The following is a 121896-nucleotide window of genomic DNA, read 5'->3' on the forward strand; positions in this document are numbered from 1 at the left end:
TTTAATTTCTTATTTATTTTTATAATCACTATTATACTTTTATATTTAGTAAGTTCATTTGCTGTTTTTTTTTTAAATGGCACGTTTCTCTTCTAGGTTTTAGTATTTTACTTAGTAAATTTAGTTATTTTTCGTCACGACTAATGTTTTAATTCGTCCCCCAAGCACAGGCATTGCCTATGTATAAAACTATAAACGTTGGTACAGTATTTAACACATTACAAGTAAATAAATAACAATAATGAATGTATATTTTACTAAATATGTTGAAATCGTGTTTGTATTATTCTACATGTTAGATAAACATATTCTGCATCCACAATATTGCATTCTCTTTTGATGTGCTATTTTTTATTGAACGTGACCTCAAAGACACCTTTAGAATTGATAGAATGTAATGTTTAGGGTAGTTAAAGGAAGAGTAGATAAATTAACACTTTTAAAAGTACAGTGCAATATAAACTACGTTTCGCAGACTATAACAGGAAAGGTGCTTTGAGTAACTACGTAACTATGTATAATATGCATCTGTTTTTTTTTTCTGTCATTGTAAGGTCGGAATAGTTTTTTTTTTTTTTTAACAAGATGGATGTTGATATGAACATATCGTATGTGTACCTACTAGCTAAGTAGGTTTACTAACTTGTAAATCTAAATTTGTTTTCTGCATGACACACAACATTTACACAATTAAATTCATGCTTGCACATGTTAATTTATATCTAGTAAGTCATATATCTTTGATATTAACAGTAAAACATATGTATTCTAATATACAAGTTTATTTAAATCACGATTTTCTATTTGTTTTACCCTGTAATTGACTACATTTGATTAACCATAAAAAGTGTTAGAAACCTTTATTTTTCTAGTTTAATTAACTGATGGAATAGATATACTTTAAATTACCATTAATGCTTGTAATTCAAAATTTATTTTATCCAATAATATAAGGATAAAATATAGAGCTGGTGACGGAACCAAATTTAATTTCACCGTTGTAGTCGTTATTACATTACAAAGATGATATAATGATCTCCAAGATGTTCAATAAACTGAATTAACCAACGCATCTTGTTAGTCTTTGTAACAAGATGAAGATATAGTCTACTATCCAGCTAAAATTTAATCTTTTGAGGAAAACGGAATAAGATAAAACCAAAATAAAAATTTGTTACTATGTTTAATCAACAATTCCTAAAAACTTGACAAACATTTAATTTTGTTGAAATCTTAAAATGTAGGCCACTATCTTTTTACCTACTTAAAATGAAAACCAGCGTTTGGAATGTGAATTTATTTAAATTAAATAATTGTAAGCGTTTTATACACGGATATTTACATTTCACAGTAAATTATTGAAAATTATTCAATGGCTTAACAATTAATTTAAACAATATTTTTAGGTCTTTAGAAGTAGTTTGGATATACTGCTATCCTTTCGTTCATAACCAGTCTCCACTGTAACAAATATATAGATATTTAATAGTTTTGATTCAACACAGAAAATGATTAAATTCAATACGGCGTTACTGTACTCCTGTATCAGTAGGAATTTTATAAGAACCTTATTTTTTTGTTATAATTTTTCTGGTTGAGAGATTTTTCAAATAGATAATTTTATAGATTACATTCAGATACACTGGGTTCTTTCAGCCATAACATCAACAATGGGTAAATTGAAATGCATCGCAAATAAATTGAATGAGTGGGAAGTAAATGGTTGAGCACAAAGCAACTCCCACATTTATTTCGTCTAGTTATCGAGTTTATTTGTTTGTGAAGAAATAATAAAATGGTGATTGTTATATTTTAATCCCATAATTTCCGACGTGTATATTAACAAACTCATTCTTACCTAATATTATTTTCTCTGATTATTTACCAAACCTTTTTTATACCTACAAAGTTTTATTACATGGATTAATCATGATAAATACACTCTATGATCTAAACAATTATTGTAACTATAAATACGATAAGAAACATGTATGAAGAACAAAAATTTCTAAAATATTCCAATTTAACAAATTAATACCTAAAATAGTAGTAAAATCAAATATTCGATCAGTATTTTATTGGCGTGTTTAGCTTAGAACAAAAAAAAACAAATTAAAAACTATTCAAATATAAAAAGGAGCATAAAGTATAAGGATGTATCAAAATAAGAATGTAAATTAATTAATTATTATAAATTCCATTAATTACGAAACTAAGCAAGTATTTGTTACAAAAAATTAAAAACATAATTCAATACTTATAACCGAAATTACGTCCATACAAATATATTTTATATAAATATTAATAAACATTTTGTTCATAAACGCATGTAGTTCCTTAACATTTACCTCCGGGAAACAAATACAAAGGATTGTCATTGCCAGAAAGCACAACAAAGAACAACACCACGCTCCACAGAACGCTAATGTTATTTCATTTAATAAATGTAGGCGTTGTATTCAGGCTAAATAAGGAGGATTGTTCGAGAAAGAAAACAGATGAAGTTATTTTTCTTGAAATAATTTGTTCAGAGCGTAGAACCATTGTTGTTTATTTATTCGTGATTATTTCTGCAGGAGAACTACAATACATCTCAATGAAAAAAAAACATAATAAAAATTGTGTTACATTTTTTCAGTCTGACTTGTAAATATGTCATTGTTGGCAAAGTGGCCCTTGACTGATTTGCTACTTAAATAACTATATAAGTTTCACACTTGAATAACTTGTATTTTCTCCAGCCAATACGAATTTTTCATATGATTTACACTTCGTAAGCTATTAAATTTTTCCAAAACGCTTTCATATCCCAATCATCTATTTTGTAACAGAGTTATAAGGCTGTACAGTGTACATTATAGTAAAAATATTGTTTCATCAAAATGTCGCACTGTTGTATTTACATAGTTACACCTAATAATTAATGATAACAGTCGAGCTCATGTAAGCTCATACCAATATTTAAAGGTAATTAATAATGACATATTAATTGTCGTATCTTACAATATTAAAGATAATCAAAAACTCCCATGATAATATTTAGAGAAAATGACTATTCCTGTTATTTTCAAGGCAATGTTCAGTTGTAAAATAATCTGCTTCATATTCATCTTGTTACTAAGCCTATCAAACTGCTTTAATTAACTTGGTTTGTTTGAGCTATCTCTGAAAAGGTGATTTTATTTTGGTATCTCACTCTAGCTCTATATTTCGTCATATTGTACATGATCATTAGGAGTAGTTCTTGGAAGAATAGTTTATTTAAATACTTTGCATTGAAACTGTACTTATTTATCCACATTTGCTAAGAACAATCTTTTAATTCATGAATTCTCCTTTCGCATTTGAACTACGAAAAAGATTCGTTAATCATCATGATCGTATTTTTCTTATAGACATTTTTGATGGATTTGGAATTAAAATTCTTTGGTAAAAACGTCAATGATGAATTTTAAGTGGAATATATTCACATAAAGATCTGTTCTAAAAATTCGACCTAGATAATAAAGAAAAGATTATTTTAATTATGCTTTTTCTGGATGATAGGAAAATTTATGGTTCTTTTGAAGAAAACAATTATCGAAGTAATTTAGTCTTTCAAAAAGAATTTTGCGCTTCAAGAATAATTATGAGGAATATAATTAAAAAGTTCTTTCGGCTAACGACGTATTGAAAAGACGCCAAGCTGGCCCCTTTTATTGTGACAATATTATAGCTAATTTTTGTCCAACAGAATATTTTAAGGAAGTTACTAAAACAACGTTTTATTTTTAATTTGTAAGTGTTTTTCTATAGTTAATATTAAATAGCTTATAGTGTAAGATGATTTGTTGTGTTTTTAATATTATCAAGAAATACTAATTAAAAAAATGTGTCATCTAGAAGAAAGAGATAAATTTGTTCCTTATATCCATTTTAAACTATCATTCATGACTTCAATAATAACAGGAACATTTTTAATATGATGATTAAGTCAATTTACTGTTGTTGGAAGAACGTAAAGAATAAGTGAAAGAAGGTTTAATTGATACCATAAAAAAATCTGTAATTTTCCTCTTTGAACTGTATTAAAACGGATCATGTTAAATTTGAATGCATTGCTCGTTAAGATACTAACTTTTTCTTAAAACATTTTAATTTGACTTGACACGTACAAAACAATAATAACAGGTTAAAATGCATTTATGATACCCAATATAGTTGTTAAGTGAGGAAATGATTTGAAGAAAGCATTAATTGATAGTAAAAGCAAATTCGAGCTAACACAGGGCCTGGTTTATGGTAATAAATAACATGATTTGGTTTTTTTTAGAACTTAATGATAATTTTCTCATGCATTGAGCAATTACAAAACACTACAACGCTTTCAATCCAGAGTAGGTTCAATCCTAATTGATTCAAGTTCAATATATGTATGTATTATTTTATTCCGAGGTTCATTATCGTGATTTATATTGTTTAGCCCAATAAAATCTCATTAAAATATCTACCTATGTATAGGTTGATAACAATGATCTTTTCCCACTGTAACACCCCTTTTATAACCCGTCCTACGTAATAGGTTTTACGATTGAAGTTTCCTTTTTAAGCTTACAATCTAGCGGGGGGAATAGTGAAAGACATTCCTTTATTTTATGTCTTAAAGACAAGTTTTTAACCCCATTAAAATGCACTATTTGAGCACGGGATCCCTCATTATTTTGTAAACAACAATACATGTTTAAGAAAATATACATTTAAAAAGAAAAAATAAAAAAAATATTACAAACATTCTCAATTTTATTGTTAAATATCATTCGTACGAAGTGGTCAAATTACTTAGCACAACTGTTTAAATTCCTTTTTTACCAAAAAATATAATGAGATATTGGACCTTAATGAAGAACCTTTTATAATATTCAATATGATATATTAAGTTTTCCACACTATCAAAATCACTATAGAAAGATCTTTTCGCCAAGGAACTCATAAAATAATGTTAAAATAATATTGTATAATTAAAGAGTAATTTACTCCAGGAATAAGAACGTAAGGTAACTAAACTCAAACACAACCAACTTCCTAATAATTTGATAAACTAATAAACAAAAAATTTTATGAATTATTATACAGATCAAGCACGTGTATTGTACCACTTACAAGAGCTGGTCGCAGCATGGTGTACAGGTCACAAGTGGTTGACCTGGTGGGGCACCCAGCAGGTTATATAGAGGGGGCCACACCCCCCTCCCTCTCACAGCACCGTCTGTAGTGGGTGAGTCACCCCCCTCACAACACTGTAATATTGTGTACCATCAGTAAATGTAAGTAGGATGTATCCTAAGGATTCGAACATCAATGATTTAGGGTTTTTAATTTTATCCACTTTTTCCGTTTGATTTTATATTTGTAAGGGGTCACTCATCGAAAATATTATGTATTATGCTCAAATATATAGTAGGTAGGTAGAGGCTAAAATATTCAGACATTAATAATTTAATAATTAATTATTTCAATCGTATTGGTGTTCTTTTGAGTAATGTGATGTGGAGGTAGCAACGTTCAATTTTGTTTTGTGCTTTAAAAAGTACGAAGACATACGGTATTATTTGCTAAAATATGAGTACTGTCTACATATTACTGGGCATTAAAAGGATTTTCAACGATTTAACTATTATATAAACTTAATAATATCGAGGAACAAACTTTAATCGAGTAAATTAAGCTCATAAATGAAACTAACAATTGAATATTTTTAGCAGCCAAACTACGATTCAATATTAGTTCTTTCAAAGTGGTTAATCTACCAAATAGACTATAAAACTTAACTAATTTAATGTTTAATTGATAATTGATAATTGTTAAATGTATTTTAAATTATGTTATACCGATTGAAAATATTAGTTTTGAGATAAAAATATCTTTTAAGAATTGTTGGTTACTAACACCAAGTGAATGTGTCTATTCGCACAATTTTGTCAATGCAAGATGTAATTGAATTATTCCTTTAGATAGAAGCACGTTGAACAGAATTAATTAGTCATAGAGTGTACTTTTATCCTTTAACCTCCAACCTTTAACACAATGGTGTTCACAGCCTTGTTAATTAATTTCATTTTCTTTTAAAAATTAGACCAATGCAACATGCTGTTTAAAAATACGTTTGATATTTCAATTATTTAAAACTTAAATAAGCAATGTGAGAATTACATTATTTTGTATGGTTAAAAATCATTCTAGCCTAGCTTTGTTAATATATTGTGTATTATTTTACTTTTTCATAATATTTCCAAGGATATAGGTTTCGGATTTGAGTTTCATAATGATTCGTAAGAATCAGGTCGTCAATTGAGTTAATTAATGTCACAGTCTGTTTTTTTTTATGAACATAAAATCGTACATTATACTATCGATTGTACCATGAGAAGGGCCATTAATACAACATGTAATGCTTAGATCTGTATTATGCTATCCATAGGCTGCAGATCTAACTACCAAGGACTGACTGTCAACATCCTTACAACATTATTGTATTTATTGTTTTTTTTTGTCATTTAAAGTAATTATACAACACTTCGTTCCAAGTTTCCTCTCTAAACTAAAAATTCAAACTTACAATGAAGACATAGCTTTGGCATTTAGAATGTACTATGTAAAAACACACATTACTTAGACATAAAATGCCTACCCCATTGTACAGGATTATCGAATATTAATCTTTCAATGACGGAATGAGACCACTAACGCACTAATCCATACATCACAATTTCAGGTAGCTTTTTTACCACATTTCATGACGCTGCATTGGTTAGTAGTTTTATTTTGTCTTGTTTGCACTTTGTTTATTGTATGTACAGTATTGTGTTAAACCTTGTAAAATTAGTTAATACAAAAATATTTTTTGATAGCTTTAGGACTACCATAAAAAATTGAGACTACAATCTAATAAAATTAAAACACTGTTTAGTGTTTAATGCTGGTCTAATGTCAGCGCATGGAATTCCACCCTGAAAGGTCAAGGGCCGAATCCCGCCCACTCGCAATATGTTTTAGCCATTTGATACATACAGTACATATTTTTATTTTTCTCATTAGGTTCTAGCCAGGAACTATTTCACACATTGCTTTAGGCTAGTCCTAGGGGGTCACGGCAATATCACATGGAAAAACCATTGACGATTGGCGGGATTTGAACCTGAAACCTCAGGCACTGCAACATGAGCTCTACAACTAGACCAGCTCATTCTCCTATACTCGCTTCCCTAGCCATGTGATAGAGCCAGAACCTAGTTGGTCGGAGAAGCTCAATGACAACCTATCGTAGAAGTATAAAATGAAAAATTCTCTTTTAACTAAGTGATTGCATTAGCGTCAAAAATATTCATTTATCGAACGTAAGTTTTTTTAAACGACTTTTCTATTTTATTATACTGCTTTTAAGTGTCACTTTGTTGAATTCAACACTCAATATTGTCTCCAATGATGAATCATCGCAACGCAGCACTTACACTTCTGTCTTTACAGTTGAAGGTCTAACTCCTTGTACTTCAAAGGAAGTCCCATTTTGATTTATCTTTGGCGGAAGCAAGTGGTCGTTCCAGCTGAACAACTACAACAATAACTTAACTCTGACCTTCAGTAATTCGAAGCATAAAAAACAAACAGATCGAATTTTTTTTTATTGCTGCAATTTTCTCTGGCTTTACCAACTATGAATGCTGGCCCCACTTCGTTCTAGCATCCTCCAAGCAAAGCTCCAAGTAAAAGGAATACCTAAATCTGATTGGGGTGAAGAAAAGAAGATATAATGAACATTAGAAACAGAGTACAGTAAACCCTTTACGCGTAGACAAACTCGGCCTAGTTGAGATGAAGTGCGACAAGTGTTCCCAGGCTTGTGTCCGAAGAGTAGAGGAGGGTTTTACAGCCCTCAGTAGTCCTAAACCCGTAGGAGTACTTGCTTCGACACAGTATATACAAGCTAGTTATTTCACAAGGAAGACAATAGATTAAATCTAGGAGTAGTAACCAAGAAAAGTTTGTAAAATTTATTGAATGTCGTTAATAGTTGAAAAATATGAGGGTGGGCAAATGTTTCTACATTCAAAGGTTAAAGGTATCTCTATCTCATCGATGCAATAGCTCAATAATGTTGTTTACGTAGGTGAATGCAGGCTTGTTTGTGGAATTTATTAAAAAATGAGTGAAATATATAGCTTTTTGCTATTAAAATTACTTATTGAAACAACTAAAATAGACCCACTCTAAAGACCACATGGGAATATGGAATAAAATTGTCTCCAAAAAGTAGTACCGAAACCTCACTAGTTATGGCGTTAATCGTTTATTTTTCATAGCAAAATATAATACATTTTTTATCACAAATCTCATGATCTGTGTCGTAGAATGTCTTGTTTAGTACAAAAAATTTAATTCTGCTCAGCCACATACAGCTTGTTAAAATATTTTTACTAAAAGCTCTGACTACTTAAGAATGGGTGACAAGATGAATAAATGTATTGTAACTCTACAAAAACTACCTAGTACTAGATATTCTTGATTCCATGAAAGGAATCTAAAAAAAACTGTTGACGTAATTATACTGATGAGTCAGTTAAACAAAAACAACTGCATTAAACAAACAACAAGAGGTACAAACAGTTCTGTGAGTTTGTCTAAGAAATTAGAAGTTACTTCTTTGACCTCGTGAATGGCGAATAATTGGTTTTACCCTGTCTGCATAGACAGGTAGGTGATTCATCTGTTGGAACCGTTTACGTCTAGGAACAAGTTTTAAACAATAGCCATTTCGTGGCCTAAAGTTACTTTTCGACACAGGTCCTAATTTAACGACAAGGTGAAACTTTGGTTACAAAATGAGCAAGGGGCAAAAAGATATTTTTTCCATGTGATTAAGTATATACATTTCATCGTACTAGAATATTCTCTAAGCAAACTAATTAAAAAATTTTAATTTCCTGACCTTTATAAGTTTACTGGTAAAATAGTTTGCACAGTTTAAGCTATTATGTGGGAACATCTGGTTACGATTATGAAGATACGGCCCATTTAGCAATAGAAAGTTATTAACTTTAGCATACCATAAGCGTTTTATAATTTGACATACTCAAAAACAGATAACATAACGAGATAGGAAATATTCTTATAATCATAAACATTTTCAACATCATAAACATATTTGGCACACATCAACCAATACGTTCATTTTTATATTAATCCACCCCAGTAACACATTATTGCATTATCTAGATTCTACCCACGATGTATATTGTATAGGCTACCCTGGATGATACAATATCTATTTGGTCTCAGTCTACTGAGCCGAAAGATCAGATTAACCTACTGTACATCGGTGAGTAAATACAGAACGTTGTTCTTGCAAAAACTTACAGTACATTATTTTACAACAGTATATCAAATAAATGATCAACAAGCAAAATGATTACATTATGAGTATACACAGGCTGTTTTTAAACGCAACCCAAATTACAAGTGACATAATACACTAAGCTCAAAATTTGGGGATAGTATCCCTGTATTCTTTACTAGCTGTGTACCCGTTCTACGCACGGGGATCTTATAGTAATCAGTTGAAACCTTCTTATATAAAGAACAGCAGTTGGTTTGCATATTTTCAGATATGCTGGCCAAACTATTTATTATACATAACTTCATTTTATGTCGTTTGTTGTTCTGGATCGGTATGACAATCAATAAAAGGCTAAATTACGTGTGTCCACTGGTCAATCCTAATGTATCCTATTACAGGAGATGCATTTCGGCGAAATTAAATCGCCATCATCAGTCCTAAATGTCTTGAGCTTCCCCATTAGGCGCGTCTTGGAGTTTTTGAAACACATACACGAACTGCACACTTATACACATGACGAATAAAACATAAATACACGGTTAGGCCCACTTTTATTTTTACTATAGACAAATTCCTAAATGGCTCTTGGGTCGTAACAGACATGAAGACAGACAGAAATTTAGATGAGACTTGTTTCGGTTTCTCTAATGTATAAAACGTAAAAATAACCTAATAGTTTATGATTCTGAGCAATGTACAGACAAAACTCTAATTTTATTTATACAGGGTGACAAAAAAGTCTGGAAACGGTTTATTATCTTTTTTAACTAAATCCGTTTGAAAATTCAAACCTTTCACATCAACTTACATGTATGAAAACTACTTTTTCCAAGCATTGTAATTTTTTTTACCTCTACCAGGGGACGACCCATGAGGAGTAGGTACATAATCTTTAATGTAAGCATAGGTTGATATGCACACCATTTTAAAGGGTTAGTCAAGTGGAGTTCATTGCCGGAAACCGCGTCCAAAAAGGTTCATCCGTTACAAAATGGCAGCTGTCCAAAGTTCTTGTGAAATATACCTGCACAGGCCTTAGTATGGGCAAATACTCGTATTAAACATTAGCTTGAGAGCTTAGACTGTATTTTAAAGTCAACTAGCTCATTGACTAATAGTATTCAATCATCAAAACAAATTTAACCGGGTTTCAGATTTCCCTGCTAATGTTGACTATGAGTATTTACCAATACTAAGGTCTCTGCAGGTATACTGTATTCCACAAGAACTTTGAACTGCCGCTATTTTGTAACGAATGAACCTTTTTTGACGCGGTTTCCGGTAATGAACTCCACTTAACCAGACCTTTAAAATGATGTGCATATCAACCTATGCTTACATTAAAGATTATGTTCCTACTCCTCGTGGGCCGTCCCCTGGTGAAGGTCAAATAATGGCAATGATTGCAACAAGTAGTTTTCATACATATAAGTTGATGTGAAAGGTTTGAAATTCCTAACGAATTTAGTTAAAAAGATATTAAACCGTTTCCAGACTTTTTTGTCAACTTGTATAGATTTCATTGCCAATCAGCTGATATGCATTTTTGCATTGTTGGGGATTTATTATGTCTCAATTTTGCATTTTCACAAGCTCTATTTGAACATGTAAAAATCATACATAATTTACAATAAATGATCAATAAAACTAAACCACATAGCTAACTGGAACGAATCATATTTGACGAGTAATGAAGTAAAGCACAGGGATACAATAATAAGAGCTGGTTTTGTCCTTAAAAAGTGTCTCACGTTAGTTTTTATTAATAGGGTTGCGTTAAAAAAACACTCTCAACTAAGTTTATAAGCTTGAATTTGCTCTGTAATTGATTTATTTTCGTTCATTTGTGTAATTTAAACTTGTAATTCAGCTCAACTCAATGCTGACTTTCTTCATCTAGTGAAAAACCTAAGTTAGGATGTTATTGTTAAATCATAATAAAACTGATGCCGCGACCTTAAATTTTTCATGCAAATTGTATTCCAAAATACTTATACATTTTGTTTTACAACTTAAAGCATTTAAAATTTTATCTTAGATATTTTCCAGGATCTATATCAGGATTGTTTTCACATTAATACAGACTAAACCTAAACATTTTGGAATATAATTTTAGTTGACGTAAATTGTTAATTGGCAGGATTTTAACCCAGGAGCTTGGGGGCCGAAGTTCAACGCTACCACTAGACAAACTAGATAAAATCGAATGGAATAATTTTGAAGGTTAGACGCACAGTGAGAGTACAATGACAAACGCATTGTTCAATGTAACAGTTTATACTGGTAATTAACTGTAAATGTTATCTGTTAAATAACCTTCGTATGATCTGCATTTGATCCCCAAGGTTTGTTAAGTCTAAATCAGTTGAGGTTTGTCAGTAAGATTTATTTCCTTTACACATTAATCTTTTGATTGTTTCACATCGCCTAGATTGAATTTGATGCTCGTCATTTGTTTTCAATTCAATACTTATACACATTTGGTAACCGGGCAGGACATTTAACTCCAAAGTAAGCTTTTAAGTTTATCCTATCTTGTGTACTTTGGTGGTTGATTTTTATTATTTTAGTATCATAAATGCAATGTTAATTACACGTTTTATCAGTTCTATACATCCACAATATTTAGTTATATACAGTTGAAGACTATCTTATTAATAGTATTTTCACAATGTTTAATACATTTGTTCTGTATATTTACCAGTCACTGCATTTATTTACGTTTAAAGCAGTTCTCTTTTATTTAAATATCCATAATTCTTAAATATTTAAATAAAATAAGACCGTATATATGTGACCATATAATTCATGTTAGAATACTTTTTCGTTTAGTAATTTGTCATTTGAAGGTATTTTTATCCAGGCGACTAAGAGAAGTTGATCTATTATTGGTTGATAGTAAATACCACGCTCTAACGGTTAAATGGGTTGTGTTTGGGTGCATTGACTCCTGGGACAAAAAAAAACTCAATCCTGACCCTTCCTTAATACTCGTGCTCGTATCACTATAAATTACGACGCCGGATTTGAATCGGGCATAGACTAAAGACCGTCCTTTCTTAAATCCCTTACAAAATAGTTTGAGATTGAGTTTACTTATGCGATAATTTATGTTGATATAACGAATGCACAAGTAGTTATGTCTATAAAGTATAATGTGCTTAAGCCAAACACTAATTTCTGAAGAATGCTAAAAACATTTTGTCCAAACCAAACTGAAATAACGTATTGTAAAATTATCACCTCTTGTCATATACCTTTCTCATATTGATAGTGTTACGACTATCACAGTAACATAAACTAAGGACGAAAATATAATGTTGTACTATAGCACACTCTGTGAGTAGCTGATTCAACAATGTTCTTTTTGATGAAAAGTAATTGCCAACACTATTATATTTAATTTATATTTCAGTACCGAAAAGTCAATAGTTTTAACGTGACGTCTGAAAATTTTTCATTTCCCATTTCAAACTCAAATATTTCTAGCGACACACCTCAATAGTTGTGTTTCTTAGACCTTTCCCACCAGATCTCCGGTCCGCCTCAGGTTCGGTCAAGGTTTGGCGCGGTCCGTCGGATCACGAACTGTCCGGATGCTATCGAGGGAAACTTGGGATTGAGGATAATTGAGGCCACTATGACAGAACATAGACAACATCTTGGACAATGGAACATGATTTTTCTAACCTCCGCTCTCGGGTCGAGGTTCTAGAGGGACTGAAAATAGTTTTGTCAGTTGTCCTGTTTTAGTCGACATAAAGGCTATATTTTTCTTCATACTGGAGTGTTAAAAGGTTAACACCCTCAAGTATTGGTTTCTTGGGTTTAGAAACCATGTGGAAATCAGAGGTTTCTTATTTAAAAATTGTTTGCTAGTTTGAGAAGAAAAAGTAACTTCAATTGAGCAAACTTAACCACTGCATAAAATTGCAAAAGCAATTAATTAAATCTAAACCTCTTTTAGGTCATCAACTGTAAAAATTGTAAGGAAAGCTGAAAGAGAAAATTTGAATCTCAGCAGTAGCTAGTGGTTAGAGCGCGGGGCTCCGGTTCCTGGGGTCCCGGGATAAAATCCCGCCAAATCACCAATGGATTTTATCCATGTGATAATGCCGTAACCCCTAGGTCTAGCCTGAAGTAATGTGAAAAACAATTTTGGGATCATGCCTAGCGTCCTAGGAAAAAAAGAAAAAAAACTCTTTGTAGGGTACTCATCCACATGTATTCTTTTTAAAAAGTAAAGACCTTCTTCATATGGTCACATGTAGTTGGTATTTCTTCATTATTACTTAAGGATGGTGATAGCTGTCCAACTTTGTTAGAGTGCTATAGGGATTGCATTAAATTAATCAAGTGTGTCAGCTCAATAGTTCAAAGCAAGTTTTAAGCCATAAATATATAGAAATCATTTTAAATTTTTTGCCATCACTTTTACAATGAGATAACTTACTTTTTGTCTGTTAGAGTGTTTAGCTTTATATACAATAATTGCGACTCTGTTATCTTACGAATATGTAAGATACACTAAGTAATAGCAGTTCGATTATTCTTACAATACATTAACCCTTTCATAATCGATGAGATCTCACAAAAAATGGGCAGTACACAGTTTTAAATTTTCGGAGTTTCACTGGGAACAACTTGAGCAGATCTCATGATAAGCATCTACTAGTTCAAAGCTGTACGAAGTTTGTAAGATAAATAGATGTTCTTTTTGTAGTTCAAGCTTCTTATTGATGAATTGATTTGTTTAACCTATATGACGTTTAAGCATTATCAAGTGCGCAGTGACTTTACCATAACCGCCAGAGAAACATGATATTCTACACACATTTCCGTTGTCACTACAATGTAACTTCTTTGTTTCGACTTAAATATTCAGTTACGTAACAGATCGTTGTTTATAAAGTGAGAATCCTTGAACAGTCCAGCATGAGGCCAAACGCACATCACGTTCCGGGAAAAACTTCAAATAAAAGAGGCAAAACATCGTCGGAATTTTAATATCGGAGGAAACAAAGATATACTTGTCTATCAAAGTAAATTAATCATGTTGTTGAGCTTGACTGCTCAAACCACCAATCTTTGTGTATTCATTTATCAAGACTGACCTCATGATTTTCCTGTCAGAGCAAATATCACGAAAAGTGAGAGAATGATTCAGGGATATTCCTGGTGGATTAGTAAGGAATCACTCATGTAATCGTATAATCGAACTAACACAAACCAATAACCTATGTTTATTTTGCCCACTGAGACTCAAGTAGAATGCAAGTATTGAAATTGAACTTTAAAATCCAAATCGTATCCAGTGATAGTTTGGTACACAGGTTTAAAACAAGAGGTCCAATCTTTGCTCTTTGTAATGAAGAATAGTTTACTTACTCTTGTATCTATACAATAGTAAACTATTTTATTGAGAACTAGTAATATTTCTTTCTTAATGTCACGAGGGCTTTTTTGTTTGGTATCCTACACTTGGGTTATTTCCTGTAAATAAAGTTTGAACAAAAATATTGGGGAAATTGTTGTTGTCTGGTTATATTCTTATACATTTTGACGGAGTTTTAAAACCGTTTATAGATTTTAAATCTAATTTAAAGCTGATCCAATAGTGTTACTGATTTCTCAAACCTGTTGTACTACTTGCACATTTCACAATGAATGCTTTCGATTTTTTACGATACTTCTACTCCACCCTCCCCCCCCCCATTTCAACCTAAGGAGAAAGTAATTTTTCAAACGTTTCAAATGAGGGGTAGTATGTGTGTGTTGTTATCTATTGTCTATTTTTGTTTTTAACAAGCATTTTTACAACAATGTGTGTATTTTATGGTTCTTATTTAAAAACGTATGTAGTAAATAAACTCATCCAGGTGGTAAATTATAACTTATGGGTGACAATATTTAAATGAATGTGAGTGTATTAAAATTTGATATTCCATTTATATTAAAATATCGTGTGATGATAAGTGAAACAATGACTATTTAGGGAATTTATCTAAAGTCAATGTATCTACTTAGAGTATCCATATGCGAAAAAAGTCTTAAAATTCATTATGACGTTAGTTCTCAAATGTTTAACCTAATAAATGGTAAAATTACGTCCAATACCTATTAGTTTGATCATTGAGTAAACAAAAAAGTAGTGTTTATATTATAAGACAGTCTTGCAACCCAAAATAATTTGATAATGCTTCAGTTTTATTTTAAAAATTAAAGCACCCAAAGCAAATCCAAGTAATTCTTCCGCAATACAAAACCAATTAAAGAATGATTTCATATTTGCATAGAGATCATGACGGTTCAGCTGAACTTTACAGAAATGACGGAGTTTGTAGTTAAATACGCCCTTGAAATAATAATATTCATTCACTCCACCTTGAGTTAAACAGCTGATAAACAGCTGATCCGAATAATTGCTTTGTTCTAAGCCAATGCTCCATTGTGAAACTATCTATCGGTTTTGTTTAGTGACAGTAGATTCAAGATTGCTTTTGCTAACTAGGCAAAACACCATGGAGCTATGGGAGAGGAAACTCACGTTTTATTTACAACAAATTTTAGCTTTTATTATTTAAGTTTCAGTGTAATTTCAATTTATTATGATGGACATTTCATCCTGGCAACACATAACACATTCATTAATTTACGGTCGGTGGTAAAAATCACTCATTTATAATAGCACGTACTTGCATAAACATTGATTTGATAGTTTGTTGTTGTTAAAACAGCTGATTGAAAATTTTAGTTTAAATTCTGATTTACATAGCTTATTAAATATCCGTTTCACTACAATACTGTTAAATTAACTGTTTACGTTACATGTTTATCACCTGCGAAAATTCATCATTGCATTGTTTACTACGGCAAAAGAATGTTTACTATGTGAAAGTAAACAAAGAAAGTAGTGTTTAGTTTACTACCTTTTTTGGATTTTGCCGACGTAAACAAAGATTTGTTTTTGTTTTGTCAACTGTTTCAATTTTCAACAACCAAAACTGTAAAAGCAAAGTAAAACTAACTTAATTTGAAGGCAAATCCTAAAAATTCTATGAGTTTTGTCAATTTCCCAAATGAAGAAATGTCTAATGTTTGTTTGAATAAAGAAAATAATTAGTCTTTGTAGTGTAACGAAAAATAACGTTTAAAACACGAGTGAAAGTGGGTCTATACATATTTGAGACCATGTTTAAAGTGCGAGATTTATCGAGCACTTTAAATGGTCGAGAATGGCTCACTTTCTACTCTTGTTATGAAATATACTACAGTATTTCACTGTTAAACCTAAGTTTGCTAACAATTGCCTAAGTACTCCAGGGATAAATTTTTGGTAGAAGAGAACCATATAAAATAATCAGTATTTGATAGGATCTACTTTCTCCTGTATCGAGTAATATTCAGTGCAATCTAAATAAAATTCTTACTCTATAAGAAAGTAAGAATAAGAGGAACGCATGAGTGACCTTGACATAGGTTATCAGTCCGAGCTCGTGCAGTCAAGGTCAAATGTCTGGCAGTGCCAATCCTGGGACTTCCCGTCTCCCAGCACGTGGGCCAACCAGGTGATTCACCTATCGATTGTCACTTTCGATTGAAGACCTGTAAACTACAGAATTTCAGGGTCGTCTTCCGTTTTGTCATTCAAGGCTGAAGGGGTGGATACAAAATGTATAGGCTTAAAGAGGACCATGTCCTAGAAAGTTCCAAGGTAGAAGAAGACAAAGTTAGAGATTCATCTAAGGTTGAAGAGAACCAAAAGTTCTAGAATTTTATGAAGGAGAAGATAACCAAATCATAAAGAGGTTCACTTTAGAATAGAACGTCATAGAAGATTCAAAGGTTAAAAAGGAACAGGTCCTACGGCTTTTGGCCCAACACGTCACATAGGGGGGTCATCCATTTTATTACTCTCTGTATTGTGTATATTTATTTTCACATCAAAAACAAGTTAACAAAAGTTGAAACTATGACAAACAACTTGCCTAGCACCAAGTGCAATGAAATGCTTTTGACGGTACCTTACGTCCCCCAGGGAAATGGGTGAACGCTTTTATTATGTGGGCAAGGTGTACTTTTAAAACGTTGACTAGTTTAAACCTTAAATTCCGAACGAGATTCCAAGTGAAATTTAAATCCAAGTGAAGAAATTTTGCATTGTGGTCGTGACTCCACCTAAAATTTCTTTCCCATGGAAATTTCTATTATCAAAATTACTTGCAAAGTCCACATAGAAATTGTGTGCTACATATGCATATCGTAAAGAATTATTTTGCGCACATTATTCTACGTAGTTCTTACGATCAAGTAAACAGTGACTAACTGTGACACAGTTTGGAGTCTTACTTAATACGTATTGAAAACAAAATGGATGGACTTTTCCGCACAGTAGAGCCCCCTTTTATAAAAGTCACTAGATGTGTTACTCTATCCTGAACTTGGCCACATTTCCTCTGCTATTGGGCGTATAAATAGCCTCATCTAGCCGTCGCATCACAGTCAACTACACCACTGTGTGGCCACTACGAGCAGTATGAGGCCGGGATTCCCGTGTGTGTGGACGACATTCAAGGTGACGTGACGGCATTGACCTCCGTGTTTAAGTGCCAGTTCGTTCATCTGGACACGTGTTACGGTTAAAACTATTCCTGTTAGAATTTTCACGTCGATTACAAATACGGTATTGTGTTAAAACTGCATTCATTGGTTACCATTGGTATTTTTATCTTAGATACACAAGTAAAGGTGTGATTGTTGAAAGAACTGACAAGTTTGATTTTTTTATAAGACTACTTTTTAATATTGATGAGAAATAAATTTATCTTCAGTATATCAGGAGACAAGAAGGGGAGATTTCTGCATGTTTAAATCCAAATATGAATGAAACATAGTATGATGGTGAAATTCCTTTCCTTGCGTAGCCAGGACCGTTTAAGATCCCAGTGATCTACCAAGGACAAATGGATCCAGTTTTGAACCATCAACGAATCAGTTGATCATTATAGGATTGAACCACAGGACTTCTCGTTAGTAGGGACAAGAGGAGCACCTGACGTTTATCGTATAAATGTTCATATCACTATATTATTTATAAAAAGTTATTGTATTTACTCTTTCGATACCCACGTAACATTAATACAACATGACATATGTATGTACTAACGTTTGCAGCCAGAAAACCCATCCCGATTAATTTGGTTTCATGAAACACTTAAATATGGACATTTAAAACTGTTAAGTTAGAATAAAATCTGCCAACAAGCAATAATAGGCAAGTTTTTAGTACACTTCACAAAAATGATTTTCCCATGATGCTACTGAACCTTATCGTGAAATATATATTAATTAAAAGATTTTAATCGGGATTTCAACGTCCAAAAATGTTACACTTTTTTGTATACAAATATTTTAAAGAATCATGGTGTGTTTAATTCAAGTTTTCAATTGACAGGTCCACTCCTTAGGATTAATTTCACATTTTCTTAGCAAGAGAACGTTCAACTAGAGAAAGATCATCGGTAACCGGGTCATCGTACTAGATCAGGTGTAGTTTTTCATATAATGAAGTAATTACCAGTAATGGTAAATGTAGGCCTTGACAGATTGTGATAGTAAAGTTTGTTGCAAGTTTGTACTGACCTAACACGTGGAGTACATCGTAGCTATTACTTGTACTATTAACCTAGTACTCGATTATCACGGCCGCAGTGCTTACACCTCCATCACTTCATTACCGATCTACACCCATGTTTTCGGTTTTATATCACGTGAAGATGATGTTATATACAAGTAAATGCCACCAACTACTTCAGACGTCTTAATCCCAAGCCTTGAAATGCTTAAATACATTAGTTTTCACAGCAAAAGATGTCTCAAATATATTTTGTAACCTAATGGTGTAATGTTGATCTGAGTTTATCGTCAAGAAACGATTTGTTCCATTTTGTCCCAGTGTTCTATGTTCTATGTTCACCGTGGCGTTTATTTTAAGTATTACATCATGGGGATGGCAAGAAAATATAGTTAGTAACCATAATGTTTTTGTACAACTACTATATTTGCCATGTATAAAGTTTGAAATATATTTTTTGATCGAAATCTTCTTCTAAGTTTTAAGAATTGCCATAAAACAGAATTCCTGAAGAAACCCCCATCTTCCTCTTATTCTTGCTGATTATTTGTGGTTAATGAAACCCTAATATCCCTTACAGCCTTTTACGTAAGCATCCTATACACATTAATAATCAAACCAAGTTTTAATTACTAAATGTTTTGCTTGGCTGATTTTACACGGGTTAAAAGTGTTAATTGAGGAAATTAAGAGAGTAAATTCAAATCATTGTCAAGCGGTTTCCTAACCTTGGGTTTGCAAGAGAAATGTCAGGAGATATGTTATTCAGAGGATGTACTAATTGAGAGATTTTTCTCAGGGGAAGATCTAAAGGTCCTTGACTCCCGTATTCTTTGTATCCTTCGATATTATGTCATTACGTTATTTTAAAGTCACGGTGCCGTGATTTTTCGGTCTTGGTGAAATAAAATTATTTATGACACGCTATCAGAACAGGTTTAGTTAGTTTGTCGTGTGTTGTTTTGCATTGTTGTTAGTTTGCATGTTTTTTGTTAGTTGTGTTTGATGAAATGCGCGTGTTTTTGTTGTTATTCGTTTTATTTGTATGTGGTTCGTTGAATTTTTTAATGTGTTTATTATGTATGTTTTTTTGTTTTTAGATGTGTGTGTGTTTTAAGCAATGTTTAGTGTCTCTGTGGTTTAATATGGGTGCGGTTGTTTGCTTTTAATCCAGGTTAACTCTCTCTGTTCTGGCTTTTTAAAAGTGAAATTGGTTGTAAATTTTTTTCATCTTTGTTATTGTTTTGTTTACCATGTAGTGAACTGTGTTTGGTTACAATTTCTGCTACAAGTAGTGATTTTTGTTATTGGTAACGATTTATCAAAAGACGGACTTTGTTTTAGAGAATTTCTATAAGCTTTCAAAATACAGGCCCAACATGTGTTTTTCATCCACGCTCATATTTCTAGTGCTATTATTTATGAAAGTGATCGTGTCGAAAAAGAGTCACTTCAGGCCATTTTGATGTAGAACACCCTAATGATGGTGAATACTATCATTTATGGATCAAAAAACAAGATAATAATTAATGTAAAGAAAAACATGCAACGCAGTATACGTGAGTGGTTCTCAGTCGAGTGATCTCATTCCAAGACCTTGGCAGTAACGTAATAGGTCTGTAATTTGTTCGATCACTTACTTCACTGTGCTTGGTAATTTTTATCGAGTGTTCTAGGGTGTGAAGATAATTCTAAAATGGCAACTATCTCTTTAACTTCATTGTGGTGTGAGTAGCCTCCGGATTGCGAATAATAACTATGATAGTGGTTTAAATACCTTATTCTTGCAATCCAATTGTTGTCTTCACAATTGTGAAGACAACAATTGGATTGCAAGAATAAGGTATTTAAACCACTATCATAGTTATCTCTTTAACTTTGATCTGACATTTCATTTTTTGCTAGGCTACGAAACTGCGGAGTGTTAGACAATATAGCATATAGAGAGTTAGAATCAGAATTTTTTACATACACTTTAGTTATGTAAATAATATTTTCCTAATGAGCAAATATTTGATATCAGAAGCTAATACATACTCACCATAAGTCATAAATACTTTTAAACAATACTATTCCTCAGGCATAATGGCATTTTATAAAGTCTTTAGATACAAACTTAATAAATAATATAGATGTTAAACTGGCGTTTTTACAAAAAATCAGTTGATTGATTCTGTTTGAATCTACAATGCTTATTATTCATCTAGCAATATTAGGAATTCTTTGTTATTTCATTAGTTCTATTTGGTAAATCTTCCAGAACAACTCGAGGCTAAAAAAAGAGATTTACTTGATTATTATTGATATGTTTATTCAATGAATTGGAATGTTGTAAAGTTGTTTCCACAATCGTAAAAGGCACAAGGTCCTTCAATCTGACGAGGAAAATAATTTTACTCACGCAAACATATTATGCAAGCAAACTTTCCTTATGGTTCATGTTGTTATTGTTGATATGGTACATTTGAAGGTTTCTCTGTGAATCATGACTCGTTTGTAGTTTTTTAATTATATTAGTAGCTGGAGTCCACTAGGGTCAACAACAATGAGTCTTGCAACTCCACACGATGTAAGTAGGTCCACTGTACTGACAGGAGAGATGAGAGATGCTGGAAGTGCCTGGACGGCTGGAGACTCCAGTAGCTGGAGCTGGAATGTAAGACCTTGACAGTGACCTCCACTAGGGTCAACAACAATGAGACTTGCAGGTCCACACGATTTAAGTAGGTCAACTGTTCTGACAGGAGAGATGATGCTGGGAGTGTATGGATGGCTGGAGACTCCAGTAGCTGGAGCTGGAATGTACGACCTTGACAGTGACCTCCACTAAGTTCAACAACAATAAGACTTGCAACTCCACACGATGTAAGTAGGTCCACTGTACTGACAGGAGAGATGATGCTGGGAGTGCCTGGACGGCTGGAGACTCCAGTAGCTGGAGCTGGAACGTACGACCTTGACAGTGACCTCCACTAGGGTCAACAACAATGAAACTTGCAACTCCACACGATGTAAGTAGGTCCACTGTACTGACAGGAGAGATGATGCTGGGAGTGCCTGGACGGCTGGAGACTCCAGTAGCTGGAGCTGGAATGTACGACTTTGACAGTGACCTCCACTAGGGTCAACAACAATGAGACCTGCAACTCCACACGATGTAAGTAGGTCCACTGTAGTGACAGGAGAGATAATGCTGGGAGTGCCTTGACGGCTGGAGACTCCAGTAGCTGGAGCTGGAACGTACGACCTTGACAGTGACCTCCACTAGGGTCAACAACAATGAAACTTGCAACTCCACACGATGTAAGTAGGTCCACTGTACTGACAGGAGAGATGATGCTGGAAGTGCCTGGACGGCTGGAGACTCCAGTAGCTGGAGCTGGAATGTACGACTTTGACAGTGACCTCCACTAGGGTCAACAACAATGAGACTTGCAGGTCCACACGATGTAAGTAGGTCCACTGTAGTGACAGGAGAGATAATGCTGGGAGTGCCTTGACGGCTGGAGACTCCAGTAGCTGGAGCTGGAATGTACGACCTTGACAGTGACCGCCACTAGGTTCAACAACAATGAGACCTGCAACTCCACACGATGTAAGTAGGTCCACTGTAGTGACAGGAGAGATAATGCTGGGAGTGCCTTGACGGCTGGAGACTCCAGTAGCTGGAGCTGGAATGTACGACCTTGACAGTGACCTCCACTAGGGTCAACAACAATGAGACCTGCAACTCCACACGATGTAAGTAGGTCCACTGTAGTGACAGGAGAGATAATGCTGGGAGTGCCTTGACGGCTGGAGACTCCAGTAGCTGGAGCTGGAATGTACGACCTTGACAGTGACCTCCACTAGGTTCAACAACAATGAGACCTGCAACTCCATTGTAGGTCGATTCTACTGCGAGGTACTCTGGAGATATGTTTACAACGTTATGGCTTTTTAGGAAAACGAACATCTTACTAATATTATAAATCTGAAAGTTTGTGAGTTTGTGTGTATGTTTGTGTGTATGTTTGTGTGTGTGTTTGTGTGTGTGTTTGTTGCTCAATCACGCATAAACTACTGGACGGATTGGGCTGAAATTTGGCATGCTGATAGCTCACATTCCCGATTAACATTAAAGCATATTCTTATCTCAAAAACCCTTTCGGGCTCCGCCCCAGTGGCTCTGTAGTTCCCCATGTTAATCTTATGATTTTTCATATTTAAAAGGAATTAATGAATCTTAACAGCTGTCTCAATTAAACAAGTTGGTTCTGTTCTATGATGTTCAACAGCATAAAAGTTACAAGGATTACCAACAGGGTGCAGCACTATTAATTTTTTTGTTAATTTATGACAACAGCTAATTTCCAACCAAAAGGTGAGTGAGCGTAGCGAACGAACAACAACCTTGAGGCGAGTTAGCGAAGCGAACGAGCTAACCTGAAGGCAAGTGAGCGCAGCGAACGAGCTCCAACCTAAAGGTGAGTGAGCGTAGCGAACGAACTTCAACCAGGACGTGAATGAGCCATGCGAATACTTATGAAGTTAAACGGGGCGAAGCCCGCGGGTACAGCTAGTTACTCATAAAATTATAACACTAATTGGGAAACTGGTTGGTTATAGTGTTCAACTACGAATCAATAGGTCACCCGTTCAACCTCTGTAAAAGTTAGTACCTTTTATGGTTAAACCCCGTTAATTCTGAATTTAAAATTATCTGATAATGCGACGCACACTTAGGTGCTAAATGTGAATCCAGGGTGAGTGTATAATGTAGTGAGGTGGTCTTTTTTAGCTATTGTACTGACTTAGATAACTTTTTTTATTAGCCAAACATTTTATGAAAATGCCAATAATTAAGTACAGCTGGGCCCTTTTTCAAACCATTGAAAACTACCGAATTTTCTCACGATAGAACCGCAGCCCTTTTAATTACTAGGGAGTGCTGGGGACTTAGCTACCAAGCAATATATAAGTACATGCATTGGTTATGTCAAATTACACAACGTTATTAGGTTACAATAATTAAAATTAACTAATTCATATCGAATTCTTAACAAATCTCACTTCCTTATTTTTTTTTTAAAGATAATTTATATTTTAGCTGTCAGTCATAAATGCTGGCAGTTTTGCTAGTCGTTTATGTCATAGCATCCGGAATGATTCAATTGCATTATAAATGTAAGTACATTTGGCAATTTTAAGAAATTTTAGGCTATTGAGTCATAGCTAAATCATTACCTAGATGACTAATAATAATGATTATTATATTAATTACGATCTATTGATGGACTCTTTGAAATTAATTCTTGACGTAAAGGATTGTGAAATAAATTGTCAGTAATTAAATAAAAGTCCGAAGCAAACTTCTCTTAATAATAAGTTATAACTGAAATCTTAGATATTTTATTACTAGTCCACAACTTAAAACACGCCATTTCAATCTCGTATTCTTAAACAGTCTGGGAATTTTCGTCTAGGCTATTCCTCTGTAAATATCCAATATAATATTGCAAACAAAGAAATATCTCACGGAAATGTGACGTCAAGGAAATCCCATGGTCAATATTGGTGACAAGATGGTAATGGAATCCTTGAAGGTACTTGGTACACATCCGTCCATTCATGTATGCGAGACCTCGTGTTGTGTGTAGGTGTGTGTAAGTTTGCATATGTGTGCGAGTTGTGCAATAGTGTTGAGCAGGGCCACCATCCGTCATCCCACCTGTTGAAGTCTCCAGGTCGAGTCTTCCGCTGTTACTAGGCTGACAAGTGTGCAAGGTTGTATAAAGGTTATCTCATCTATCTTTGCCAGCTGAGTGTAAAATATATTACAAGCTAACTGTGAAGATTTAACATATGTCGTTTTGATAGTTTTTACCAGATATTTACAGTATCATATTCAAATACAGTTTTTGACCAGATATAACATCTTAAGTGTGCCATTTAGGCTGCATCACGAGGATGGATTCTCATACCTGGTTCATGTCTTATATTTGCTAGATTCATTAAGAGAAATATTATTATTGATCACCAAAGCTCATTATTATACATAAAATTCAAACAAAATGTTGTGCTCTATGGCCAATAACTTCAGAAATTTACCAAAGACATACTGAAGATATTCTTAGTTTAAGGGTATATATTATACGTTAGATATGTTATAATGTTTCAACGTGAGATTTCACTGTGTAATGTATATCCTTAGGAATTTACAGCTTAATAAGATTGTCCTTTACTGTGTCCTGGTATTAAAAGATAGTGTTGGGCAGGATGGATTACAAAGTAAAGTACACACTTCAAACAATCAAAAGATCTAAAATGTGCTTGTTTGTATTTTCTTGACGATGAATAATTAATCAGTTTTGGTTTAATACTAGGATACTGTGGAGACAAAATCTAAGAATTTGTTATAAATTTACCTGGCTATGGTTAGGACTTTAAATTAAATTCAATTTATTCAGAAATAGAATCATTACATACAATTTTTTACATTAAATAATCTGAAATTAGGCCCCTCAAAGCAAAGCTTGAGTGCAGGGACCGAGTCGCAAAACATCAAGTGAAAAAACTATACAATAACAAATACATAGAAATATCAATTACATTAAATTGTGACAAAAATATATTACTCTTAAACTATAAAAATAGTTTGCTACTCTGTGTCAAATAAATTGGAATACAAAATTATCGTTATGTGTTGGGTGGCTTCCTGGCTTTGACAAAATGTATCAGCTAGAGAGTGTTAATGTAGAAATAGGCCTAATGTATCTTCTTTTCTTGTCATATAATTACAGCCAGTTTGATTTCTAAATGTTATGCACTTTTTTAATACTAAAATGTTTGATGTGAAACATTTATTTTAGCGTCTCTGTTTCCTGTACAGAAAATCGGATGTGAAATGTGCCAAACAGATAAAAATCTTTTTTACCTCTCTTAGGCAAATATTAAAAAAACACACAAAATAACTTACATAAATGTACATCGTAATCAAAGCACAATAATCGTCCCTAATTTGGTAGGATCAATAAAGTTGGAAAATATATTCTACGTAATACGTTAATTTTTACAAAAAACTGTTTGTGCTGTGGGCAATTCCCTCATCAACACTGTTAAGAAAATAAACAGAAATTAATTTTCTTGGATAATTAATTTACCTAAGATAACATTCAGATACCTACCTTACGACTGCCACATGCATTCGCCAAACGAATAATTCGGTGACGCCTATCCCTTCAAAGTAAATACGCAGCACACTTTACGGGTCTGACAAGAAGTTGCTTTGAAACTTAGAAGGCCTTTGTGAGGTTGATTAAATACCGCTCATTGAGAATTAATTGCATTATACTATTTTTATAAGTAGCCAACTAAAAAGCGCGATATTTTATTTTCATTATTGGGTCCCTCATTCTCCTTTTCCCTCAAGGGCTTTCCCCTTTCTCAATTTTAACACTATTTCTTCCTAAACACAATAGATAAAACAAAGTTCGGCTAAAGACAGTACATCACACTGTGCAAATTTAATATGGGGGATCATTTAAAGAATAACAGCAAAGTTCACGTTTAAATTTTATGGGTTTTGACCATACATATGACTAATACATGTCGATCTCGATTTGCAGTTGCATATTGAACAGGATGGAGTTTACCAGTTCAAGAATAACAATGAAGACATTATGAGAGGTGATACAATCCGTAACCTGCAGGTGCTATAGCAATCCTGGTCAGGTCTATTGTTAACTTCTCTATTGTTTAGACATTAGAATCACCCGGATGGTAGACTGGAGCAAGGTTAATATCTAAGATGTGAGATAATTTCATAAATAGAACTTGTCTTAGTCCAACAGAGTAAGGTCTCCACGGCCAAACTTAATAACACTTTCGTTGTCGGATAAAATTGTGTCACATCACTAGCATAGTGTGCTTAAGTCCCTTGCTTCCTAGCAGAAGACCAAAGTAGTCCAAAGGTTACCCCCTACTTTTATACTGCTTTACTGCTGTTCTACTTTTGAAATAGTATTTAGTTAGTACATAAACATAAATCCTCTAATACCCAATGTGTCTCAGCTTCATCCTGAAGACAAATTAACCCCATCTACACAGCTTTAGAACATTTTATTTATATCGAATTGTCAATTGAGCCATTTCAAGTGTGAAATCTCGTCAGGATCTATTTTCCTTTGGTTTTCGATGCCTTAATAGCGGTATGAATAATGCTATAGTTTACAATAAGTAAACTAGTGTATCTGACAGAAATCAGTATTAAACAGCAGCAGTGTCGGAGGCTCAACTAAACTTTATTATTTGTTTTTACTCGCTACAACTTTTACCTTGAGTTGGAATGTTAATTGTATTAAAGTCAAAACTAAGATTCAAATTTAAGTGATGATGGTTTAATTTAATATTACGGATACATTCAACAGACATTTTTTTTTCATGATACTATGGAGCGTGGTGTGTTCGTGCTGTAGTGTTATAGTTTTTTAGTAGTGCATTTAGAACAGGATTTTTATGGTTTCATTAAGAATACGAAATTGTGAATGACTAAAAATTGTTTGTCAATTCTAACGTATTTAAAATGTAAATATTATTTTAAATAAGGTGGTAAAACTACTTGATTTTAACTGATTTACCATATGACTAGTATTCTTCAGTATAAATCGGGATAAAAGCTGTAGAAAATTGATTGAATATTGATAACTGTAAGAATATTGATTTTTATGTTTTATACACGTTGTTAACCAAAATCATGTAAAATACTACAAATCACGTAATGTAAACCAACCATTCCCTTATATGGATAAAAACATTTCTATTGTTCACCACTGCTGATGCAGGTGTTAGATAATAAAATTTTGGGCAAAACAACGTCACGATTTACCCACAAAACTGGTCATTTGTGGTTGTTTTCAAGGCCAACCACTCCTCATCACCTCCTTATCCGAACCGGAAAGCTCTTCCGAAAGCAAATTAATGGGTTCCATCAACTTGTAGTGCTTTTACACTTCTTTTTTTCTGTTTTGCTTTGCCAAAACAGCTTTAAACCCATGTTTAGGATTGTCCGATGAGCTAACCGTGAATATTATGTAATGCTATTTTGATTATCTTTATATATTTAGATTTGTATTCATGTTTTGGTTGGGATACTACGTTTTCATTTTGTAGATTTGTTAGATTTACTTTATGTTTGCATAATCACAATGTCAGGATAAGCCAATTAAATAAGATTAAACTACTTTTGGTTCCGTCTGAAAGAAATATTTTTTGTAACTATGGTTTGCAAATTGTTTCTTCAGACTAAATCGTAACATGCACCTTTATATTTGCATTTTATTATCATGTGTTTTAGCAGTTTAATTTCCACTTTTAAGATGAAAGTAAAACCGAAACATAATAAAGTTACTCTTCTAGTAATGTTTACCATTATTATACAGTATAACATTTTTTGATAAGCTAATTGAAATAGTTTATGAAAGCAAATTTATTTTGGACATTCCATTTATAGAGTGCCATTTTTATATTGCTATTAGTAAGAAATATTTGCACGTTTAGCGTGTTTATTTTCGGTGAATTCCCTCGTCAAGTAGCTTTCAGGGACCACTGCATTTTCTTTGTTCACAACCAGGTAGGCTGCAACAGGTGCACTCCCAAAAACCAATTTTGTCTTGGGTCCCTAACATCTTTTGGAATATAGCGTAATGTTTAAGTACCTTGTAACCCGAATCACTCATTTTTATTTGTGTGTTTTGTAACTATTCTTTAAGTGAAACTGTTAATGCTTGTTTGTGATTAAAATTATTCTCCAGAACTGATAGAGCTTTAGTTTAGATAAAAAAATATTACATATCAGAATGGCCTGTAGTTTAATTCACGACTAGATTTTAGCTTGGGGCTCAGCTTTATAACCCTCAAAATATCGTAAAACCTACAGGAGTAGGCCTACTACTTTTTTCTTCAAATAATTTAAATTGCACTATTTGAATAGGAAGTTGGCTCTCAGTCGTTACAAATGTTTAGCACTTTTTAATGGTTGAACACTGGACCAGGAATCATTATATTCGGCTTTCAATTTTCATTATATTCATATTCTTCATTTGCGTTTTGGATTATTAGTATACATCCATCAGGTTTACACTAGAATTATATGGCAAAAGTGAGACAACTTTAACTTTAACATTATTTTTGTATTCAGACAGTTTACAACTGGCAATAAGCTGGCCTAAATAAATCACAGAAACGGGTTGTAAAAATATACGAAAGAAAATACTTGTTTTTTTGTCGCATTTAGGACCTGCTAGTTAACAAAACCACAGTTTCTTTTAAATATTTGGACATTTATCTCTTCCTTACATTCTAATGCAGCACGTTTGGTGCACAGTTACAACTACTAATATCTTATTATAGACTAGACATTCCACCCCCTTGTTAAAGTCATCTCCGGTTTTTTTAATAAAAATGGTCGTAGTAGAAGTAAGCCACCGACAGAGTGTTCTGATCTAAATTACTGATTTCTGTCGATTACGCCAACTTCTTTACCAGGTAAGAATAAAAGGACAAATCCTTGATAACAATAACATATTTACGTCAAAAAATATATATACATAATTTTGGAATATGTACATTTTGTGAGTGGGACATTCATCTATGTTTTTATTTCAAACAAATTACAACTGATCTATACAGATGGGATTTCTACTGCAGTATCCAAAAGTCAAAAGGACTCTAATGCTGTGAAAGAGGTAACAAAACAACATCAACATTTTGCGAATTCTCAATTTATTCAGCAAACTCCAACCACATAGGGTAACACTGAATCCAAGAGAAAAGTTGTATCACAGTTAAACATCTGCTGCGGAGCTCATCTTCTGTAGAAGCCACCGTATCCTCGGTTACCATATCCGTATCCTTGGTTGCCGTATCCGTTGCCATATCCTTGGTTGCCATATCCTTGGTTACCGTAGTATCCTTGGTTGCCGTATCCGTATCCGGGGTTGCCGTAGTAGCCTTGACCGTATTGATTGTATCCTCCGTATCCACCATAGCCAGGGACGCCTATGCTGAGTCCGAACTGTGCTGTACAGACGGCCACCAGACTTAGGACGACCAGTGCGGCTAGAAGGTACACCTGGGGACCAGAAAAGTATTTTTAGAAATAATTGATAAATTCACACACATGCTAACATTTTTAAGGGGTTCACAGTTTACAACAATTTTCCAGGAACCCTGTCGACAAGAATCATACACCATGGCATTTGAAACTGATGAAAAAAATCATAATGTTATTATTTTAATTTTGCTTGTAAATGTAGGCTAATCTTTGTAACGCTTATTTTTGGTAATATGGAAGGCAAAATCATTAATTTTGGTCTGGGATTAAATACCTTGGAATTTATGATTAATCATAATGTTCTTCTCACAAACGTGTTTGTGACTTGGAGGAATTGCAATTGGTAGATTAAGTGTATCCCTCACCGATCTCAAACGTAAATGAACTTAAAACAAAGATAAGGGAAAACTTTTAGATAAATATAAATGAAATGCGCCACAATGTGTGGTCAGAGCTGGAACACCGAGTTGACTTTCTTCAATGAAATAACGGAGGACATGTAGAGGTTAAGCGATGAAACCATGGTAGGGGAAAACTTAGAAAGTTAGGGAAAATATTTTATATAAAGCTACCTTAGTGTGTTATGCCAGTATACTATTGATCAATTATTTGTTTAGACACCCGGTTCTATGGCCCTCTTTTTACGGTTATACCCTCGTTACAATCAAAAAGCCTACCATTGAACCCTTAGTTGCTAATTCCATAATAAATTATTGTGACACAACAATTGTATTCTGTGACTCTGCAGTTGTAGGAAACATGTGTATTTCTTGTCCATATTACGTAACCAGTGCACTCATGAAGTCTCAAGTTAATCAACTATCTTAGATTAAAATTTACACGTTTGGACGACACTCTATGGTTATAATGCCATAGAGAATTTAACATAAAACAAAATAAACTGTGGAAGCAAACTGACACATACTTTATGCCTTTGCCTTTTAAAACCCCCTTATTGGTAAGTTATGGGAGTAACTATGACAGATTATGGATAAAATCACAAAAATTACAATAACGTTTGAACCATACTTTTACAGCATTGGGGTTAGCATTTCGTTTTGGAGCTAAAATGACTTAATATACCATATTCTGATCAAAATCGTTCGAGTAGTTTTTGGAAAAATCGGATTTTCCGTTATTGTATGAGTTTATGGAAAAATCGCTAAAAAAATCAAAATTTAAAGAAATGAAAAACTCTAAGATACTATGGATTAGAAAAATCATTACAAATTTCATACGAATTGAACTTTAGCTATATGCCGAGTCTGTATCTCTGTACACTCCCACGCACACACACAGACAGCCCCTAACACACATAGACAGCTTAAAAAACCCTTTTTTGGGCTCAAGGGGACCCAAAATGGATATTACAACCCAATAATCAAACTCCGAAGCTAGATGTTCTCTACATACTACGTACAGGGACAGAATGTAAAAAGTTATCCAGTTGGTCGTAATATATTATAAGATGGTAAAATAACCCTAGTTAACATCAGAACGCACTTTCAAGACACCGGACAGAGACACACCATAACACTTCAGCTGACCCATTAGGATGATAGAGCTGCAATGGAGTTATGATATAGAAGGGGTTTATCCTTTTTATGTTTAAGAGGGGAGATAATATTTAGGCACGAGACAAGTAAAACATGTTATTCAAGTAAAAGAATTATACGATAAAGTTGAGGGTATCATCATTATGAACATCCAATTGGTCCGGCTAATATGTAAAACTAACTATACTTGTATACATTCACTTTGCGTAACTGATCTTTCAAGAATAGTAAAAGATTATAGAGAAACAACAGAGTATGTGTAATAATTTAATTTGGATAGTGCAAGTAAACTGCTCAGTCCATCGTAACTGAATAAGAACTAAAGCCTATTAATTTTCATGTGCGTTTTACGTTGGTTATGTTTAAGAGCTCTAATACCAAGTAAAAGTTTTGTTGTTTGTTTAATACTTTTTACTGAAATTGCGAGCATACGAAGGTAGGCATTTTAGCCAAGTATGAATAAAGATGAGTGTAAGATGTTTATCTCTTAATGTTGGGTACATTTTTGAAATTCGCGCTCCCTTTTGGTTCTTATAATGTCAAAATAGTATATATTTCATAACAAGTGAGTAATTATATATCTGAGACCATTTTTGAAGTGCAAGATTTGATATGGTCTAGAATATGTAATGACAACTTTGACTCCTGTTTGACCGTTACTTTTCACTACACTACAAAGACTAATTATTTTATTAACTAAAACAGACATTGGATATTAGTCTTTATTACAGTTAAAAACATTACAAAACTCATAGAATTTTGTAGGTTACGCCTTCAATTTAAAGGTAATATTTACATTGATTGTACAGTTTTGTCTGTTGCAAATTGAAACAATTGATGAAACAACAACAATTCTTTGTTTACGTCAGCAAAATCCTAAAAAGATAGTAAACATTCTTTTTTCCATAGTTCACAATGTAATGAGAAATTATTGCAGGTGATAAACATGAAACGAAAACAGGTCGTTTCACAGTAGTGTAGTGAAAAAATTTATTTGAACATCATCTACTTAAACCAAAATAAAACTATTGTGGCTGTATGGCCATTTGTTGGAATGCAATTAAATGACCACTCTTGTGGAGCTCAATATCCACACTTTTAAAATTGTCTACAGGGGATTCCATAAAGGTAATAATTTTCTATGGGTGTTCAGTCTGTGGTTCATCCAAATAGTGTATGAAGCTTGTATATAATACAGGGTGTTTTTAAAAGAATGCCGGGATTTTAAAAGGTAATTGCTTGGATACTATTCAAAGTAACTAAACGTTTTATACGTCAAATCGAAGCTACAATAACTAAGTTTTGTTTCCCGTGTAGCAAGGGAGGGAACTTTGACCTTTGCATGCGTAAAAAAGGAGCGGGGTGATAGGCTGCTATTGTGACTCATACGCCTGACGCCAGTCGCCAGTACGACGTTTACGGCGCAACAGAAGGCCCACATTGTAATCTGTAGTTCGCAGAGTTTATATCCATTGCTAAATTAAACTAAATTTAAATCTACTTGATGATAACGAAACTTGAAGCTGGTTTAATGAGTTTCGTGGCACCGAAGTGTTTTGAAAAGACATTCACCTGGCCGGCTAAAAACAAACGATGACATAGTCGAAGAAATCCGACAATTCTGCATCAGAGGCCCGAAAAAATCGGTTGCCCGACGAAGTCTTCAGTTCAACACACCTAAATGTGTCACTTTATGATATTATCTATAAAATATAGAGTGTTTGTGTCGAAAAATATTCAGTTAAGAAATCAGATAAACCCGCTGATCACCCTAAGCGTCAGACTTTGCCATTTTTACGCTCATATAAGATTGATGAAAATCAGAATTTTATTAAATCATTCCGAATTGTATGAAAGAATGAGAAAAAACGTTATTCTTTTCCCTTCAATTTGACGTTTAAATCGTCTAACTATATTGAATACTCCCCGAGCAACAACCGTTTGAAATCCCGGCATTCTTTTAACCCTTTCAGTGCTAGGCCAATAATTCATATTTTGTAAGACTTTTTTGTTTGCCTTTTAATTCCATTACCCGTTGTTGAATTTTAACTGTCATGTTGTCACTATTTTATTAATTAGGCTAATTTTGAATAATAACACAATAAGAAAATATATAAGAAAGATAAATCCCGGTATTTGTAGTAAACATCAAATAAAACTTAGTTTTTGTAGTAATTTTCCTGGTTTTCCTATAAATTTTTATGTTCTGATAGCATTATTTGAAACCGAAATCTCACAAAATCAAAAGACATATAGTTTACAATGTAATATCGAATTTAACCCTGATTTAGTTGGACGAGGTTATTGTAATATAGCAATTTTAGGGAAACTAATGTTTTGCAGCAAAGTCTCGGGAACACATTTACTACTACTAAAACTAAAAGATTGCATCTAAATAGTCCGTGACTAGCTGGTGCTGCTACCTAGTAACGCATTGAACAACTATCTGCAGCGCCATCTGTTCGCAATCGGTGGTGACAGCTTAAATACCGGGTTTTGACTCCCCAGTCTTCAAGCACAGATAGCCGAGAAGGCTAGGGCGTGTGTCACTTGGCCAGTGGCATTCGTCTGCTCGGGTTCGAATCCCGTCCTGTGTGGCAAATAATTGGTGACCTGTGTGTTTGTAGCGATATACTACAACCACTGGGGCATAGTGAGGTGTTCATAATCCTTGGTTTAGACATACACCTCGAAATCATCGGATTGGGCGAATCTTTTAGCTAAGTGGTTGGTAGTGTATCCTATGAACATGCAGGTCACCAATGGCCGTTTTGCTATTTTTTTTAAATAACCTTCCCTTTAATGTAATTCCTACATGTAATTCCTAATGTAACCTTCCCACATGTAAGGCCTACTACTTTTTTCTTCAAATAATTTAAATTGCACTATTTGAATAGGAAGTTGGCTCTCAGTCGTTACAAATGTTTAGCACTTTTTAATGGTTGAACACTGGACCAGGAATCATTATATTCGGCTTTCAATTTTCATTATATTCATATTCTTCATTTGCGTTTTGGATTATTAGTATACATCCATCAGGTTTACACTAGAATTATATGGCAAAAGTGAGACAACTTTAACTTTAACATTATTTTTGTATTCAGACAGTTTACAACTGGCAATAAGCTGGCCTAAATAAATCACAGAAACGGGTTGTAAAAATATACGAAAGAAAATACTTGTTTTTTTGTCGCATTTAGGACCTGCTAGTTAACAAAACCACAGTTTCTTTTAAATATTTGGACATTTATCTCTTCCTTACATTCTAATGCAGCACGTTTGGTGCACAGTTACAACTACTAATATCTTATTATAGACTAGACATTCCACCCCCTTGTTAAAGTCATCTCCGGTTTTTTTAATAAAAATGGTCGTAGTAGAAGTAAGCCACCGACAGAGTGTTCTGATCTAAATTACTGATTTCTGTCGATTACGCCAACTTCTTTACCAGGTAAGAATAAAAGGACAAATCCTTGATAACAATAACATATTTACGTCAAAAAATATATATACATAATTTTGGAATATGTACATTTTGTGAGTGGGACATTCATCTATGTTTTTATTTCAAACAAATTACAACTGATCTATACAGATGGGATTTCTACTGCAGTATCCAAAAGTCAAAAGGACTCTAATGCTGTGAAAGAGGTAACAAAACAACATCAACATTTTGCGAATTCTCAATTTATTCAGCAAACTCCAACCACATAGGGTAACACTGAATCCAAGAGAAAAGTTGTATCACAGTTAAACATCTGCTGCGGAGCTCATCTTCTGTAGAAGCCACCGTATCCTCGGTTACCATATCCGTATCCTTGGTTGCCGTATCCGTTGCCATATCCTTGGTTGCCATATCCTTGGTTACCGTAGTATCCTTGGTTGCCGTATCCGTATCCGGGGTTGCCGTAGTAGCCTTGACCGTATTGATTGTATCCTCCGTATCCACCATAGCCAGGGACGCCTATGCTGAGTCCGAACTGTGCTGTACAGACGGCCACCAGACTTAGGACGACCAGTGCGGCTAGAAGGTACACCTGGGGACCAGAAAAGTATTTTTAGAAATAATTGATAAATTCACACACATGCTAACATTTTTAAGGGGTTCACAGTTTACAACAATTTTCCAGGAACCCTGTCGACAAGAATCATACACCATGGCATTTGAAACTGATGAAAAAAATCATAATGTTATTATTTTAATTTTGCTTGTAAATGTAGGCTAATCTTTGTAACGCTTATTTTTGGTAATATGGAAGGCAAAATCATTAATTTTGGTCTGGGATTAAATACCTTGGAATTTATGATTAATCATAATGTTCTTCTCACAAACGTGTTTGTGACTTGGAGGAATTGCAATTGGTAGATTAAGTGTATCCCTCACCGATCTCAAACGTAAATGAACTTAAAACAAAGATAAGGGAAAACTTTTAGATAAATATAAATGAAATGCGCCACAATGTGTGGTCAGAGCTGGAACACCGAGTTGACTTTCTTCAATGAAATAACGGAGGACATGTAGAGGTTAAGCGATGAAACCATGGTAGGGGAAAACTTAGAAAGTTAGGGAAAATATTTTATATAAAGCTACCTTAGTGTGTTATGCCAGTATACTATTGATCAATTATTTGTTTAGACACCCGGTTCTATGGCCCTCTTTTTACGGTTATACCCTCGTTACAATCAAAAAGCCTACCATTGAACCCTTAGTTGCTAATTCCATAATAAATTATTGTGACACAACAATTGTATTCTGTGACTCTGCAGTTGTAGGAAACATGTGTATTTCTTGTCCATATTACGTAACCAGTGCACTCATGAAGTCTCAAGTTAATCAACTATCTTAGATTAAAATTTACACGTTTGGACGACACTCTATGGTTATAATGCCATAGAGAATTTAACATAAAACAAAATAAACTGTGGAAGCAAACTGACACATACTTTATGCCTTTGCCTTTTAAAACCCCCTTATTGGTAAGTTATGGGAGTAACTATGACAGATTATGGATAAAATCACAAAAATTACAATAACGTTTGAACCATACTTTTACAGCATTGGGGTTAGCATTTCGTTTTGGAGCTAAAATGACTTAATATACCATATTCTGATCAAAATCGTTCGAGTAGTTTTTGGAAAAATCGGATTTTCCGTTATTGTATGAGTTTATGGAAAAATCGCTAAAAAAATCAAAATTTAAAGAAATGAAAAACTCTAAGATACTATGGATTAGAAAAATCATTACAAATTTCATACGAATTGAACTTTAGCTATATGCCGAGTCTGTATCTCTGTACACTCCCACGCACACACATAGACAGCCCCTAACACACATAGACAGCTTAAAAAACCCTTTTTTGGGCTCAAGGGGACCCAAAATGGATATTACAACCCAATAATCAAACTCCGAAGCTAGATGTTCTCTACATACTACGTACAGGGACAGAATGTAAAAAGTTATCCAGTTGGTCGTAATATATTATAAGATGGTAAAATAACCCTAGTTAACATCAGAACGCACTTTCAAGACACCGGACAGAGACACACCATAACACTTCAGCTGACCCATTAGGATGATAGAGCTGCAATGGAGTTATGATATAGAAGGGGTTTATCCTTTTTATGTTTAAGAGGGGAGATAATATTTAGGCACGAGACAAGTAAAACATGTTATTCAAGTAAAAGAATTATACGATAAAGTTGAGGGTATCATCATTATGAACATCCAATTGGTCCGGCTAATATGTAAAACTAACTATACTTGTATACATTCACTTTGCGTAACTGATCTTTCAAGAATAGTAAAAGATTATAGAGAAACAACAGAGTATGTGTAATAATTTAATTTGGATAGTGCAAGTAAACTGCTCAGTCCATCGTAACTGAATAAGAACTAAAGCCTATTAATTTTCATGTGCGTTTTACGTTGGTTATGTTTAAGAGCTCTAATACCAAGTAAAAGTTTTGTTGTTTGTTTAATACTTTTTACTGAAATTGCGAGCATACGAAGGTAGGCATTTTAGCCAAGTATGAATAAAGATGAGTGTAAGATGTTTATCTCTTAATGTTGGGTACATTTTTGAAATTCGCGCTCCCTTTTGGTTCTTATAATGTCAAAATAGTATATATTTCATAACAAGTGAGTAATTATATATCTGAGACCATTTTTGAAGTGCAAGATTTGATATGGTCTAGAATATGTAATGACAACTTTGACTCCTGTTTGACCGTTACTTTTCACTACACTACAAAGACTAATTATTTTATTAACTAAAACAGACATTGGATATTAGTCTTTATTACAGTTAAAAACATTACAAAACTCATAGAATTTTGTAGGTTACGCCTTCAATTTAAAGGTAATATTTACATTGATTGTACAGTTTTGTCTGTTGCAAATTGAAACAATTGATGAAACAACAACAATTCTTTGTTTACGTCAGCAAAATCCTAAAAAGATAGTAAACATTCTTTTTTCCATAGTTCACAATGTAATGAGAAATTATTGCAGGTGATAAACATGAAACGAAAACAGGTCGTTTCACAGTAGTGTAGTGAAAAAATTTATTTGAACATCATCTACTTAAACCAAAATAAAACTATTGTGGCTGTATGGCCATTTGTTGGAATGCAATTAAATGACCACTCTTGTGGAGCTCAATATCCACACTTTTAAAATTGTCTACAGGGGATTCCATAAAGGTAATAATTTTCTATGGGTGTTCAGTCTGTGGTTCATCCAAATAGTGTATGAAGCTTGTATATAATACAGGGTGTTTTTAAAAGAATGCCGGGATTTTAAAAGGTAATTGCTTGGATACTATTCAAAGTAACTAAACGTTTTATACGTCAAATCGAAGCTACAATAACTAAGTTTTGTTTCCCGTGTAGCAAGGGAGGGAACTTTGACCTTTGCATGCGTAAAAAAGGAGCGGGGTGATAGGCTGCTATTGTGACTCATACGCCTGACGCCAGTCGCCAGTACGACGTTTACGGCGCAACAGAAGGCCCACATTGTAATCTGTAGTTCGCAGAGTTTATATCCATTGCTAAATTAAACTAAATTTAAATCTACTTGATGATAACGAAACTTGAAGCTGGTTTAATGAGTTTCGTGGCACCGAAGTGTTTTGAAAAGACATTCACCTGGCCGGCTAAAAACAAACGATGACATAGTCGAAGAAATCCGACAATTCTGCATCAGAGGCCCGAAAAAATCGGTTGCCCGACGAAGTCTTCAGTTCAACACACCTAAATGTGTCACTTTATGATATTATCTATAAAATATAGAGTGTTTGTGTCGAAAAATATTCAGTTAAGAAATCAGATAAACCCGCTGATCACCCTAAGCGTCAGACTTTGCCATTTTTACGCTCATATAAGATTGATGAAAATCAGAATTTTATTAAATCATTCCGAATTGTATGAAAGAATGAGAAAAAACGTTATTCTTTTCCCTTCAATTTGACGTTTAAATCGTCTAACTATATTGAATACTCCCCGAGCAACAACCGTTTGAAATCCCGGCATTCTTTTAACCCTTTCAGTGCTAGGCCAATAATTCATATTTTGTAAGACTTTTTTGTTTGCCTTTTAATTCCATTACCCGTTGTTGAATTTTAACTGTCATGTTGTCACTATTTTATTAATTAGGCTAATTTTGAATAATAACACAATAAGAAAATATATAAGAAAGATAAATCCCGGTATTTGTAGTAAACATCAAATAAAACTTAGTTTTTGTAGTAATTTTCCTGGTTTTCCTATAAATTTTTATGTTCTGATAGCATTATTTGAAACCGAAATCTCACAAAATCAAAAGACATATAGTTTACAATGTAATATCGAATTTAACCCTGATTTAGTTGGACGAGGTTATTGTAATATAGCAATTTTAGGGAAACTAATGTTTTGCAGCAAAGTCTCGGGAACACATTTACTACTACTAAAACTAAAAGATTGCATCTAAATAGTCCGTGACTAGCTGGTGCTGCTACCTAGTAACGCATTGAACAACTATCTGCAGCGCCATCTGTTCGCAATCGGTGGTGACAGCTTAAATACCGGGTTTTGACTCCCCAGTCTTCAAGCACAGATAGCCGAGAAGGCTAGGGCGTGTGTCACTTGGCCAGTGGCATTCGTCTGCTCGGGTTCGAATCCCGTCCTGTGTGGCAAATAATTGGTGACCTGTGTGTTTGTAGCGATATACTACAACCACTGGGGCATAGTGAGGTGTTCATAATCCTTGGTTTAGACATACACCTCGAAATCATCGGATTGGGCGAATCTTTTAGCTAAGTGGTTGGTAGTGTATCCTATGAACATGCAGGTCACCAATGGCCGTTTTGCTATTTTTTTTAAATAACCTTCCCTTTAAATAACCCTTTAAATACCTTGGAATTTATGATTAATCATAATGTTCTTCTCACAAACGTGTTTGTGACTTGGAGGAATTGCAATTGGTAGATTAAGTGTATCCCTCACCGATCTCAAACGTAAATGAACTTAAAACAAAGATAAGGGAAAACTTTTAGATAAATATAAATGAAATGCGCCACAATGTGTGGTCAGAGCTGGAACACCGAGTTGACTTTCTTCAATGAAATAACGGAGGACATGTAGAGGTTAAGCGATGAAACCATGGTAGGGGAAAACTTAGAAAGTTAGGGAAAATATTTTATATAAAGCTACCTTAGTGTGTTATGCCAGTATACTATTGATCAATTATTTGTTTAGACACCCGGTTCTATGGCCCTCTTTTTACGGTTATACCCTCGTTACAATCAAAAAGCCTACCATTGAACCCTTAGTTGCTAATTCCATAATAAATTATTGTGACACAACAATTGTATTCTGTGACTCTGCAGTTGTAGGAAACATGTGTATTTCTTGTCCATATTACGTAACCAGTGCACTCATGAAGTCTCAAGTTAATCAACTATCTTAGATTAAAATTTACACGTTTGGACGACACTCTATGGTTATAATGCCATAGAGAATTTAACATAAAACAAAATAAACTGTGGAAGCAAACTGACACATACTTTATGCCTTTGCCTTTTAAAACCCCCTTATTGGTAAGTTATGGGAGTAACTATGACAGATTATGGATAAAATCACAAAAATTACAATAACGTTTGAACCATACTTTTACAGCATTGGGGTTAGCATTTCGTTTTGGAGCTAAAATGACTTAATATACCATATTCTGATCAAAATCGTTCGAGTAGTTTTTGGAAAAATCGGATTTTCCGTTATTGTATGAGTTTATGGAAAAATCGCTAAAAAAATCAAAATTTAAAGAAATGAAAAACTCTAAGATACTATGGATTAGAAAAATCATTACAAATTTCATACGAATTGAACTTTAGCTATATGCCGAGTCTGTATCTCTGTACACTCCCACGCACACACATAGACAGCCCCTAACACACATAGACAGCTTAAAAAACCCTTTTTTGGGCTCAAGGGGACCCAAAATGGATATTACAACCCAATAATCAAACTCCGAAGCTAGATGTTCTCTACATACTACGTACAGGGACAGAATGTAAAAAGTTATCCAGTTGGTCGTAATATATTATAAGATGGTAAAATAACCCTAGTTAACATCAGAACGCACTTTCAAGACACCGGACAGAGACACACCATAACACTTCAGCTGACCCATTAGGATGATAGAGCTGCAATGGAGTTATGATATAGAAGGGGTTTATCCTTTTTATGTTTAAGAGGGGAGATAATATTTAGGCACGAGACAAGTAAAACATGTTATTCAAGTAAAAGAATTATACGATAAAGTTGAGGGTATCATCATTATGAACATCCAATTGGTCCGGCTAATATGTAAAACTAACTATACTTGTATACATTCACTTTGCGTAACTGATCTTTCAAGAATAGTAAAAGATTATAGAGAAACAACAGAGTATGTGTAATAATTTAATTTGGATAGTGCAAGTAAACTGCTCAGTCCATCGTAACTGAATAAGAACTAAAGCCTATTAATTTTCATGTGCGTTTTACGTTGGTTATGTTTAAGAGCTCTAATACCAAGTAAAAGTTTTGTTGTTTGTTTAATACTTTTTACTGAAATTGCGAGCATACGAAGGTAGGCATTTTAGCCAAGTATGAATAAAGATGAGTGTAAGATGTTTATCTCTTAATGTTGGGTACATTTTTGAAATTCGCGCTCCCTTTTGGTTCTTATAATGTCAAAATAGTATATATTTCATAACAAGTGAGTAATTATATATCTGAGACCATTTTTGAAGTGCAAGATTTGATATGGTCTAGAATATGTAATGACAACTTTGACTCCTGTTTGACCGTTACTTTTCACTACACTACAAAGACTAATTATTTTATTAACTAAAACAGACATTGGATATTAGTCTTTATTACAGTTAAAAACATTACAAAACTCATAGAATTTTGTAGGTTACGCCTTCAATTTAAAGGTAATATTTACATTGATTGTACAGTTTTGTCTGTTGCAAATTGAAACAATTGATGAAACAACAACAATTCTTTGTTTACGTCAGCAAAATCCTAAAAAGATAGTAAACATTCTTTTTTCCATAGTTCACAATGTAATGAGAAATTATTGCAGGTGATAAACATGAAACGAAAACAGGTCGTTTCACAGTAGTGTAGTGAAAAAATTTATTTGAACATCATCTACTTAAACCAAAATAAAACTATTGTGGCTGTATGGCCATTTGTTGGAATGCAATTAAATGACCACTCTTGTGGAGCTCAATATCCACACTTTTAAAATTGTCTACAGGGGATTCCATAAAGGTAATAATTTTCTATGGGTGTTCAGTCTGTGGTTCATCCAAATAGTGTATGAAGCTTGTATATAATACAGGGTGTTTTTAAAAGAATGCCGGGATTTTAAAAGGTAATTGCTTGGATACTATTCAAAGTAACTAAACGTTTTATACGTCAAATCGAAGCTACAATAACTAAGTTTTGTTTCCCGTGTAGCAAGGGAGGGAACTTTGACCTTTGCATGCGTAAAAAAGGAGCGGGGTGATAGGCTGCTATTGTGACTCATACGCCTGACGCCAGTCGCCAGTACGACGTTTACGGCGCAACAGAAGGCCCACATTGTAATCTGTAGTTCGCAGAGTTTATATCCATTGCTAAATTAAACTAAATTTAAATCTACTTGATGATAACGAAACTTGAAGCTGGTTTAATGAGTTTCGTGGCACCGAAGTGTTTTGAAAAGACATTCACCTGGCCGGCTAAAAACAAACGATGACATAGTCGAAGAAATCCGACAATTCTGCATCAGAGGCCCGAAAAAATCGGTTGCCCGACGAAGTCTTCAGTTCAACACACCTAAATGTGTCACTTTATGATATTATCTATAAAATATAGAGTGTTTGTGTCGAAAAATATTCAGTTAAGAAATCAGATAAACCCGCTGATCACCCTAAGCGTCAGACTTTGCCATTTTTACGCTCATATAAGATTGATGAAAATCAGAATTTTATTAAATCATTCCGAATTGTATGAAAGAATGAGAAAAAACGTTATTCTTTTCCCTTCAATTTGACGTTTAAATCGTCTAACTATATTGAATACTCCCCGAGCAACAACCGTTTGAAATCCCGGCATTCTTTTAAAAACACCCTGTATATAAATACTTCTAACCATCCCACTAATGCTAGTGTAGTATGTAGTGTAATTTTAGAATATGCACATTTTGTGAGTTATCAATCATTCATCTATGATTTTCATCTATAATCCATGGGATTTATACTGCAGTATCCAAAAGTAAAAAGGACTCTAATGTTGTGAAGGAGGTAACAAAACAACATCAACATTTTGCGAATTCTCAATTTATTCAGCAAACTCCAACCACACAGGGTAACGCTGAATTCACGAGAAAAGTTGTATCACAGTTAAACATCTGCTGCAGAGCTCATCTTCTGTAGAAGCCGCCGTATCCTCGGTTACCATATCCGTATCCTTGGTTGCCGTATCCGTTGCCGTATCCTTGGTTGCCGTATCCTTGGTTACCGTAGTATCCTTGATTGCCGTATCCGTATCCGGGGTTGCCATAGTAGCCTTGACCGTATTGACCGTATCCTCCGTATCCACCATAGCCAGGGACGCCTATGCTGAGTCCGAACTGGGCTGTACAGACGGCCGCCAGACTTAGGACGACCAGTGCGGCTAGAAGGTACACCTGGGGACCAGAAAAGTATTTTAGAAATAATTGATAAATTAACACACATGCTAACATTTTTAAGGGATTCACAGTTTACAACGATTTTCCAGGGACCCTCTCGACAAGAATCATACACCATGGCATTTGAAACTGATGAAAAAATTCATAATGTTATTATTTTAATTTTGCTTGTAAATGTAGGCTAATCTTTGTAACGCTTATTTTTGGTAATTTGGAAGGCAAAATCATTAATTTTGGTCTGGGATTAAACACTTTGGAATTTATGATTAATCGAATGAATGTTCTTCTCACAAACGGGTTTGTGACTTGGAGGAATTGCAATTGGTAGATTAAGTGTATCTCTCACCGATCTCAAACATAGATGAACTTAAAACAAAGATAAGGGAAAACTTTTAGTTAAATATAAATGAAATGTGCCACAATGTGTGGTCAGAGCTGCAAGGAAATAACGGAAAACATGAAGAGGTTAAGCGGTGAAACCATGGTAGGGAAAAACTTACTAAGTTAGGGAAAATATGTTATACAAAGCTACCTTTGTGTGTTATGCCAATTTACTTTTGATCAATTATTTTTTGACACACCCGGTTCTATGGCCCTCTGTTTACGGTTACCCTCGTTACAATCAAAAAGCCTACCATTGGACCCTTAGTTACATGTCCTATAATCAATAATTCCATAATAAATTATTGTGACACAACAATTGTATTCTGTGACTCTGCAGATGTTGGAAACATGTGTGTTTCTTGTCCATATTACGTAACAGTGCACTCATGAAGTCTCAAGTTTATTAACTATCTTAGATTAAAATTTACACATTTGGACGACACTCTATGGTTATAATGCCATAGGGAATTAACATACAACAAAATAAACGGTGTAAGCAAACTGACGCGTACTTTATGCCTTTACCTTTTAAAAAACCCTTATTGGTAAGTTATAGGAGTAACTATGACAGATTATGGATAAAATCACAAAAATTACAATAACGTTTGAACCATACTTTTACAGCATTGGGGTTAGCATTTCGTTTGGAGCTAAAATGACTTAATATACCATATTCTGATCAAAATCGTTCGAGTAGTTTTTGGAAAAATCGGATTTTCCGTTATTGTATGAGTTTACGAAAAAATAAACAAAACAATCAAAATTGAAAAAATAAAAACTTTTGGATACTATAGATTAGAAAAATCATTCCAAATTTCTTACAAATCGAACTTTAGGTATATGCCAAGTCTGTAGCTCTGTACACTCCCACGCACACACACAGACAGCCCCTAACACACATAGACAGCTTAAAAAACCCTTTTTTTGTTCAAGGGGATTCAAAATGGATATTACAACCCGATACTCAAACTCCGAAGCTAGACGTTCTCTACATACTACGTACAGGGACAGAATGTAAAAAGTTATCCAGTTGGTCGTAATATATTATAAGATGGTAAAACAACCCTAGTTAACATCAGAACGCACTTTCAAGACACCGGACAGAGACACACCATAACACTTCAGCTGACCCATTAGGATGATAGAGCTGCAATGGAGTTATGATATAGAAGGGGTTTATCCTTTTTATGTTTAAGAGGGGAGATAATATTTAGGCACGAGACAAGTAAAACATGTTATTCAAGTAAAAGAATTATACGATAAAGTTGAGGGTATCATCATTATGAACATCCAATTGGTCCGGCTAATATGTAAAACTAACTATACTTGTATACATTCACTTTGCGTAACTGATCTTTCAAGAATAGTAAAAGATTATAGAGAAACAACAGAGTATGTGTAATAATTTAATTTGGATAGTGCAAGTAAACTGCTCAGTCCATCGTAACTGAATAAGAACTAAAGCCTATTAATTTTCATGTGCGTTTTACGTTGGTTATGTTTAAGAGCTCTAATACCAAGTAAAAGTTTTGTTGTTTGTTTAATACTTTTTACTGAAATTGCGAGCATACGAAGGTAGGCATTTTAGCCAAGTATGAATAAAGATGAGTGTAAGATGTTTATCTCTTAATGTTGGGTACATTTTTGAAATTCGCGCTCCCTTTTGGTTCTTATAATGTCAAAATAGTATATATTTCATAACAAGTGAGTAATTATATATCTGAGACCATTTTTGAAGTGCAAGATTTGATATGGTCTAGAATATGTAATGACAACTTTGACTCCTGTTTGACCGTTACTTTTCACTACACTACAAAGACTAATTATTTTATTAACTAAAACAGACATTGGATATTAGTCTTTATTACAGTTAAAAACATTACAAAACTCATAGAATTTTGTAGGTTACGCCTTCAATTTAAAGGTAATATTTACATTGATTGTACAGTTTTGTCTGTTGCAAATTGAAACAATTGATGAAACAACAACAATTCTTTGTTTACGTCAGCAAAATCCTAAAAAGATAGTAAACATTCTTTTTTCCATAGTTCACAATGTAATGAGAAATTATTGCAGGTGATAAACATGAAACGAAAACAGGTCGTTTCACAGTAGTGTAGTGAAAAAATTTATTTGAACATCATCTACTTAAACCAAAATAAAACTATTGTGGCTGTATGGCCATTTGTTGGAATGCAATTAAATGACCACTCTTGTGGAGCTCAATATCCACACTTTTAAAATTGTCTACAGGGGATTCCATAAAGGTAATAATTTTCTATGGGTGTTCAGTCTGTGGTTCATCCAAATAGTGTATGAAGCTTGTATATAATACAGGGTGTTTTTAAAAGAATGCCGGGATTTTAAAAGGTAATTGCTTGGATACTATTCAAAGTAACTAAACGTTTTATACGTCAAATCGAAGCTACAATAACTAAGTTTTGTTTCCCGTGTAGCAAGGGAGGGAACTTTGACCTTTGCATGCGTAAAAAAGGAGCGGGGTGATAGGCTGCTATTGTGACTCATACGCCTGACGCCAGTCGCCAGTACGACGTTTACGGCGCAACAGAAGGCCCACATTGTAATCTGTAGTTCGCAGAGTTTATATCCATTGCTAAATTAAACTAAATTTAAATCTACTTGATGATAACGAAACTTGAAGCTGGTTTAATGAGTTTCGTGGCACCGAAGTGTTTTGAAAAGACATTCACCTGGCCGGCTAAAAACAAACGATGACATAGTCGAAGAAATCCGACAATTCTGCATCAGAGGCCCGAAAAAATCGGTTGCCCGACGAAGTCTTCAGTTCAACACACCTAAATGTGTCACTTTATGATATTATCTATAAAATATAGAGTGTTTGTGTCGAAAAATATTCAGTTAAGAAATCAGATAAACCCGCTGATCACCCTAAGCGTCAGACTTTGCCATTTTTACGCTCATATAAGATTGATGAAAATCAGAATTTTATTAAATCATTCCGAATTGTATGAAAGAATGAGAAAAAACGTTATTCTTTTCCCTTCAATTTGACGTTTAAATCGTCTAACTATATTGAATACTCCCCGAGCAACAACCGTTTGAAATCCCGGCATTCTTTTAAAAACACCCTGTATATAAATACTTCTAACCATCCCACTAATGCTAGTGTACTGATAAAATTAATACATCTACAAGGGATCTTTAATCTATGGTTTATTCAACTATAAAAGTGTAAGAAGTTTTTAAAGTAATATTTTTTTGCATAATCATCAATCGCCTGGAGTACTTCTAACCATCTCACTAATTCTAGTGTACTTATTAGGGCAATAAATCTACAAGGGATCTTTAATCTTTGGTTCATCCAAATAGTGTATGAAGTTTGTAAATAATGTATTTGGTGTATGTTCACTTAACCACCTGAAGTACTTCTAACCATCCCACTAATCCTAGTGTACTAATAAGGATAAAACATCTACAAGGGATCTTTAATCTATGGTTTGTTCTACTATAAAAGTGTTAGAAGTTTTTTAAGTAATATTTTTGTTGCATGATCATCAATCGCCTGGAGTACTTTTACCATCGCACTAATCCTAGTGTACTAAAAAAAATAAATCTACAAGGGATCTTTAATCTATGGTTCATCCAAATAGTGTACGAAGTTTTACATCATAGATTTGTTTCATGTTCAATTAACCACCTGAAGTCCTTTTAACCCCCCCACTAATCCTAGTGTACTTAAAAAAAATCTACAAGGGAAATCTATGGTAATATATATGGTGTATGTACTTCTAACCATCCCACTCACTATCCTAGTGTACTCACCGAGGGAGCAGCCATGTTAGTAACTGAGGAGAGGAGGATTGAACTCTGAGGCGAGGGACGTTGGGATTATATAGGAGGACGCCCTGTAATTACATTGCTGAAGCCTACCCTGGGGACGAGGAGGATTGCAAGACCTTGAGTAGCAACCACAACCTAGGACTGCGAATACTTCCTAGGCTCTGGTGTGGACTTGGACCCATGAGTGTCGTCCTCAGGGTGTACCATACTCGTCGTGCCATTCATATGGTACCATCTCTCATGGTGTCGTATGTATTGTAAAATCACTTGTGGGATCATATCCATGAGACAATCTCAATGATACAATCCTCATGTTATCATTACCATGGTACTGCAGTATTACCATTTTAGTATTACGATGACCCCACTTTCTTCTTGGTACTATACCCATAGTGACATCCCCATGGTACAATTGCCTTAGGAACCTTTGTATCGTCGATATGGTACTACTGTATTCGTATAATACCTGTCATAGGCACCATCGCTATGTTACCATTATTTTTGTCTCAGAGGAGTGGCTAGGCTAATCTGCTTTAGGTTTTATGTTAATGATAATTACAGTGGCATAGCTCATGTCAAACTAATGTAATCTTCTGATTTCAATCAAAACATACGATTGGGTGACATCTCTGGATTGCAGTACTTGTAGGACGTGCAAGGTATGTTTCAAAACAAAATAGTAGTTCAAAAGTTGAGTACTTCCCTCAATGTTTAACCTAAGCTTTAACTTTAAGTCTTACAGTGGTTCAATGCAGTGTACAGTTCGTTTAGCGAGTGAACATACGTTTCCCGTGCATGTTTACATAAGTATGTTTACAAACATTGAGTCTTATGGGTGGTAAGGACTTTCCTATCGCCGCACCAGGCTTATAAATATCGGGTCAATATTGTTGTCGATCGCACCGACCACTTGATTGTCGCAACCCATCGTCAGTCCCGATTCATCGAATGAAACACTATCCAAAAGACGCATTCAGATTTGTTTCATATGGGTTAACACAGGCTATTGGCGTTCTAGTTAACTGTACCGTGAATTCATATCCGATGTGTATTTCAAACTATTACTCTTATCATTATTGTACGAAGCATAAATTAAAAAACTTATTTTATTGATCAAACGCCTCTTTATAACTCAAGGCGTTAGATAATTTTACTTATTCTTGTACTACAACTTTTGTATTATCAAAAACTATTGTATAATAACAATTAGTTAAACTTATTTAAAAATCTAGATCGGACTGCTTCGCAAATTCAATCACGAAAAAAATTATTGACAATTTAGATTTTTGAGAGTTTTCCAATTTTTTTCTGGAGGCACTAAAAACGGTACACCAGTCCGACGCCTATATCATACGTAAGCGAAATAGCTAACCATTTGTTAAACATATTTAAAAAAAATATATCACAAAAACATTTGAAATTCTCAGATCCTCATATTGCCGTCCTACCCGCTACACCATCAAGGTCATGATCGTCCGGAAGACAGGAGATCCCCGGGAACTATGTGGTAAAACCTTGAACTTAGGTAATTGCTGCGTGCTGAGACTAGGGAAAACAGTCATTACTGATGTTGTACGCCAGTAAGTCATCCCATGACTAGTAAATAACAATTTTTACAGTTTCGTCACCGCTTTAAATTTATTAGCCTGATGATAGCCTCGTCTATAACATTTAAATTCTGGTCTAGGACGTGTAAATTGAGTCTGAGAGAGTTATAGTTTCATAAATCATTAATTTAAATGTAATTAACCTCTTTGATGTTGATCTCCTACCTTCTTGAGATGTAGTTGTCGAATGTTGAACTAAATAAAGCCAGCAAATATGTGTGTTGCTGATAAAATATAGTTTGTAAATTATACACTATACAGGCAAGATCCTGGTATCTATTTCACACTATTATTATGATTATCCTATTGGCTCTAATGCAAAGTTTTGAGAGGAGAACACACTGAGAAGTTTGCTCAATAATTATCTTTTGCTCTTTTTTCATCCATATATTAGACCACATAACGTCAATTGTTTATGATTCTATAATCTATTATCACCTACCTGTTCTATAATTACCCAAACGGTAACTTAAACTGCAGTAAAACACCTGTATTGACTCCATTAAGGTGACTTTTGAGTGTGCAGAAGACGGTTTAATGTTTCTCTTTAATCTTCCGTTTAATTTACCCTACAAAATTCAAGAATTTGTGATTTACTGTTTTAAGTCCAGTTTGCACTTTATTCTTTGATTATATAATCATAAGGCAAACAATCTTTTACAAATTGATTGTGAGTGTGTGTAAATTGTTATGAGGTCTAATGACAAGAAACTAAAAATAAACTACACAACACCTTCTACATAAACTACAAAGAACTAACCTTAAAATTGTCAACGGCTGTCGAAAAGGATGATAAGTATATTAGAAGTATATTCAGTAAACTGTTACAAAAGATAACACAGACATCCATTCAAAAAACAACTATAGTAATATTTTCTAGACGCTTCTGTGGCCTCAGAGTCGACCTTGAAGCTTGCAGATGATATTAAACTGACCAAAAAAGATTGACAACAGCTGATCTATAGAATCTGCCCCGATTACTCAAATTATGGGCAATCTGCGCAAGAGGGAATAGCGTCGATCTCTAATCATACAAATTTACATCTAATTGGCCTGGACCCTTGTATAAAGGGGAAACTATTTGTTGCAAGCTCAGAACTCTCAAGTACATCTTCTGCAATGGCAGCTTACAACAAGGTATGTTGGGAATTCTTTTTTCATAGTTAAATAAACATTTTGAAGTAAATAAAGTTTTACTTCGTCTAATATTTCATAAATGTAGCTGTTGTTTATTAGTTTTTTTTTCAATTATTTTTCAAAAACACCGTTTGAATTCATATAACTTAAAATATTCTAAAATTTACTTATTAATAACCTCTTTTTGGTTGCAATGCTATTTTATATTTTATCCAAGACTAATAGCAAAAGATAACATTACACCGTTAACAATTAAACTAAAATAGTATTTCTTTGTTACAACTTAGTAAATAGGTTGGCACTATTATAGTAAAAAAATCTTGCAAGACCTATGAAAATAATTAAAAACTATTTGCTAACGTTCTCAAAAGTTTTATAGTGTGTAAGTTATATTGTGTATATGAATTTTTACATAATTCTTAAATTTTATATCCATTATTCATCGACTTTTGCAATATGAAATGGAAGGGTGTAAAAACATTCATAATATTATTTTATACGTATCATAGTTACCATATTTTACTCAATAGCTAATGAATGTATCTACTACGAACAAATATTTGATAAGACAAATAAGAACTAATAATAATATGCTTCATACAGATTAAATGAGATGTTTAACATTTTAATCTACATTTGTTAGTGTACATTTCTCAATTCAACGTAAAAGGATTGGATTTAGGACACAGAAACATGGATTTAGTCTTAAGAATTAAATTATGTTGAACCATTTAATTGCAGGTATAAATAATATTATCATATTCTTATTATTAAACCAACTTGTAAAATTGTACAACTCCTTCGTTCTATTAATTAATTGAAATTACGAATGTTACATTTTTAGCTTTATAAAATCAATTCTAAAAATCAGCCCTGCTGGTGTTACAAATTCCCATTTTTACATAATGAAGTTATCTTAAAAGAAACTAATAATAAATTGATATAACTTTATATATATGTACCATGTCATGGAGTAAAACTTTGTGAATTCCGTGATTATGTTTTTTAATGTCAGAGGTTTATGCCATAGAACTATAATATTTTCCTTCACCTCAATCCAAAGGTGTAGATAGACGCAATAACATTTTCAATGTAGTTTCCCAGGTTTTATATTTTAATGCATTTCCGTTCATGAACATGTTAAGAACGTTTTCTTAACACTACCTAGCAGTTCCCCTTTGTTTTAATCAGTATTAGACAAGGCTGAGTTTGAATATATCAACTAATGTTTCTAGTGTATTTCACAGACATCTGTTATAAACAATCTGTCCCAAATACTGTGTTGTATTTCTGGATGGGAATGTGTGATCAGATAAAGATTTGAATACGTGTTATCAGTTCAAAAAATTAAAAGAATATTTTCTTTAAACAAATCTTAGTTTTTCAATCAAGACCTTGGCCAAAAGTAAAAGAAACGGGCTTTAAAACTTAAACAGTCAACATGCAATAAATGCGGCATCTTAAAAACCTAAGTAGAATAGGCCTAGTACTGAAACTAAACTGTTGTATAATTCAATTAAGAGCCAACTTACCCAATTGTCACAACTTTACCTTCCGAATCAATGGGACTAATTTGTGAGGTTTTTATAAAAGACATAACTTTTAAGGTAAAGAATTTTATGAATATAGGTTATTCAAGTAAACAATATAATGTAACTTCAACAACAAAAAATAAAATTTGTACCGTATCATTAAACATTATATGAATCTTTGAGTATTGGTCGAACTACCATTTCTAACATTTGAATCTTATGTCTATTTAAAAATAAAGGCGAATGTAATTTAATTAATTTGCTACCTAAAGAGTGCGTTGATAACAAGTAATGATTTCTGTCAATACATCATCATCTAGTTAACCAAGCCAAACTCAAAATATTGGACTACCTTTAGTAAGCTATAGCATGCCTATTAACTATCACAGAAGCAGAAACTAACAGAGAATAGGCTAATCGTATCTGACAAAAATCAGTTATTTTAATCAGCGCATATTTGGTGGTTCCATTAAACTAGGCTCATTTTTATTCTAAAACTATAGCTTTAACATGGGATTATGATTTCAAAGATATATGCAATGTTCAAAAGTATGAAAAGTTCTAATTTTGTCAACTCTTTGATTATTTCAACCCAACTGTTGATGCTGTTAGACATTACTTAATACAAGTTTATGATCCAGGTCATCATCGCCGCACTCTGCCTGTTGTCTGTGTTCAGCTTCTCCCAGGCTCTCCCCCAGTACCAGGGCTACGCCCCCAATCCCGCGCCCGCGGTCGGTGCCGGTATGACAGCATACAATCAGGCGTCACAAATACCCTCTGCGGGATATTCGGCTGTCCAGCAATCCACTAAGTTCCAGGCTACAGGATCCGGCCCCGGAGGACTCAATGGTGCTGGTGGATACGGTGGTTAAACTTGTTGTATATTTTTTATGTTTAAAATAAATGGATTTCCTTGTTACTGAATTCATATTATTTGTATAGTTTTCCTTCCTGTTGGGTTACGATAATGTAAGACGTTGCAGAGTAATGTATTTGCTAAGTTTATAATTTTATAGGATATTTTTCGTTGGAAGATCTAAGAACAACAATTTGTCAGGAGTATATACAATGTGGACAAAGATACTTCATCTGTTAAGAAAAGTGCATCAAGTTTGTATGTAGTGAGGTGGAAAAGTTGGGATTCAGAAAACAAATGTAAGCATAAAATTATTTTAAAATTAATTGAACAGTACTTTTTATCACTAGGGCGTAAAGTGACTCTCTCACACCTAGGCTCAAGTTTCACAACTGAGGCGAAGACATTTATAAAATATTATAGATATTTTTAAATGGTATTTTCAACAAAAATTCAATTGATTTTATTCTGTCAGAGGTTACAAAGTAAAAAGTCTATGTAGCTTTTTTATTTAAGATTTCTTAGTTATATTATGAATTTTATGCGATTAAGCTTTCAGAAAAATCCAAAGCGAAGAATAGGGATCTACGGCCTGGAGATCATTATTTACCTAACGAGATGCCATCCCTATTTTCATAACACGGAATCGACGAGTTAAGCTTTAAAAGTCACCGTTTGTTCGTGCGATGAACTAAATTTTCATCATATTGCACCATTATTTAAGGAAACTAAGTTAGAATACGAAAATACTTTTCAAGTAAAATTGCTTTTCAAAACTACTTTCAACTTGTTTTCAATTTCGATAATGCAAACAACCTGCTGTTTAGTAAGTGATTCGATCATTTTGTCTATTACGATTGGGCGAGTGAAAATTTTCCTTTTGATATGACGATCTATTGACACAAATGCTACAACAATGAGCTACAACCGAATAAAACAATCGATACCGGTACATACTTTCATTACATGTTTTTTTACAATTTTTTAATTTATAACTGGTTGACAGTTAACAGCTGACTTTTACTCCCTAGGATCTAAAAACGCTTTTCAATATTGTAGCATTTAGGAATTTTAATAGACCTAACAACTAGCATCTAAATCCGGTGTTGCCCGTTGGCAAATACAATAAACAATATAATCCTATACTCTTATATGAACAATGTTTGCTTGTCTGTATGCTTGCACAAATATTTCAAAAACTGTTTCAAAGATTTCCTTTAATGTTTTAAATAATTGATTTTTGGCCTAAAAACGTGATTGACGATTAAAAAAATAAATTAACAAAGAAATAGTAAACAAAAAACTTGAAAATTATCAATAACTTGCCATTTACAGTATACTAGCAAATTACAAAATACAGTACAAAGGGAAAACCATCAGTTGTTTCTTATTGAGCAAGGATTACACTGAAGACTACTCGATATAGGGGAAATAGTTCCGATCGAATACCGATTATTTTACTCGGTTCTCTCCTACCAAAACGTACCGAAGTACTGAGTTAATTGTTAGCAAACTTTGGTTCAACAGCGAAATGTATTTAATGATTTTTTTATTATGTAAATTACAATCTAAACACAAATGTTTAATGAATCAATATCAAAACCAATCAAATAAAATCATTTAATTTAAATCCAAACAAACTGTCATAGCAAAGTTTATGCAAGTAACAAAAGAAAGTATAAACGAGTGATATTTACCATAGACTGTCAAATAAATTAATTTGTTGTGGATTGCCAAGTTAAAATTTCCATCATAGAAAATTGAAATTCTACTGTAACTTGAATAGTAAAAGCCAAAATTAGTTACTAAACCGTGAGTAACCTTTATATTGCTTTTACAATCAAAAAGCGATACCGATCCATGGCTTGGTCCCCCGGTACTGGATAGAATATTTGCAGCAATTATTTAATCTAAATGACAAATTAAATTTAAAATTTTATCGTCGGTCGGCTACTAGACTCTTTAGTACAACAAAATAGTATAATTTCATCACTAGGGCGTAAAGTGACTCTTGTCGACCCGAGCTCAAGTTTCATGATCAAGGGGAAGTCGAGTTCAGAAAATGAACGAGGGTTGAAAAGACACTTTTTCATGTGATTAACTATACTTTCGTAATATTGAAACATTATTCAACAAAGTAGGTTAAAAAAATGAAAATACTTTTCATGTTAAGATAACCTCTCAAAACTACCAGACTTCAAAACGAACATGTTTTTAATTTTGGTCATGCAAACAAAGAGGTTTTTACTAATTGGTTCAATCATTTCGTCTATTACGATTGTTTTAGTGTGCATTATACTATGGATATGTCGGATTATTGACAAGGATTCTACAACAATATGCTACAACTAATTTTAAACAATCGATACATGCGATTGCTTACAAGTTACAATCGAAGTTTAAAACTGAGTTTATAACAGTTTAATTTTACCCCCTAGTGGCTAAAAAGGCTTTTTGCTCCCTAGGGAATTAAAGAGCTACTTTAGTCCTGCAAATGTATTCATGGCTGTTTTAGTGCGGTATGACGAAAATTGAATTAAAAAAACACGGAAAATCAAGACTATGGCTCCAACATTTCGTCTTAAAATTATATTTCCTCTAAAGAAGAATCAAGAGATTCCATCAAGTGGTTGATTCTGAATCTTCGAACAAAAAACCTCTTCACGTAATATTTAAGATAGGATTAATAAAAAGTATTTGCCAGATAAGTAACATTTTCCTCTTCCAGAAAAGTGCAAAACTATCAACTCCTACTTTCCTGCTTCAAACTTCAAATAAACTTGCAAATTGAGTGATTTTAAATTGAACTATTTTCTCTCTTTATCTACTTTTACTGGCACAATCTCCTCAAATAGTGTAAACTGATCAAGTTATCGTTTGCATGTTATCGCTTCGTTTAAAATTTAATGAAAACTTTGTATCATTCACGGTTTCGATTGAAAAAAATAGGTAATGTTAAGATAGATAATTATTAGCAGACAAATTCTAAACACACTTCTACAATTTGTTACATATACTGTTTAAATTACCATACAAATATTACATTTTAAAATAATCACCAATTAAATGTAAAATATTTTATTATAAATCAGAAGAATTAGAAAGAGAAGGAATGTACACTGAGCAGTGTCATTGACTTCAATGGCAGTGTACAGCTGTTGAAATATCCATGGCTAAAGTATAGTTTCAACTTGAACTTGATGATTGTATAGTTTTGGGTGATATTGAAATATCTCAATAGACGAGTTGTCTAAATGTCCAATGAATATATTATATTTTAATTTCAAAAGTATATATCATGAATTCACACTGATATGGTAACTTCAATATGCTTAAGCTCGTTATACTTAATTTTCCTAAAAGGCATATCGTGTTTAATAGTATATCAGTTGTACTGATCAAATATACTTTAAAATGTCATTTTTAATGTTTTTCTTGCCTAAAACCAAGATCGTTAAAAAAGTCTAAACGTGTATCTTACTAATATTATAAATGTGAAAGTTTGTGTGTTTGTTTGTTTGTTTGAAGTTCAATCACGCATAAACCACTGGACGGATTGGGCTGAAATTTGGCATGATGATAGCTCACATTCCCGATTAACATATAGGCATATTCTTATCTCAAAAATCCGTTCGGGCTCCGCCCCAGTGGCTCTGTAGTTCCCCATGTTAACCTTATGAGTATTCATTATTAAAGGGAATTAAAGAATTTAGTCAGCTGTTTCAACTAACAAAGTTGGTTCTGTGATATTCAAAAGCCTTAAGTTATAAGATTTACCAACAGGGTGCAGCACTATATTTTTTTGCATTTATGTAATGAGAACTGTCAGAGTAGGATTGTTTACAGTTATGTTTATGTTTTTAATGTCATGAATAATTTGTGATTTTTTGAGAATTTTTAATAATTTATTTTTTCTTACTTTTTAGGTGAAGTGGTAGAACATTATGGCTATAGTAGATGTGTAATACCATAGTATACCGTAAATTTAAAGAAGCAAATTTTATCAAACTTTATCCTCCCCCATTACAAACGCATAACTGCAATAAGCATTTTAAACTTATATGCCAACCCCGTACGAAGGACGGGTACTCTGCTACTATACACATATGTACGATAATGTTACATGTTTAAAATTTGGAGGGTGACATCTGTAAAAGAAATATTTTTCTGGATTACATTTTTTACAAAATTACAAAACCTTGCCTTGATTAACTTAAAACTTAAAATATTTTCTAGTATTTTTTTCTTAAAAAAACCTACAATTCTTTATCCTTATATATAATACGTGAAGGCGATTTCTACGAAACACTACTCCTCCGTTAATAATGGACGGATTTTTACAAACGACGTGTCAAAAAAAAGTATCTTTTGTGTAGACGCCCCCTTTCACCAATTCCTGTAATAAAAATCCTCGGGCTTTGCCCCACAGGCCATTAAAGTTGGAGTTTCTCCCATAAGATTAACATGGGGAAATTTTTTTCCCCACTAATTTGAGAGAACGGCTGGGCGTAGAAACTTGGTAGGGATGTCCAAAGAAAGGTCTTGGTCTGTAGATGAGTTATCAAAAGAAAAACTAAGCAAAATCACTTTAGGACTCTGCCCCAGAAGCCTTTAAAGATCCCTCCACAGAGTTGTTTACATTTTGGCCATGTGAATAATACTTTTTAATGAAACAGCTGTTAAAATTGTACTAGCTGAACCCGGCAGACGTTGTCTTGCCTTTGACTATCTATACTTATAAAAGGCAAAGCCCTCACTGACTCACTGACTCACTGACACACTCACTCACTCATCACTAATTCTCCCACTTCCCATTTACCTAGGAGGCTGAAATTTTGTACATTGATTCTTTAGGCATTAAATAGGAAAACTAAGTTGTTTTTATTCTGATCGGACTCTCGGGCTCCGCCCCAGTGGCTCTGGAGTTTCCCATGTTAGTCTTATGATTTTTCATATTTAAAAGGAATTAATGAATCTTAACAGCTGTTTCAATTAAACAAGTTGGTTTTGTTCTATGATGTTCAATCGCATTAAAGTTACAATGATTACCAACAGGGTGCAGCACTATTATTTATTTTAATTTATGACAACAGCTAATTTGCAACCAAAAGGTGAGTGAGCGTAGCGAACGAACTTCAACCTGGAGACGAGTTAACGTAGCGAACGAGCTAACCTGAAGGCAAGTGAGCGTAGCGAACGAGCTCCAACCTAAAGGTGAGTGAGCGTAGCGAACGAACTTCAACCAGGACGTGATTGAGCCATGCGAACGAGATCATCTTGAAAATTAAGAAGTTAAACGGGGCAAAGCCCGCGGGTACAGCTAGTATTTTATATATCTTCACAGCAACGATTATGTAAATGGTTAAATCAATAACTAGGCTACTTCCTTACGGTTTTAGTATACTCAACTGAATTATATATGTTTCTCTCTATTATGAGTACTACTTTTAGAAAATAGACCTAAATATGCACCTCATCTGGCACTTATCTCCTGCTATTTTGAATACAATAGAAAGCAAATAGTAACATGTAAACTCATACAAGAGAATAGGAGAACAGGAGGACATGTTTACAACAAGTATTTTTGGAAATAGGATGAGAAGTCTTTTTGAGTATACAAGGTCAATGATATTAATAATTAAAATAACCCAATCAATTATTTTTCCGTTAATATGTGGGATAGATATCTCTTGTTCTACAACTATTAAAAATGACGCTTCTATCAACTCGGTTTCCAAAGGCAATGATTTATTTCTAATACTTCCGTTTCCTCAAGTTCAAGGGAACAATTCCAAAGATGCTGTCTTAGTATATTACTCAACACAACAGCTTCAGATTTTCAATTCCTATTTACCTGACCTTGGTACAACGTAGGATGTTATTAGAAAACGGCATTGAATAATTGGATCAAAACTAATAACCGAAATTGGCCAGTCTAATGTTAGTTGATGCAGTAGAAACAACCAAGAATTACTCTTCATTTTCTGTTTGAGTGGAATTGACGCGTTCTCCTTCAGTAATCAGACAAATTTGCATTTCATTGAACGAGAATCTACTTATAAAGTGAGAACTCGTTGATCACAGACCAGTGTTCAAGTGTAACTAGGATGGCTTTCATCAAGGTATGTTAAGTGTTTAATGTAGTAACTTTTTAATTTGTACATAGCTTTTAACATTGTGTGTGCTTAAGACCAATAGGATTATTTTTTTTAACTGTTAACTACTGTATATCTCCTCAGTTATTTGTTAAGAGTCCTTGGAGGATAGCGGCCATCTTGTGTAATTTCAAACAGCTGCTGGAAAGCAATTAATTAGTATTCCATTTTTCCCCCAAATTGATTATAATTTAAATATCTAGGACACTGTATGATTAGAATTTTTCTTTGTGGGTTTGAATTGTTTTCCAAGGGATGTTTTGCATGGAAGCCAACGGCCATCTTGAATTTGCCCGTTATAAGAGTAATGTTAATTATATTAGTTTAAACAGCCACTAAAGAGTTATTTACCAGCTCAAAATATGTTTTTCAAATACGAAAGTGATCGTAATTTTTTCAAGTGCACTGTGAGATTAGAAATGTTCTTTGTAGTTTTTTAATCGTTTTATGAGTTAGAACGTCTAGGCTCCAAGGACTCTTAATCATTGTCTTTTATAAAATCGTTGAACAATATCTGTCTTTAAATTGAGCGAGACTTAATTCGCATTCTATGTTGATAAACCTTCATTTAATTTTAAATTGAACTGCTGCCCTGTATACAACTTACAACTATAAATATACAAACTCAATAGTATTGTATAAAACAAAGCTATACAGTCAAGCGGAGTATATCAGAAGAAACTAACTATAGTATAATATCATCACTAGAGCCTAAAGTCACTCTTTTTGACCCGAGGTCAAGTTGTAAATGAAAATAATCGAGGGTTAAAAATACACTTTTTGCTCGTGTGGTGAACTATATTTTCTTTCGTCATATTAAATCATTAGTTAACAAACTGACCTAGAAAACGAAATAACCTCTAACAACGACTTCCAGCTTGTTGTCCATTCAACTAAGCAGCTGTTTAGTAAGATATTCAATCAGTTCGTCTTTTACGATTGTGTTACAGTACATAATACCATCGATCTGTCGAACGACCGACAATAATAGGCTAACACCTTACCTAATAAATCAATTGATAAATAATTTCGATCGATATGGTTGCCACAATCGAAATTTGCAACTGTTTATAACAGCTGATTTTCACTCCCTAGAGACTAAAAACGAGAGAGTAAAAGGATCAGTTGTAAAAACTCCATCGTAAATAGATTCAAAGATAAAAATTAAGATGTCTGATAAAAATGCAAAAAACATTGGTCAATTGCATTTGTTCACACCCTGTATACAAGAAAGTGTCGGAATATGTTACAAACTGCGCCATTTTATAAGCTTTCCAACCATAACCTACACTATTGAGGTTTAGATATTTTTTTTGTTTATTTTAGTGGTTTGAATGCCAGAAAACTGGGAACTTTTTTACTGTTTTTACTGTTCAAGCTGAAACAAAAATACAACTTTTGCTTAATACCTACTGACTTTCAATGTTTTAAATGATAAAGACGCCATGCTTAGTAGTCTTCAAACCACGAAAGCGTACATAAGCAGACAGAAAGCTCAATGGTGTAGCATATGGTTGGAAAGCTTATAAAATGGCGCAGTTTTTAACATATTCCGACACTTTCTTGTATACAGGGTGTGAACAAATGCAATTGACCAATGTTTTTTGAATTTTTACCAAACATCTTAATTTTTATCTTTGAATCTATTTACGATGGAGTTTTTACAACTGATCCTCTGTCATTTTGTATTATTCTTATTCAAAATTTAATGTAGAACACGAAAATGACATTGTCTACTCAAATCCATTTACAGGTAATTGAGAAATAGCTGTATTAAGTTTAAAAACATAGTCATTTTTTAAAAACATAAAATAATTCTTTGGGAAGCTAATTTTTAGACTTGGGACATTTTATATGCATCATCATACTGCATTTACTTTGTACTTACACCAACAATTCTTTTTCACACTTAGTACCAAACACCCTGTATTTTACTGTAACATGCTACAAAGATGCTACTTAAATCTAAAATTTAAGAGTTATAAAGTATCAATAAAAAATGTATGTGGCCAAATTTTTAAATTTTATGATTCGCCCAAAAGAAAATCTCAGCTTAAAGTTCTCGTTCTAAGATTTCCGTTCATGTTTGTTTATGTAACAAGTTTTTGACAGATTAAGACAGATTTGCTTTCAATATAGGCCTACTCCCACTAGTTATATTTGAGTAACGTAAAAATGCTTTCACGAATATAATTTAATAACAGGACCTGCCCATGAAAATTTTCCGGAAACCAACAAGTATAACCAGCATGCATTGAATCTTTAACAAATCACAAAAAAATAGTTTTACCAAATTTCACAATTTAGGAGTATATTTTTTAATTTACCATTCTCATAACTCGCTATGTTTTACATGTGCAAACTTACTAATGCATCGTCATTGTTCATGTATTGTAAAATTATTATTCAAAAATGTTAACTTTTGTGTTAATGTTGGTGTGGTTACAGATTCTAGTCTATTGGTCATCGACAAATTAATGGAAATAATTAAAATTGTTTATCTTGGCTTCATACATCTAGATTCTTTTAACTTATTCCCTTGTTTCATATTTTTAGTCAGACTATTTAACTAATAATTAAAATGACTACTAATGATTACAGAAACACATTTTTTCCTACAGTAATGAAATATAAGTTTCCCCACTACACTAAACCCAAGGAATAACTTGAAAATATTTTAAATGTTTTTTTATAACGGATTTACCAAAATCAGAGATTTACGATTCTAAATCTCCCAATCGTCAAGTACAAACATATGTCATATTATACATCATACTAAAGCTAATGAAGTTAGCTCATATCACATCACATCACATCCTACTAAGTTAATGAATACACAGATCTTGGTAGAATCAATACAATACCATAGACTAACCAACGCAAAGGGAGTATGTTGTATCTATGGTATTACATACATCCTGACCAACAAAGCTCAACTACAATATTTTCTTTAAAAAAATATATATATTAGCTAACATTTTGGTTTCTTCTCAACCCTCTCTTACCCTTATTTCTACCGTAATCAAGCAAAACCTTATTCCAGGTACTCCTCCCTCTCGGCCTCGTGCTGCTCTTCACCCTCTCCGATGGTCTTCCCCAACTGCCAGGAGTTGACTCCATAGGGGAGTTTGCGAAGGTGCCTCAAAAGGCTACAGAACAGGGAGTAAATATGGGTCAAACTGCCTTCCAGGAGGGAGTCAATCAGGTCCAAAAAGTCCCTGAAAGTTTCGCTGGAGCTGGAAATTTGCCTGGAGCTGGAAGTTTGCCTGGAGCTGGAAGTTTTCCTGGCTTTGGATAAATTATATCCTAAGTCAAATTAAAATTGGAAATAGTTTTAAATTGACTAGTTTTTAGTTTTAAATACACCTTTTTAAAACTATTGTTTATTTTATTTTATACACCCATTCACGTACAATTGAAAAGTTAAATTTATACTGTTTTTCGCATTTTTCTGAGAACGTAGGGAGAATAATTTAAAAAAAAATTGTTGTAGACACGTTATATTACCTTATCTTTATTAATTGATTAAAATTATTGTAAATGATTTTCTACAATGTTTTAGTTTAATTTATACTGGATATATGATTAAATAAAATGTATAGTCATTATTTACTTGCATTGCTATGAAGACCAGTCCATATTGGCTGACAACGAACTGCACTCACGGTCAAAGGAATTTACAAGGGTTGGAAGGGTAGCCCGCCTAAGCCATATGGAACTGCACTCACGGTCAAAAATCGGTCTTTCACGGCTGAACGCTTCGCTAGCCCCTTAGCAGGCTTATCTGTTTATTCCGTCCTCTGTCTTACTTTATCCAATACTTTATTTAATACACGTTTTAGTGTCTGTCTCAATAAATACAACAATAAATAACCTATCCTATCCTAACCTAACCTAACCTAACCTAACCTTTACAAAAGAAGCTTCGTTATAATAAGAATATAGCCTATCATGTTATCGTAAATACTATGCTATAATTTTCTGTGCACATATATGTGTATTTTTTACAATGTCAGTAGTAAGTTTATTTTTTGACGTTTAGATTAATTTAATCAAAACTTTTCAATATATTTCAACTAATTTAATAAGTTTTAATCAATTCAATCATGGTGTTGCACAATGTGACATAGGCTAATTAAAAACTAACCGTGAGTGCAGTTCCAGTACCTCCAGAAAGGCTCAAAGTGACCGTGAGTGCAGTTCCGTAGTTGGATTAGGACCAGGGACTGACCGTGAGTGCAGTTCCAGCCCTCCCTCCATATTTACTTTCCAAAATCGCACCAAAGACCCTTAAAATTCCTTCTGGGTGGGAGGGGGCAGAACCCTCAGTATATATAGAAATAATAGGGAGTAAACTTATAATTATTCTGGATGCCAAGCATAAGTCGATTTTCAGCAAAATTTTGGTTAAGGGATGATAAGACAGACAGACACATATATTTTAACGTTATAGTATAGCCTGATGCTCGGAAGTCAATCATAATACGTGGGAATCTAGAGTACATGATTTTTCATATAGTTTCGGGTCCACTATCTATCATTAAAGCAGCATTAATATAGTCTAAAATTCGTTTTGATGTTGCAGATTACACTAATTAACGGATTTAAAATCACGTTAAGCTAAGTCAGTATTTGTTTGATTCAGATTTTCCATTGACAATCGTATAAACTGCTCAAAACCACATATCAAATTGTGAATAATAATTATTTAATGTTTGCCTGTGAGAACTGTAAGGTAAAGTGGTTGTTTGATTTAAGTCAAACAACATTTTAGTTGCTGTTAGGACAATAATAAAATCAAACTGAGAAAAGATTTACCAACTGAATCTTAATAATTATTTATCATGATAAATTATTATGCTATAAGTATTTTGAAACCACCAGTATTCAAGGGATTTAGAAAAAGAGGTTTGCAAACGTTAAACATTAATATTGATCAATACCTTCCTTATAGATTTGTCATATCAGCTAAAGAAAGTTTAATGTACGTTTCTGCCCGATGATATAATAGTGCGTGTTTTAATTTTTATTTATTGTGATTTTATAAGCTTATAAAGTATGTTAACTAAATAAAAATATCCATTTATCATTGTTGCATATACTTTGAGCAAGTGGTATTGTTTCAAATATTACAGTGCACCTTGTTTAATGTAGTAACCAAAAAGATCATACCAACATAACCGAACATGTAACACACTCCACAAAAAATTATTTATTAAATTAGATAAAAAGACTAGTTGCATTCTCCAATGCTAAACCAATCATAAACTATCAAAACTGTCCATAAATCAATTGCTAAAAACATTTACATACATTTTACTACTACTCACAGAAGATTTTACGGTACCTTTCCGTATTCACGACTTTATCTATTGAATAATTTAAAACACTAGCAAACTAAATTCGTTTTTGCTGCAACTGATTGCAGTTATTTGTCATATCAAAGCTCTGTAAGTAAGATGTATACTTGTTCAAATACCATTCACTTTCCAACAATGATTATCACATTCCACATTGCCTGAAGAAGACATCAACGATGATCTTAACGATGACAATTTGTCATTTGCAATAACAGCTGTTCAACGTCAACTCAATCAAAGACAAACTAGATGCAAACATATTTCCGATGCACAGGTGTCTGTATAAGTACTTAAGCTCAGAGAGAAAAAAGCACACTTAGTTCTGCTTCGTATCTTTCACTACAGCGGTATGTATAGAGTAGGTTGTAAGGTTTAAGGTTTTTATTCTTAGAGTGAACCTGTTCCAAGAAATAGAGTTTAGTGCATCGGCATAAAATACTCAGTGTCAGACAAGTTCAATCAAAATGCATAAATGTTATATTTTTTCGTACTGCAGCAAAAAATTGCTGTTTTCAATTCATGCTTTGCGGATATAACGTAAAATGAAGGTGTCTTTAAATAACCTTAAATGTTGTAATCATGATAAATATTTTAATTTTGTTCACTGGCCACCATATTCTGAAAATGGGTTGTCGTTAAGACGCAGTGGCGATACAAAAGTCAGCCATGAAAAAGTAGTTAATTCTTTAATCTTGGACATTTTCATTTATTTTGCTTTATGTAAAACACAAATCATAATGGGCATACATAATGTTTTTATTAAGTATAGTAGTACTGTAGGATTGCAAATATTACTTTACCTATTATAGGTTTTCTTTTACATTGCAATTACAGATAAGCAATCCATTATAGTCGTATAATTTACTCAGGACAAAAATACTCGTATAATTTACTTAATACAGTCTGGGGAAAAAATCATCTAAATGCTCAGCTGTTATTATTTTCAACTCAAAACTAAAATTGTTACTATTTGAAGTTCAGTTTTCTCTTTCGTCGTTCATAGACCATATCTAATGGGGATACTAAAGACGGTGACACACTATCGATCTTTTCCCCGAACAAGACCCCGAACCGAGCAGGGAGAAGGGAGAAGGGAGGTCGAAGGGAGCATGTTCGATAGTGTGTCAGGGGTCCGTACACCGATCCAAACGGCGAACCAGACATCAGGCCGAGCAGGGAGACGAGCGCTCTGGAGGCGGTTTTTTGGCGAAACATCAAAGAAAAGATCGGTCCGATGTACGGAGTGATGTACGATAGTGTGTCACGGTATATTTTTGCCCCGTACTTCGTCGCGAGCGCCGCACCGAGCGGCCGCCTGCGCTAGCGTTGATAGTTCTATATGGCAATTAAACTCTTTAATTGCTCAAATAAATACATGTTGGGTAATATTTTGCCGTTATATATTATTTTTTTTTTTACTAAAAAGAGGTTGGCGGCCTCTTTTAACCTTGCATTTCCCCGTCCACATAGACTACAGATCTGAGCGTGGAACGTATCCAGCAAAGCAAGGGGTGAGCCCGTACAGTACAAAGGTGAACTGTACTGATAAAAGTTAGTTTCAGTGACCAGGATCCGAACCCACGACACTTCTGCCTTGGGCCCGAAGTCCGCGACGCTACCGACTGAGCCACCGACTCAAAAAAAAATGTTTATGGACATTTATGTTGTAATTTTGTTGTGTGTTTGGTCAAGGTTGAAAATGCATTTTACAAGTTAAAACCGTTAAATCAATGATACCAATGACGTTTAACTTGAATTAAGTAATTGTTGTTATACTTTAATTCTTTCAAAATTAATATAAACATAAAAACTTTTGAAGACAATCAAAACTATCATTCTGTAACATGTTATTTCATGTTTTATGACTGTTTTATTATTACCGCCTACGCGCTCTCACTCAAACACGCCCTCCATCTCTCTCTAAACTCCCTTTTACCGCGCTCGGTAGAACTTGTCTGGTCTTGGTCTTGTTCGGGGAAATGTTCTGATTGAAAATTTGCAGATTTTTACCTCCCTTCTCCCTTCTCCCTGCTCGGTTCGGGGTCTTGTTCGGGGAAAAGATCGATAGTGTGTCACTGCCTTAATGGGATCATAGCAAACAATATTGTAAAAGATACGATAAATTTGTACAGTTAGTTGTCTTTTAACATGGAATGATTGAACAGTTGGTGAATTTGAAATAAAATAGTACAGTGGCATTTGTTGGCCCAATTTAACTAAGTCATTTTTCACTTAAATTGGGCTCAACTATACCATGACGATGGATTTTATTTATCAATGTATCTTGTTTAGTTAAGGGCTTTATGTAGTACAGCAAAACTAGGACATCAGTGCAGATATTGCTTTATATAAACTAAAACTCCAATAAAAGCAACGACTTATTTTAGTTTAAGTAATGAAGACAAAACCTAATATTCTGTTTATAACCATTTCACAGGTACCCTCTGTTCCAACACTATCACTGAAATGGCTGTCTCCTTCAAGGTATAAAAGTTTGAAATTGATATTTAAACATAATTATTAATGACATTCTTGTGTTACAATTGACAAATTAGTCCAAACAGTGTATATGGGTTGCTGTTTAGTTTCATAAGCTGTGTCCGTAGATAAATGGCAAACAAAACAATAAATTTTCACATTTATATTGATACCTATTTTCAGTGGTTATCAGAATAAAACATACAAATTGTCTTTTCTAGTTCAAACTTTTAAGTGTATTTTGCTTATTTTCTTGTTGACAACTTGTTGAAAATTGTTTAGTTGATCGCTGGAAACTTTGGTCCGTCACTTTGTATGTTTCAAACAATGTAATAGATCACAAGTTTAATGGTCTCTCATCAAATAAAATTACGAATTCAAAATAAATTGATTAATCAAACAATTTTAGCACTAGCGTTATTTCAATAAATATTCAAACAAATTAACACAATCATATTTATGTATTAAAGTTCAACATGCTTTATTTGTAATCAAATGTGCACATAAACCTTAGGGCTAAGTTCAATACGCCAAAACGGTTAAGCTTGAGATTTCTATCAAGAACTAATAAAGCTTTGTAAAGAGCGCAACCTTCATTGTTTACGGTTACGGTATAATTATGTAGTTTAAATAAATAATTTGCATAGGAGTCATTCCGGTATGTAGGTATTGAGGCAGCCTATCTACTTGACCATCTTTCCCACTATATATAGTTTATTTTATTTTTTTACTTTAAAGAGAATGCAGCAAAATGATGCGCTCCCAGAGTGTGCTACTGTAAAAATAAAATTTCCTCGCTTAGGTGCTTAGGTTTTAACTTTTTTTCCATTTATGTGTCTAAAAGGTACTGTATTTTTTTATTTTTTTTGTTTTTACGCCAGTGGTATTTTTTACGTTTTGAAAGGGAAATGTCCAAAACCCTGGTCTTGTTACTACCTAACGTTGAAATTTTTGTTAGATAGCATCATTTAACTCATAATTCATAGCCCAATGTGGCATCTGGGTCTGGAAACGATATCGTTTGGATTCGAACCAGCTACCTTCAGATTTGAAGGCGAGCATAACCACTCGGCTACCCAGATGATCTTATCTTACAAAGCTGACGAAACAGTCCGTGTATGCAATGTAAATTAGTAATTGACAATAGCAGAATCTGCCGGTGGCTTAGTTATACTACACCTTTCTTTTAAATACTAGCTACAATTAACGGTATGTGTATGACGGGATGTCTTATACCTCTTCATAGTCCCAGCTATCGTCAAAGCTATCGTCTTACTGTACACCTATGTTTTGGGAAGCACATGTATAATTTTCGTCACAGTATCTCTGTCGGTAAAAATAATCTTAAAACTAATTTTGAGAGGTATGTGTATTTAAAACTAGGTGGCGTTCGCAGAGGCATCCACAAAATTGAGCGGAGTCATCAAGGGTTCATATTATATTGTTTTTGTCTTACTGCAGTAAAAACAGTATTTTTTCATGCATGCGCTGCGGGTCTAAAGTAGCATTTTAGCGAATTTCCCATACAGGGAATAAGCTATTACCGTAGTACTCATGGTAAGACCTGGACGCGGGACCGATTTTTTTTTTCGTTTTGAGGTCCCTAGAAGCCAAAAACACCATCCGTTCAAATTCATATATATATATATATATATTTATATATATATATATATATATATATATATATATATATATATATGTGTGTGTGTGTCCGTCAGCACGATAACTCAAGCAAAAATGATCCGATTTTGATGAAATTTGGCACAAACGTGTAAACCTACGTTTATTCGAACGAGTTCGCGATCCAGCATGATCGGACCATGGTAACGGGTGTTTACGGGGGATTTTATGGGGTAAAAATAGGTTTTGCCCATTTTTGACCCAAAAAACTTAAAATTTTGCAATTTATTTCCAAACCATTTTGTAGAGCTTAAAAAAACAAATAATTTAGTATATTGAAGCGTTATTATGCGCCTAACGGTTACGGAGAAAATTCCAAAAAATTGTAAATTTAAAATTCCCATGTTATTCTTATGGAGAATAAGTAAACTGTTGTAGTTTGCTTGTTTATGAACATATTTTGATCAAATTTGGAAAATGTTTTTATTTCTTACTAACTATTAACATTTTACAAAAAAAAAAACAATTTTACCCTCCTTGATGCAGCAAACCTAAGTACTTGTTAAACTAATTCTATTTAAATCGGGAATAAATGTTATATTTTTAAGTAGACATTTCAGTGTAAATCCAATCAGTCAAATGGAAATTCGCTTAGTCTGCAGGTTTGCTGCGGCGGGGGTATTTAATATTTAGGGAGTAAAAATCGTTTTTAGCCTCTATGGAGTAAAAATCAGCTGTTGTCAACTCAGTTGTAAATTTCGATTGTAAACGATTGCATGTATCGAAAATATGTATCGATTTGTGCTTCGTAATCATTTTAACATATTACAGTCTACAGTCTCTTCCCGTAGCATTTTAGCATTGCAGATACATTAATCCATTCCCAAACTCAACACTGCTCACCTTTACTACTTCCTTCACCACACCCTACGTCGTGGACCTGTTTCCCTCTCTTCCCATAGCATTTTAGGATTGCAGATACATTAATTTAATTGCCAAAGACAGTTCCCACACTCTGCGCTGTTAGCCTTACTACTTCCTTCACCATTTACTACGTCATTGGCCTGTTTCCTTCCTTTCTCATAGCATTTAAGTATTACAAATTCATTTATCCATCTGCTCAAACGGTTCCCCCACTCTGCACTGCCAGCTTTTACTACTTCCTTCACCACTTACGTCGTGGACCTGTATTCATCGCTTTCCATAGCATTTTAGTATTTTAGATACGTTAATGCAATTGCAACAAACATCCCCACTGTCCGTACTGCTAGACTTTACTACTTCTTTCACAATTTCCTATGTCTTGGGCATGCTTCCATCCCTTCTCATAGCATTTCAGCATTGCAGATACATTAAAACTGCTACAAACGGTTTCCAGTTCCCACACTCCACACTGCTCACCTTACTACTTCTTTCACCTGTTTCTACGTCGCGGATCTGTTTCCCTCTCTTCCCATAGCATTTTAAGATTGCAGATACCTGAATCTAATCGTCATAAACAGATCCCACACTCCGAACAGCTCGCCTTTACTACTTCCTTCGCCACTTCCCACATCGCGGACCTGTTTCCCTCCCTTTCCGTAGCATTTTAGGAACGTTGTGACCTTAATCTAATCGTCATAAACAGTTTCCATACTCCAGACTGTTCACCTTTACTACTTCCTTAACCTCTTCATACGTCACGAACCTCAAGCTAGTGTCGTCATTTGATTATAGTACCTGGGGACCGAGCTTTGCTCGGAGAAAATCATTAGTTCACTCTGAAAGCACCGTAGTATTGGAGATGCATAAATCCACACATCTACATCCTACACAATTTCCTACGTCATGGATCTGTTTCCCTCCATTCCATTGCATTTAAAGATTGCAGATACCTTAATCTAATCGTCATAAACAGTTCCCACACTCCGGACTACTCGCCTTGACTACTTCCTTCACCACTTCCTACGTCGCGGACCTGTTTTCCTCCCTTCCCATAGCATTAGGATTGCAAATACCTTAATCTAATCGTCATAAACAGTTCCCACACTCCGGACAGCTCACCTTGACTACTTCCTTCATCACTTCCTACGTTGCGGACCTGTTTTCCTCCCTTCCCGTAGCATTTTAGGTTTGCTGATACCATAATCTAATTGTCATAAACATTTCAAACACTCCGGACAACTCGCCTAGACTACTTCCTTCACCACTTCCTACGTCGCGGACCTATTTTCCTCCCTTTCCATAGCATTTTAGAATTGCAAATACCTTAATCTAATCGTCATAAACAGTCCCCACACTCCGGACAGCTCACCTTGACTACTTCCTTCATCACTTCCTACGTCACGGACCTGTTTTCCTCCCTTCCCGTAGCATTTTAGGTTTGCTGATACCTTAATCTAATTGTCATAAACATTTCCAACACTCCGGACAACTCGCCTAGACTACTTCCTTCACCACTTCCTACGTCGCGGACCTATTTTCCTCCCTTTCCATAGCATTTTAGGATTGCAAATACCTTAATCTAATCATCATAAACAGTTCCCACGCTCCAGACAGCTCGCCTTGACTACTTCCTTCACCACTTCTTACGTCACGGACCTGTTTCCCTCCCTTCCCATAGCATTTTAGGATTGCCCATACCCTTATCTAATCGCCATAAACAGTTCCCTCACTCCTGACAGCTCGCCTTGACTACTTCCTTCACCACTTCCTACGTCGCGGACCTGTTTCCCTCCCTTCCTATTGCACTTAAAGATTGCAGATACCTTATTCTAATCGTCATAAACAGTTCCCGCACTCCGGACTACTCGCCTTGACTACTTCCTTCACCACTTCCTACGTCGCGGACCTGTTTTCCTCCCTTCCCATAGCATTTTAGGATTGCAGATACCCTAATCTTATCGTCATAAACAGTCCCCACACTCCGGACTGCTCGCATTTACTACTTCCTTCATCACTTCCTACGTCACGGACCTGTTTCCCTCTATTCCCATAGCATTTTATGATTGCCTATACTACTTCCTTCACTACTTCCTACGTCACGGACCTGTTTCCTTCCCTTCCCATAGCATTTTAGGATTGCAGACACCTTAATGTATTCGTCATAAACAGATCCTAGACTTCGCACTGCTACCCTTGACTACAATGTATCGAGTAATCTTAAGTATAATCTTTGCTCAATATTAACAAGTGATGTTTTTCCTTTTGTACTGTATTTGTAATTTCCTAGTATACTGTGGGTAGTTGGCTTATTATGAGCACATGCTAAAACTTCAAATCTTTTGTTTACTTTTTACTTGTTATTTAATTCAGCCAACATGGTTACCTAGCAACCCATAAGACTAATGTTAAAAAAATGTGATTTTCAGTTTCATTTTTCTACGGATTCCTGAGAGACTTTTTTAACGCTATATAGATGTTGGCACTCACCGATATGGTCTTTATCACCATGCAAAATTTGAAAACGATTGATTCAGCCGTCTAGGAGGAGTTTGCGTATTACGAAATGCATAAAAGTCGACGTATAAGAGCTTCGCTCGCTCCGCTCAATAAATGGTATCAGCATTCTGACATACTTTCTCCCATAAGTTTGTCAACAACCTTTATCATGTGTAAGCTGTAAGAGTAAATATACGGAAATGGGATTTGTACAATTTTGTTCAGAATTTAAGGACTATAACATACAAATTTTTTATCAAAATTGTTCGGGCCAATTTTGGGAAAATCCGATTTTTCGTTATTTTATGGGGTTTTTATGGGGAAAATAACATAATTTACAATATCTTTTGAACCGTAATTTTTACAGAAATGGTATTTATACCATTTTGTTCCGAATTTAAAGGGCTACAACATACTAAATTTTTATCAAAATCGTTCGAGCCATTTTTACAAAAATCCGATTTTTCCGGTTTTTTATGGGTTTTGATGGAAAAATCCTCATTAAAAATCAAAATTTAAAAAAAATGAAAAAAAACTCCTGGAGATACTATGGATTAGAACCTACATACCGAATTTCATCGAAATCGGGCCACAGGTGTAGTCCCTAGCTCTGTACACATCCAGACACACACACACAGACATCACTTCGAAAACCACTTTATTGGGTCGAGGGGGACCCAAAACGAATATATCCACTCAACACTATAACTCGAAAATTTTGACGAAAACAATACTTTCTCCATATACTATGGTATAGGGGGAGAAAGTAAAAATTGAAGTATGTGTATCCTAATCACTTTATAACTTGCAGGTTGTCATCGTCGCCCTTGGCGTGGCATACTTCTTCGCACTCTCCCAAGCCACCCCTTTACTGGAAGGTGTGCCCATAGTCGGTGGTCTTTTGGGAGGCAAACTATAAATCTCTAGTTCAATCTTTGCCACCTCTATTCAGCTTCTATGTAACCAATAAATAACTGTTTCAAGTAACTCAAGTTGTGTTTATTTCCCTTGCAATTCTGTTTCTATTCCGATTTGCTCTAATAACATTCCACACATATTCAAGTTAGTATAGCAATTAAGTTAAATGAAAGATAAAATCAATCGGATAAAATTTCAAGCTTAGGAACCTTGTGCTATGTGTCCCTTTTAACTAATTATTATGTAATTTAAGTGATGGATTATAATTATTGTTTTTTTTGTAATTTGTTAAGTTAATTTGACCAATTATATTCTTGAGTGGCTTGGTACGTAATCGTTAATATACAACTGAGTAGAGAATGAGAGATTTACAAACTTTGAATAGTTGTCCATTTACTGTTGACGCGAATTGATCTACAATATTTTCATAATTTGATTCTGGCAGTATTTTCACATACACAAATATCAAATTTATTATGATAGTTTTTTTTTCAAGTTATTTTAGTGACTTAGTACCTAACTAATAATTGAATACAAAAATTTACTCATACCTCATGCACTATGTTAATAAGTTGTATAAAGACTTAAACTATAACTTTAGTTCACTTTATGAATAAAAGGATGTACATTGAGAAAATGACATTTTCATATGCAAATATTTATTTACGACACGATCAATAGACATTATCATAAGAAAATGTGAATTCCATAACTATTTGCATATTTTTCCAATACATACACGCTGTAATCTTCCAATACAAATTTTAAAATTCATTTAGGACGTTTCTAGTCACAGCTATACATAGTGTTTAAGATTCATAAACAAGATGCAAAGGCAACAAGAACTCATCAATAATTTAAGGAAACAAAGCCCGAATTTTCCAACACAAACAAGCAATCAAAACACCATGTTTTAATGTAGCTTATAAATTACATCAGAAAATTTACAACATCAGCCATTACATACACAGTTACCTATGTGCTCGGGACTTATTGAAATATTCTAATGAAATTTCATTTCGACTTTCATGGATTGTTCTATGTTCGGCAAACGACTTCGAAAGTTATTATCTCGATTTAGTTTTATCCTCGTCGAAGCACTGGTCGCACCGGCTGCACTTGTTGCACATATGTTGTTCTAGTCACAGTTTGTCCAGGTGACAATGGTTGCAAAGATTGTGCTGGCTGAACAAACGTTGTACTGGTCAAAGTCTGGCCTGGTTGCAACTGTTGCGCTGGTTGCAACTGTTGCGCTGGTTGCAACTGTTGCGCTGGTTGCAACTGTTGCGCTGGTTGAACGTACGTTGTTCTTGTCACGACGGTTCCAGGAACCATCGGTTGCAACGGTTGTCCAGGCTGCACTGGGTATGGAGATACTTGCAGATTAAATTGAGGGAAAGCGTTTGATGCAACGAGTAGAAGGGACAAAACGAAGACGGTAACCTTCAACAGAAAAAGACGTAATTACATTGATGTTAGTTTAAGATAATAATATCTCTATTAGCGTTTTTGTTATTGCTAATACAGGCTGTAAATGAGACATTACTAAAACTTTGACTAAGAAAGGAGTAAAATAATTTGAACACGTTAATATTGTTTACCAACGACAATTTTTTTAAGTAGCCGTTTCAGTACAGTTCTTATAATTGAAAAGTTTCTCGTAACAGAATTGTTTACTTTTAAAACAGCATAGTTTTTCCTCATAGCAACGCGGGTAACTGACCAATGAGGTTCAAGGATTGAGAGAGAGGCACTCTATTAAAATCAACCAATCAACTGTTCATGTCAATTTTATTGTTGAGTGGTGTAATTAGTGTTTGGTACAATGTTTCGTTGTTTCACTATCAGTGGCAATGACAACTAAACAACTTCTCACTACTACACTACACTAACTAGTTACTATAATACAGTAACTAAACAGCACAGTACAGTAACTGATTACTAACTAGTTACTTCCAGTCAATACAGTACACTTGTTATTATATCATTAAAGCACCCGTTAGAATAAAATTAGAATGGGCCATATTGAATATTTGAACTTATTATAGACTTTATAATGTTTATTTTTAATTTCCACGCAAGACAGGGGCGTTCAAATTCATAAATACATAAAAATTTTAGATTTTTCAATTTTGGAAAAAAAATTTTACAACTTGTGTGACAAAATTTTATTTATACTGTATTTTTTATTTGCATTAGTAGTTTATCACAGATGTTGGCCTTATTACTTTGAGAATACAATACAAAATTATACGTCCAAGAATGAAGTAAATACACGAAGCAATATCAAATATAATATCAATAAATATTTTATGAGGCCAACCAAACAGGTTAAGATAATTTACAAAAAATAAATACACTTTAAACACTAAAAATTAAGTAATTATTCTTCTTTAGAATTTACAAATTGACAATTTTACAATGATGCCACTAAGGAACGACGATGATAGGTAGACTTATAATATTGAGTCGTAAAGATTTAAATATTTTTTTTACGAACCAATTAAGGCAATTAATAAACAATGTCGTGGATCATGAATGTATTAATATTGTATATACAATAACCCTTCCTTAAAAGATTTATATCTTCAATAAACCTAAGTTTCATCCTATCGTTAGAAGTGACCTTGATATACAAAGTATGGACATTTCTTCGTGTTCCTTCACATCATTGGCATTCACTATTATGAAAAATATGGTATATTTATAAATAAATATGCTAAGGTATTTTTTTATTATATTTGGTTTTTTATTTTCAACAAACTGTATTATTATATTTTTTTTGTATTTTATTCCTACGAACCTTGAATAAAAAGCATTAATTATGTTAGGTATTTAGATCTCAGATCATTAAACACTTATAGTTTTAATAGCATGCGTTATTTGAAATACTCTAAATAATCAGCATATTTAAAAAATCTACAGTAATAAATATATATATTACATAAAGTAGTATTGAACATATTACATACTTGTGGCATATAGAAGACCTTAATTTTGAAATTTCATTCTTCTCTACGGGAAAATGAGACTGATGGTCTAAGGTCTAAGTAAAAGAAAAAAAATGATTTAATAGTTTTAGTAGCTGTAATTTTTGTATTAAGTTAATAACCTCAAACAAAATAAGGAAGCAAATGTTTTTAAAGGAAACATATTTGACCTCTATGAAATAATATCTCTACGGGCTTCCATTTCACCTTCACCGCATGTCTTCAAGGTAAAGGCCTAAATCCAAACAACTCAGGTCACCAAAATCCTAAAATTTTGTTGAAATATATAATAGTTTACATGAAACGAATTTTGCACTAGCTAACATGAAGATTAGTTAAAATTACCTTGCTAATGAAAATTAGTTAAAATATGTTTTCTTTCACGTCAGAGAATTGCTAAAAACACTGCACGTACCTTCATGGTGGATGTGTCTAGAAGAAGCTACAAGAACATCTAACTACACACAGAGGCGAAGATCTCTTATATAGGATGGGATAATGATGGACCATGATTGTGGACACTCGAGTCAATAAGGAGGATCAAATTATCAGCCTCAGTTCATTGGAACTGACACAATCACAGATTTACGTCGTATTTTCCTCTTCCACAAAACAATAATCATTTCAATTTTTACTTGTTCAAATTAAGGCCAGCCTGTTTTAAATTAAATACGGGTTGTTGTTGAATTTTTTACTTTTACTCTTCACAACAGAGCATTTAGGCCTAGGCATTCTATTCCAAGACTAATAAATTCTATTGCTAATAAATTATATTAATACATGTTTACCTCATGTAATTCTGATGGAATTTTAGTTCAAAATACAGAGTTTAGGAACATTTTGTTTTGAAAACAATTAATTCATAATTTTTACTGGTGTGAGTTAGAAGTTACAGTAGTACTTGCGAGTAAAACAAGTACAAAGTTGGAATTACACCGTTTGCAGTAAAATATCATCTACAAACACGCGTTTATATCTAAAAACATGCAGATTACCTCAATCAATGCCAAAATAACTCAATCAGATTTTCGTACGTTTTTTATTGAAAAGAAAGCATTTACATTTTATATTCCTATATTAACATAAACTTTGAGTTTGTATACTTAAATCGAATAAAACATTAAGTTGCTGTTACAAATACAAAGGCAGTAGGCCTATATAAATGAAATTGCAGAAGAATTTCAGAAGCCTCGTTACTTTTTTATTTACGGATTGCATGGTGCTACACATTTAGAATGAAGTACAATCAACTACGTTAGTATTGATTTCAATCTCAGTGTACTTATTTTTCATATTACGTATTTCAACTTGTACAATAACACTCATATATTAACACTTGTACTGTTTACTTACAGGATGGTGACGATATACAAAATAGGGTAGTGGTGATTGATTTCCATTGAATACTTACTGATCATTAGTCTTAATAGGCGAATGTTATATTTAAAAAACCTGAGTATGACAGTATGAAACAAAAAATAAATTTATTCTTAATACCATTGAATAAATTGTATCAACAAAACAGGTACATTGTGGAACAAAAATATATTATATCAAAACTTATTGGAACCCATCATACTCTAACCTTCAGAAACATAAGAAATACACTATACAATAACATAAACTTATAAACTGTAAGCTAGAAAATGCAAACTTAACAATATTGAATGGTAAATGGACAAGAGAGGACTTGTTAATATTTTCCTCGACTAAGAAGTCTCCAACTTTACCACTTAGATATTTTCACAAAGGTCTTCACTTCAACTTTAGGTTATAAATAAACTTCAACTACAAATAATACGTATATTTCATGCATCTTTAAGTTGTTAAAACCACCATAGTTTGTAATACCAGTTAGTTTTACCTTTGTACACATCTGCTAGCTGTTTAACACAGTACAAGGCAAAAATTGACTATTTCAAAAACACTTCCCTACCTCTGGCGAAATGTCTATAAACAAATAATTTCGTGGTTCAGCTCAAGGACAGGAAGATTTAAACCCAAACATCTTGATGAATCTACCAGGAGCAGAGTAACAGAGTCTTACAGTAGATTACAGATGAATCACCGAATCACACGTTCCAGCAGCAACCGCAAGGGGAACTCCACAACCCACCTCAAGGTCGAGAGTTGATGGAAGTATATGCTCCCAGCGAGCAGGCACTTCCCCCAGACGTGGCGCTAGTCGCCACAATCATATACACTTGGACTTGGACAACTCCCACTTCCAAACTCCTTAGAACCACGGAAATGAGTCGTTAAAATGTTCGATTGTCTTCAGCCAGGACTTAATTTGTCTGTTTTCCCTTGCATGCTAATTAACTTATTTTCCCAAGCGAGAATTCTAGTGTTTACTAACAGGTTTTAACTTGTGATAATAAGTAAACATTGTCTTTGTTCCTTCTTTCGATTGATAAATGATACTAAGGTACAGTAGATTACTTATGGAAGGTACTGTTGTTTAATGTTAGAATTTTTGCAAATCAAAAATTGATTTAAAAGTTGATGTACTCGTATATCATTTTGCAGTAGCATATTCTGGCAGGAGTTCAATTGATTATTGTTCTATATAATACAGGGTGGTTCTAAATTATTGTTACACTTTAGAAACTCTATAAATATAAAACCATACAACGGGGAGAGAATCAATTGAAATAAGAGGTTCTCAAGCTTGGTATGACACATTTTTGGTAAACATAAATGCAAAATTAGCCTCTACAGACATTTTAAAATTTTTCACCACACTATCATGTTTTTGGCTGTATTACATACGTTAATTGGTGGCCGAAAGTTAGGTTTTGCTGGCGATGCCAGCTGTCCATAATTTGGGGACCGAGCAGGTTTTTACAGGCCGGGGCCGCAAAATCAGCTGTCCGCTTACTTACTTAAAACATGAATGCATTTTAAATACATAATCAAAATCCATAGCATTTCAATAGAATTGTGTTATTGTCACCGTTGCCTAGCAACTATATATTTTTATTTTTGCTGATTCCTCAAATTATTTCTTCACATAACCTTAAAGTTGTAGTTGTGTTGACTATCAGTGTGCATTATTATTGTGGTGAATAGTGGTAATAGGGTATAGTGTGGTGAAAAATAGCGTTCGTACCACGGACCGAAATGGTTTTGCGGCTCTCGATCGATTTAAGTTCTCGACTTCGTCTCGAACTTAAAAACTATCTCGAGCCGGCAAAACCTCATTTTCGGCCCTAGGTACGAAATATACTATTAAATACGGTTTTAGATTGATCATACAGTTAAAAATCTATGAAACACGCGGCGTAAAAAAGTATGTATACAATGGCAGGTGATTTGATTAAAATATTATAGCTAAAACTATAAATGCGCTATAGTGTATGTGTCCCCTCTGGCTGCACAGCACACATTTATTCTAGAATTGAAGTCACCCCAAACTCTAAAACACAGAACACTTTTTGATTTTTGCCGGTTCCTTGCAGCTTACAATAATGGCGGACACAATAACTGATAGGTAAATTATAGGGCTAATTGACCCCTAACAGTATTACTTAAAATTTTGACAATTCAACGTAGAGAATGAATTTTTGATATTTAGAGAGGTGGAAGCGTGTAGTTAATTTAAAATCGTAGTTAAAATCTACAAATGTACGTAGAGGCTAATTTTGCAACTATGTTTACCAAAGTGGTGTCAATCAAAACTTTAGAAACTCCTATTTTAAATACTCTTCAATCCGTGGTGATAGGTTGAATGGTTTTTTTTATTTATAGAGTTTCAAAAGTGTAACAAATTAGAACCACCCTGTACTATAGTTTATCCTATGTACCAAAACACAAAATAAGAGCAAAAATAAAATAAAAGTGAGAAAAAATATTGGATCGACCTTAACGCACTCTCACATCACCAAGATGAAACACACTTACCTATAGGCTTCGAAATTCCTATGGGACGAAATGTCTGGCAAGGGTTTCATTTTGAAAGTAACTCTAGATATTGGGGTTCATTTTCTAACCCTAAACCTAAACATACTTTTTACCTAAAAGTTTACCAAATCCCTCCCCCCATTTTATCCATTTCCGTTTCAACGATTTACCGGTACAACAGTTAGTGAGTTGTTCTTTTTCACTGAACTTGACCCTGGAAGTAAAAATCTTGCAACTTTTCCTGCAATTTACTAAACACTGTGTTTTGCTGACGCTTTCGTTAATTGATATCTTGCAGATATAAGAGACTTGCAACTGTGCTTAGCCACCAGTTCGCCTCATCTTATCCAACATGGCTTCTGCAATAAAGGTAAGTGTTATGTTACTGTATAACATCAGCTAAACTCTTGAACTAACTAGAACTTTCACACTTTATTACAAGTAAAAATCCCATTCAAGCGGCTAAGCCTGTAATGTGATACAAGTAAGGTTGGTGATTCGCGTTCTGTTGAAATCTTTGTTTTATTGACTAGTAGAAGTTCTTCTAAAAATTACGTGAATATATGAATAGAGTAAACAGCTTGGGATACTTATCAAACTAACGCTACATGACGTTCTCCTCTTTTCGAAATTTTTTTATATTTTTTTATTTGAATTATAAAATATTACAGCGCATTTTTTAATTCCTCAATACAACATGTTAGCATGGACTCTAAATAATATGAATTAGAGGTAACCATATACAATTTCACCAATTTAAACGATAACTCGTCCAATTTATTAATCTACTAAGTATACTTCTGTGAAATAAACAAATGTGTTCCTAGTATTAAAATAAATTATTAGGATTCAATTATTAAGATTTTGTCTTTTTAAGTGTTATCGGCTCGTTATCCTATATGTTTACAAAATAATGATGCATTATTTGTGTCAAATGAATTATTCCCAAAACGTGTATTCATAAATATTTTATAAAAAACCATGTCATTTTATTAGCTTTTTAACTACCGGTACATCCTTATTATTTAAAGCCTTTATTAACGTAACCATTTTAAGTGAGTGTGTGTAAAACAATGTTAATTACTAGTCTTACAGAAGGTTCTAAATTATTTTTAAGTCACAGCTCGAAATTACCTTAATGTATAACTTTATGTAAACCTACAGGTTTACAAAAAGGGTAAAACTACCCATAGTTAGGATGAAAAGCTACTAAGGAGCATTTAAACTTGAAAAGAAGTTGATAGATTGGTGTGTATTAGGTGAAATGTATGTTATGTGACCTTCTGTTGACCAAGACCAGTTGTTTGTGTTCAGGAAAATACTAAAAAAATAAAATATTCATGACAGTGGGATTATGTTCAAACAAACAAAAACTACAGTACCGACTTTTATCAGGACCGAAATGGTGTCCTACCTAGGCAGCATTATAACCTCAGATGACCAGCTGCGGTACATGATTTTGCTAGAATTTTGTACATACTCAGTCAAAACTCACAAATTAGACTTGGTTATGGACTTTTCAATCAGTTGTACCAGTCGATAAAATTATCCCCCAATTTTGAATTCTACTGAATTTTATATTTTATTTCAGATATTGTTAGCGAGTTTGCTATTCGCACTAGCCCTGAGTTACGCAATAGCGCAGTACGGAGGATATGGAGGATATGGCGGAAATGGCGGATATCCAGGAGGAGGATATGGCGGAAATGGCGGATATCCAGGAGGAGGATATGGAGGATATGGCGGATATCCAGGAGGAGGATATGGCGGATATGGTGGAGGAGGTGGTCGTGGATATGGTGGTCGTGGATATGGTAATCGTGGAAGAGGACGAGGGAATGGTGGTTACGGGGGCTATGGTCGTTAAGGAGGAGGTTATCCTGGATATGGTGGTTATGGATACTACTAAAACCACGCTTACAGATCCAAACTTTGAGGATTCAACTGCAATTTTCTACCAGCAAGTGCCTATTTACTGCAAATGACAATATGTATCCCATACTCAATTTAGTTTTGTATTTTTTATAAGTGTAGAAAATAAAACTTATTTAGGAGCACTAGAGAAATGTATTTTCCTACTAGTTCTCCTAAGAAAAAAGCTAATATTATACAAGAAAATCTAAATCTTTTTCCTTTTTAAGAATTTTTGCTAATTTTCATTTATTTGTCTCCAGTATTAGTTAATTTTCTTTCATTTGATGATGTAATGAAGTAATAGTTAACTTAATGATCAATTGTTAGATTGTTCGGTTTAATTTTATTACTCAGTTAAAAGCAGGTAATCAAAATAAATGTTACATTAATGTATTGGCTAAATTGTATTCAATGAAGTGTTATGATTGTTCCTTATGGTTGAATGGTTACCAAATTGTCCCTTTAAGGATTTCTTCCGAGTCTTATACGATATCTTATATATACATTTTAAATAAAATAGTTTGATGGAGGTAAAAATAAATAAATAAACATTTACAGTATAAGTTATCTTCATCACACTTTGGATTTTATTAAATCAAATTAATCTTCCCTCTACATTTCATTTTACCTTTATACTCGTAGGCTTCTTTTAAACATTTTAGTGTTAATTTCACGATTGATTTCTCAGTATGCATTACATAAAATTAATTTGTATTTGTTAAATTCGTCAACCCTAAAGAACAAAACTTACATAATTTCAATATATTGAAATTATTGAGTAATATTGACATTGCATTATATGTAGGAAGGAAGGAGTTAATTCAATGCACAAATGGCTATTAAAAATTCAAACAACTTTGTGACAAAACATTAATTTTGATGATTTTATTAAAATTAGGTTCAGCAAAGGCAAATAGAATAAAAATATTTAAAATTATCTTACCCTAAAGGCAATTTCGAACGAATATAAGTTTACTGCACTCAGATGCAAAACATACCACTTTGATAGTAGCCAACCTTGGAGAGTCTAGGAAAAATCATGTTAAAATATGGATCTGTTCTCTGTTTGGCTAAAACTTACAAGTTCACATTTCAGCAAATATCAGACCACATCTTACCTTGCTTTCAACCTATACATCCAGACATGTTGTATCCATGGATAATTCTAGACATTTTGCTAAATTTGGTTATTATTTTCATTTAGTTTTATTTCATAACTTAACTCAAAAACAGTATTCTAAAACTTGCACCTAAATTGAATAAATACTTTTATAAAACAATCCAAGTAAAATTGTCATTGGAAGTTATAATTTTTACGGTTTTACATTCAATAGTTTGTGTGTTTTTACAATTAATACCCCACCTATGATCTTTTGTTCAGACAACATTAAAAGTTACTGTACATCAATTTGGTATACTTTAATGTTTACGTAAGATCTTTTTCAGTTATAATTTTCTCTAGCAGTAATTAATTAAACGAATTTCATCTAATACTTTCCTTATCAAGCACTACACTTTAAATGTTCAAAGTATAAATGGTGCAAAAAAATTCGGAGGCTCCGAAAGGCACTGCTCTGAAGCACATTCATTCCTAGCAGTGCCTTATGCACATTATTTCCGAGCAGTGCCTTATAAACAGTCTTTACTAAGGAGTCATTTTTATAACTATGCTTTTATGAATCAATATTGACTCTTGTGTGCTACAACATCCATACACAGCAAGATCGGTTTGTTATTTTTTTCCACGTTGTAAGTAGATGATTACACAATCATAGTCTCTACCGCAAACATGACTGTCTCTGACGCCCGCAGCTCATCATATTTTAGACCTTGAGGAATTAAATTCCCCGAGAAGTAATTTGCCAGATTACGATTTACCTGAATCTGAAAAACTTCCTATATAAACCCCAGGGTGAGTTATGTTCGAGCAGTCTTCAGTCTCCAACTTGGAATAATGTTTGCTCCAGTCAAGGTAGGTAATAGTTCCATTACATTTGTATATATTGGTTATAAAGTACGTTCATAAATCGGGACTTATTAGATCAGACTCTCACGTACCACTCTATATGATTATTATGGCGTGCTTATTCACAAAAGGAATATTGTGTGAATATCGAGTGTTGCGAATGTAATTCTGAATTGTGTAACAGAACACAGTTTCCATTTTAAAGATTCGTTGAGTTTTCTAATATGTCTAGCAAACCAATAGTAGTGAATAAAAAAAACGTTCAAATCGGAATGTTTTTTACATTCTCTCCCTTTAGTATAAGGATAAAGTATAGATTTCGTCAACATTTTCGAGTTTGAGTTTTTAGTGGATATATCCGTTTTGGTCAACCCTGAACACAAAAAAGTGGTTTTCGAAGTAATGTCTGGGTGTGTCTTTATGTGTGGATGTGTACAGAGCTAGAGACCACCTGTGGTCTGATTTTGATGAAATTTGGTGTGTAGGTACTAATCCATGGTATCTCCAGAATTTTCTTATTTTTTTAAAATTGTTTTTAATGATAATTTTTTTCATAAAACCCCATAACATAACGGAAAAATTTTATTTAAAAAAAAGCCGAATGATTTGTATGAAGATTTAGTATTTTATAGTCCTTTAAATTCTGAACAAAATGGTACAAATCCCATTTCCGTAAAAATTATGGTTCAATAGTTATTTTCCCATAAAACCATAAAATAACAACAGGTCAGATTTTAAGAAAAACGCCGGTTTTGACTAAAATTTATACGTTATGCCCTTACAATTCTAAACAAAATAGTGCAACCCCCTATTGCTGTAACTATTACGGTTCAAAAGCTAATGAACTTTTTGTGATTTTCGCTATAAAATAGCAGTTACTCCTTTCGCATACCTATGATAAAGGTTGTTAACATGCTTATGGGAGAAGTATGTGTCAGATTGATGATACCATTTATTTCATTGAAATCTCTAAAGCCCAAATTTTATGAATAATTTTTTTACCGTGGATTTAGCCTACATCAGTTTGGCTTTTTAAAACTTTAATTCTATTATTAATCTTTGATGATGAAATTCAAATTATCATCGTTCCAGCAAAAAATGTTTATCCTTGCTTAGAATTACGTAATTGATTTGATTTTAAGCTTATTTTATCTTGGATCTCCATCTATATAGAGATAGTTTACGGTTAAAAGTTTTCTCATTTGCAACGATTCTATTTGCTCTTTGAGATTAACATAATACCATAGTTAATAGACAAAAAGCCACTTTCTTTCCACAGTATCTTTTTACAGTACTTTTCACTCAGTGTCATAATTTGTCAATGGTATATGGTTAAATTCTGGACAGAAATGTTAATTAATTCTAAAATGTACACATTATTATATTAATCTTACCCTTAGCCAAGGAGATTACTTTTTAAAATTACTAATCAGCGCATTGCTAAATCAGTAATACAGTTATTGACTGAGTTTAGAGAACATTTCAGTACGATTTAATTTTTAATTACTTTTACACATTTAACATTACACCATTTACTCAATAAAATACGCTAAGTATACCTGCTAGTGCAGAAAATTCATGTAAGATTTTTTTAAGATACTTATGAAAAAAGATTCTTTATAGATTAGTTTTGAACTTACATTGAAGTATGATAGAGATCAATAAAGAATATATCTATAGTTTTCTAGTAGTTTGGTTAGTGGTTAGCGTCAATTTAATTGTAGCATAGCTCCCATTCGAAAGGAAGAAAACTTGTATCATAGGGTGAATGTTGTGGTTTTTTAATGAATGTCTACTGAACTCAAATTTTATTATGTGTAGCAAAGTCATGCTGGGATGAGGTAAAAAGGCACTAAATATTTAGAAATAGTTCGAATGAGGTACAGTACTTTAAACATCGTTCTTCGTTCATATTATTACAAAATAGTTACAGGTTTGAAAATTAGATATTATTTTCTACATATTAGGCTATTCATGTTTCACAGCGCTTAAAATATTTCTCAAATATAATCAAAGGGGTTTTCAATTAAAATGTAAAGAAACAAAAAAATTGTAGAATTAACAAACATATTCTTAATAAAACTATTTTTGAGTAGCTAGGTGGTTATATCATAGATTAAATAGAGTTTACATACTCTCTACTCTGTCTGGTGTCTACTCCCTTTAATATATGACTACAGTTTTCACCTGACAATCTACTGGTTACCGATTCGAACCTGTACAAGCTGTGTATCCTGATAATGGATCGAACTGTCCTTGATCATTGGTGTGTTAATAAATGATATGCTTCAATACCCAGTCGGTGTTGACGTCTCAGAGGTGACGATGATGAAAACATTTAAGTAAATAGTGGCTCTGTAATTTAACATATTCTCTGTTACCTTCCAGAAACTCCTAGCTGCCCTGTGGCTTCTACTCCTCCTAGGATACACGGCCGCCCAGGGCTTTGGCAGAGGGGGAGGTTATGGAGGTGGACGACGAGGATCTTACGGAGGTCGTAGAGGATCGTACGGCGGAGGTCGCCAGGGATCTTTCGGACGGGGAGGACAAAACTACGGTGGATACGGACAAGGATATGGTGGATACGGTGGCCTCAACATCGGCTATGGGGGCAATCCGTACTACGGATAGTCCCATGATCTTCAGAGCTTAACCGTATTGTAATTACAGAATTTACTTAATTCGCTTCAAACTTATTGTTTTGTCTGTCAAATAAATGTTGTTTGTATACTTGTAGTGGTTAGTGATGTCAACCTTGTTCCTTTAAAAGTTTTTTGTTGTATAAATTAATTTTATAATTAATGTTTCAAGGTAAATAACTCAGTCTAGTTTTTGACTAGGGTTTGAGTACTTGACTTTACTTAGAGTAAGAAATTAACCGAAGGAGGAAAGACCGTGTCCGTCCAGGAGTCACCTGTTTGGCCCGACCGTGATAGCTGTGACAAATGTTTTGTGTGTATAAACAATAAGCAATTGTAGTGTAAGTTAGTGACATGAAGGTATATGTTATCAGATTCCCTGACGATGTCGCACAGCTGGCGAAATGTACATAAGGTGACCCAAAACCTCTTGTTAGAGAACAAAGGAGAAATCTAATATGTAACTTGTCGAATATGTGTATAAAATGTCTTTTCAATAGTTCTTAAACCTATTAAGATAAAAACCCAAACTTATTTAATCTAAATGGTAAGTATTACAATAAATCAAGGGAATAAATAAACTACAGTAGATAAACATATATTATCAATGATGTATTAGCTTACATACTGGGATACTCTGTGACTACATGATGATTGATGAATAAGTAGTTGACAGAAAGATTTACTGTCGGGAAAGTTTTACGAAGTAAACATGCAAACAAGCAATGAAGGTCAAAAGTTAAGTGAACATGCTACGTCAATTTAAAGGGAACAATCTTTCAATTACAATATTGTATATGGAATTTTTCCATCTTAATACTTAGTTTAAAAAAATGTTCCCAAACATTGGTGGATCTATTGTGTATGATTTCTTTAGCAAAACAGGAGATGATGATTGACTTGATGGTTATTAGTAAACTTTTTTTGCCAGAAATAATTGTTTGAAAGGCTTTCAGAATAGGTCTGGTTTCAAACTATTTTTCAAGCTTGGTAACAACGATCATGTTAGCTTATGTATTAATTGAGTACAACAGTGTAGCATTTACTTTGTCTGTGACCATTTCCTACAATTATTTAAGACATTTACACTCAATATTTTTTATTAAGTATGAAGTAGGTTTTTTCTTTATTTATGAAAAGAGAAAGCAGTTATTACCACTATGAGAGATGTTCAGTTGGTAAACACTATTACGTAGCAGCCAGTTATTAGTACTTTATCAAAATATACTTTATAGTCATATTTTTGTAGGTATATTCATTATACAGTGACTGATATAAAGTAAAAACACTTTCTAGAACTGGAATACGTAGCAACAAAAATACAACTGATGGAATAAAACAGCTTAACTACAATAAGGCTGTGGAAATAGATTAATCCTTTTGAAGTTGGTAAAATTAATAATGTAAGGTAAATTTACTAGGTTCTGTACATTATTAATAGTTGTTCAGCTATCCCAACTTAGTTGTAGCCTTATTAGATCTATGTTCAAAAATCATGAAAACGCAAAATATGTAGTTGTAATGGAACTAACTACAATATGAATTTATTTGTATTGTATATATCAAACTTAATTTAAAGTATATTTGCCTCTTTTAATGGAAGTTTCAGGTGTTTCTACGACATAAATCCAAAAACATATTAAAAAAGGTTGTTAAAAATGTAAAACAACTCCAAAGTATACATTAATAAACTTTTAATAACAAAAATGTATCACAATACTCAATCTCAATTATGTACACAGATATCTTCAATAAGTAGCCATCATTTCTAACCGTACCGTCCGTATCCACCGTATCCCCCATATCCTCCTCGACCCCTTCCTCCACCATATCCACCGTAGCCTCTTCCCCCATATCCACCATATCCTCTTCCTCCGTATCCACCATATCCTCTTCCTCCGTATCCTCCATAACCTCCATAGCCGCCGTACTGGGCAGAGACGAAGGTCAAGGTCATGGCGACCATCAACACCAAGACGAGAGAAATAACCTGCAACATATACGATGTCATTAGTTGAGAACTTACAACTTTAAGTTTTTTTTTCTTCAAAGATCCTATGGATGACAAAATCCATTATTTCAATAAACCTTTCCTGAAGTGGTCATTAGATTAAATTCTAAACGCCTTTATTAACACTTGTTCTTGTCTATGTGACAATGAAGATAAGATATCGTACAATACCTACTGACTCAATGTAAATAAAATAAATCAGAATAATTTTGAAAATAAGTGGAAGATTATTTATAGAATAAAATGCCTAGTATATTAAAAACTACTTTATTTTTTAAAAAGAGACCTATTTTAAACATTTTTTTTTAATTATATACATATTTTTCTATACGAGGGTTAATAATATGAGTAAGCCTGCCCACGATTACTTGAAAAGAACGGCCAACCTTAACCTATGTAAGTTAAAATGTACAAATTGTTCACTCATAAACTATTTAGACTGTTTATTTTATATATGTCGTGGAAAGAAATTGATTTTTAAAATAAAGTTTGTTATTTTGATTTATTTACATGCACTAATGTTTTAGGGACGTATATGTCTACTGTATATTGTATAATAATGGTTAGGTATTTGAGAGTTTATGAATTAAAGTTTAAAGCAACAAATTATAACTTTAGCTTTAGGCTGGGCGATCAAATAGATTTATAAACCCCAAAGAGTAATCTTAAATTTATTAATCATATGGACTTAGTTTTCCTTGAACTTCGAATATTGCAAAATTGCTTTAGTTAAATATAACGATAGTATTTAAAATGTATTGGTCGTTCTCTAGTTTTATACCTAGAGCTAAGCAGAAAACCTCTCTAATCTATATCTATAAAAGAGGAAGTATGTATGTATGTACCCTATGGACTCAACCATGGAAACCACTCAACAGATTGCAATGAAATTTTCAGCCATAATTAAGAATTATTCAAGTGTGAAGTTTGGTGCAGATCCGTTAAAAGGGCTCCGCCCCAGTAGATATGGAGTTTCCCATGTTAACCTTACGAGTACTCATATTTAAATGATTAAAGAATCTTACCAACTGTTTTAACTAAACAATTTGATTATGTGATGATCAATAGCATTGGTTGGTCATAATTAATAGCAGCACTATCAATTGTCTAAATTTATGACAACAGTTAGTTGCTAATTTCAACCAAGCAGCTGTGATACAAAATTAGAACTGTCAAAGTAGGATTGTTTACAGTTATGTTTATGTTTTAAATTTAATAAATAATTTTTGATAGTTAGTGAATAAGGAGTTTTATTTTTAAGTGCGTAATTCATTAACTTATTGACTTTCTTTTTTCCTAAATGTTTATAAAAAATTGTTTATTTTCCAAAAAATAATGTCTGGGAAACGAAAGTAGCCAGTTAATATTTGAAGTTAATACTTTTAGTGGATTACTAAAAGTGTATCTACAGACAGCAGATCTATGGAATAATAATAATTCTTTTCCCGTTGTGAAGCACGGGTATAATGGCTAATAAGGTATAAAAATCAAGTCGCTTACTAAAATGTAACCGAATTGGAACACATTTTAAAACATGCCTTAGATTTTTATAAACAGGATAAGAGGGCTACTTGTCAATTAATCAAGGACAATGGTTTATAGATTTAAAAAATAAGGACTAGGCAATTAAATTAATATTATAGTATGGCTGCAAAGTCAAAACTAATTTAACCATTTGTTTGATTATACAATTTATATTTTAAAAAGGTTTTATGTAAACCAATTTACACGAAACTATTTTTAACCTCGAATAGTAACATTAGCATTTTTTTAACTTTTGTAAAACCTGAAGCATATTTTAAAAGTACATCTCTTTATTACATTTTACATTTTGTACCTTACTCTTACTCTTTGACTATAAAATAATTTATAATTAGTTATTACGCAATTGTTAAACAATATGTTATAAATAAACTTTAGTTAGCCATTTTTTTTTCTTAAACAGTAAACAACAATACAACCTCTACATAAGCCGGAACGAAATATACTTTGAAACTGTCTTCAACTGGTCCTTAAGGACGAAAATAAGGTAGTGTGTTTAATCATTGGACAGAACAAGACATTAAATACCCCACGTTAAAAATTTAGTCATCTTAGAATATCATTTATGAAAATGTGGTACAGATGGTCCATATAGATGAAAACATCTACTTCAGTGCCAAAAGATTTAGTTTAAACTGTTATACAGCTCCATAATGCATAACAACCATTGCCCATGATATATAAAATTGGAAGAGATATTTAAAGGGTACAGTATATACAGTATAATAGGGTACTTTTGCGTAAATACTTTATATGTTTTTTTTATTGGGAAGTGTTTGTATTAATGTATGATTTGTTTAGATGAGTGTGAAATAATAATTCTTAAGAAGGTTATTCGTACAACTAACGTTGTCAAAGCATCACAACATGTAACAAACAGCCAAAACAGACTGAAAACTAAAGACAAATTTCGAAAATTGTTTACCTTAGTAGAAGACATGTTGTAGGTGGTAGTAGATGACCGGCAACTAGTCGACTAAACCGTGACCGGGCTTATATACATTGTACACCGTACTCTGGTGCAATCCGTGACCTTGACTTTACAGGACATCCCAGGTCACGTGATTCAGTGATAAACTGATAAAAACTGGACCCAGGTAAACGTGGGACCTGTTCAATTTCAGGGACAAATCTCTGGTTTTTATTGCGTTGAACTGGCTAAAGTGACAGTTTATAACTGAGATTGGAATCGTGTTTGTATCATTTTGAGTACGAAAAATTATTTATTTGTAAACTAATTTTAAGTAACGAAATTTTAGAGATGACTTCTAGAAGCTAAATCGGATATGCAGTGTATATAAACAGGTGCAGCCAATTTTGTATTGAAATAAAATATGGTTGAATATCTACGTATGGTTTGCACTAATGTTGAACATGTATTTTACCCTAATTATTTATGATTGGTTAGTTGGACGTAATATAAGAATTTTATATAGGTAGATGTATCATGTAGATGATATTGTTTACAACAAGTTGTCCTTTCAGCACGGCTTGATTATGCATTGTAAAAAAATTCTAACCTTCGTTATCTTCATACAGATTCATATATTTTTCTCTTCAATCTATTACAACAAAACAATAAGCTTTTTTTATTAACTGTCCAGAGCCCAAGTAGGTTTCTGAACCGTAATACTGTGGTAGTTATGATATGGTATGTTGATTTTGGTTTCTCTTGACAGCCATTTGCACACCAGGTTTTGTAGAGACCAATAATGCATACTTCATTAAATTTTCATTTCCAACCAAAACGTTGGTATATCAGATGGACATTGAATTATAAAGTAAAACTAACTATCAACGTGTAAACCACTTATAATGTGTATAATCTAACGATAGTTTGCTGAAAAAAATGTGTTAGCAGGAGTTCAAATCCGTATGGAATAAACTTATATTCACACAAATTAAATTTAAGATGAAACCTAATTAAATTAAACATATTAGGATATAAAGTTAAAGATTACATTTCCCGAAGACATTAAACAGATCCCCGAGTTACATTAAATGTCCTGAAAAAGCAAATCCTTTATTGTAAGGAAAATTATTTTTGTTTGATCATAAAAATATACCAACGCTTAATATTTTTGTAAACAACTTGAACAAAGCATAAACATTTCAGTGACAGTTTAGAGATAGAAAGCCAGTTGCTCGTTAAACTAAATTATTTTGTACTGAAACAAACTTAAAATGTTAAAGTCGGCTGTTAGACTTTTCAAAATTAAACTCAATTTCTGAAATTCAGAAACCGAAAATTAAAATTGGCTTCAAAGTTTCCGTCCTCTCAAAATTATCTTTCTTTCAACAGAAGAATTACTGTATGAAAATCCGTGAAATAATTGATTTAGAATCTGTGAAAAAAAACCTTTCCACGTATTAAAATGAGAAGATAATAGGGAATAAAAAAATATTTTTTTTTTGTTCACATAAAACATTTTTTATACAAATATTATTCAACCATGTGTTGTAAAACACGCGCGGATATGGTTCATCCCTTCGATGGCTATTCACTCTTACATACTATTTTATATTTACAAATCGTTTAACGGTATAGACTACATTTGATAATTAATTATTTCACTTCGTTTGTTTGATTGAGTCGTTTTGGATCAATTCCTTTAATTTACTTTTATAAAATTCAATTTTCAAACTCTGCATATTTTTGAGTACTCTAAAATTAAAGTTAAAAATGTTGTTACTTCATGGTAACACTGTAACCTGCTTGTGTCTTTCATAACACGTGCTGCTGCGAAACAGAATTTAAGTAATTTAACCTATCAAAAGAGTATGAAATATAAAATGCTGAAATGTACTGATCACATAGATGTAAGCATAGTTAAAACATTCTCTCTTAGTAGATTTCTCACCCTTGTGGAAAAGCTGGAGCAAAATTTTTTTGTTACTTCCACCCATATATAACTTTTCACTGCAGAGGTCGTGTTTTGTTTACAATTTGTTTCTTGTTATTTCAGTAATTTATAACCTCATTTTACAAAATAAAACGATCTAATCATAAACAATAACTCGTTCCCTAGTTATATAACCAAACAGTAAATCACAAATCGTGTAATTAACCCTAAAATAATATAAACTAAATTTCAGCGACACTAGCGATCAGTGTCGCCAACATGGACTAGACACGAAAAGCGAGTTTTAAATGTATAATAGGATGAGAAGTCTAATTGTATTGATTAGTCTATGATGTAAGTTTTCTTGGATTGAAGAACCTTGCAGTAACTTAAAACGTTCCTAAGCTAATGTATAAATAAAGGTAATCAGGCGTACGTTCTTTATAAAAGCATTTTACACCTAAATTTAAATTTTTTATGTTCATTTTCTTAATTTTTTCATGATACAATTTAGGAGGAGAGGAAATTTTTGTCGCAAACTTTAGATGCTACAAGTAGGCCCGTATTATTGTAAAGATCATTGATTATTATGTTGTGTTTTATTTTATTCTATTTTATTTTATTTCCCAACGGCAACAGGAAACAAAATAGTAATAGTTGTACAAATAGTGAACAATAACAATAAAAATAACAACATAAATAGTAAAAAAAATATTTACAATACAAACAATTTATAAATAGAAAGTTAAAGCCCGTTTACGTTTGGTATTAACTAACATTTATCTATAATTCAGAGTAAATTTTGAAGTGCGTTCTTTACTTGTTGGTAATAATACTAGATGAAAATGAACACTTTACCAATAAATCTTTTTGGGTGTGTAGCTATAGTCGTGTGGTTAGGATCTCGGACATTGATGCGAGAGGCACGGTTCCGATTCCGGGCATAACCATCAAAACTTATTCTTTAGGAACTACTTTATTCCCGCAACCCATACATTAAAAACAACTGTTTTGTTGCAGTATGACAAAACACTTTCTTCAACTGGCCCGGGATAAATGCATCTATAAGAAGTGTGAACTTCTTAATAGAACCTTTGACTATCAAGAGAAAAGCTGCTGGACTACGGTATAAAATTTAATGGTTTTAACACTGTTGATTCCAATAATTTTACTAATAAAAGTTCACATTTTGTATAAGAAAATAGAAAGTAAGTTTTTATTAAATCACAATCTGTAAGTAAACATAAACAATTCAACAAGTAAACAAAAGAATAATTATTTGAACACATGTTAGAAATAAAATTTAAATAAAACATATGTTAACATAGCACACACACTAACAGCTGATCTACTCTAGACTGGAACCCGTCAATTACACAACAGGGATGCGTAATGTCAAGAGATACATTTCAAGGTTAAAGTTACGTAATTTGTTCCCAACTTGAAGGTGCCCCAAACACCTTGAACACGATCAAGAGTTTTTCAACGGATAAAATCAGTAAACTAACCATCTATAGTGGCCAAAAAACAATTATGTCAGGAACTTATTGAAACAAAATAATTGTAGGATGTTTACTTGGGAAAATAAAATGCATAAAATAACTCAATATTTTCTGTAATTATGAAAACTATCGTTTGTAACCAAGCGTAGTTGTTGATACAGAAATCGTCTTAGGTACATTAGGTTACATAGTATACCACAAAACGTCTAACTAGAAAATGTATACAAGATGTCTTGAGTATCCATGAGACAGTTTTATGTCTGAACTAGAAAAAATTTAAATTTGTATATACAAATTTATACATTGTAGATTTCTATATAACAGGGAAAAAGAAGTTGACTTGAACTAATAAGGAATCCAATTTGAAATGCGCATGATTTAGAATTGTCTTTTTAAAGCCTTAAAAAGTTGTCTATGTTGAGGTTTGCAAAACAACTAGTAATATTGATATCCTGCTATTGTTTGTAATATATTTTCTTAAGATAAAAACAAAACTATTTAGCATCGACACATACTTTATACAGCTTTGAATTCTATAACCTTTCATTGTCAATTTTTGCAAAGTTTTTTTTTACATAAACAACTCTTTCGTTTTTATTGCTATAGAAATTACAACGTATTTAATTATAAATGAAGTATGTACCTAAGTTGTTTATTCCTTTACTTAATTTTACTTGTTAAGACTCTATGAATGACAAGTGAAATTTGCTAGTTACTTTACTCGTTCTTCGCTACGGTATAACATAGCGCACAAAAGAATAATGCGATCAAATTTACTGTACTTATAAGCCCACCAGTGATAATTAAAACAAAACTCCTCATTGTACCACTTTAATTTCATACAATTGTCTTTGGTTTAATTCGATTACCTGTATGGCAAGAAAAATAAATAGCATGATCAACAATTAAATTAAACATAAATTTTGAAAGCAGGTGTAATTTTTCCATTGAGACTAATCAATATTTACTTTAAAATGTTCTACCTTGAAACATTGAATGGCTACGGGCCGTAGCCCTAGGGAATTTTAAGTATTTAAATAAGCCTATACGTCAGTCAGATTATCGATCTCCCTGTATATCTAAGTGCATCATGTAAGCCCAGACGGTTTCACAGCTAGTTATGTTGTTTAATCGGAACACGTTTGGAGCAGTCTTTATTTTTACAATATTATATCACAAAATATCTTTGATAATGGCATTTTTTATTAATATTTAATCTTACAACATTTCAAGAATGTTTTTAGTCTTTTACCCGTGTCTAGCGCTTATTAAGTTTTTATAATGCTCAAAGTATCCTATTCTGACCATAAAGTAAATATATTTTGTAAAAAAGTGTGATTCACCACCTATCATTGTGGGATTAATGTTACTTAGGCCCACACTAAATACAAACTCTGTACTATACTCTACAAGGCCAGTATAAGACGGTAAGAAATCACTCTTCCTTTGACACATCACGTAAATGCTTAAAAGTGGAATATCCCCCAAGGCGAGTGTGTTTTGAATCACGTAATATTTCCACAGGTTTTACCAGCGAGAACCAACTGACATCACAGCCTAAACAGTTCAAATCGTCACATGTTTCCAATGCGGTTTACTCCAAATTACCATTCACTTGAAAATTTGCTATTTCATAAATTATATATGTATGATATTGAACGCGTTTCAAAGAAGAAGAAAATAGATAGGTTCATTGCAGGTTTAAGATTTTAAGATGGGGTTTGTAATCTTAGTTTCAGTACTAAAATTCAACTTCAAAACCTGTTACTCCACTCTTCGTCATTTTACAGTATTTGTTTAATTTATTGGTTATAAACACTATCAATGATCATGACACAAAACCTATTTTAATGATTGTGAAATGCTCAGTGACGGACGAGGGTTATTAGTTTTTAAGATTTAAGACCTCTACATGTCTTTTGCAGCTCCATAAACCTGACAGCTTCGGTATATCATCCATCAATAACATTATAGGTTAGACGAAGTATCAAAGATCATTCCTATCATTCTAACTCGATATTCCGATTCGCTGAATATCATGTAGAGATTATAAACACTCATGTTTATTCCACCCACGATCTTACCCTCCTAAATTTCCCTCCATTTCTGCATGTTTTCGCCTCCCACTTATCTTTGCCCGGCAACATCTCCCATCAAAGTCTACCGCCCTGCTTGTAACACTAATCACAGATCGTGTTGGCTGTGGTTTATAATTATGCAATTGTCCGAGGACTGCCGCGGGCAGAACTGACCAGCTGTTATATAAAGACAATCAGCTGATCGACAACTGACGTCATCGTCTGCTGTTTTGTCCTTGACCTCTGCGAATGTTTTGACCGTTTTGACTATAAGGAACTTGACACGTGTGGCTGGTTGTAAAGGTTATTATCAATTATCAATTGAGATGGGAACGTATTTTAGGTGTTATTTTAACAAAAAATATGAGTGATGAGTGTCGATTGGTGAGAGGTGATATTTTTTTATTTTTTACCTAATAAGATCAGCTGTTTAATTGGCCAGATCATTTATTTATTTAAAAACTTATTTGTATCTTTGACTATGGATTCGCTACTGTCGTGTAGACAAATGCTTTTACTATAGTGTTAAGTTATAGCATTGACTATACGTTATAGCCAGATTTATCAAAACAAAGACTTTTCTCGAATGTGTGACTAAGCTTGCTACATTATTGGATACAATAATCGACTGCTAGTTAGAAGCTCGGGGGTTCGATCCTGATAAATATTACGTATGTATTTGAAATATAAATTCCCTTTGCATGTATGAAGTATCCAGACATTTTGTAAACTTACGTTTTACAAAAATGTGTAAATCGTCTGAAATTGGATACTAAATTTAAAAAATACGTAAAAGAGAAAATAATAATATAACAAATATCGATACACTTAAAAACAGTATCGTAGAATGAAATACCGTGACACTACCTTACTTTTGTGCCTAACTTGAAGTGTGTCCAGAATATTTAGAGTAACTATGATTTTTCATTAATTATGACAGGGGGGAATTAGTTGTCACCGAGCACTGCTGACTTTATATCGAGGTATGACGTTATTTTGTTTAGGACAAATACTCACGAGTTTCAATAATCACGCTCTTATTTAAGCCTCACAGTCTCTATGACAATTTTTGAACACACTCTCCGGGAAAAATGTACCTACAATCATGTCTTAAAAATGGAGTAATTGCTTTTACGCCACACTACACTGTTTTAACAAACTTCCCACGCGAGGATTTAGTCCAGAAAATAGCTGTTTTCCGCCAGCTTAATCAAAAGGCGTTTCATTAGTACTACCATAGATAAAACACACTCCCATAGTAGATTTCCCATCCTTACGGAACAGCTGAAGCAACTTTTATTGTTAGTTCTGTCCGGGGCACTGTAGGGGTCGTGTTTTGTTTACAATTTGTTTCTTGTCATTTCAGTCATTTAAAACCCTGTTTAACCGAATAAACGATCTAATCATAAACAATAACTCGTCCTCTAGTTATGAGTGTCCCAGAACTCTCTACCAATATTTAGGGCATTGTTTCTAATAAGAAACATATCTAAATATCACATTTAAATTGTCCGAAAGTCATTAGTTACTCACAAGGCCACCATTTTGTTTTTCACTTATTTTTTACTTTTCTAAAAAGGTGTTATGGATACAGAATTGAAACTTTGCAAAAACATTTATAAGAACGAGAAAAAGCTACAAAAAAATTATGACAGTTTTTCAAATACATAAAACAAAATGGTGGTGATTTTAAAAAGTTTATAAAATCAACGGTTTTAGAGTTAGTTAAGAAACAAAATTTTAAATGGCCGCCATTTTGTTTGATGAATTTGAAAAATTTCCCTAATTTTCTTGTAGCTTTGCCTACTTGTCATAAATGTTTGTGCAAATTTTTAATTTCGTATTTTTAAGTAAAAAAAATGGCGGCTGTGTGAGTAACTAAGGACTTCTGGACAGTTTAAATATGATTTTAGATGTTTCTTACTCAGGAACAATGCCCTAAAATATTGGTAGAGAGTTCCGGGATACCCTAAAAAAACAATTCTTGTTGGTTATCTATCTATCTATATCTTCTATCTATCTATCCATATCTATATATATATATATAATACGCTAAGCCGATTTTTGTAAACAGAGCTCCTTCCTCATTTTTAGACCGATTTTGATGATTAAAGTGTAACAAAATAACCCTGATCTGTAGTTTTGCAAAGTGGTTTTAATTTTTTGAAATCTTTATTAGTTTGGGCAGGAAATTCCATCAAAGTTGGGTTTTCACCAATTAGGTTAACATGGAGGAAATTATTTATTTAATTGGAAACTTTGTCTTAACTAATTTGAGAGAACTGCTGGGCGTAGAAGCTTGGTAGAGGTATCTTAAGAAATTTCTTAGTCTGTAGAAGAGCCATCAAAAGAAAAACTAAGTAAATTTCCATAAAATCATTTGCATTTTAAGGTATGCCCTTGACGCGTCAATGTAACGATCTTCATAAAATAGTACAGTTGGATGAGACCACTATATGCAGCTAAATTATCTAAAGTTAATGGATAGACAATAACGGCTGGCTTATTTAATTGCATGTCTTTCTATCAGCTGTTTGCTCCTTCAACACAGAACGAAGATACTTGCAATACTTTCCTGTTAGAACGGTATTCGTACTTCCCATTGAAGGCACTGCAGCACGAAATAAAAACCATTACTTCAGGTAATATATTAGGTTTCGCCAAAACATTCGTGTGGCATTTTCCAGTTATGCTATTTCAAAAACATTTGATTTTTCAAGCAAAATAAATTTTTTTTTTTTTTATTACTAAAGATTTATAACTATGACCATTCTCCCTTAAATGTTTTACAAGATATGTAATGATTCTTTACACAAGCCTCAAATATATTTACGTTGCCTATGATATATTTTGAAAATAGTTTATGGATGATTATAGTAACCCGTATATTACGCTTATATTGTCAGTTTCACTACCAACAACAAATACAGGTACGGAATTTAATTTATCAGTTTTTGACTCTGCTATTATTTTAAGTAAATATTACATATATTTTATGTATTTTAAGGAGAAATATTGAAATAAATTATAATACCATAACATTGGAACATCGACTTTCGGTAATGCAGGAACCAAAATGTGTTTTTCATCCTCACAAATATAAAAATGGTAAAACTAATTTTCAAAAAGCTCAGATGTAGTTCTAGTTATAACACTTTGTTTAGAGTAGATTTTATAATGCATGCTTCAACTTTTAGATATAAAACCAAAAACAAACTACAGTTTACGAATAAGCTGTTATTTTTAGCTAAATAAGTCTATTTTTTTGTAAAATGACAAGAGACACTACGCATTAAAACATACTCTGCATACACCTGATAGAAGTATAAATTATTGTAATTTGTCTTCACCTATTCTATAACATTAGCCATGAAAACCTAGAGGGAAGAATTGTTTATCCTAATAAATACTTTAGCTTCCTTTGTACCTGTTAACAGTGAACGAGCAACGAGCCCACATTTCCAAGCAGAAGATTAGGTGTATTAAAATTTAAGCTCATCTGAACGAGTTTATGACATGTATCTGACCCACTTAAAATAAATAAGTCTTCTGTATTCTATGGTTGGTTGGATGAAAAAGGATTGTATCTACAATTATCTATCTAAATAAAAATTAATCCCTTTTTTATTGTTTTTCATAACTCAAGAACGAGTGCACCTAATTGGATTATTCTTTTTTGTTGGGTTCCTTAGTGAACAACGGTTTTTATCTAAGGAAACTTATAACCCATCCAACCGTTATTTAGTAATTAGATTTGAAAATTTAAAAAAAATCCTTTACATAAGCAATGGAGGAAAATGTTTTCATTAAACTGTGGGATGCAATATAAAAACGTGTGTTAATTTTCAACAAAAAGGTGAGTGAGCGTAGCGAACAAATTTCAGCCCGGATGTGATTGAGCGATGCGGACGAGCTCATTTTGAAACTGAACGAGCAATTGACATAAAACCACATTAGGACAGGACGACGTCTGTCGGTCCAGCTAGTACCAAAATAATTGGTAAATCATTTTTATTAGTAAACGCTCGTACACAATTTTAAGTTTTGAGATAACATGTATGGTTTTTGTTTGGAGATGAAAATGGATAGCTTAAAAGGTCCTTTGAGGTTCAAAAGGTGTGTATGGTTGGAATTATTATCTAAAAAGAAGTACTCTATATCGAAAAATCTGCGTCTCTCTGAATGGAGCAATCCATAATACTATTTATGCAACAACAATTTACATACCTATAAATTGATAACTGGCCAACATTTTCACCACATAAGAGTCATTTTACTTAAAGCATATCACTCGTTGCTGACTAATACAGTAGATTGGTAAGATTACTGGGTACCAAAATATTAATGCGCAATGCACAGAACATTTTCTCCAATTTTATTTTCATGGATAGATTGATAACTGTAGATTGCTTGTTAATTGATGCACTGTACCTGCACAAAATAAGAAACATTTATTTACTTCATCGTATGTGTTCAAAATGTGACCACAAAAATGTTTGTTTGCTCTGCATAGTCTATAAAAATTTTCACAAAGAAAGAGCTTATCTTAACAAAGCTACTCAGGTAATATTACTTTAATCGGCTCTTGTCCTGAATTTTCAGCTTAAGTATTCGATTGATTTATTTTGCCTTTAGTCTGTATCCAAGACATGAAAGTTTTGACTTAGTCTGGCTCCAACACATGTATTGGCTTTGAAGAATACTAACGTGTGCTTTATTATTGTTGTTGGTGGCTGAAAGTTACGTTTTGCTGTCCATGCCAGCTGTCATCGTTATTTGGGGACCGAGCAGGTTTTTACATCCCTAGAGCCGCAAAATCAGCTACCCGCTTACTTACTTAAAACATGAATGCATATTAAATACACAATCAAAATCCATAGCATTGCAATAGAAATGTTTTATTGTCACCGCTGCCTAGCAACTATTTATTATTTTTCACCACACTATGATGTTTTTGGCTGTATTACATACGTAAATTGGTGGCTGAAAGTTACGTTTTGCTGGCCATGCCAGCTGTCATCGTTATTTGGGGACCGAGCAGGTTTTTACATCCCTAGAGCCGCAAAATCAGCTACCCGCTTACTTACTTAAAACATGAATGCATATTAAATACACAATCAAAATCCATAGCATTGCAATAGAATTGTTTTATTGTCACCGCTGCCTAGCAACTATTTATTATTTTTCACCACACTATGATGTTTTTGGCTGTATTACATACGTAAATTGGTGGCTGAAAGTTACGTTTTGCTGGCCATGCCAGTTGTCATCGTTATTTGGGGACCGAGCCGGTTTTTACATCCCTAGGGCCGCAAAATCAGCTGCCCACTTGCATATTGAATACACAATCAGTATCCATAGCGTTGCAATAGAATTGTTTTATTGTCACCGCTGCCTTGCAACTATTCATTATTATTTTTGCTGATTACTCAAATTATTTCTTCACATAACCTTAAAGTTGTAGTTGTGTCGACTATAGTGTGCATTATTATAGTGGTGAATAGTGGTAATAGGGTATAGTGTGGTGAAAAATAGCGTTCGTACCACGGACCGAAATGGTTTTGCAGCTCTCGATCGATTTAATTTCTCGACTTCGTCTCGAACTTAAAAACTATCTCGAGCCGGCAAAACCTCATTTTCGGCCCTTGGTACGAAATATACTATTGCTGATTCCTCAAATTATCTCTTCACATAACCTTCAAGTGGTGAATAGTGGCAATAACGTATAGTGTGGTGAAAAATAGCGTTCGTACCACGGACCGAAATGGTTTTGCAGCTCTCGATTGACTATCTCTAAAAACCTATCTCGAGCCGGCAAAACCTCATTTTTGGCCCTAGGTACGAAATATACTATTTTGAATGCCATCATCCTTGGTGCGTTAAGTCATGGCAAATAGGGAAAATAATAAGCACATACATGGAGCAGGTGAAAAACAACTAGGTTATTTTACAATACAAATTCCATAATGCCTATGTGTATCAACATACAACGTGCGAGAGCTACCCCGACTTAAACTTTCAGTATTCAATGAGTGGATGTTCCATGAGGAGCAGGGACCGAAGAAGTGGTGCGAGACATCAGAGTAAATGAGGTCGTGTACTTTACTCGGTATAAGTATAATTAAGTAGCATGATACTCCATTTAAAAAAACTGCCAGGTTTTAAAGTTAAGTTAACAAGGTTACGGCAAGTTTGTTTATATATCCAGCAAATTAGTTGTAGATGCAAACGAATCAATCGCTAGTGAGGCCTAGATGGCCTTGCCACTTCAAGGTCTCGCTTGTTATGAAACTGTGTGCTGCATTACTGCATTGCTGCATTACTCCATTGCACTTGCATTCGCCTGAGGACGCTACCGTGGGCGACCAAGGACTTGCGCCTTCCGGGTCCCTTGTAGGGCGTCTATAGTCCTCCTAGGGACATCTTGTCGAAAATGCAGTTTAGTGTAAAGCAAATACAATACAAGATCGCACTCGTCAAAGGTTTAACGTAATTAGGTTGGAATACCAAAAGGCAAACTTAGTAGAGATAACCTTATTTACGAAGGATGAGGTTCCCAGAGGTTTCGGGTTCAAATCCCGCCCAAGTGATAAGGTCGTCGTGACCTTTTTAGCCTGGACTGAAGCAATGTGTAAAACTGCACTAGGACAGGGCCTACTGTTTTAGATCAAAACCTTTACATACGAAACCGATTTATTCGTGTCTGCACATTTGTGTTAATGGGTGTTGGTTCAGCTTAGACATGATGTAAAGATAGTTTTTAGAGTTTTAGCGTAGTACCCTACATGACTAATGCCTGCAAAATCCGTCTTCAATATTACTGAAATTGTAAAGAGTTGAAATAATAGATATGAGCAAGGATATGATTGGGGCAGTCTGCATTTTAGGACCAAATTAGGTGCCGCCTTCCCTTCTTCCCCAATTTCATAAATATTAAGTAACCAAGACTATATGGTAACCCCGTTATGGTAAGCTTTTTCTCGTACACCTTAGTTTGTCTATTCTACTACCTGCCATTTAGAAACATATTTTAAATTATTAGAGAGGAGAGAATATAATTTAGCGTTTAGGCTTGGGTAGTATCAAATAGGAATGTTAAGAGATTCTAGGAAATATGTCAAAAATCCTTTATTGATCAAGCGTTTCTCATTACAACTGCTTTTCAGAACAACTCTCGTCATCCTTATATATAATACGTGAAGGCGATTTGGCGATTTCTACGAAACACTACTCCTCCGTTGATAATAGACGGATTTTTACAAACGAGGTGTTAAAATTAAGTATTTTTTGTGTAGACGCCCCCTTTCACAAATACCTGTAACAAAAGTCTTCGGGCTTTGCCCCACAGACCATAAAAATCCCAAAGTATTTCTTATGAATAAAAGATTTTGTTTACTTAAACAGACGAATAATTTGTATTAATTACAGCTGTTCATATTAAACACATGATACAGACAAGAGTGTTCGGTTTCAGAGTGAGTTCGTTTCCAGTTTCGATAACTGGAGTGGAGTGATTGATTACATTATCTATCTTTGAGTTGACTCTTTTAAGTCAACGGAAATTGTGACTGTTATTCGTAAAAACCCGCCTTTAATATTTTGCAATTGCACGAATTCGAGCAACAAGTGCACTAGTATTATAAGAAACCTTGAGCTATTTTATTCTTTGTACTCTTGATTTGTCTTGAGGCTAGGTATTTAGTAATACAAGGTATACATAGTGGAAAGACAGGAAAATACTGAGAACTTGTTAGATACTTTGATGGAGAAAAATCACAAAATAATAAGGGGTAAAAATGATTGAGTACAGACAGTTGTATTTCTTCAACATCAACAGAACATTCAATAACAATAAAGCACATGTTAATTAAAAAATCCAAAACATGTGTTAGAGCCGACCAATGGCAAAACTATTTGAATGTTTTAAAACTTTTATGTCTTGGAAGCAGACTAAATGCAAAATAAATGATAGAATACTTAACAATATTTGTTACGTTTTAACGACATGTTTTGTAAAAATAACTCCACAGTTTTATTTTTAAATCCCAACAAACACATTTGATTAAGATGTTTTAAAATAATTATTAGTTTAGCTTTTGTTTGCAACCATTTCCTTTAAAATGTGACAAACAATATGTACGTTTTTTAGGTATTATAGATCACGATATTTTAACTGAATATCAAGATTATTGTATGTAACATATCTTTAGTACAGATTTTCTTATATAGTCTGTTGTTAGGAATAATTTATTGGTTTTAATAAATGTTTATATTTTACGATGTAAAATTGGACAAAAAAGTTTCTTCCCACCATTGTTATCAATATCATTATGAGATGGGGACGCCACTTAGGTGCGTGTTTTGACCCAAATATGAGTGAAGGATGAGTGTAGAATTTTGTGAGATGATCTTTGTATAATTTTTACTGATTACGACCAGGATCATTTATTTAAAGCCCAATAATCAGAGACAGTTGGGTCCAGTTTTGAACGATCAAAAAGCTACTGACTTTACTCAGGATCGAACCACCGTTCTGGTTGTTATCTCAATTTCCAAGGAGTTCTTCCTTGGAAAATGAGACTAAGCTGCCTATTCTGTGTCCAAGTCAAGTAAATTGCATTGTTTATGATTCTATGGTGGGTGTTCTATTAGCATAACAAAAAAAAAACACCAACAGTTGGTTGTAGCGTGGCCAGTTTAATTCTATGCATTTCAAATAATTTTCTCCTGCATATGTTCACACTCCCCAAAATTATCTCAATTTAAGAGTCCCACCATGACCTTGGTAAATTAAACAAAAATTTTTTCCCCATATATTTCGTTTTTTTTTTTTTTGAAAAATTATAAATTATGTGGTTCTACCGGTCTATTTAATCTGGTGTTGTACAGGTATTACAAAATGCTTACAAAATGGGTTAAATGGGTTGCTTACAAAATTTTGATTTTTTAGTTGTTTCACATACATTACAGTCTCTAAAATGTAGAGAGCATAAACCGTTAGGATTTTTGTGGAAATAAATAAATGTTTAACAGATTTACCCCTTTTCAACTTAAACATAATTCTTAACGCGTTTTTTTTTGTTTCCGCAACATTGTATCTAAATTTGTCTGCGTTGTTGCTCCGTAAATGCTTATTCCGTAGGACAGGTGAGAATGAATTAAAGAATAATAAACTGTTTTTAATGTTTCTAATTTACAAAATTTAGCCATTTGTCTCAAGACAGACAAACCTGTTGACATTTTGTTAACAACATGTTTTGTATGATCGTCCCATCTTAGATTAGCGTCAATGAAAAGTCCCAGAAATTTTGTAACTTCTACTTGGTCTAATTATTTGTCATCTAAATAGATTTCTGGTTTTAGTTTGACCTTTGCTTGTTTCGTAAAAAAGATATGAAAGTGGTTTACTTGAATTAAGAAGAAGGTTTTTACCATCAAGGAAATTTTTAATAATTGAGAGACTACTAAATGATGCAATTTCAATACCCTCCTTGGAATCCCCTGTCACAGTGATATTAGAGTCATCGGCATATAAACATACGTTACTGTTTATGGGTAGTAGGTCAGGTAGCCCTTTTATGTAACAAAGAAACAATAAAGGTCCTAAAATTGACCCCTGTGGTACTCCGTGTTTAATTTTTAAATTTTGAGAGTTAAACTTCCGGATATAGTTATAGTGATTTTTTTAACTATTGAATTTAATACTGTAGTGTGCTCAATTTCTACAAATTGCTCCCGATTTTCTAAATATGATATAAAGCACATAGATATAATTACACCACAGTGTAGGGTGGATCGATGCCTCTTGGTGTTTAGACCGCTTCGAAAAAATCCTCAACAAACTAATTAACATTAAATATTTAACAATAACAATTTACTGTGTGGAGCAAATACGTGGATAAATGTATCATGACGTAAATGTAGGATACAGTACTTATCTTGTATTGCTCCTGTCAACAGCTTTTTTTCTCGACTTCTACTTTTGACGAGGCCTACTACTATTTCAGGAACAATGCCAGTGTAGTATCTATCTTTACAATGTCATGATAATGATCAAAATAGTTTTTTCTTCTATTTTTACCCTTCATCCAACTGATAATGTTTCACAGGTTAAGTGTAAGAAAGGGCCACGTGGCCCTAACTTTGTCTGTGTAAATAATTTTTTTTCGTCTCATTTCATTTTATTTCAATGTTACCTTAGATCAATAGATTTAGGTATGATTCAAACTAATTACTGTTGGATATTGGGAGTTAGCTTCCATGGATACACAAACTAAGTTTTTATATTTAAACATAAACAACATACAAATCTATCAAAATTTGAAATTGGCCCAATACAACTGTTCTTGATTGATGTTAATAATATTTGCCAACAATACCGGCTGTATCCATTCATATTTTTTTAATACTTATTTTTAAATATTTTTATTTCTTTACTCGTTAATTTTGGAGGTGGTTTACTTTTGTTGAAAATGTACAGTGATAGTTTTTTTAATGCCCTGGGAATGCATAACGGTAGGATTGTTGACCCGATTATGAATCATGGAGTCCCTTACCGAAGATTTCGAAAGAGCATTTGGGTGGATGTAGCGACAATATATCCGAATGTTTTGGACCTATTTCTCCCTTTGGTTAGGTGTAGATGTCTCTCTATCCTCATACATCTGGATTGATCCAAACTTTTCATACATCTACAACGTGTAACGTGTATAAATTTATCTATCTCTACTAGAGCCACTTGAAATGATGTTTGCAAATCCACCGTAGGATGCCCTTCATAGCTTATTTACTATCAATGCTTATACATTAAAATAGATAAATAATTTATGTTAGTGTAACAACGTAGTAAAAATATTTTCAGTTAAATCAAGGCCTTCTCGGCATTCCTGATTGCGGCAGTTCCCCAAGGAACATAGCTCCTACCTTAGCGTGTTTCGCATGGGTTTGTATGGATGTCACTATTGGTTAAAGGTATTACTTTTCTTTCAATTCCAATAAAGACTACACTTGAGAACCCACACTGTAAAACTTGAGTATTTAGGTCTCCATAGTTTCAATTTATGATCAAATTACAAGAAATCTCACAACAGTTATTTATACTTATTTGCTTATAAAACTGTACAACAACACGGATCTACTTAACATACATATTTTAAATATTCTCCAGCTTCACAGCTGTACGATCAGCTGATTAGTCTAGCAGAAGAATACAATCGTGGACAGTGTGTTCAGGATGTGTCCGGACAGCATACATACATACTAATGCGACGTATATAAGAGGAGCTCCCATGGCTAGGGCTGTTGGTACTGCAGAGGGCGCGCGAAGCGGCTGGGACTGCTAGCAGCGATGGAATCTGTGCGGGTGAGTCCACTGGAACACTGTCTACACTATATTTATCTAAAACACTAATTTATAACAATCTATTTTTTAAAAAATTGAAATTATCTTATAAAAACCTCGGTATCCTTTACAGAATAAAGATTGTTCTATACTTAATTTATTTTTAATTACAAAACACAATTACTTTCTGGATTATCCTCATACATCTGGAAGGATCCAAACTTTTCATACATCTACAACGTGTAACGTGTGTTAAGTTAGGCTTTACTATATATTTATTTATCTACGCAGATCTAAGCTGCACATATGTCTGTAGTTTACTATTTATATTGGCATGTACTAATCTAAGCCCCATACATGTATAATAGTTTTCACCCATTTATACCGATCTAAACCTTAAAAAATAGACGTAGCCTAATATGCACAGATCTTTACAAATTTTATATGTATTTTTACAAATCTCTATGATGTATAGTAATCCGAACTATCTTTAACTCTGTCCTGGTCTAAAATTAATGTTCAATTAATAGGTTGTTATAGAAAGTTCCAAACATATCGTGTATCTTTTATGTTTAGTATACCCACCTGCATAGGTCAAAATTGTATAAATTTCTGTATAATCTTAAGCAATAGGCACTGCTATAATATATACACATCTGCACCAGTCTAAACGTTTCTCATACCTATGATGTATATATGTACATACGCATACTTTTGAAAAGTCTATAATGTATACCCAACCACACACATTTAAACTGTAAGGATACAAAGTATTTATTTTTTATCTAAACTAACAAGTTTCCTTTTATTAGCAAACAAAGAATATGTTGTAATTGTTTATAAATATAATTAATTTACACCATTGGTGCAATTAATTTGTTCGAAAATAGTATTATGCAACGTTGACACATTTCTAGATGATATGATTTCTGTTTAAATTAATTAATTGTTACAATTAAAATATTTTCATTGTTAAGGATAACGATAATAAATACATATTTATTGTTATGATAACTGTAATGAATAATTCAATACCAAACGAGTTCTAGCATTATCTAGGCACTTGCTAAAAAACCAATTTAATAAACAAGTTAATTGTGAAACCAATTTAATAAACGTAACATTTTTTAATTTTAGCGAAATTCCCATATATTGTCGAAATTCCCATATAGGGAATAAGCTACATTACCGTATGTCTCATGGTAAGACCTAGACCCGGGACCGATTTACTTTTTTGTTTCGAGGTCCCCAGAGGCCAATAACACCATCCGTTCAAATGTGTGTCCGTTAGCGCGATAACTCGAGCACAAATGATCTGATTTTGATGAAATTTGGTACAAACGTGTAAACCTACGATTATTTGAACGAGTTCGCGAACCAGCATAATCGGGCCATAAGAACGGGGGCTTATGTGGGGTAAACGTTTTTCCCATTTTTGACCGTAAAAACACAAAATTTTGCAATTTCTTTCTAAACCATTTTGTAGAGCTTAAAAAAAATAAATAACTTAGTGTATTGAAGTCCTGCTGTATGCCTTCACGGAGAAAATTAAAAAATCATAATTTAAAATTCCCATGTTATTTTTATAGAGAAAATGAAAACTGTTGTAGTTTACTTGTTTATTGGGAAAGTCGATAAAATTTGGTAAATTTATTTATTTCATCCTATAATATTGACGTATAGTCAAAAAACACGTGTTACCTTCCCCGTAGCAGCAATCGTAAGCGCTCGTTAAATCTAATGTTTTTAATTGAAAAAAAGATGTATTATTTATGGAAATATTTTAATAAAAAAGTAATCAGACAAGTTGAAATTCGTTTAGTCTGCAGGTTTGCTGCGGCGGGGCTATTATAATTTTAAAGGGGAATGTTAGGCCTAAAATTAACCGTTACATAGGTAACTATGCAAATACCATTGCTAGGAATATTCAAAACAAAATTAGAATTATAAGAAAAATTAGTATACTGTCAGACCACCAGACATCCTAATACTATTTCGAATTAATTTTAATTAATAAGGGGGAAAACTAAAATCATATTATTTCTCATGTTTGCACATACAATAGCTACACTTTAATTTATATTGCCCGTAATAATTTCTAGTAAAACAAAAATTACTATAACCAACAGCAAATAATAGTGAAACACTGTAGTTAATTTGCATTCACCTTAGATCATGTTTACTTTATTTCATTTTCCAAATGTTGAAACGTATATTATATGTTTACTTGACTTAAACTTAAATAAGTTATACATAAAGTTATACTTAAATAGTTTTACATTACAGTTTGGTTTTGTTAAAATTGGTCTATAAACTTAGCTGAATTTTTCAACAGAATATGCTAATTTTCTATTATAAAACAATCTTCAGCTTTAACGTGGAATTACAAGTCCACTTAACAATAATTCATCAATAATCAACGGTTTTACTAAATGAAGCTAGAGCATCTTATCGCAAATATTCGCACGTTATAATTCTAAGGAAGGTAGAAAGTAATAAGAATTGTACTATAGTTCGACAATGCCCTAAGCCAGAATATTTTGGCCTTAGGCCAGCCTTGGCCACTTATTAGGTAAGAGACAACTCTAAGCGGAAATTTAGATCTATGCTGGGAGATTATTGATGGATGAGTCAATGATGGTTGTGGCGCCGGTTTGGAATGTTATGATTCCATTTCAACACCTAAGTTACAGCTATAGGTACATTGTAAGTTGAACTTCTGACTTGATCATAAGCTATTGATGTATGGACTCCAATGTGATACGGATTCCTTTATTTGGTTCTTTGGTACTATACCGACCACACCTAATAGTCATAAACTAACCTGGCCAAACCTAAGGGTGGTTAGGCTAGGTTAGGAAGATTTTGTTATTTAACTAATTAAATTCTTATTTGGAAGTTGATTTATCGTGGTGGTCGCTAAAATACCACACACTCAGCTATAACGTAGATTAGGGTCTACAATATTTTCTATCATAGAATTAATTATCATCCTTATGTATCAGTTAAAACAATAACAATAAGATATGTTACAATGTCGATTGTGTTGATGTTTTCCATACTGTTACCAAAACGGTAGTTTACTTGCTTTTGGAACTAACCAATTGTGCAGAAGAATACAATCGAAAAATACGTGCTAGTGAAGGTTACATTAACAGTTAGTAGTAAAACAATTAAAACTGTTGGCCTATTACAGACATTGACTTCATAATCTCCCTGAAAATGTTATGTAGGCTATGTTAAATCTATTTTATTAAATTTATTTGACGTAGTTTAAATTATTTTTAAGCATCCTTTATTTTCCCATGCATAAGCAGTCTTTTCTAGTTTGAAAAAGATGATGATCTAATCGAAATCTACATGCACGAATGAAAAAGTCATTTTATACAAGGATAAGATAAATTTTAATATTTTTATATTGTTATTGCAATTAGACATGATTTAAAACCATACCATTTTGATAACGCTGTAAAGGTCTTATAGAACAGGAAATTTTTCAGACTGTAAAAGTGTAATTGTGAGTGTGTACGGTATTTAAAAATTATATGTGTGAACATCGGATTTCAATTAAAAGTATAACTATTATTATTACTTTAAGGCAGTAACGCACACCTAGGTGCTCACTTCAAATTCAATACTAATGAGTAAGTGAGATTGGCTGTGTATTTTTTTTTTGTCATTTATTTCTTTGGCTAGGACCATACGGACTGCGACATCCTTACTACCACCCTTTGTAAAGTCCCGATAGTCAAGGATACTTTCGAACCTTTATAAAGCTACAGTTACTGACTTTCCTCAGGATTTTCACTGATTGATTATTACTGACTCTCAGTTTATACAATCTTTATAAAATGTTTACCTAACTTAACCTAACCAAACCAAGAAGTACATATGGTAGTGTTTACGTGGCGACAAAATCAATGTCTTTATTTGACAACACTATCCGATTTCTTTTTGTTTCAGAGTATTTTACTGTTGGCACTCGTGCTGTCAATGCTGATCGCCTCCACAGTAGCTGCCCCCGCTGGTCCGGCCCCCGCTAGTCCGGTCCTCAATAGACAGACCCCCGCACAGTCCCCTACTAAGGGGTCCGAAGGGGACCTCGAGGGATCGGAGAGCGCCTACTACTACGGATACGGATATCCTTACTACTACGGATACCCGTACTACGGTTATCCATACTATGGATACCCCTACTACCATCCTTACCCGTTTGTCTACGGAAAATAACCTCAGTTTAGTATTTATGATTTTGTAACTAATAAAATGTGATAACTTCCATTTGTGTGTTTAATTTATTGCCAATAACCGATTTTATCAGATTTTTACTATTTCAGTTAAGATATTTAACTAATGTGTGTGATTCAAGGCTATTAAAAATGTAAGTATTGCACAGCAGTTTATAAGCGATAATTAATTTGGCTGTTAAATGTTTGGTTGTAAACTCTAAGAAAATGAAAAATAAAAACTACTTTCTATATTTCCAAGTAGGCAATGTAAAATAGAAGCAATAAAAGATTTTACCATAATTGAATTTCCACCATTACAAAGCAAAATTGTCTCTAAATCAAGTCAGAACTACTAAGTCTGGGACTAGAAGATTATCCAACCCGCCTGTTAGATAATTCTAAAGGGCAGTCGATTAATGTACGATACATTGCCTGAGTGTCAGCCCCAGCTGAATGAGTGATCCGGGCGCAATATCCACTTATACATGAAGAATAACTTTGATGTAAAAACATAATTGGGACATCTTGTTCTAGGACCTAACTATGGTATTGATTTACTATTTTGGCAACAAAACTACAATTTTTGATTAACCAAAACTGTCTTGTGATGGATGATTATGTATTAATAAAAACTCTTTTTTGGAGGAAATGCTGGCGATCACAGATGTTGAAAACTTCACAAATTGTGTTGGTTGAAGAGTCTAGATAAATTGCTCGACAGTAAAATGATAACAAATTAAAAGTATTGACATAATATAATAACCATTTGCAATGTGAGTTTTGTTTTATATCCATTCTGGTAAATAGTATCTCAAAAACTATTATTAGAGTGAAATACTATTAGTTCAAAACATAAACACATTTATGTAGTCCCCGCTTTTTTTATTGTGGATTTCTTTGTTAAAATATCCATCCCATTTATTTTTGAACTGTTTTATAACAATCCTGATGAATTTGATTGTCTTTTATATATCTTTAATTGTCAACTTTGAATTTGTGGATCATTTACGTAAAAGTAGGAAATACGTTACAGGTACATCTATCTATATATCTAATTCCGTAAGCCCAAAATTTTACAATGAAATTGTGAGCGAACTGGAGGCCGTAGAAAGCTGGAAGGGGTCTCATTTTAAAGGTCTGGGCATGAAGTTTTGGGGAAAAATACTCATTTTTCTTACTTATGCACCAAAAGGTTATTACAGGATAAAATAAATCACATTTAAATAGCATGGGAATCCAGGTCATGTCCGATTTGTTTACTTTAAAACATGTGGTTTAGATTTATTTAAAGCATATGGTAATATCATTGACTATTGGCTACAAAAGTTGTATTAATAGTGTTAAAGGTAGTATGTAATATATGTATTGTATGTAACTATAGTGCATTTGAAAGTAAACATGCGTGCAAATGAAAATGAAACAGCATTTTGTGATTGGCTTCTACGCTTATATTAGGTAATGGAATCTTAGAGAGCAATAGGGCAACACCGGCAATTGACATTCCAGATAACTTTGTTCTCTCTGATTGTGCAATAGTTTATGGCAACTCAATAAATCCAGAAAATATTCAAAACTACTCCAATCAAATAATTGTATGCCCTTTAAATGAACATTGTGATAATTTAAATGAAGAAGTATTAAAAATCTACTACAGTAATTATGAAGTAGTTTCAGAAGACCCTACAGAGAGGTTGAACATACCAATTGAGTTTATAAATTCAATTACACCATCTGGAATGCCACTACACAAATTAGTTTTAAAAGTTGGTTCAATAGTGATGCTCATAAGAAATAGGGTCTGGATTAGTTAATGGAGTACGATTGGTTGTGTTGGGTATGTCTGAAAAAAATGTAAAGTTAGTAGTAATTACTGGAGTAGGGAAAGGGAACATATTTTTCATGCCAAAAATAAAACTAATATCTACAGATCCTAATATGCCCTTTACAAAGGATTCAATTCCCATTGCGATTATCTTTCACCATTACTATAAATAAAGCGCAAGGCCAAACCTTCCCAAAAGTTGGAATTTATTTAAAAAAAAAAAAACAGTGTTTACCCATGGTCAACTTTATGTTGCTTTTAGCCGGGTAAAGCGGCCAGATGACGTTAAAATAGAAATAGAAACAAATAAAGACCAAGGAATGGACCAAAATGGATACTACACAACAAATGTTGTTTTCAGAGATATTTTGTTACAGAATTAGTATTTTACAATTTGGAAGATGACATTATCTCTATGTGTTGTGTTTTTCTAAGTGAATTTGTCTATATTAAAAAAAATGTATATATATTTAATTAATAGTGAAGATTATTGAAAATGTTCTTTTGCTGTATTATGATTAGAAAATTTATGTTACAAACCCACCACATGAAGAGTCATTTTGAATTTTTATCCTAAACAGAGCAGACATAAAAATGAATTATGCAGGTATGTGATAACTGTTATACATTATTATAATATACAAAAAATTTAAACGATAATTCAAGGTAGGGTACGGTAACCCATGAGACAAATAATTTGTACAAAATAATTATTAGAATATATTACATATACTGTATATAGGGGCTATTGCCCCTACAAGCCACTAGTGTAAATTTAAATGACTTGATTTTATTTTAGAACCCACGAAGAGAGGCGTAATTTTTTTATCGAGAAGGTTTTTACTCGATATCTTACTATATAAGTGAATGATACTTTGATACTTACTTGATACTTGATACTTGAAGTAAGCCCGTTGGAAGTGCATTCGCACAACGGTTGTCATAGTTTTGTTTACATCTACTTATTCTTCCAGATGCTCTTTCAAGTTGTAATATTTCTTTCCCATCAGATGCTTCTTTAATTGTTGCTTGAATCTGTTTATGTCTTCTGGTACTTTATTAAAAATTTGTGTTGTATTATAGTAGGCACTATTTTTCATTAATGTTGAGTTTACTTGTGGAATATGACTATCTTTTTTCTGTCTGGTGTTGTATCCATGCATTTGTTGGTTACTTATAAAATATTCTGGTTTTCTTCTTAGTAGGACTGCTGATTCCAAAACCAAGGCTGAAGCAAATGTTAGAATGTTCAGTTGCTGAAAGATAGGCCTGCAGTGGGCTATGAAGTGTTCTTTGTTTATAGTTCTTATTATCCTTTTTTGCAACAGAAATATTCCATTTGCCTCGGAGCAGTGACCCCAAAAAACAATTCCATAACTTAATATGCTGTGGAAACAGCCATGGTAGATTTTTAGTAGTACTTCTTTTTCAACAACATTTTGTAGTTTTCTGATACTACAATGTATGGACGTTTGTGGGTAAGTCCGATACGTGAAAAATACTGGACCAATTGACGCCAAGAGCCAATATACATACATATATTTTATTCTCATGAATTTATGAATAAAATTAATAAATTTATATCAATATTAAACAACTGTGAAATAGTACATTTCATCACTAGGGCCTAAAGTGATTCTTTTCAACCCGAGCTCAAGATCGACCCGCAACAAATCCATTAAAAACGACCGTTTTGGCTGCAGTATGACTAAAAAGAGTTAGAAAAAAAAGTTGAAATAGTTTAGTTGAACTAAAAAGAGGCCTTAGCCATCTATAAGCAATTTATTTCGTATGATTGGAGAATCAATTCAACAGTTTTAATTTGATTGTTTATAGAAGCTTTATTGATAACTGCTTGGCAGTTAATCAATGTGAAATGGAGTAAAAAAAAAACGTCTAAATGGCTGCTGAAGTTACCTATGAAAGGACAAAACCTATTTCGTTACCTATTTAGAAACCACTAAATGTTGAGGATGGGTTATAATCCTAGAATAATTATTTTTATCTTACACTGTGTGTTAAAACGTGATGGGTTTTTTTGCCCAACGTTCTTAACCAACCACTAGACAGATTTTTCTGGATCAAGAATCTTCCATTAAAAGAAGAAGAATTTTTAGTGTAAGGGAATGTGGAAGCGATAATTGTAACTTTGGGCTTCAATTATAGTATCCTAAAGTCGATGGTTTTACAAAAGTTTAGAAGCCGGCGCTAGTATTTAAGGAATGCTTCAGTGCAATATAATTTGGTTTAACTAAAATCTGGGTTTCTTATTTAAAAAGGATATGTTTGAATGAGCCCCGAGTGTGCTACTGTCAGAATTGTACTGATACTTTTATAGATCATCTATTTGGAGAAAGAATCTTCTTTCTTCAAATTTGACTAAAATGTATATGTTATTAGTTGTTTCATATTATAAAGGATTTGTGTTTTGTTTATTAACTATATACCTCAAACTTATCGGTGTATACTAATCACGTTTCGTTTTCTGTGTTTCTTCGCTCCGCTCAACTATCGGACCTGGGACCGCATACCTAGTATGTAAACCAGCTATTCCGATCTATATGCAGTTTTAACTGATTACTTGATACAAGTGTGCTGGACACAGCTTGCTTTGGTAAATATGTGAAGTAATACTATAATAACGAACTGCTATACCCGTGCTTCGCAACGGGGGCTTACACGAAAGAGAGAATGCTGTTCTTTAGATCTGCGCAGATATAGCGCCGTATGATATAGTTACACATTTATTATTTACTTAAGAAACAAACTACATATGTAACCATTTAGTATAGTAAAATCAAGGTTCGCATTCTCTAGGTAACCAATTACAGTACATAAGTGATTGTGTAGTGAAGTGATTGTGGGGCAGAGCCCTTAAGGATTTCGTTTATACTAATTTTTTTAATCAAATCTAAACTACATAATCTGAGCTTCATTTTGATATGCCATATACCTATATATTTAATGGGTTAATGACCTTAAACAGTGACTATTATGTTACTGTATCATTTAATAATACAATAGATGCCATTAATTTTGGAGACGAGACGTACATCAAACTCCTCGCATTTATAAAACAAGTATACACCGTTTAAAAATACATATAAATTAATAATAAATGTAGAGGTAACACGGTTATATTATTAGGAAATAATAAATTTTCTGTATTTTAAATCTAATAACACACTGAAAACTTAAGTAAATAATCGTCTCACGATTCCAATTGGTCTTTGACAAAAGAAATTTCACTTTACGTTTGCTTTGCATCAATTGAGGAGGCAGTGGTCAAACACGACTGTACAGTGAAAAAACAATTTTCTCGCTTTAGAACTATAGCTTTCGGTAGCAGTTCCCTTATAAGGCAGATACTAGAATTTCTATCTCAAATATAGGGAAATACAATAATTAATCCAAGGCCTGTGAAATCCTTTTACAAGACATTCTATGATTTTAACATACAATAACCCTCACGTCTTAGTTTTTTCCCCTCAAAAGTCTATACACCCTTCTAAAATTTTGGCGAATGCAGCCTACATTCTTATTCCATAGGGCAAATGGAGAGAACTTGGGCATTGTGTTTGGCTAAAATATGTTACATTTCTCAGTATGACGGTGCCATTTATACTTTATGACTAGAGTGTGTGTATGTGTTTATAATCCAAGTGCATGACTGAAACGTTGTGCATTCGTTATTTCTTAATACACATTTACGTTTAGAGTACTCGTCATAGACCACAAAGCGGAAGAATTATTAAATTTGTATTAAATTTATTTTGAGTTCAGATTTTCTGTTTCAATTGTGAAAGGACCACTAAAACTCAGGCCATATGTGAAATCTGTATTGCGATAAGGTCATGAGCTAATAGGTAAATGTATTCCAAGTTACCCCTGAGGCAGGTGACCTGGCCTTATGTGTAAACGCGGCTGGGGATGCTCAGTGTATTAGTTCCTCCTTACTTCAAGCTATATATTACAGTTGGAGGCGCCATTTTGGCAAGTTATCAGCAGCCTGTAGTTAGTTACAGCATAGTTACCATCAGCATGAGGTATGTCGCAAGACAATGGCCGACCTTGACAATGAATAAGGCTGGATACTGGGCGGTGGTGACAGTAGAATTGGTGTTAGTTATGGTTCCAGAAAAAGATACTGAATTATGTAAAGACCAGACTTGCGTCGTTGTTTGGGGAAGCAAAACATTCTTGAAAGGTTTCAGCCAGGATGAGGACGTCTTTATAATTCAGTGTTGTATTAATATTTTTTTCACCAAACAATTTTACCATAACTGTTTTTGACTCAGCCACACAAATGTGGGAAATGCAGTCTCCTATTTGGGTCAACGGATGGGTGTAAAAATTATGTGAGATGCCTTAGTTGGGATTTTTACTGACTGAAACCAACAGATCATTTAGAATCATTAATTTATTTAATCAATTTCTATGAAATCTCTAATTTCAAACCACAAAAATCATATAAGATTTTCACATGACCTTTATGCCCTTATGACGAAGAAGATCACTAAAACTATTTAGCCACAAGCACATTTATTTATAAACATTAATTAAATATAGTATTATAATCCATATTCTGCAGCTTATTCGTAAGGGTGTTCAGTGATTTTATTTGATCAAGAAGTTCAATCATATTCAGTAACTATTCAAAAGTATCGAACGCGATATAACAAACAAGTGTATCCTATGGTGTTATCATTTGACTACACACCAAACAAAATGCAATAATAGTCATACTAGGGGCCACGAGAGTCTGCAGTTGGCGGCAGCCAATAGCAAGACTGGACTAGTGCGACGTTGCAACATCACCCGTTCACTACTTTTCGACACCAATCAAAATATACTAAACAATATTTTCAAATCAGATGGTACTATTAAATTTGGGCAACACCACACTGTCCTGATTGGCTCCTTCGAAGTCACGTGGTAAATAGGCTCCTCCCTCAACTTCAGACTCTCGTAGTGTAATCTTGAAAACACTATGAATGCTATTTCAGGAATTATTGTAGACATTTTCCATCATGACTTCGTAAAAAAAGTATTCATGATGATCTGGACGATCTGAATCAAAAACCGATCCCGTCTTCTGGTAGGAAAATAAGCTACCTAAAACGGCCAAAACACAACCAGATTGGGTTTTGTTCACAATTGACCACTGTGTTCTCTGTGTGGGTTTATTTTTTTTTTTTTTTTTCAAAAAATCAGTTGATACTATTGTTATATACAGTTACCTGAAGGCATCATCACCTGAAGGCAAGATCACATTCCAGTTCACGAAACGTCTTGAAGACTTGTTTTCTTTTACCAATTCTAATGGGAAATACTCAAATTAATCCCTCAAATAAGATAAACTTCCCATCTTTACATACATAAATTTCAAACAATATCGGCAATTTATATTCTCGTGGGTCAACAACTGATAGCACTATCATCTACACGAAGGAGTTGAAGACCCCCTTCAGCCGAGACAAGCTGCAACATTCCCTGAAGTTTTACGTACATCCTGGTATGATTATGCTGATGTAGCGTGTAGCGTCCCACGACAGATCTACAGGTTGTATAATTGTTTACGATTGTGTGTAAAGTGTGTACAACTAGACACTAGACCACACCCAGATCGGTTGTATATATAGTGCACTTGGACCTTGGTAGTTGTTTGTATATACCGGAGCGTCACCATGAAACTGACCGTGAGTAGCATCTGTGAAACTCTTTATCTTTAAGTGTAAATAATATTTTGACGTTTTATTTCATGGAATTATTAGTTCTTAGTACATTTGACTATGTATACGCTAGCCATTCCATTCCCATTTTAAATTTTTCAATTTTTTTGAATTAAAATCGACGTAATGCAATTCAATTGACCCCACAAACAAGTGCGCTGATGTAGATGACTTAGCTTCTGTCACAATTTTAGTTATTAAACCAAGCAAAACCAACAGGAAAACTTACCTATTATAAGCTAGCTTATAGTTGATCTTTTATGTAACATCAACTATCACAGTAACAAATAACTACGGTGCCGTAGAATGTCTAATTTTGGACCATAGCGCAATCTGTAAGTGGCTCATTTGACTATGTTATTTTTTAATTCAAAATTGCCTGAATCGTGTTTAGATGTCGTGTTTAGTCTCAAAAATTGTACAGTACCTCATTTCACGTTATATGTTTTTTATCCACACTGGATGCTATTTTTTATGACAGCTTAAGTCAACGAAAATAATCGTTTACCAAACTCTTAATTTGGAGCTAGGGGAAACGATCAGATGACTTTGCTTCGATCTTGATTTACTTTTCCTTCCTCCCGGTTATTTTTGTTCCTTTGCTTACTGCTCTTGCTTGTGACTTTCCACACAAAAAGCATTATAAAATAGTTTGGAAATAAATTGAAAAGTTTATGTTTTGGGGCTCAAAAATGGGGGAAACAAATATTTTAATATTGTAAGTTCATAAATCCCTACAATGAAACGCCATTCCCAAAGCAGAATCACGCTGGTTCGTGAACTCGTTCGAATTAATGTAGGTATAGGTACAAGTTTGTAGAGAATTTAATCAAAATTGGATGAGCTTTACTCGATTTATCGTGCTAACCGACAGAAAAATATTCATATATATCAGAACGCATGGTTTTTTTAGCCTCTGGGAATTTTACATGTAAACGAAAAAGTAAGCCGTTAAAATGATGATGGTTAGTTAAAGTTAGTGTGAAAAAGGTTTACGATAAACATTGGTTACGGTTCTATGGGAATTCCTCGATCATTAGGCAATAAATTGTTTTATAAATAACTAGCAGAGTACCCGTTTTTCGCACGGGGTTGGCATATAAGGATAAAATGCTTATTGCAGTTGTTATACTCAAGCTTTGCGTTTGTAATGGGGGGGAGGACACAGTTTGATTTAATTTGGTTCTTTTAATTTACGGTATAACTATGTATAACACATCTACGAACTAACACCGCACCTAAACAATAAAAAAAATTAAATTATCAAACATTAGCACAGTATTCATTAAATTAAAAACATAAAAATAACTGTAAACATTGACAGTTCTCACTGTGTATCACAGCTTTTTGTTTCTGCTTACTTATATTCAGCTTCAGATACGTATTAAAAGTGCGTAACTGTTCAATAAAATGATTGAAATAAACCCGTTCCTTCAATTTTACAATCCCATCATTGCTCATTATGTTTCACACGCTTTTGAGAGAAGCCGTACATTTACTGCAAAAAGTTATTATTATAACGTACCTAATAAAATATTTAAAAAAGCAAAAAAACATTGCAATTCTACAATATCTATATTACTATTACCACTTCTAAGAGTACGGAGCTGGGGGTCTTACACCAGCGCTAACTTAAACTGTGAATGATATGCTAATCAAATGTGGAATCCTGCAACTGGCCTTGCACTAACTGCACGTGCATTGTAAGTGTGTGTGTGTGTGAGTGTGTAAGTGTATAAATGAACGTACGTGAGTGAATGTTTATTGGCAGATACTCAATCACTTTATCAAGCCACTGTGTGATAATAAGATAATGATACATTGTATCGAGAATATCGGATACTTAAATGTTACTTTTTCCCATTGAGTGTTTCTGTCATAGGGTTTTGTTCTGCCCGTAGAGTGAACATTAAAACTGTTTTTCATTTGTATTGTATAATTGACTTTTGAATATACAGAAGTAGACATCCCATCCTATGAACCAACTGTGGCCAATTAATTCAAATCCTAATCATTGAGCCTTTGATAAATTGTCCTGGCTAAAGAATTAATTGATCTGCACCCTGTTGTGCCGGCAGAGTATGAATCTAATCACGCAGGTATAAAAATAAGCCACTAATGAGCATCAGTTTCAAAACGCCGTTGGGAGTTAAAATTGTATTATCGCCTCAAGTTGATTAAAAGTGATTATAAGTTGATTAAAACAGTTGATCACATTTAGCCTACACGTT

At 33.4% G+C, this 121896-nt stretch overlaps 9 protein-coding genes and 1 long non-coding RNA gene across 10 annotated transcripts in view; 4 read left to right on the plus strand and 6 right to left on the minus strand.

Annotated features, from left to right (window-relative positions):
* LOC128997089 (keratin-associated protein 19-2-like) overlaps nucleotides 1-5225 on the minus strand; it is a 9235-nt gene extending 4010 nt beyond the window's left edge. The window contains exon 1 of the mRNA XM_054422667.1: nucleotides 5140-5225. Within this exon, the coding sequence (XP_054278642.1) occupies nucleotides 5140-5157 (18 nt within the window). The 5' untranslated portion in view covers nucleotides 5158-5225. The remainder of the gene's footprint in view (nucleotides 1-5139) is intronic.
* Nucleotides 5226-29748: 24523 nt separating this feature from the next.
* LOC128997432 (keratin-associated protein 19-2-like) lies at nucleotides 29749-30126 on the minus strand (the record flags this gene model as incomplete). The annotated part of the gene is made up of 1 exon (XM_054423070.1): nucleotides 29749-30126. A coding segment is annotated over one exon (279 nt), but the record flags the coding sequence as incomplete, so codon positions are not given.
* A 5296-nt stretch (nucleotides 30127-35422) lies between these two features.
* Nucleotides 35423-37222, minus strand: LOC128997433 (keratin-associated protein 19-2-like). Its single transcript, XM_054423071.1, has 2 exons — nucleotides 37175-37222; nucleotides 35423-35689 (listed from the first exon to the last, which is right to left on the minus strand). The coding sequence occupies exons 1-2, from the start codon at nucleotides 37220-37222 to the stop codon at nucleotides 35423-35425; spliced, it is 315 nt and encodes a 104-aa protein (XP_054279046.1).
* Nucleotides 37223-43499: 6277 nt separating this feature from the next.
* On the minus strand, nucleotides 43500-48131 carry LOC128997310 (keratin-associated protein 19-2-like). Its single transcript, XM_054422943.1, has 2 exons — nucleotides 48050-48131; nucleotides 43500-43858 (listed from the first exon to the last, which is right to left on the minus strand). The coding sequence occupies exons 1-2, from the start codon at nucleotides 48062-48064 to the stop codon at nucleotides 43592-43594; spliced, it is 282 nt and encodes a 93-aa protein (XP_054278918.1). The 5' UTR covers nucleotides 48065-48131; the 3' UTR covers nucleotides 43500-43591.
* Nucleotides 48132-64979: 16848 nt separating this feature from the next.
* On the plus strand, nucleotides 64980-73222 carry LOC128997058 (uncharacterized). Its single transcript, XR_008491086.1, has 3 exons — nucleotides 64980-65064; nucleotides 67155-67201; nucleotides 73047-73222. It is a non-coding gene; the product is annotated as an uncharacterized LOC128997058 (long non-coding RNA).
* Nucleotides 73223-74236: 1014 nt separating this feature from the next.
* LOC128997434 (amelogenin-like) lies at nucleotides 74237-76564 on the minus strand. The gene is made up of 2 exons (XM_054423072.1): nucleotides 76559-76564; nucleotides 74237-74596 (listed from the first exon to the last, which is right to left on the minus strand). Exons 1-2 carry the CDS (start codon nucleotides 76562-76564, stop codon nucleotides 74237-74239), a joined length of 366 nt encoding a protein of 121 aa, XP_054279047.1.
* Nucleotides 76565-80387: 3823 nt separating this feature from the next.
* Nucleotides 80388-82106, plus strand: LOC128997194 (uncharacterized). Its single transcript, XM_054422791.1, has 2 exons — nucleotides 80388-80416; nucleotides 81638-82106. Exons 1-2 carry the CDS (start codon nucleotides 80399-80401, stop codon nucleotides 81911-81913), a joined length of 294 nt encoding a protein of 97 aa, XP_054278766.1. The 5' UTR covers nucleotides 80388-80398; the 3' UTR covers nucleotides 81914-82106.
* Nucleotides 82107-83852: 1746 nt separating this feature from the next.
* On the plus strand, nucleotides 83853-86656 carry LOC128996105 (neuropeptide-like protein 31). Its single transcript, XM_054421219.1, has 2 exons — nucleotides 83853-83932; nucleotides 86315-86656. The coding sequence occupies exons 1-2, from the start codon at nucleotides 83915-83917 to the stop codon at nucleotides 86555-86557; spliced, it is 261 nt and encodes an 86-aa protein (XP_054277194.1). The 5' UTR covers nucleotides 83853-83914; the 3' UTR covers nucleotides 86558-86656.
* Nucleotides 86657-88242: 1586 nt separating this feature from the next.
* On the minus strand, nucleotides 88243-91120 carry LOC128997351 (keratin-associated protein 19-2-like). The gene is made up of 2 exons (XM_054422989.1): nucleotides 91044-91120; nucleotides 88243-88555 (listed from the first exon to the last, which is right to left on the minus strand). The coding sequence occupies exons 1-2, from the start codon at nucleotides 91056-91058 to the stop codon at nucleotides 88334-88336; spliced, it is 237 nt and encodes a 78-aa protein (XP_054278964.1). The 5' UTR covers nucleotides 91059-91120; the 3' UTR covers nucleotides 88243-88333.
* A 16630-nt stretch (nucleotides 91121-107750) lies between these two features.
* LOC128997069 (uncharacterized) lies at nucleotides 107751-112163 on the plus strand. The gene is made up of 2 exons (XM_054422646.1): nucleotides 107751-107903; nucleotides 111846-112163. The coding sequence occupies exons 1-2, from the start codon at nucleotides 107889-107891 to the stop codon at nucleotides 112110-112112; spliced, it is 282 nt and encodes a 93-aa protein (XP_054278621.1). The 5' UTR covers nucleotides 107751-107888; the 3' UTR covers nucleotides 112113-112163.
* Nucleotides 112164-121896: the final 9733 nt, after the last annotated feature.

Source organism: Macrosteles quadrilineatus, unplaced genomic scaffold (genome assembly GCF_028750875.1).
Source record: "Macrosteles quadrilineatus isolate MER2022 unplaced genomic scaffold, UCM_ALF_1.0 Scaffold_6__1_contigs__length_79288215, whole genome shotgun sequence".
Taxonomy (NCBI): domain Eukaryota; kingdom Metazoa; phylum Arthropoda; class Insecta; order Hemiptera; family Cicadellidae; genus Macrosteles; species Macrosteles quadrilineatus.

Bases quoted from the DNA above. Each gene is read 5' to 3' on its own strand.
- LOC128997433 (XM_054423071.1), bottom strand. From the start codon at position 37,222: ATGGGTCAGCTGAAGTGTTATGGTGTGTCTCTGTCCGGTGTCTTGAAA. The intron at 35,690-37,174 runs GTGCGTTCTGAT...TCTGGTCCCCAG, and splicing joins CTCTGTCCGGTGTCTTGAAA to GTGTACCTTCTAGCCGCACT.